This window comes from Oxyura jamaicensis, chromosome 1 (genome assembly GCF_011077185.1).
Source record: "Oxyura jamaicensis isolate SHBP4307 breed ruddy duck chromosome 1, BPBGC_Ojam_1.0, whole genome shotgun sequence".
Taxonomy (NCBI): domain Eukaryota; kingdom Metazoa; phylum Chordata; class Aves; order Anseriformes; family Anatidae; genus Oxyura; species Oxyura jamaicensis.
In genome coordinates, this window is record NC_048893.1 from 141,623,919 (window position 1) to 141,768,097 (window position 144,179).

Genomic DNA, 144,179 nt, shown 5'->3' on the forward strand with positions numbered 1-144,179 from the left:
TAAGACACATCAGCTTTTTATTCCAGTGAGAGCAGGGAATCCTGAAGGTATTGTGGTGAATAGCACTTCCTCTCTGCGCTGGTTTGTTTTCTGTTTGTTTTTCCTGATTATTTTAGTACTTTACCAAAATACGTCTCCAATTCTTTTAACTTGGAGGAGCTCTAGTGAATACAGTACAAACTTGGATGGCACCTACTATTTTTTAAACCATGTAGATGAAACAAACCCCGCTTTACTTTGTTCTTTTCAAAGGAAGCATGTTAGCAAAGCAGTCTTATGTCTAGCATTTTTTGTATAGTTTCTGTGGTGGATCCCAAAAAAATAACATGTGGCATAAATGAATCACAAATATGTCTGACCTTTGTGTTAATGTAAGTGGTAGTGTTTATGAAGCCAGATAGTGGAAACGCGAATCTTGTGGTACGTTGTGGCAGTCTGCAGTTTCAGGCTTAGTATTATGTGAAAAATACTATAATTCTTTTTTTTTTTTTTTTTTAATAACAATCTAATTCAGAGCTAAAAATATTGCTAGGATTGTGCATATCTGTGCGTGTATGAGAAGATAGTTTGCATAAACTACAACAAACTCCAACCAAAATGTGATTTAGAAGAAAAAGTCAGAGTTTGCAACTGTGGAGAATTACAGAAAGGGAGGTGGGGATGTGGTGTGCTTTTGTGTCAAGCTTGATTGCTTTTAACACCCTAATACTGGAGGAAGAGGCAGCTACTTCTATATATCGCTGAGAAGAGGAAATAAAATGATGAGGATTCCTTCATTCCCCCTCAATCGATGTGCTTCAACCCAAGAGAAACACTGATTTCATATCTGTTTTGTTTGCAGTCTAGGTGCTCAACTCAAAGGGAACAAGTCTGTTCTTTGGTTTGTTTGTTTTTTTGACTCCAGAAGTGCCCCAAAATGAACCCAGGTGGTTCCCCAGGGAGTGTTCTTAGTAACTGAAAATAAATCCATATGCAGTTCCACTCATGTTCCACTCAGTGCATGATTAGGGTGATCATGCTCTTCAGGCATGCATTTGCACAAGAACTAAGCATTTAGGATGTGCTGAATTCATGATTAGAAGAAAACAGCAGTCTCCCCTCTGACTTCTGTTTCTCTTAACCAAGTTCATATCACTGACCTCGTCAACAACGCAAGTAAGGCACCTTGTCACCAACGTTAATATCACTGGCCTAAAACTTTGCATATCAGAAAAAAAGATGGAATACAGTATGCCTTTTATGGTCCATATAAATTAACCTCTGACTTTATTTGTATTAGTTCTGAATCTGTTTTTTATACATAGAGATACAGCACATGAATTAATAGAAATTCTTGAAAGGTGGAAAGTATTATGTAAAAGGATGATCATTCTTTGGTCTATTTTCAGCTGGTCTGATGGTGTCACTTCCTTTCAAAGGAAACTGTCAAGTAGGCTGGTTTTGTTTATATAGTGTTTCTTTATATTTCCATAATATGAAGCAGCTGCTTAAAAAGCTGATGAGAAATACCTTCCTTTCCTTGCTTTGCTCTTTGGCCTTTCAGAAAATTTCTATAGCTTCATTGCTGTCTAGACTGTAAGATCTACAGAGCAAGCAGCAGCACCAGCCCTCTTCCAGAAGCAAAATGCAGTGGCGTGGTGCCGTAATCTGATGGGTTTTCATGCCTGTGTAGCCACTCCTGCCACTAAATATGAAAGCCATGCTCTAAGAGGGATCTCAGCCGATGCGATGCACAGCAAGGGGACGGGGTGCACACAACTTTGTTCCTGTCAAAGGCACTGTTACAAGTATTGCCGCTTAGCCTTGTCAAAGTATTTCCAGTTCTGTACAATGAGAAAAATTATGAAAGAATTCTGACCCTTCATCAGCTCTCTTTCAGTGGTTGCAGAATTACTGGACCAGACCTTATTAAACTTAAATAACTGAGGTTCACAGGGAGTGGTTTTGGTTGTGATCCTCTTTTGACTAGAAAGGAATTAATTTCAACACTAAAGTGCAGATTAAACATCTGTCTGGAAATTGCACCTTTAGCGCACTGACAAGACATTTCACTATGCAGACTAGACTGGCATGAAGTGCAAATTTAAAAAAATCCAGTAAAATGAACCTTTCTGTTTGAAACATGAGGGAATTATTCCATAAGGTAGTTTTCCCTCAGTTCTTTGTTTTTTCTGTTCCCATAAATTTAACAGCCTTAGGTACAGTATAAATATACACAGTTTTATTGCAAAATAATTGCCACACATTTTTTTTATTGGTACAACTCTTTCACTAAAAAGGGGTTCTTAAATAAATACTACAAGCAAACACACACCGAGGCTCTTCCTACCCAAAGTGATTTACTCAGAGAGCTCCAGACTACCCACTCGACAACACAGACTAAAACCCCCCTATACTGGTCTATGAAAGCAGAACACGTATCCAGAGCGTTTTCTTCACTTCTCCTCTTGAAGAAAAATCACTCTGCAGTATATGGAGAAGGAAAAAAAAATCATGGTAGCCAGAAAGCAATACTGCATTTGACTGCAGGCAGGCAGACTAGGTGGTTACCTGTCACACTGCTGGTGATGTGCCTGCCCTGACATCTCCAGGTTTCTGCTCTGCTTGGTGAGATGTGGCTAAAAGCAGAGTGGCCGTGACACACTCTGTGGTGGGTTCCTTGGTAAGTCTAGTGCCTGCACAGCGCAGGGTTTCCAAAGGTTTCTTAAAGAAGCCCACCAGCTACCTAAAATACATTCTTTGCCCTACGGTGCATACGGTGGAGGCTTTTCTCCAGGCAAAAAGTAAGTCGGTGCATAGAGGGGTGGAGCATTGGGGGGAAGGCCGTAGTTGGAGCTGGACTGAGAAGGAGGCTGAGTTTCTTCTGATAAAGAAATGTCAGTAGATGATGTTCCTGGAAAATTGCTGGCAGGCTGTATACAGACAAAGAAAAACACTTCAATAAATGATTATGATCCCATTTGTGGCTCTGATTTAAGTGTTTACCATGTAAGTATTATGTCCCACGGTTAAATTTCTCATGCATTGCAGCACAACACTCACTTCAGTATTAGACAATCTGTTTAAGTATAATGATTACAGTGTATAGTGAAAGAAAACAGATTCCACCTGTAATCCAAGTCATTTTTAATAGACATTGTGCATACAGCTAGACAACAGAACAGGAATTTCTGCAGAAGAGGCTTTGGTTTCCCAGGTAAAGCATGGCACCCAACTGGCTGATTAAGTTACACATAGCTGCAAATTTCTAGGCATCGCTCTGAAATCTCAGAGTTGTAATACTTGCATAAATCCAGGGTCTTATTGCTGTGCCAAATGCAGACTCCTTATAAGAGAAAATTTACAGGTAGGCATTCTTTAAAAGACCTCTGTGTAGGTCTTTCACCTCGGCTGTCTCAGTTACAAGGAGGATTTGGCTGAAAGAGGCATGAAAAATAAGTAGCTCAGAGTAACAACTGGGATTTATTAAAACAAAAGGATGCATCTAGGGACTATTGTTCTGGATAAAACCCTACCACTACTTTAAACCAAGTTTTGCCATTGATTTCAAGAGGGTCAGGATTTCACTCCTCCCCTCACATGCCAACACATGCCAGTCCATGGGCTCCATCAGAAGAGTTGGGCTCAGCTCCCTTCAAGTTCAGGTCTAAAATGTCTGGAATTTAAAAAAAATAATATGAAATAGTAAACATGGATCTATTTCAAGGGAAATGTAAAATCCAGGCAAGCAAACAATGCTGTCTTGGGTACTTAACATGCTAAAAAAATGAGTAGTCATCATTTAGAAGGCCAGTACCAGGGCTGATACTTGGCTGGTGGCATTTCAGGGCTGCCCAGGGCTTCCAGTCCCCATGCCACAGGGGGGACTTTGAAGAAAGGGGCCTTTGTGACAGGAAGGTTGTTTAAGCACCATAACTGTGCAGGAGGCAGTGCAAGGATACCTATAGACCTGCTGGCTAGATCAGCTCCAAATGTAGGCATTGGGTTTTATTGCTCGTTTTTTGTTTGGTTTGGTTTGGTTTTCACAACCCCAGCAGTCCCTGCACAGCTCATCATTTACCTGACCGGTTGGCAGGCCTCTTAACGAGACTGGCTGAGATTGAACTGTACCAGTAAGGGATGAATGATTTTGTTACCACATGCCATGGTAAACAAATGAAATGCTGGTTACAACTTTGTCAAAATGCATTCCTGGTGTCACCTCTGTTTTTGTATTTGGCTGATTTCTGCTTGTGGACAAACTGTGAGGTAAACTAAGCTAGTTTGGCACCAGCTCAAGGTGTGATCTTATTTTTTTAAGACTTTGTTTGCTTGTCCAGCAAGCAGTTATTCAGTGAGATACTGAATTCAGCAGAAGACAAAGAACAAATCTTAGTCTTAGTTGAGCTGAGCCACTACATGTGTGACCCCGACTGGGGCAGGTGCAGGTCAGTGAGATGCAGGTGCTTAGGAATGATGTTTAGCCAAAGCGGGCAGCCAAAGGGAATGCTGAGAAGAGAGGTGTGTCATGGGGCCCGCCTCGCTGTATGATAAGCAAGGTCACTGGAAAAGGAATGAGGCCTGAGGGTGAGATGCTGGCCTCCAGCGGGGCTTCAAATGTGGAAAGGACACAGCAGGAGCCGATGAGCTCCTGCTGGGGCTGGCCATCAGCACGCTCAGTACCACCTCAAACTGCATGGGGCCTGCATGGGAGGGCTGCCCTGAGAGTGCCCCTGTGAGCTCTGTCACCCTCTGGGTACCCAGCCAAGCTTCTGTGACAGCACTGCCAAGGCAGAGGCAGACCTTGGTCTACCTGGAAGCAAATATATCATGCCTTTGAGATATCCTATCAGACCTCTGGGTGCTGTTCCAGAAGTACATGCAAGTCTTGTGTAAACCTTTGGCCAACAGCCAGCCTTTCATAAATGTATTGCAAATATTAGGTCATCTCAGATGCTGTATCTTTAGACAACTGAATTGCACTTAAAGGATCCTTGGATTTTGCACCTTGGATTGAGCCTTGAATTTTGATGTCTCAGTTGAGGGCTCAGTGACATAGACATCTAAGTGCACAGCAGAGAAACTGATTCCCACCTCTGGTCAGTGGAAAGGCCTCTAGGGTGCATTCATACCACTCACTTCATACATCTTTCACCTGTGATAATCCACATGTGAGAAGTGCCTTGCTCTCTCTGTGGACTCTGAAGGGTAGACCTGCTTGGGTGGAGTCTTCTACACTTCTACATCTATAGCTTAATTCAGCTGCCCACACATGAATGTCTAGCCCTTTCGGGATGTCATGGAGTATGCCAGATGTCCACACAGAGGTGGTTCAGCAACTACAGGACCTGGACCCTCCTAGAGCAGCATCAGGGGCCTGGTGGCTCCTTGATCTCATTGTCGCACATCACTAGATCACTACATGTCAACAGCCCCTGTGTTTAGCCAGCTGAATCCCAGCCACAAAGCCCGTAGTTGCCTTAAAGACCAGAACCAGCTGAGCAGGGATTGCAAGGCCTGAATTCAGCAGCTAGGCACTAGGCCACTAACCGCTTGGAGCACTTTGGTAGATTATGAAGGCCTCCAGCCCTATGGGTTCAGCCCACAGCTCTCAATGGATGTGCATGTCATTTGAGCATCTGGCTGTTGTAAATCAGGCTTGCTTCTCACATTCATCCTTTTGTAACTTCTAGCAAGTTTATTCTGATTTTTAACTCATAACTATTCCATTATGCTGAATGCTGATGCAGAAATTGATTCTCTCTAAACTACAGCATAATTAGCTCATACATGCAGTAAAGCTGCTTGACTTTTTTTTTTTTTTTTTCTTTTCCAAGAAAAGGATTAAGTGCTTTCCCTTTTGGAGCCCAGTGCTTCTTGCTAACCTCTCCTGGCTAGAGAACAGCTGGTGATGTCTGGCCTTGAGTGTTACGAAGGGGAGAGAAGACAAATGAACACCCTTTTTAGAAAAAGTAGAAATGTAGGAAAAAAAGTGTTTATTTTGGAATGCAGTTAAGAATTTGGGGGTAAATATTTCTGTTTCTCAGTGGACACAGGACTGAACAATTACAATTGATCCTCAAGACTACTTACATGCATCTTTTCAGCCTCATTGCTTTCTTTTGTCTCTGTTTATCCCCTTCTCTATTCTTGGCTACCTGCTAACTGAACTCTGCAGAACAGCACAGCTTTTCAGCTAAAAGCAAACAAAAAAAAGATCTCTGTGTGTACTCTTTTTTTTCCTCTCAATCAGTGGTCTCCAAAAGTGCCTGGCCCCATTATCTTATTTATTAAAATGTGCCAAGGACTGTTCTTTGGCTGTGAAGCCAACTGGCACAGCACATATCACATCCCTACAGCTGAACTCTTACCACCAAACCAGTGTGTCTCTCTGTATGCACACCACCTACCGGGAATGGTCCACTGCTCTTGCTGGCTCCTGACCCCTTCCTAGGTGTTGATGGGAGACTACGAGATGGTCTGGGCCAAACCCATGCCAGGAGGATGCTAACAATTCAGTGGTGTGGGTGGTCATTGGCCCTGAGGAGATGTGGCCTGGGAGGCTGTGGGGAGCTGGTCCACAGCCAGCTCATGCTAAACATGCAGTGTTTTCTATTAAGAATTACAAAACAAGCAGTACCCATCAGTCTGACAGTAGACAGCCAAAGTCTAACAAGGCATTGGACTGAACAAACCAGCTTTATTGCAACCTAAAAACCTAAAAAATGCCAGCAATCTCTCCAGTGTCTCAGTATAGCTATTTACCAGCTCATCCCTAACATTCTTCATCTTGCTTTGCCCACTCTGTGCTGCACTGTCGAAGCCCAGCCATGATGGTGACTGGTGCCTGTCATACCAAGCCCAAGGCCCCGCCATGGCTAGGAGCACTGCTGGCCTTCCAGCTCTGTGAGGGAGGGACAAGGGAGAATTACAGCAACCAGCATGGGCCTGCAGAGCACGTGTACTCTGAGTACAGACACCTAAATGTTGTGCAGGGGGAGAGACAAGAGTCCTAAAAGAGAAATTTTGAGTAATACCCATGTTAAGTAGGGAGCCACTGTGGCTGGCCAAGTATGCATGAGCATTGACCATCCACAACAGTCCTCTCAGGACACAAGGCACCTAGCTTGTGGGACGTGCTGCCAGGGACCTTCTGTGGAGGGAATTAGTCTTGCCTCTGCTCCACAGAGGGTCCCTGTCAGTGGGACTGATGGTGGGAATGATGCCTTCTCCACTGAAGCTATTTGGTAGCCAGCTGGAATAGGAGCAGGTGATGAAGGTTCAAACCCTTCACATAAAGGAGGATCAAGAATTATCTTGTCACCAGGCTACTTAGGCCAAAAAAAAATAAAAAATCAAACACCATCCTCAACCATCCTCATCATCACTCACTGCTTTTTCCAGGCCAGCTCTGGGCTGGACTCACTGTGTTTAATAGCAGCTGATGGACTATGCCCCTAACCCCTCATTTCTACTCTTCTACAACATCCCGTGGCATTTGAATCTTCTTTGGTGTGTAAAAACACTTCCTCCTTCTGGCTTGTCTTGCCACCAAAAAGCTCTACCAATACAACTAAAACTGTGTGATGAGTAGTTATCATTAATACCCAGCCAGTCCTTTCCACATAACTCAGTTTTACAGCCCTCTTATTTCCTCACCTTTCTTGTCTCTTTTCCATCTGATGAGTCCTCATCTATTGGTTCCCATATTATGAGTAACGTGGACGAAGGCATGTAAACCTTTCTGACAAATCCTGTATAACTGATACTTCCTTTGGCTTCCCCATATGCCTATGCTTCTGCTTTACCTGGCCCAACAGAGGGGCTGCTTTCACCTTTGTGACTTGCCACAGCACAGCTCTAATCCCACATAGGGATTCCTGGCCAACAGATTGAGTCCAAAGGACAGCCAGAGAAAATTTGAGATCTAGGGACAGACCTAAGAACAAGACCCAGGCTATATCATCCCAGAGGCAAGTCTGTGCATTGGGATCCACCTTCCTGACCTGGTTGCAGACCCAGCAGGAGCAAAGACCTACCACTGCAGAGTTTGTACTGAGAAGCAGCTCGTTTCCTGATGGAGTAAATGGCACCATTTTGTACTATACCTGAAGAGGCAGCGGGTAGGATGGATACGTAGAAATAGTTGCTGCAGAAGGACAAAACCCAGCATATGTCAGGATCTGCTGGGCAGGATTGTACAGGATCTGAGGAGGAGGTGCAGCACTGAAAGCAATTTGGGACATAGGTACCTGTTGAGCAAAGAAAATAACAATTTATCAGCACAGTGCAGAGGGGTCTGGGGCAGGAGCTGGTCCCAGCAGAAGTGACTAACAGTTAACAACTTCCTATTTTCCAGCATAACGCCTGTACTACAAAACAAAAGTGACAGACATAATGTGAAGAGGGCGTATCTGGAGTGAATTTTCTGGCCAGAATTACACAGCTATTTTAATCTTCTTCCCTCAGAAAAAAAGACTGCTGGTGCTTCCCTAGCACCAGTTACAGAAGTTCTGGCAGGGCTCCAGACCTGAGACACCCTAAAAGCACAGCATACAGCTCTAACTGCCTCGTCTTATCCACTCCAGCAACCCTTCCTTCACACTTTGCTGCAGACTCTTTCCAATAGCAACTACCTGATGCTCTCCTGTCTTTTCCCAACACTTTCCTACATGGATCAATGAAGACCTCTCTGTCCAGACCACTTGTCTTTCACAGCTTCCTCTCACTTGTGAAACGGAGTTTTTTGCTGGCCTTCCAATACCACTCCCTACATGCATATCTCATTTCTACTGCACAAAATCAGGATTCTCATCTGTATCAGAGTTGAATTGACTCCTTGATCACATCCCGTGGCTCTATTGGCATGTCCCTTAACCACGATGTGAGATAAAATTTGCAGGAGGAAGTAACAGCTCATTTTAAACCAATAAAATTATGAAAAAACAACAAAACAACAAGAAAAAAGCACAAACAAAATAGAAGGTTGAACGTGACAGGGGACGTGTGTTCCTAAAACCCCAAGCTACACAACCATTTGTGAAGGACAACAGAGCTCTGTGAATGATTTTCATGACACTCTGCTTTGCAAGTTGAGCCCAGCTCAGTGGTTTCTCTCCACTCTGTTGGTTTTTATTAGCAGATTCCTTCACATGAGAACATGGAATTTTCTTTTTATTGAAATAATAAAATACGGTGGTTGCAAGACACATACTGAAAGCAGCTGCCAGGACTTTTTTGGCATTTCCTTTTGGACTTATCTGTGAGAGACATGAACCACTACATCCTTCAGAGACAGCATAGATGTTGTGATTCAGGCAAGGGTGCATTAATTGTGTTTTTACATGGAAAATGTCATCTAGGTCACTGATGTAGCACATGAGGTTAAAGCAGAAGGCCTATTTCATATGAGAAGGCAAGTCTCATTTCAAGGTACTGTCCTCATAACATTTCCCTTCTACCTGCCCTGCTGGGTGAATATGGTGGGAAGGAAGAGAGAAACTGCCTTTCAGACAGCAGCAGCAAGAAGCAGCTCATGAGACTGCCTCAGATCCAAAAGCTTCAGGCGAGCAACATGGCTCACCCAGGCTGGGGCAGGACCAGCAACCAGCACGTGTCCTTCCTTGGAGGAGGGAGGCTCTGGAGCAGTCATATCCATCTGGCTACGGACATAAACAAGGCAAGAAACACTTGTTTTGCACAACATGAAATACAAATGCCTGGTCTGAACCTGCTACCAACGTTCTGTTCTGGGACCTCTAAGGTGTCTCTGTCCTTCCAGGAGTGTCTCTAAATCCTTTCACGTTCTCTCCACCAATAGCAGGAACATTCTCCCATTGCTAAGGGCAAACAACACAACAGTACTAAAAGACAAATATGGGGAGTCATCCTCTCCAAACCCACTCATCAAGCATCTTATTACCAGACTTCTGGTCTCAGCCTGGAGCCAGTAATGACTTGCAGGTTGTCATAGAATCACAGATTCATTAAGGTTGGAAAAGCCCTTCAAGATCACCTGGTCCAACCACCCCCCTACCACCAATGTCTCCTCATCTCCAACCTGAACCTCCCCAGAGCAACTTGAGGCCATTCCCTCTAGTCCTATATCAGGTATTCTAGTAGTGGTACTACATTTAATTAATCATCTAAAACACAAGGGTAGGTGGAGATGTTTTAAACCAAAAAACACACCCAAGTCAAAGAGGTAAACTGTTAACTGACTTGGGAGCACTGTCAGTGGAGGCATCTCCAGCCAGGGAGCACCTCCACACAACGAATTTAACAGCAAATTGCAAATTGAGTTGCAGGAGTGCTAAGATACGAACATGTGGAAAGTAGCTAGGAATGATATTTCATCTGTCCAGATTCTCTTGAGGACTCTGAGGAGGAGACTAATTTAATTAAAAAAAAAAAAAAAGCCAGCACACTCCCCCAGGAGCAGAAGTCATTCTGATTACTGCAACCCTAAACTCAGGGCAGGCAGATTCCTTGGCAAGGTGTGTCAGGAAAACATCTCTAAGTCATCAGCCGAACACCAGGGCAGGGAAGAGAGATTTTAGATTAACTCTTTGTACTAGCAAGTGAATTTTTTCCATGCACTTCTTCACCTCTCACATAAGAAATGATCAGGGCATTTCACCATTTTGGACACTTCTATTTCCATTACATCTTAACCTGCTTTTTTGTTAAAGGCGGCTGTAAGGTAATTGCCCAGCCAGCATCCTATATCCAGGCTCATGGCAGATCTGAAGAGGAAGGTTCCGTCACAAAGGCTGCAGCTCCCCCAGCAGATCACAGGGGACGGGGACAGCCCCACAGGTGACCCAGGGGCCACCAAGAGCTGATACCCTGGGGTCAGGGAAGGAAGAAGGGTTTCCCACTAAGCCAGCACAACTCTAGCACACAGCAAAGCCACGGCAAGCATGCCAAGGTCTGCACTGAATTTGTCACAAGAAGAAAGCACACAACAACCAAAACAACGTTTTGTTTTGTTTTGTTTTGTTTTTTCCTTCTGTCCAGGAAACGTGATGGATTTAGAAGCAACTGCACTGTTTTGCAAACTCTTCTTTGCAGCATGTTTCGGCTGCCAGCATTCCCAGAGATAAACATGCTGGTTTTTTTGTTTGACTAGTCAGCCAGCCTTGTGTTTTCTGGAAGTCAACCTCAGAGCAATGCCCTGAGGCATTTTAATGGGCTTTAAAGCTCCCCCTGGAAAATGCCAGTGAGCATATCTGTGGGAAGGTGACATCCTGAAAGAAAGTGAATTGTTCTCCCACACATTTCAAAGCTTTTTCTTGTTTCAGTCCCATGCCCCCTTCTCTCTCCCTTCTGTTTGATGTTTTCTTGCCCTCCCCTCCTCTCCCCCACGCTTTTCCCAAGAATTACTCCATTAATAATGAAAGCAAGCAGCAGATCAGCAAAACAGTTACGGTACATACCTCAAAAGGACCCTGAAAAATCAAAGGAGCAAGAAATGGTCATGTCATTTTGGATTGCTTTTAGTAACACTTTCACAAACATAGCATGGTTCTGTGCTAAGCTAATTGACACAAATTCATCCTTCCCCTTAGGCTAGTGAGGTGACATTTATTTATTTTTTTATTTTTTTCCCCACTCCTGCTGCAGAGGATTTATTAAACAGCTTATTCAGATCAGGTTTTAGGTTGGAGCCTCAGCAGACTCACGCCAGCCAAGTCCAGGGGGAAGCTGCTGCAAATTGCTTGCATGGCTTTTTGCCACCTGGTTGGAGGACCCAGAGCTTGACCTGGGACTCTGCTTCCCAGCATGGGGAATGCACCAGGTCACAGAGACTCCAGCTCTCCCAGGAACATCTCCTCAGCTTGGTGTCCCTTGGGAGCAGTGCAGTGACATCCTCAGAGCACAGAGATCTGCTCGGGTTTGAGCTCACCCTGCTACAAAGCTTCAGTCCAAATTCTGTTTAAGCCTGGGCTGATGTGAGACATTACATGGGTGCAGCCTGGCTCTCCACAGCCTTCCACATCTCAGGGAAGCACTAGCAGCTCTGGCTCAGGTCCCCCTGCAAGAAGAAGCACTGAAAAGCTTCTTCTTACCAGGCTGTGCAAGGCCCCAGAGGCTGGAGATGGTAATCCCAGGACAGGACTGTCATTTCCCACCATAGCTGCTTCTGTTTCCCTTCTGCCACTGCTCCTCTCCCAGGGAGGTGCTGAATTAAGCTGGGAAAACTGCTTCCCCTCTCAAGCAGCCACAGCTCTTCATGCCTAGCTGGCTGCAGTTTGTTCTCAGCTCCTTGCAGGAGTCCCCTCGCACAAAGCATGGGTCAGCTGCACATCGCTTACACGCCAAGGCTCAGGAGGCTTGTTTGCCTTAGGCTAGAGAAAGGAGCAGTCCCAGCAAATGTTTGCAACTTAACAAAGGTGAATTTCAAGTAAAGGCCGTGGAGACTGCTCTGTGTGGAGGAGAAGGAGCACTGCAGAGATGCTGGGTGGTTGGAGCAAGCCCTGGATGCCCTCCAGTGTGACCGAGTCCTTGGCTCACTGGCTGCCAGCTCGGAGCAGCCCCTCTCCTCTAGTCTGTCCCCCTGGTGCACATCACCCTCAGCTCTCCTACCTTCTCTTCCCTGCTCCATCCCTCTCTTCTTTCCTTTCACCTTTCTTTCTGTTTAATTCTCTCCCCTCTGAACCTGAAATACCATGGAACTAAGAAGACATTCGTTGCTACTACGCCTCCCCTCTGCTCCTGCATTTCAGCCCCATCCCCACACCTCTGCCTGCTTAGTTTGGAGGCTCTCTGGGGGAATAAATACTATCTACTCTTCTGAGTGCCTGCCTAGTAAACTGGGAGCCTCTTGGCTGGTCTAACCCTCCTGGCACAACCTCTTCTGAGTGCAGCAGCATGTATCGGTGTGGCACAGGGAGCAGTTAGAGAGTGGCGTTCCTTAGTGCAACAACAGAGGATTAATGTGACCCGAATACAACTGTTTAAATAAAAACCTGGCAGCTCCTTCAGAGTTAATCCCCATTCTTGGAAACAGAGCTGCACAAATAGTCACACCTGGGAACTGAGCTTTACGTTACCTACAAACTAGCATGCTTTAAGCCTGTGCTGGCCCCCGTGTCCAGTGCTGAATTAGAAGGAAAAAAAAAGATGTCAGTAAGTGAAGCGCCAGCATCTGTTCATGCAGATGCCTGTTTTTTTCCCGTCCATCCACTCATGTATTGACCAGGCCTGACCTACTTCGCTGTGAGCAGCTGGCAACTGCTTAGCCTAAATATGCGACTCCAGACTCCCAGACCACACAGGAAACGTGTTTAAAGTGCCTCCTTTGTACACTCATGCTTCCTTGTTTTCTAACTCGCCTGATAACATCAACAAGCACAGAAGTCACTACAGAAGGCAAAAGACCATGAGCCTTACCATGTCTTTAAAGGCCCCGAGAATGGCTGCCGTGATAATCCCCAGGAACAACCCGATGATGTTCAGGACCGTGGAGGACCACAGCAGCCTGTACAGGTGAACCACGTCCTGGCAGCTGCTCACACCGAGAAATTCGTAGTAGCTGGAGGACTGCTCTGAGCTGAAAGGGAATGCAGGCAGGGTCACGACTGTGCGTTGCATGAAATAAAGAGCACCAGAGGATCTGAATCCCTCCTGCTTGGTTTTCTCTCTGGCAAAGTACTTAATCCATACTCCCACCTACGGGTGTGAACACTGCTCAGATGAACTGGAGAAAGCTCTGCTCAGCTAACGTGAGACATGTAGACCTACTAATACCAACCCTAGTTTGGCTGATCAGTCTTGGCACGAGCAGGGACTCCTTCCTTGCAAAGGGTCTCTGAACACAGAGACAGTCCTGGTATATGGGCGCTGCCCTGGCCATTTAGCTACCAGCTAAAACGTTTAACGTGGCTTTCTTTCCCACTTCACCTGGAAATCTGCTGGCATCCCCGACAGTGGGAAAGACAAGTTGCTTAAGCATTAATTCAGCCACAGGAAGGGAGGTTTAGCCAGCTGGCTACATTTGGTTACGGTGTCTGCAGTTCCAGATTAACAGATGCAACATAGTACAGTGTAAAGATGTGTCTTTAAACTATGGGTTGTACTATCCAGAATTTTTTATTTCTGTGTATTTCTACACTGCAATGGTTACTGTAAATCAGGCATGTTGTGAATTCAGTCCTCATTACCTCTCTGAAAGTGAGAAGTATTCTACTGCAAAATTTGCAAACAATTTCCTGCAGTTCCTCCCTGTACCTGTCTTAATGCTGGCCCACTAATGAGCTCCTAGAGCAACTATTTGAGCTGGAAATATTTTTTAAATGCCAAGTCTGGTTTTGCACTGTTAGGAAAGTGCCACCAGATTATGGTGGAAAGCAGAAGCGAGCAGTTTGTGAAATATTTTTCTGTTCCCCCCTCCCCATCACGTGGGGCAGGTGTGGGGACAGCGGTTAGGGAAAGCTCTGCAGAGGAAGGTAGCAGCATGGAGAAACCCACAACACTTCTGGGTACGACCAAGCCAGACACAGGAATTTCTGGAAATGTCAAATTATTTGTTGTGGGGCATGGTTCTGGCAATGTAGATGTGCTCTTGTCAAGTTCACTTGGGCCCTACTATACGAGCCCAGATGTCACTTAACTAAATAAAGCCACAGCTCCAGCTGCCAACAGGCTGAGGGTGTCTGACTTGCGATCCTGCCTGTGCACTGGTCTGTTGCATGGCTGACACCAAGTCACTTACTGTGACCATGACGTCCTGCAGCTTCTCTTTGTCTATCCTATGAATTGGAATTGCCGAGTCTGTAAAGCAGTGAGACTGCTTCTCTACTCCGTATTTGTCCATGCCTGTCCCATAAGGTCTTGCTGTCCACTGAGGGTTGCTTACACGGGCAGAACACATGTTTAATTATATCATTAAACACCCTCACAACAACGATGAGTCTCTGACGTTTCCAACAAACCCAATGTATTGGAAAATTGGCACTGAGGAGATGGTGGAGGAGTGTTCATGTAATCATAGAATCGTTCAGGTTGGAAAAGACCTCTAAGATCATCTAGTCCAACCTTTAACCTAGGACTAAAGTCCACCACTAAACCATGCTACTAAGTTCTATATCTGCACGTTTCTTGAAGACCTCCAGGGATGGTGGCTCAACCACTTCCCTGGGCAGCCTGTTTCAATGCTGCACAACTCTTCCAGTAAGGAAATTTCTCCTAATATCCAACCTAAAACTCTCCTGGTGAAACTTGAGGCCTTTTCCCCCCATCTTGTCACTTGGTGCCTGGAAGAAGAGCCCAATCCCCACCTTGGTAGGGATTCCTGTTCTCTCCTTGTTGCTACCTTACAGTTCAAATAAAAGAGGTTCAGTCAATTGCTTTGGTAACTCTGAATTCTTTCACCCCTTTAAGACTCCTGTTGTTTTCTGTGTTGGGTTGGGCTGGTTTAATCCATTCCATAGAGCTGCAATCACTTCATGTCTGTGTGCATGAGCAATATGCACAGAAGACTTCCCTCTAGTCCCAAATTTAAATTTACTTCTCTAATTTAGTTAGGACCTGGGCAAAAACTACTCTTTCAAGTGGAAACCCTGTGTTTTACCTCATAGTGCCAGCCTCATTCTCATACACCAAAAACATTTGTGTCTTGTAGCATTCTAGCCAAAGTTTACAGAGGACTGAGGTTATTCAGGACTGCTGGCTTGTGAAAAGGAGGAAATAAAAAAAAAAAGCATCAGACAGGAAAGAAGAAAGATGGGAAATAGAGGAAAAGGAAGAAGAGGGACTGTGGGTCAACTAGAGGGTTACAAAGGTTGCATGAGAGTGCATGATAGATGATACTGAGCTGTACAGAGTGAGTCAGGCAGAAGCTCATCCCTGAGAAATTCTCTCCAGCTTCTTGTTTATGGCAAGACATGATGCTGTTTGCAGTTGAAATCTCTGTGTGCCAGGTGGCCGGTCAGCTGTGTGAGTTCATTTCATCCATCTTCCACATTACAGACCCATGAGCTTGGCTGTGATGTAGTTTTCCTAACCACCTTTGTAATCCTGATAAATCACTGCATGGTGACCCTGTGCTAACCTTCTGCTGATCTTTGTAAGCGTACCCAGACATTTCCTCACTTATCTGCTGGCTTCCCATGCTTTAGTAATGATGAAGTCAAATGGACAGCTTCAGAAAACACTCACAAGACCCTCTGTATCTACACTGGCAACTTAGTGAAAACCCATGCATATAGAGGCTATTGCTAACAAAAGAGTTCTGTGTTTGTCTGCCACGTGATCTCTCTGTAAGGACACTATGTTCCTATTTATTTTGTCTTTGGTAGAGTTTGGTAGGAAAAAATGACTAATTAAATCTAATGAGAAAATTGCATTGCAATGCAATCTCATTGCATTCCAATGAGAAAATTGCATTGCAAGATTACCAGTAAATCTTGACAGGGCTATGCCTGAGTGGTTGACATTGATGACACACCAAAGAGCTTATCAATATATTTTGAGGAAAAGATGCTGAAATAATGGCAGCACTAACACATAGCCCCTGAGCTCTTCTCCACGAGCATCATAACTTCAGTGATGGAGGATCTGGATCATACAGCATACAAGTCCTCTATGTTGCTTCTCCAGGCTTAAGAGCAAAACTCCCCATCACTTAGGGGAACAGACAACCTACCAAGGACTTCTCAGAGGCCGCTGACTTCACACGGGTACTTACTTCTCACAGTTGTACAGGTCACAGCAATAGCACGTGTTACTCTTTACTTTCAGCTGGCACTTGCTGTTTAAGGTATAACACGTCACCTGCCAAAAAGAAGAGACTGACCTTTAACCTCAGCGTTTCAGCGCAGCATACAAGTCATCCTACTGACCCCAAGAAGCAGCTACTGCAGCGACAGGTTTTATGTGGCTGGATGGTGTGCCAGGGCTGCCGGAGTTTTCAGCAGCTTTGCTGCACTGCTCCATGCTATTTTGAAGAGCCAGAGTCCACAGCAGATCCCTACAGCTGTGACACAGGGACCAGCAGGTCTTGAGGGATATACTGCGTTGAGCCACTGCAGTGGATAAGAATACCACTCCATTATAGGGGGGGAATGGGCAAAAATGCCAATTTCTCTGAGCAGCTTCTAGTAAATGGGAGCTTTTTCCTTTCAGTAACATCCTCCTGAAGAGGGAAGTAATTAAGAATAACAACAGCAACAATCTCCAAACCCACAAACAAAACCACTCAGAAAAGATCCAAGCACTCCAGCCAATAATTACCATTTACAGAGGCTCTTGGATATAAAACTTAAAAGATTTATTTGTGTGAGCAGGAATTACAGGGACTAGACAGACGTTGGTACAATAAAGGTGGACACATGTAAACCACTCTCCACGCAGACGAGAAATCATTATAATGACTCCTTAGGTGTGGTAAGGATATAGCACATCTATGTGGCACTATAGACCAACTGAAATATTTTATATGCAATGTTGGTTTTGTTTAGTTTTCTGAGATTTTTAGTTTGTTGAGTTTGAAATCCTGGAGAACTGTCACATTTTAAAAGCTAGCAGGACAGCAAATATACTCTTGCTATATTTTTTATTTTGATAGAAAGAATGTGCTGTAACAACTGAGAGGCATTTTCTTTGCAAAATGCATATAAAGCACATTACTGAATGGAAAATTCCTCACAATGAAAGAGCAGAAGTAGCTTGCTCAAGAATACATGCCTGTTTTTGAAAAGCATCTGTCAGCCAGTCATTCTCACTCCTGCTCTGCCATGAATGCATTCCTCTGTGGGACGGTATCCAAAGAAGATGCTACACCATGTTTCTCAGCTCCTGACTTTTGGATCTGTGCATCCTTTTCTGTGTGAAAACAGCCACTGTCTATGTGTCTATACTCCTCACATGTTTGTTCTGAGCAGAAAGAAAAGTCTTACACACAGCACCTGAGAAATTTCATCTTGCTGCTGGTCTCAGACTTGCTACAGTTGTTGTCCTTAGCATGATTTGTTTGAGCAGTGGAAGTTAGAGGGTGATAAAGCTAAAAAGAAGTTAAAATGATGCCTCAGGATTGATTTGTTGCCCAGGACAAGGCTATATATATGGTTAGTTAGTCTCTAATACAAATCAGCTGCTCTAACCCAAAGTGGAAGTTAGGTTATGAAAGGACAGTTCCAATCTGAGTTGCAATCCAGAAATGGAGTTCACAGCTTGATACATGTCCTGCTTGTCACAAGAGTATCTCAACCTGAGGCATGACCTAATTTCATTAACCTCCTCCTCTTGTGTTTGAACGTACTGGAATTTCACTCAAGGGCTTTGCTGACCTGAAGACACAATCAGCTGTAGCCTTCCTCAGCCCGAGCTGCAATTTACTGCAGGAGAAGAGGGCACCAATGTCAACGACTATGTCAGATTAATCAAGATCCAGCTCAGAAGTGACTGAAATATCACACGTGGCTATTTCTTAAAGCATTTTGAAAACTGATCCTGGAGCAGACCATGCCAATGTACCTGCTGCCAAAGATACTTTGTTGGGATGCTCTAGTCCTTTTGCACTGAGTGGAACATAAGGCCTTGTTTTTGACCCTCTGTATGTGGTAAAAATGGCCTAGGACCCACATAGAGGGAGCTCAGCAAGATCTTAAACATGTTTTTAGCTGCTTCTAGGCTGCAAGACATACTGAATTTTTGGCCAAGGGAGTTACTTTAGTTGTCTATTTTTATCACTGCATTTTTAAAACATGCAAAGAGCAAGACACTCCTTTTTAGGAGATCAGTGGATAAAGCAAAATAAACAAATTGCTGTGTGGTGTGAGCAAGGATGGTGGAAACAGGCCATTTGTGGGTACCCTGCATGTCAAGACCTATTTTTTTCATTTCAGTGACCGCACATTTAGCTTTTTCAGGTTCTGGCTGTTAGTGCCTTGCCTATCCCCTCAGCACAATTGAAGAGATGTTCTCCCCTCACAGTAATTGCAGTAAAATCAAATTGTTTCTGTTATGAGCAAAGAAAAGAGCTGAAAACAACAGACTCCATGAGCGATGGTGATAAAGGGAAACTCACACTCAGTAAACAGTCTGCCTTCCTGCTTAGGTGATCGCCTGGACTGCAGAGCACGTCCCCTGCTCACAAGCTGGCTAACTTCAGGAAAGCAAGAGCCAAGTTCAAATGCCATGGATCGTTAACTCTGAATTAGCACATGCTGACTCTAGATCATTGGACAAGCAGACAGGAATGTTATTACAAACTAGCTACACTTTAAAAAGATATGTTTGTAAGTGTTTGTTTGTTTGTTTGTTTGTTTTCCCAGAATAGAGCAAGGAGTTCAGGATGACCCATCTTGAGACATTGCCTATATCTGCAGAGCTGGGGAAAGCTGTCTGGCCAGAAGCCCAAGGCTGGGGTCACCTGCAGGGAGATGTGCTCAGTGTGACCCCAGCTGTGCACTTTAATTAGAGGAATCAGAAGCATTCCTTGGGCCATGTCTCTGTCTGAGCACACACAAACAATATAGAATAGGATAGAGTAAAACTTACAGGAAAGCGCGTTGTCACTGACCCTGGCTTGGTTTGGGTAGGTTTCTAAGTAAGGAGGTCATTGAAACATTTTTGTCATGCATTTTCTGGAACAAAAAACAGGGTGCCCTAGCAGCAAGATTTAAGCAGTATTAGCTGCTTAGCCTGGCGATAGACTTTGCTAACCTGTCTAGAATTATTAACAGTAACATTCCCCACACACTTTTTCACAGCAATGGGAGGAATGGTGATGAAGGACATATGGCTTCTTGTAAGTTATACGAGTGTTTGTTTTCCATCCCACTCTGCCTGATTTACTTTTCACTCCCACCAATTTACCATAATAGCAAAATGAACAATAGGAGAAGAAACTAAATCTGGACTTCTCAGGAGGCTAGCCATTTGGGTATGGGCACTTTTCCTACCCTGTTAATGTCCTTGAGATAATAAAAAACTGCATACAAACCACTGACATTCTTGGCCTGTGCTGGGTAAATACAGAGAATATTTGAAGTCTTCTGGGCAATGCAAATGGACTCTTTTAGATATTTCCTATACCACTGGAAGTCAATAAAATCCTCCTTAGAGAAAGATGCCAATGTGATAAATACATTCCAGACAGCTATTAAACAGTATGGATGGACTAGGAATTGTTCCAGTCCCAGAGTAGTGTTCTGGATACAAACATGGATGATGACTCAAAACCTCACTGGTTGTAATGATTTGCACTCATCGGAGACGTGGACAGACGGGGAATCACTTGTGGGAGGAAAAAACAGTTGTTTTCCATCAGCCCATGACCCACATGCACAGAGACACTCTCAAATAGCTGCCTCCCTCCTCCCCAGCCCAATATACTACAGAAATGTACGTGTGATGAGGTGACTTTGCTTACCTCTGTCTGGTAGGCATCATACAGAAATCCTACTCCGCTCGAATAAAACTGGCACCTTCTGTTATACAAAGGTCTGGGTTCCTGTAAAGAGAAAAACAGCCAGAAAAGTACTCGGTCTGGAGGAAGTTTGAAGGCGTCATGTCCCATGTCCCCATGCCAGATGTTTACAGCTCTGCAGAGCTGGAGCCAAAGCGGACAGTCGGGTAAGCAGTTCGCACACTCCAGCTCTGGCTTCTTTCCAGAAAGGATCTCCTCAGGGTTACATTTTCCTTCCTCACTCTGCCACTAAGCTATGCAAGAAGCACTTAATTTTCTCTCTCCCAGTCACCCTTTTTGAGAGGACATCACCCCTGTAATTAAATACTTCCTTCCCCAGTGTCGGGTAGCATTGCGCTGTGAGAACGGTCCAGTCAATCTTTTTCCTGGTACAGTTTCTTACCCAGCACAAAGAATTACTTTGATGGGACCTTCTTTTAAAGGATTTCAACAATGTCCACAGTGACAACAGGGTAAAATACCTAATACTTTAAGCATTCTGCTTACTACATACACTTCAAAACAAAGAATAGTGAAGAAACGAAGGCATTCGGGGAAGTAATTTGCAATAAATTTGCCTTTGCCTACTTTTCCATTTATGATTATTTCAAAAGATGCATTCATTGCTCACAATTTATATTTTGGTTGGGACAGTTTCCATAAACTGATGTAAAAGAAGGACCAAATGAAATATCTTTGGCTAGATGGACGATTTGTGTTTCTCAACTTGGGGAATGGCCACTTGAAGGCAAGAGGGTGCACACCTCGACCAATTTCAGGACCACACCATATTTGCGTAGGGAATATTTGATGGCTGAAGAGTTCTCTGTGACCAGGTATATCTCCCAAAGCAAAGTGTGGGAGTAACTTACATTGTTGAAGAAGTCTTTTTCAAGTTTTTGTCACATACATAGTCCTCGGTCATGATCTATGCCTTCAAAGCACTCAAATGCCACTGGCAATAGTCAGTCAGATCAATGCCAAGAAAGAAGATGGAAATCCACCATCTGCCATTTCCTCTTTCTACACTAACTTTCAAGCAAATGAATACTTCAGATTTTAGCATAAGTCTGTGTCGACTAACTTTCACTGCATCAGCATGGGCTTTAAAACTTTTTGACCCATCCAGGACAAACCCAGGAACTGCAGAAAGAGCTGCACTACTTAAGATCACTTCTCAGTATTTGATGTTTGTTAGATAATGAAGTGTGAACTGTACAAATCTGCTGACCCAAAATACATAATCAGTAAAAAAAGCAGAGCTAGGCAGGAATGCAGGGAGGTCAATGAATAAAGGTCATCCATCAACTTGTTTGCCTTTCTGATTACTCTGGCAAACCTAAGAAAGTTGGGACACCAACTATGAAGGGTTAGGGAAAGGTTAGCTTCCTGCATCCAAAATATTTACTTGTATCACACAAGTGTAAGAAAAAAATGCATTAGTAACTCTTTTTTTCTCTAGAAAAAAAGTATCACACAAATAGCATGCCTTGTCTTGAACTAGGACAACATTTTTCTACAGGCCTGGGAAAGCATTAGGCTTTAGCCATGACTTCTAGGGACAGATCTGTCTGGGAGGTCTAACAAGATGCAGTTTCTCAGTCAGCACAGCATGTATGGGATCAGCCAAAGGTTGTGCTGTCCTTTTTTTTTTTTTTTTTTTTTTTTTTTCCTAGAGTATCATCCATCCTCCAGCACTGATTCACTTATTGCATGGGGATGAAATCTGGATTAAATGAGAGAAGAGTAAGCAGTAGAAATGTCTTTTTCTACCAACAGAAGCAAAGCCATGAAAAACATCTGTCTGTCAATTCGCAACAAGAAGAAGCTTCAGTTTTATCCTGGTAGATCCTGGAAGGGGGTGATGGTCAAGGGCATGGGGGCCCAGGTGGTCCTCCTGCTGAGGAGAAATGGCTCGAGGAGGACTGGATGGATCTAGTGAGTCAGCAACTGCTTGGGCATCTGGAGTAGGCAACAGGGATTTCACTTTTATGGCCATGGAACCATCTTCAACAACCAAGGATTGCTTGGAAGAATCAGGATCTATGTGACTGACCAACAACATTTTTACTTGCAGTCTAGTCAACTGGCTTTAAACTGAGAATAAAAGGGGAAGGAGATGAGAACCAGCAGTCGAGGAAGCAGTTTTCACACAGCTTTCCCACACTTTACACTTTCTTCCTCTTAAAAAAGAAATTGGTCCTTTTATTGGTTTGGTCTTTGAGGGAGAAGGCAAACACAGTTTTTATCTGGGTGTGCTTGTGGCTGGAAGCAGCACTTTCTCCAGGAGAGAGAGGTGATTGATTAAGTCATACCAGCTATTATTGCTTCATATTGCTGTGCAGCAAAGGGATCAGAGCCGTGGCATGGCAATAACCACTGTGAATGCAGCTAATACATCTGTATGCACAGTCATGGCAGACGTGTACATTCCTTCATCCACCTGATTGTGAAAAGCAAGCTTGCTGTGCTGCTATAGCCAGCTTCCTACATCCATCCTGTTCTTCTAAATGATCTCAAATCAAAATAAATGAATGATGAGTGTGTGAAAATAACAAAGGTTAAATAACATTGACTTTATTCAGACACCCGCAGAACTCAACACCTAAAGCATGTAGATTTTAAATACAGGCACACCGGGGATACTAAAAGGCTGAATTGTTAAAAGCTTCAATTTGATTTCCATGTCTCAGATGTGCTACAGTTTGTCTGACTACTAAAGCACTTACATGAATAAGACTCCACACAGACATTAAAAAGCGTTTAAAAATTACCCAACAGCATGTCACGCTGCATTAGCACCCAGTGGATTTTATTGGCCTCTTCAAAAACAGAGCCAAATGAGACATGTTTCAAAGCTATGAAAGTATTCTTGATGGACTGCTCACATGGACTGCTCATAAAATACTCTGTAGTTTTATATTGCTCACTACAGTGTATGAAAATAGGATAGCCACCAGTACTTGATTCTACTGCTCAGAGCAACACTGGTAGAGGCAGAGCTACTTTCCTATACTATACATATCTAGAAGTGCATATATAGATATATCTGCTTTTCACAGTGGTTTTGAAGCATACAGCAACAATATTCTCTAATATCCTCACTTATTATTATATATCAATAAATAAATGCAAATTAACAACATTTTCTAAACTTAAACTGATGGCAGTTTGACCATACCTGCCTGTTTTATATATATATATGCATATATATACACACACACACTCATACATAAAGTAAAAATGTCATTAACATACAACAAAAAAGACCTGAATATGCATACACAGAGCAGAAAAGGTGACTACCACTCATAAACATCAATAAACAAACCCAAGCTTGCAGCTACATTTCTGTACAGATTTCTTCCTCTTTGGCCAGCCTATTGGTGATTGTCCTCTATGTACTCCAGCAGAGTTTTAACTAGCAGATCTTTCCAGCCTGCCCATTTCCAGTTAAAAGGAGTTACTCAAAGAAGCAGAGAAGGGGAATATGTTATTAATTATGTATTGATAAAATAATATTAGTGGGAAGTATTGCACAGCTCTAGCTCAAAACAGTGTTTAAGGAAGTCCTTGGTACAATATGGTCATGTAATACACTGTGCTGGGAAATAATTTTGAACTTGGTGGCACTCTATGAAAACTTGATGCACTGAAATAAAAAGAAAGCTTACTGCTGAATTCAGCAGAAACAGGATTTGGCTTCAATGCTATATTAAAATCAGGCTACTGAAGAACACCCACATGCCTCTGGAATTTGACTGTCATGGCTCCTATGAAGCCTACTGCTGCTATTTTTATCAAAGGAAATCTGGACACCTAGTAATTCCCTTTAATTTCAAGCAAATCAGAATTGCTCAGTCTTGAACCCTACAGAGGAAACTGTAGCTCTCCCTGATAATTTAGCATGTTTTTTATTTCCATATTAGCTTGCATGTACAGTAGAACCTGGGAGTGATAAACAGGCAGATAAGAAGGAAGGCTTTACACCAAGAAAGAGAAGATTAGGTCCAAGTCTAGCGGGTTTTGTTTGTGTTGGTTGCCTTAAGAGCATACAATAAATAAATAAATAAATTTGATGGTGGGAGCATTGCAATACATTATTTGTGTAAGGAAAGTACTCTATGAACAGCGTCTTTGGTGGACTTGATACAATGTCTTTGGGGGGAGAGGTTGTGTGGCTTTTAACTGAGGTATGGAAAGTAGATTTTTCTATTCCAGTTTTTGTTTCCTTGGAGAACACACATATTTTGGATAACATAAGGAAAATTCCACCTCCCTTATGCTTAACACCGCTTTCTGAAAAGGGAGATATAGCATAAATTGGATCGACTGAAATTTATGCCACACTTTACATACACAAAATATAATCTTGCCAAGAATTCACTGAAATAATAACATAGTGAGGGCTGTTTTTTTCCAATTACGGTATTTATTTAGTCTTAGCTTCCATGGCTACATTGATAGAAGTGTTGATTAATCATTGCCAGGGGCTGTTCCCAGGCCTGAAACTTGATCATGTAGCCCAATAACTTGTTAGAATTGGGCCTATGATAGCTTTGGCCTAGGCAAGCTATCACTCTTCCAAAACAATTTCTGGGCCTGGTTTGAAATCAGCGTGGGCCAGGAACCATTCCCAGTAAGCAATTTGGAATTGCCATGCTGTTTGTGACTCTAAGAGACTTTAACAGTAAGGACGTGGGCTTTACCACACCAGTTGGCCTGGGGACCACAAAATGCTCCCAGGCGCATTTGAAAGACTAATATAAAGAAAATTGATGAGTCCAAAATCAGACTGAGGCTTTTAGTGCTTCATTAACCTGAAGTTCCTTATTTTCCGTTTGTTCCCAATACATTTTTTGCAGGTCCTTTTCATCCACAGCACAGCTAGCAGTGAACAGGAGAGGGAGCTGCCAAGATTTTTCAAGTTTTATCCTAAAAGCAAACCAAAATGCAGTTCTTCAGTGCCAGCTCAGCCCTATGCCAGCAGCTGGGTGTTCTGGAGATTATCACTCCCTTCAGGATCAGGCTCTCTATGAGCTTTATGAAAGCAGACATGCAAATATGAACAAACAGATGTTACTAGCAATCAGCTCTTACGCTTTTCTGGAGAGCAAGATGGAGCGTAAGCGTCTGTCTGCCTCACAGTGACTGTCTGTAGATCTATTTCTCTGTCTTTCAACAACATTCCCAATGAAATGGGTGTCCTCTGAGGAGGACCATGGCTAGGAGATCCCAAGGATTCCCATGAATGATCAGTGTAAGTACCTTTGTGCTTTCATTTATGAATGAAAGATATTTTTTTGCATAGTTTTTAAACCTTATGACTAGCTTTCATGCAGGCTGTGACAAGGTGGACACTAAGGAACATCTGAGTATAAGGTACAGGTCAGTATCCCCAACACGACAGTGAGGGTATCATCCACAAGAAACAAAACATCTTATATGTGCTCCTGAGCCTTGCAACTCCCACACGACACACACAATTATACCTTCTGAAATAAGAAGCAAGGGTTTTTTTCACCGTTGTTTTCAGCCTTTACTCATTGGCAGCTAAACATGCAATTCATTTTTTCAGTTTGCAGCTTCTGAAGCAGAAGAGGCTTTCAGAAAACCATTTGTCTTGCATAATTTCACAATTTTAAGAGAAGGGCAGAAATAATAACCCTCTCCCCACCAGACTCTCCAATTCCAAATATTGAATCCACATCAGCTGATGGGAAACAAACTAATTACAATAACCATTTTAAACTGGTTAACTTCTTATAGACCTGTATCCTCTCTTCTGCCTGGTAAAGTATCTCTAACCTCCTGGTAGACCAACAAAATTCCGTACCCGTAATTCATGAGAAGTTAAACTTCTGTACATGTAGTTTACAGATAATTATTAAGAGTCCTCCTCACATGCTGAATTGAAATTTATTTACACTTCAGAGAGCAGTTGGGAAATGACGGAAACCCAACTGCAGAAGCCACCGAGCAGCATGAAGCATGTGCTCCCACAGGAAAAGGTGCCTCCTTGGAAAGGCTGATGCCCTGGGGCTGCCCATCACCACCACAGGGTTTTGTGGGCCTCTCTTCTCAAACTTCAGCATCAGGGACTGCTCTTACAGGAGTGCCAGGCTGTGGCTTCAGGTCTTTGCTGCAATGGGTTGAAAAAAAATGTGCCCCTTCAGTGCTGGGGATCCTAAGGAGGCTGGTACTTGAACCAGCCACAGCATCTCCATCTCTCTCGCATTCACTAAAAAAATCAAAACCCATAATAAATTGGCTGTAAGCAGGTGGCTAACAGCAATTTGGAATGCCATGATTGTACAACCCCCAGGTTTTTAAAATCTTTAAACCTGATAGGAAATCTACACACTATAAAACAACACTTTGAACACTATGGAGAGATGTCTAAAAGACAGCAACTGTAAAAAAAATAAAAATAATAAAAAATGTTTGTTTGTTTGTTTTTGGTTTGGGTTTTGGGGAAGTACAACCAGTTACGGGAAAAAATGAATTCTGTATTTCCTACCTGCTTCATACTTTGACTATGTGTTGTGAGTTTCTCCTAGAGTTATTAACAGTTTTTGCTTTTCACTGCCACCAAGCTCATCATCAGCTTTTGAATTCAAATGTCAGTGTAATTTTACTTCATCAAATGGGACTCCAAATCTTGCTGTTTCTGCATTTCAGCAGTTTTCCTCCCTTGTGATATCAGTGTTTGCTTCCTACTTCTCTGTTTTGTCCTCTTGGGAGCATCACCTTGACTAACAACATATAAAGTCCCAGGCTGTCAAGGAGTATACAGTGCATACTGGCTGGGATTTGGAAGAGTGAGCACAAAGAGACAAAGAGCCAGCTGTTTCTGGACTCCCACAGACCGACTTCTGTGCACCAGCCTAGCCCTGAGGTTATGCTACTGCCCAAGGGCTGCAATGGACTGGAGCAGCAGGAGCAGAAGGTTTTCCTTCTGTCCAGACTGTACCCCTACTGTAACAAGACGTTTGGTGCAAACAACACATTCCCAGTTTTGTTTAAATGCTTTCAAGGCAGTCAGGTCAGTATTTGTTGAATACTTCGAGTGATGTCACACCACAATGGCAATGCTGTGAGCTTCACTTCAGGCTGCACTCACCACTTACTCTGTCCCGTGCTTCTCTGTCTGTCTTGCATGAACTTAACTCAGGAGCTAAACTTGTTCCAGAAACACTGGGCTCCAGTCTGGGGTCCTTGCCTGTCTCGTCTGCTATTCAGAAATTATCCAACTCCAATACTGAAAATAGGAAAAGCAGCTGGCATGGCTGAAACACTTCTTTACTCTCACAAACCAGATTTATTTCATACTGTGCTTTCCAGGGGCTCTTTTTAGGATTTCTATATAATTTGAAAGACTAGATCTTACAGAATTCTCTTCTCTTAATGCCGAGGAGCCCTAGACATCCACATTCATCTCTTTCGAACCAGCGAGCACTCAGAATACCTATATACCGTCATGGCTGGAAAACACACATACATGGATCTATCTCACTTTGTCTTTCCTCAGTGATTTTTGTTCCCCTTTAAATGTTTTGTACTGGTAGCCTCAGTTGCACTGTCCTTTATTTGGGAAAGTTTCTGGGCTGGCAGTACTGCTGCACTTGAAAATACAGTCTTGAGATGTTGGAGCGGACCCACTGCTACCTGATGTGCACAGACAGATCTGTTCCACATAGATACAGCTCTCTTAGGAGGGCTGAAATCCTCTCCAAATAGTTTTGTTGGTATTGTTTCAATGACTTTTGCCCATACTCTCTGCCTGGCATGAATGCAGGAGGAGAGGCCCATCAGTCTTCACAAGCATACACAAGTAAAAGAAGCAAGAGCTGCTTGCACATCGCCTTGGAGGTTCAGCAGCTCGGGTGCTGATGCAGGTCAGTGGCGGCAGGCAGAAAAGAGGTGTGTGCAGAGCTGCTGAGTGATGCCTTGCCTATTCACCTGAGTGCTGCTGTGCTGCAAACCTGTGTGTCATCACAGGTGGTTGCTCTGGCTGTGCTGGAGAGCTGGGGCCACACAAGACTCCAAGGAGGAAGACTACTCCTACCTTACTCCATCAGATCTGTGATAAATCCAAATCTGACACTAGAATACGGCTGCTTTTCTTTAGTCGTGTTGTATCTAATATGTCTCAGGATGAGGCTGTAGACCTTCCAAAGGTACCTGCAAGAGCTACTTTGCACAGTTAAAAACTTAGATTTACCAATGGCTTTCACACAAGTTTCTAATGATGCAATTAGCTGATATTATTCAAAGCTGTAATTTTAGTTATTGCTTGATGGGGTTAGATATTTAATTACTTGTTATAGCTGATTACTTACATTGATTACATTACCTCAATTATAGGGTTTGTAATGTGAACTGATTGTTCTGTCTTGATTAAAATGATGTTGTGTCGTATAAGTAATTAACTTTTCCACAAGAATGCAAGGGCTGTTTATTCTCCTTCTGGTAATGTACCTCAAATATATGAAATGCAACTCATCTTCTTCCCTTTCCTTTAAAGCTTTTAGAACATATAACAAATATATGAATCTTTAAGTATACTTCTGCGGGAAATGTCATTTTGCAAGACAATAACCTTTACACATCTGAAATACCGAATATCTTGCTGACTGAAATGTAGGGTTTTTTACATTTATAATGCTATTTTGGATTTTTTTTACTTTAAAGAGAAGGAAAAGAGGCTGCATTAAATGCACTAGTTGAGCAGTGTATATATTGAATATACACATATTCAAATAAAATATTTGAGGCTTAATCAGTGTTGCATAGGAACACTGTTGCTTTTAATTTTCAGGGCATGGCACACCACTGATAGGGACCTCTAAATAACCCCATTATAATCTAAGTAATGTAATAACAAATTTGTGTCTGATTTTATTTTATTTTCTGCTAGTTACTGAGAAGAAACACAGGCATAGTAGGTGTTGATGCCCAGCAATTTGCCACCAACTCTCCCTCTCATCTCTGTAAAGGGAAGTCTCCCTGCTGGCACTCATCACAGCACACAAGGGGCCAGGCTGAAAGGGCCCATCCAAATGGAGGGGACTGCAGGACCAGTCCCAAAAATATAAGAGTGGAAAAAGTCCATGCAGGAAGCCCCAGGAGGAATGGAAAGACAGAAGTTACAAAAGCAAGATGGTCTAAACAATTAGAGAAATGATTCGTGCATATCCTGATTGATCAGGCACAATGAGCCTATCTCCATGGGCTTGTCATTTTGAAGATCTGAGATGTTCAAATATATGGTGCTCCAGAGGAAAACAAACAAACAAACAAAAAAAAAAAACCTACTGGATATACTGGTAAATGAGAGCATGGAGAGAACTGCACTGGGCTATACACACAAGGAGATTCGAGGCAGGTTCTATAAAGTTTTTTTTATAACTATGATAGTTTTAAAGCATAAAACGCATATAGATAAGCATATTTTTTCAAACTTGAATTTCTCATCAAAGACTAAATAAATGTACTAGAAGTGTGAACTTTCATAACTCACAACCTGGGTGTGACAAAGCAAAACTTTACAGAATACCTGGAAACACACTCATTATGGACACTATCTGCAGCTGAACAATCATCCACCCCCAGAGAACAATTTCTGCTACATTATATTATTATTCATACTAGTCATGGTTTCTTCTTAAAAATGAAGCAAATGAAACCTCTGGCCTTTTGAAACCTTTTGCAAGGGCAAAGTGCAGCACACACTTAAATACCCTAAAGTTTTATTCCGGTAGAATTTAAGGACTCCTGCGTGCTTTGTTTTGCTAATTTAGATCAATGTGAATAAATGGCACATTTTACTTTGTTCACTCCACTAGTTTTTGCACAGAGCAACTCAAAGCACTTGTCTTCTTTTGACAAATGACTGGAATAAAATGCCAAGGATGCCAATTTCCAATCTGAACTCTGCAGGTGGTTACTACCTCTCCCCTCTATGTATCTTTCTAGCAGCTTTACATTTTTATTTTTTAATTTTTTACCCTAGAATAGAAACATCTGCTGATAGTCTAGAAACATTTTTGAGAATAGGAAACAATGAAGGGAATTCTCTTCTGCTGGCAGCCCATAAAGGGGAAGTAGATGACATTTTTCAGAGCAGACTGCAAGCCCTTTGCCCCAGGCACCACCTTTCATAGGACTGAATTGTAATGAACCTGCTTTGTATGCTTTGCATAAATTCCAGCATGGCTGCTGTTTATAAGGAAAGGTTAAAGATGGAAGTAGACAGTAAATCTCCCTTGATTCAAGCTGTTGATTCTACATTACTAAACAAATTCCACCCAGAATTGAATTTTGGATGTCTAGGAGACAAAAAGCACTTTACAGATACAGAAGACTATAATCTATGGAAACAAGAATATGAGTGCAATTCTAAACATGGATCAAATCCTGCTCACTTCCCCCTATTTTTACAGTATAATTATTTGTGTAGAATGTGCAGAATCTTGCTCCATATCTCTAGAGATGATTTAAAACACAGTCAGTGGAGTTTGCATCTAACTACACTGAAAACAAAGCTAAAAGAAAATGATTTATTTTTCAACCCCAAAAAAATAAAAGTGCCAGATTTGATCTCACCCCAGCACACTGAAAATTCTGCCCTATTGTTAATTGATATTGTGCTCACTGTGAGACAGTATCACATAATTAAATGGACCTGATACTTAACCATTTGCTTTCATACACTCAAAATATGTGTGTGATTTCCTTAATATTTTCTGAGTACAAAATCCGAACAAAGAACAGTCTTTCTCCGTCACTACTGCAACTGTACAAGATGTTCTTTACTGTACCTTCAAGGAATTTTTACCAGAAAGCTGGTTTACTGCAGCTGGAATGCCCAAACTAATGACATTAATGGGGAATCTCAATGTAGGCTGTTAGATTTCAAGAAGGGAAGCAGTAGAGCAAGGTCTGTGTCCCCTGTGGGCTAGAAGAAGCTGGACTAGTCCTTGTTTTCCTCAACAGTGAAGGCTTTTGTCCTGTACTGTGGTGCAGAAGATGAAGAGCTGGGAGGCCTGAGGCAGCTTGCTCTCTGGTCCTGTCCTAGGGCTGCAGAAAACAAGGAGATCACACTGTAGATCTAGAGAGATGCTGCTAGGAAAAGAACCAGGAACCTCTCTTTTTCCATCCCATTGACAGGAGAATTGCTCTTTGGCATCCAAACACAACGTATGTGCTGGCTAATGGTTCAGACATTTGTATGTGGTTGACACAATGCCAACTGTTCTCCCTCAGGAAAACAAGTCACAGCAGGGAAGAAAATGTGATTCTTAAGAATTTGCAACTCAGCTAAACTTGAAAGGAATTTCAGGGAAAGAAGAAAAAAGAGCTCTATAACCAGAGGGCTTTGTCCCTGCCAATATGAGAGGCTCTGCAAACTACAGGGAGTTCTCCAAAGAAAGTGTTGTAATTATTTTTCTTACTGAAAAATATCTGGCAACCAAATTAAAGTACCGTACCAGCTCCTCTGTAATATCAATATAATCAGGCTGTATGCATAGTACTTACCTGGCCAAAAATGGAGGATCATCAGACTGCAGATTCTTGAGAAAAATACTCTGAAGCCTTCCTCTGTCCCTTATACAGTATAAACTCTCTGTGTTCTAGCCTAGAAAACATTAGCTGGATGACAGTTTGGCTGACAAGCCCTTGTATCCATCCAATATACTCCTCACTGGGTTGACTTGTGTGTTATCTGATACCTGAGGAATGGTGATTTTAGTAGAGATATTAGTTCAGTTATGGTCACGTCAAAGATTATATTTCCTTTGCAGATGTGAAATCCAGAAAACCTGAATCAGAAATTTTGACCAGTGTTTTCAACTGTTTTTAATCTGTAAACCCTGAAATATCTTCCATAAAGGAAAAGGTCCTGGCAACAAAAGTTTCTTCCTGACCATAAAAATACTCCACAGGACTCTTCTTTAAGACCTTGCTCCAGAATGACCGTCTGAAAGAGTAATTTTGCCCCAAGATATCTGCATCAAGTTCATAACTTCTGTATAAATTTCATGGACTCATGTAGAAACAAACTTGGGATGTAAAGACATTATTGATGGAGAAATATCCATACTCTTGACAAAGCTGTTTCCATGGTTTACTACCATCAAACCAGTGTCTCCTTCATGGTTTCAATCTGTTTAACACTGATTTCAACTCAATGCACTTAACTGTGCTTTTGTGCGAGACTAAAGAGCCCTCTGTTATCAAATAACCTTTGATTGTATAGATACCATATAGAGTCCAAGATCAATCTGAACTCCTTCCAAGTTGATAATGCCTTTTGTGACACACAGAGAAACACGAGAGCTGGAGTCAGCAATCTAGCAATACTCCCACAGGCTATACTTATATTGCCAAACAAAATCCAGGGACTGATCTTCAGTCCTGAGTTCAAATAGCCCCATCCACACTGCTCACACCCATGCAGCTTAGCATTACCCCTCTAGAGCAGATTTGTTTTCAAGAGAGCTTGGGGGGGTGGTCCGAAACAGAGCTGCAGTGGTAGTTTTGGTGCTTCAATTTATTCCACAGACTTGGCCACTAATATCTCACAAAATACCTGTCTTTATAGGTAACTCAGCTTCTTCTTGCTAGTGGGCATTGGCGTCCACTAATTCATGGGTTATGTTAGATCAGTTAGGTACAACACCTCCCTGGGAGATGACTTTCCATTTAGATTCTTTACCAAATTGATATTTAATCCTTCCTTAGACCTACTGCTTTCCACTTTTCCCGTGGCTGCATCCTAGAGCTAGACGTTCTTTTTCTTTGATCCTTGTGCATTGACTGAAAATATTTGCTAAGCAAAAAGGCATCCCAAAGGCCCTCCTTTGGCCCAGGAAAGTTTTTCTGACACACTAACCTACAAGAGCACCAATGTAACTGTGGTTGCTGTGGGGGAGATCTTTACCTGAAAGGAACTGGTTTTGCTTGTTGAGTGCATGCCAGAGCAGATGGCAGTGTAGAGATTCCGGGCTCTGATATGGCTGGAAGTACCTGACAACTGTAGATATCTGTAACTCATGCCAGGGCTCTTCAAATTAGGCTGGAGACCTATCCAGCATGAGGAGCTCAACCATCTGAATTGTGACGTTCAAGCAAGAGTATTTGTCCGTTGATTTAAGGCATATTCAATCGCATTTGGATGCATGAACATAACTGTTATGCCAGTGTGGTCATCTTGCAGTACAAAAGAGAAGTCTTGAAAGAAGGTTCTAGCTGGCTGCAAAGGTCCTCCTTCGCTCCAGTCTTTAACTTAAGTCCATAAAAAAGAATAAATTTCCCCTTATAATTAATTGGTACTATAGGAACACAGTCAGTGCTTCCCATCTCAATGTCAGATGCAAGGTCTAATCCTGTAGTTAATAAATACTGTGGGGCAGTTGACCATTGGCTTCAAAATGTGCAGAATACAAACTTAAGCACTTTGTATTTAAGAAGTTAACCAATAAAATATTTTTTACCTTGGTGAACCACCAATATAAACATCAGCACAGAACTAGTGCTGGTTTTCAGTTAGAAATTATTAGAGCTCACTGCACTAAAAAAAAAAAAAAACTAACACACCTTTATGGTATATGTTATGCCATGCTATTTTATTAATGAGTCATACAAGATGGAAATGGAATTAAAAGTAATTAGCTGTAATTTTGCCTCATGTAGCAGCATGGAGAAAGTAAAATGAATTTAGTGTTCTTCTCCAGAGAAGCTAGCTAACTTAATTGAGATAAGAAATTGCTTATTCTTTGAGTTGAGCTTTCTATCACCAGTTGTCAAGGTAACAACTTCATTAGACATGAAATACAGCTATTTTTGTGGTTGTTGTTGTTTGTTTGTTTTTTTTGTTTGTTTTGTTTTGTTTTGTTTTTAAAGGAAAGATCAACACAGTTGTTCAGAACATTTTTAGATGGCTTTTTAAGAGATCTGCAGAGCCTGGCTTGAAGTGTGCAAGGCACTGGGGTAGGCACGAAGGTAAGACGTGTTGCAAGCCAACTGAGTTTCTGTAATCTGCACAAGAAACTTCAAAGGTGGGGAAAAGACTGACATTCTCAGCCATTGTATGTACAACCACCAGATGGTGCCATCAATTCTTGAGTGCACACGTGGCATCAGCCTCGTCTGTCGGGAAGCAGCAGGGAGCCAGTAGCTTGGTGCTGCGTGGGCATCCCTGCCTGGGCTTCTGGTTTAGACTCATGGAATAGCCTGAGTTGGAAGGGACCCACAAGGACCATCGAGTCCAGCTCCTGGCTCCACACAGGACCACCCAAAAATCAAACCATATTTCTGAGAGCACTGTCTGAACACTTCTTGAACTCAAAAAAAGCAGAAATCATCAGATCTTTATGTTGTTTCAGACTGTATTTCTTTGACTAACTAATGTCCAGAGCAGAGACTTCACAATATTTGATTTTCGGTCACTCAGCAGCTGTAGCTCAGCAGCCCCAGGCAGAACATATTCCGACCCACACAAGTATGTGTAGACATCAGGACCATCACACTGTGACTGCGAACAAATTCAAAGCAGAGGGATGGAGGCTGCCTAGCTCCAAAAGGGCAGCCAGTGCCCCCAGGGGAAAAAGGGTTGTATTTGTAGTGTTTCAGATGGAACTGGGAGTTAGAGTGCAAAACAGCCCTGATCTAAATCCTTTGGTCAAGCTGAAGGAACTGAAATCCACATTAGTTAAACACTACATTTTGCTGGGGCTGGCTGGGCCTGCAGTTTTATAACGTAGTTATTTATTCATTGGAGGGGGGCTGCCATATTGCTGTTACTTAGTATGGCAGCGTTTGAGCTCTGCCAACGAGAGGTCAATTCACGTTAGCATCACCCAGATGAAAGACTCCGTTTTCCCATTCTCAGGTCTCTAAGCTTCCTAGAAAGTGAGTTTACATAAAGCCAGTTTTACTAAATAGCAATCTGAGTTAACATGCATATGGATAAGACAAATATCTCAAGTTTAGTTTCTAAACTCCCAAATCTATATGTAATTACACAGCTGATACGCTTCAGCAGATTTAAGATACACTTAAATTTGATACACTGATTTAAGATACACTTAAATTTGGGTAAAGATCCCACATGAGGACTTATGTATTTTAGCCTCCTCTGGTTCAGCTGTAGGCCCAAGGCTTAGTTATCTTGGTATGTTCCATTTTAACTAATTCCTTAAACCACCCCTGTCAAGAGGAAGAAGCCAGGTCAGCCAAAATTGAAATGAAAAAATGAGACACTGAAGTGGTTTTGCAGAAGGGGAGAAGAATCTAAGGGATAGTTTAGCACTTTTTAGCACTTTTGGTTTGATGTACATTTTAGATCTCATGACAGACAAGCAATTCTGCCTTTCCACAGCACCCTCAACCTTACTTACACATGTATCCCTTGAATATCTCCATGAGTTATCTCCATGAGTTTTGTTAACTTTAGTGGAAGAAAATGACACCTATGATAAAAGTAAAGCTGGCTCGTAAAGCCAGAAAGAGTCCAAGAAGGGAGCCCAGGACTGGAGCCTACCTCTTTTTCTGTTCCAATTCTTGCACATTTGAAGTGTTGAGAACAGCTTGTGACAATCTGCTACTGTAAATCAAAATCCAATGTGTTGTCTCTGCTTCTAGGCAAGACTGGAATTTGAACCTTTGCTTGAAATGAGCGATGTCATTCCTGAGGCACCTGGCAGCCTCTCCTCTATAAACGTGCAGTCACATCAAAATGCTTCAGCTAGACAAGATTACTTATCATGTGTATATAGAGTATACAATTTCAAAGCCACTGCAACACACTTTTTTTTTTTTTTTTTTTTTTTTTTTTTTTTTTTTTATCCCAGAGGCTCTAAACTGAGGTGTTGTCTCATTTGGAATAGCTACTGTTAACAGAATTCCTTATCCTACATCATCAAAAACCTGCAGGTGGTCTCTCATTTCTCCACTGTTTCACTGCTGTGATCCAGAGAAGTCTGAAGCAAGAATAAAAAACTCCCCAGATCTCCAAAACCAAACCAATCATTTGTGTTTGTGTTTTCCAGTGAAGATCAGCAAATCCCCACTGATCTTGAACAGGATAATTCTATGGATAAAGATTTTCTATTTTATCCTTTCTCTGGACCAGTTTTCCCAACTTTTCACTTTCCATCACTTTCCCAGTTTCTTATTTGTGGAAATTTAGGAAAATTCTTGAATGGATTAGGGTCTATCTATGTGAAAATAAAGTTCTGAAATCACAAAACAACAAAGCAAGATGTTCTTCTCTTCAGGCTCTTACAACATGATTTCCCTCCAGATAGCCCACTTCAGGCTTCACTCCTGATATGGTGCCTTACTGTAGTGCTTCCTCAAATTTCTGGTAATAACGTAATGAAGCAAGCTATACTATGTTGTTGGTGTCCTATAAAAACTGACCTGAAGTGCATCTGATGATGCTACCAATTTGTCACATTCACACCCAGAAGCTGTTAGCAGATTATAATCTTTCAAAGAGTCACCATCCTTTACACTATTCAAACATGCATTCAAAGATGTGTCCATCCAACCCACCCAGATACGAAATACGGAGGCTGATGTTAGAAGGCCCCTGAAATAATGACTATTTCAGAGGAACACCTTGGAAGCACTACTAAGACATTTAACAATACAGTCGTTGGCCGAGGTTTTTACCGGACCTTACAGCTTTCTGTGGCAGAGGAGCCCAGCTCCAATAACAAAGGGACAGGACAGTGCACTTACGCAGTAGCTCCAAGCTGTAGATTTTTGCTGTTCCTTCATTGCACCACATAAAATCAGACTCTTAAAAATCACACTCTTTTAAAAATCACTTTTAAACCAGTTCATGCCTGACTATAAACCACATTAAAACAGAACTTCAGCTAAGAGGATGTAGCAGTAATTAATGACAAGGTACATAAGGGTCATTATCCAAGACTTAAGCTTCATAAACAGAGAAAAATAACCCCAATTGATGATTAAAAGAAAGCCAAAAATGTTAATGAATTGCCAATTAATATAGCATCCAAACCTCCTTACTCCTTTCTGCTGGTGATAAATTGAGAAGAGAAATGCACCTTTGAAAACAGCTGAACCCGAACCTAAAATCCCTCACTATATTCTGTCAGTTTTTGTACACTGTCAACATAAAATCCTGCATCTGAGCTGGAATAACTCCAGGCAACAGCTCAGGCTGGCTAGGTGGCAACTCAGCAAAACAAGATCTGATGTTCCTATGGAGAAGCTGAACAAATGCTGGTAAGGGCAACCCTGCAAGCAGTTATGGCCAACTTTGTAGTATGCTGCATAAGCAAAAGCATCACCTGTAGGCTGGAGGAAGTAATTACTCATAGGGCCACATCTGAATAGGGTGTCCAGTTTTAATCCCTCTCCCATATAAGAAAGACAGGCACCAGTTGCAGCTCAGACCAATGGAGCGTCGGTAGATGATGAAGGGACTGGAGGACAGGATGTGCCAGGACAGTATGAAGGTTTGTTCAGAAATAAATAAATAAATAAATAAATAAATAAAAAGGCTTAGGGGGATATTTGTTGCTTTACTGAGCTACCTGAAGAATTGTTACACGCAAGACAGAACCAAAGAAGTGTGTAGAGAAAGGATAATGGCAACTATCCTAAGTTGCAATGTCACTGGTACATTTTCTGGTGTTCTCACAGGTGGTATCCTAAGGTCTTCATCTCTACTGTTTTTTTTTTTTGTTTTTTTTTTTTTTTTAAGTAAATCTCACATCAGAGTCTCTTTTCATCTCATGCTTCAGGAAAATGTGACTGGCCATGTGTCATTATTGATACTCCTTGATTCCCAGCTAAGTATGTAAAAAGATGATACAAAGCATTTTTCTCCACAGCTTAAAATATCTGCTTACAGTTTTGGTACCCATCATCTTCCCGATCTCCTCAGGAAGCTCTCGCAGGCAATTTCCTCAATTCATCTTGCTGATGGCTATTTTAGGACCTGTCTGGGGAATAACTGCAAAGTTAAGGACCGTGTGGCAATGCTCAAGTCTTGCAGTCATAGGTAGGAAGGCAGCAGATACTGCAGGGAATGTGCATGTGAGGTGGGACAGGGGGTGTCCCTGTGTGGTGAGAGAAGGTTGCTGAGTCACCTCCATTAGCTGTGGCACAGCCAAGTTACTCATCTGCTAAATAACAAAATGCCTCAAGCAAACACTAATGCAGATAATGGGTTACTGTGATCACCATATTTTTCAGAAATAACAACAGTGCACATTAATTCTAACTTTGTTTTCTTTCATTTGATTCTGGCCTTTTTTTTTTTTTTTGAAAAGCGCAGCTGTAGGGACCAAGGGTGAGATTAACTTCACAAAATAAATTACATCTGCATTATTTTTTAAATTAGCTACTGCTATTTTAAATCAAGCTACTTTTCTTTCAGTGTTTTTAATTTTATAAGTGCTGTGCTCCAGAGCTTTCTATTCAGCAAAGTGGTTTTAAATGAGTCTTAAATAATTTAAATATTTCTTTTCTCAAATACGTTACTTTCCAGGATGATTTTTTTGTCAATTTAATGCCTTCTTGAGAAGAAAATAAAACAGAGAAAGTATTTTCTTATTCCATCCACAATGTTACAAGGGCAAGAGAAAATGTGCAACAGTAATGATTTCTTCTTAGCATCCCTCCTAACTCAAATTAAGTTAAAAATGAAGTGAAAAATGGGAGACATTTCATATTCCAAATTGTTGTGAAGGAGGTTGTTGTATTTGTTGGACGTCTGAAGACCAGCACTTCAGCTAGCACATCCCCAGCCAGGAGGAAAGGGACGTGGTGCCTTGGTGTCAGCACCACGATACTGGAGACAGAAAAGTGAATGCTACCCAACTCCTTCTCATGACAACTTTTTGGCTTTAGTGTAGGCCCAAGCACATGCCAGCAGAATGGGGCAGCAGTCTGTCCTTTCCTTGAATGGAGGACACAGCTTAGTCCCATTCTCCAGCAGCTTCTACCCCCAAAGGCAGTGGCCAAAGTAGCAATAGAGAGATGAGTTAAACAAGACTTGGACCAAATATGAACAGATGGAAATGGATTTCTATGAAGCATGTCATGTCATGACTGCACCATCTCTGTGTCATTGGATTGTACATCTCCAGCACACTAAGGAGTGCCTGGGCAGTGACCAGCCCCTTCCAGTCTCCAGCTCCGCGCAGGTGACCCAGTCATGCCCACTCACTGACTTAACCCAATACAGAACTGCCCCCAGGACTGCAGGATGACTTCTTGTTGCACCACTGCGATGACTTTGTGCCCTGTTGTTCCCCTGCAATGACTCTCTGGCCCATATTCTCCCTGGACAGCACCGCAATGAGCCGAATCGCTTTTAGTCCAAAATGCCACATCAAGGACATGTCATGACAGAATAATATTCAATTATAATACTGCCGTTTGATTTAGATAGCAAGGAATGCCTAAGTAACATATGTGAAAGGAACTTAAAGCCAAAGGAGTGAAAACTGACACAGGAAATGCCTGGGCAGACGAAAGGACTGACGTCTGTCTCTGTGTTTGAGATTCAGCACACACACAGCACACTCCAACAGAGGAACTCGCCACCCAGAAGGTGATGGCACACCTAACCTCAGCAGCATGGGGTAGTGGCTGCATAATTGCACCACAGTGATAAGGGCAGAGTGGTCGCGGTGCCAGCGAGATGGCAGCACAGCACAGGGAGGTCACAGAGCTCCCTGCACCACCCCGGCCCTCAGGCTGATGGCGAGCAGAGCTGTTAACATAACCTCCTCCCTGCTCTTAGTGTATGTCATGTGCTATACTATACACAAGGATGACTACAAATCACATTATGCTTATATTCAGAACGGCATTGGTCTTCTGAAAGCCCTGCAACGGAATCAAGGGAGATTAAGAAGCTACCACACCATAAAACTTGGTAGAAATACAAGTAAAACAGAGCAAGTCACTAAAAGGGTGAAACTGGTGCTGAATAGTAGCTAATCTTATCATGTTAATGAGTCTGAGATAAACTATAGCATTATGAGCCAACAGTGACTGAAAGAGAATAACCTGTCCCCTTGGGAGGCATAAGATTCAGAGATCTTTTTCAGAAAACCCAAGTTAACATTTCTCTCTCTCTACAAGTGCAGTATGAACCCTTTCTAATTATCACATCAAAGCAGGACAAAAATAAGCATGATTCCTGGAAAATTAGGAGTTGGACCCAGTATTTGAAAAAAAAAAAAAAAATGGCAATGGTTTCCTGGACCACAACAACTTAATTTTTGGCAGCAGGATATCTGGATAAAAATCTGCTCCCTTCCTCTTTTAGGTACCTCCCATGGAAAGGTTCCCTGGGTTTACACTTCCATCCTAATCAGAGACAAAGTTATGCCAGGTGTCATCCAATGCTACAGAAATGCAAACCGTGGCAAAGCAGGCCACGTCAGCATCTGACAGTGTCTGTTTAGCACAAAACATGATTATAGTGTTTATTCATGCTCATATTGCACAACCCACTTGTTTATACCAATAGATGTCTCCTCCCTGATGCAATTCACATGGGGTTTTCAAGCCTACATTTTGTTTAAAGTCTTCTTCGGTAACAGTAAAATAAAAACTGGTTTACAGCTTTATTCTCCAAGTGATCCAGAGCCTAAATATTCTGATGCATTTGAAAATTACGTATAATTCTACTGATGCCAGTGGCGTTATGCTACTCCTTCGTGAACATAAGCAGAAAGATGATCAGGACCATGGTATTTTATGTCAGTGAGGGGATCATGTACCATACTTAACTGTACTAAGCAGCATACTGCATCTAAGTCCTAGTGCCTATTGAAACATACAGCTAATTACTTCCTGAGGTTTTCTGAAATCAAAGCTCTACTGAAAGGTTGGTTTTAGACCGATTTTAGGTGTTCTATTGCAAAAGATAGAAGAGTAAAATATAAAATAAAATAAAAATCTAATGTGTAAACCGGCATGTTCAAATGATCCCACGCTCCAGTCTGTCTTGTCCCTCAATTGATACTTTCTGTTTAATCTTTTAACTCAAACTCTGTGAGCAGGAAAAAAATATATATATGTTTCTTTCTAAGCTTGTGTAGCACTTACACAAGAATGTCAGGAGAAAGACTCCTAGACTCACAGATAGTAAAGAACTACTAGTAACACTACTGCTACTGCAGTACAGCAAATGTCTATAAATGTCCTTCTGAGGCAAGGTTGGCAATAGATTTGGGGGAAGAATAGGAACTGGGTTTGGAAGACACACTGGAAATACTCATCACTCTAGTTAAATGACCCACCCTTTGATGTCAGGCAGATGGTGAAGTTTGAGTCGTTTGTAACTCAAACTCAAAGCTTGTAACCCCTTCATGCTACTCCTAACCAAAACCTGCCATTTCCTCTGCTGCCTGTGCTCCAACAAAATGTTCCCTTTGTTCTGTCGCAATCCACTTCTCTACTAAAGATCGCAAGGGGACTTCTGGTGCTCATCACTGCTTGATGCATTCCAAATTCTGGCCATGCTCACAAATCCTATGTGCAAAAGGAAATAAAAGCTGGTGGTGATCAAAGTGTCTTCCCTTTATGCATTTTAGCACACCTGTCATTACATCATTTTACATCACATCAGTATTTGGAGCTCCCTGAGAGATGAATAAGCAGTTGGCACCATCTCTGGGCACTTGCATGATGGGCTTTCCTGTTGATCTTTTGCCAAAAGACATTTATCCAACATAGAGAACTATCAAGAAATAATATGCTGCTGGACATAAAACAGAAGAAAATGCTTTCCTGCCAGAAATGACATAAGTAATCAAAAATGAAAGATGGCAGAAAATTGCGGTACTTACTATGTGCCGTGCTGCAAACACTCCATCAACTATTGCACAACAGAATGCTGCTACCACGCCAAAGCTGATAAATACGATGGAGGCTACCAACTGAGAAGAGAAAATCAGAGTGAGTAATGCTTTCAATATAATTCTTTAATTAAAACAATCCTACTATCTTTTCTAGTATTTTTAAATGACATTTCCTCTTGCTGTAATTCATGTCATATCAGTGTGGCAGGCTGCCAGATATGCAGCAGAAAAACAAACAAAAACAAAAAACAAAACAAACAAAAAAAACACACTGAGTTGACATAAAATCAAATCTACTAGAAAAGCTTAAATCTTTCTTAAGAAAATTAGGTCAGTTATAAGAGTTATTAAATTCAGTGGTGATTCCTTCTAAATCAACTTATTTAATAAAACAGCGGTGGTGTCCACAGGGAGCATGGCAAAGAGCCATGTTCCTGTTGGCTCACATCAGTCTCTACACTGGTAGCAATTCACGCATACTGATAAAGGCATTGTAATAAGTTGATACCTATCCTGGGCACTCTGAAAGCTTTATATTAATTCTATATCAACAGCACTTTGGAAGGCAAAACTCTTGGCTTCTCCCTTACCAACAGTCAATAGATATGTGGCTTGCCAGTGCTTCATCGGGTGTTCCTTCAGAGAGACAATTTTGATGGCACTGGCTCTTCTGAGGGCATGTTTGAAGGATGCAAGGCTGTGAGTGAAGTAAGAGAAGGTGAGCCCTGAAAGAGAAACCCTGTATGTGTCTGGCAGGACACTCTCCCCATGTACTCATTTCCCCAGTGCTATCAGGTCAGAGAGATTGCTTCATTCCTTCCTCCCTCTGATTAGAGGGTTAGTGACTCTGAGGACTCTGCACCTTGAGTTTGGACCATTGGCACCTGCAGGATGTATGGGGAGCCTAATATGCACTCTCTGGCTATATTTTTAATATAATTTAATGTTTCTCTCTCATGTACCTGGCAGTGCTGATGTAAAGTTACAAGAAGAACCCTTGGAAACATCCTATATGATAGCTGAAGTCAAATTTACCAGGGTATTAAGATATAATTAATAACTGCAATAGATAAAAAAATCCTTTGAAAATTTACAGAACAGCAACAATAATTGATAGATAATTGATAGAAGAGCACACTTACCAAGGGTTTCAGCTTAGAATTTGTTACTAACCAGTCATTAACTGCTCCTTCACAACATTTATTCCAGAAATGCCCAGGTACAGATTATCAAAATCACAGCCATATCATCCACATATCCCCTCTGCATATACAAAACCCATATCTGCATTACCTAAGTACTGTTTTTACATGCCTAAAACATATAAGATATCACAAAACTATGTAAAAAAATGGACTCTTTTGCTAATGTTATGCTAAGAACAGTATAAAGTCAACAATGTCAATAGGGGACTAGGCACTCATGACTCTCCGGAAAATGCATATTAGGCAAGTAAGAAATTAGAATCATCAAATCCTAGAATCACTTAGGTTGGAAAAGACCTCTAAGATCATCAAGTCCAACCTTTAACCTAGCACTGCCAAGTCTACCACTAAACCATGTCCCTAAGCACCACATCTAAATGTCTTTTAAATATCTCAGGGATATTTAATATATCCCTGATAAATATATCAGGGATGCTGAATCAACCACTTCCCTGGGCCGCCTGTTCCAATGCTGCACAACCCTTTCAGCAGAGATTTTTTTCCTAATATCCAACCTAAACTTCCCCTGGCACAACTTGAAGCCATTTCCTCTTGTCCTGTCACATGTTGCTTGGGAGAAGAGACCAACCCCCATCTCGATATAGCATCCCTCAATGTAATTGTAGGGCACAATAAGGTCTCCCCTGAGCCTCCTTTTCTCCAGGCTAAACAACCCCAGCTCCCTCAGCCACTCCTCATAAGATTTTTTTCTCTAGAGACTTCACCAGCTTTGTTGCCCTTCTGTGGACACATTCCAGGGCCTTGATGTCCTTTTTGTAGAGAGGGGCCCAAAGCTGAACATAGCACTCGAGGTGCGGCCTCACCAGAGCAGAGTACAGGGGGATGATCACCTCCCTGCTCCTGCTGGCTGCACTATTCCTGATACAAGCCAGGATGCCGTTGGCCTTCTTGGCCACCTCAGCAGACTGCTGGCTCACATTCAGCCAGCTATCGACCAATACCCCCAGGTCCCTTTCCACTGGGCGGCTTTCCAGCCACTCTTCCCCTAGCCTGTAGCATTGTATGGGGTTGTTGTGCCCCAAGTGCAGGACCTGGCACTTAGCTTTGTTGAACTGCATACAGTTGGCTAAATTACAGCCTTAGAAGCTCATAGCATTGGACATATGGGTATATCAAACATTTGGAAATATGATCTTCCAGTGAATCAGCAAAAACTACAACTTAAAAGCAGAATGCCAAACTAGAATCACATCTTTCAAATGCTTTCTGATATACTCTTAGTCTCTCACTAGCTCGTGGCTCTCAGATTGCAGCTTGTAATCACAGATAGGCCAGCACTGACACAGGGATTGCTGCATGATCTGAATCCCCAGTGTGGGGAGGAAATGGGAAAGCAGAAGTGGCTGAGGCTGATGGTACTGGCTGATCTTGGGAACCTGCTGCACATCCCCTGCAACCAGCTGCAGTAGCAAAGCTGAAACCCTGAGAAACCACTGTGGGTTGCACCACCCTTCAACCTCCACTATCCCTTGGCTTCTCAGCATTGCAGGTCATCTCTTGTGAACCTAGCTATCTAAAAATCTTGGCATGAAACTCATAAGATCAATGATGCTGTGGCCTCCTTGCAGAGAGTTATTACCAATGCAGACTAGTTGGCTGTGCTGCCCTGTGGCAGGTACATTTGTTACAGTACCTGATCTCTTGATTTGAAAAAGCAGCAGTGTTTAAAAGTCCAGATTAAGTCATTATTGTCTGATACCCTTATCTTGTTTTTCAAGTCATAGCAGTCAATCACATAATTAGTGGGCTTAGCCAGGTGTTTCCAAATTGTGTGAGCTCAGGATCAATTTACTGGAAGTTGACCTCAAGGTGGCTTTTCATTTCACACATGAGCAACTTATTGATGATTTACAATCCCTAAACCAACATTTTCCACTCATTGGAGAGAGCTTAAATCACCTAAAAAGAGCCTGCTGGCCTTTCAGTTTCACCATATAGCTCTAAGAGACCCATACAAAGGTGCACAGTAAGTTGCAGGATGGACAGGAGCTATGGAGTTGACTTTGCTCTCCTCGGTCATGTCAGTGAGCATCTACCCATTCAAGGAGCTATGCAGAAGTCAGAAATTGTCAGCCAGGTTTTTATCCGTGCCTATCAGCAACTACTTCAGTGAGCGGCCCCCCTGGAATTAGGAGGACCAGTTCTTGATGGAAGTAATATTTGTTGCGATGCAGAAGCTGCAGAATGTGCTTTTAGCTCAGCTGGGGTCCTTCTGACTTAAATTGGCTTACGTATGTTTCAGAAAGATTAAAAAAAAAGTAATAATGCAATTACAACACAAATAATTCCTTAAAATAAAATTAGATTTATATTCTCCCTCAAGCCTTCCATTGCTTTTTGAGAATATAAGAAACATATAAGCAAAGAATAAAAGAAATTACGTCTAAAAACTGCAGCCAAGACAGCCAAATGAAGAGCTGTTATAAATCCAAAAGATAACTTTCCTGAGTGGTGGATGATTGCTGGAGCTGTGAGCTTACTGAGCCCAGCCGCATCAAGGAATAAAAGCAGTGCACTTCATTTATATGGAGATAATTTTTGCTGATAGATAAAATAGCACTCTTAAAAAATAAATACTGATCCATCACATCATCGCATCTCCATTTTTAATAGCAGTATGCTTTGTCAGGAAAACTATTTATTATTTATAACAATACATTTTTAACAGTTACTTAAGAAACATTTTTGCTCTTGCCATTATATTGCTACGCAGCCAGGCTTCTCTATCCTGTGTGACACGATGAGACATGCCTCCATTTTTGGTCCAGCAGACACAGGAAATCACACTGGTCCCCAGCACAAACTAGGGGCTAGTACCTCAGCAGCTGTTTTAGATACCCCTGTGAAGCATCTCCGTGAGGCCAGGTCATGGTTCTGGCAGACACCTGGTTTCTTCATGGTTCTAGATTAGCCCCCAGCTGCTTTCAGTCAAAGGGTGCAACTGTTCAGATAATGACCATCAGTTCTAGCACCGGATGCTTTCTGAGGTGCCTCATCCTCTCAATTTAGTCTAAATAGATCTGAAACTTCAGAAAATGTATGGATTTTTGTTTTCTAAATCACCTTGGTATCAAATGTAAGTTACATTATATCTAACAGTCTCTCTTCTTTAATCCTAAATGTTTTTTTGCATTCCACAGCCTTCAATGTCTCCAAGTACAGTACTCTTCAAGTCTCTCTGGGATTTCTTTCCAGACAAAGGAAGAATCACCATTACCCTCATCAATGTAAATTGAGAAACACTGTCATCCAGTGCCTTTTGCTCTGAGAAGTGAAAGCTTTGCAACAGGCTATGTAAATGCTATGCCACAGGTTAATAAAGTCCTTTTTATTGCCATGCAGATTCTAGCAAACATATCTGGAAAAGAAATGGACCGGGCAGTTTGCTGTAGGCTGTCCCTAACATTACATTCCCCAAAATACAGTTTAATTCCATGGAGCTTTTTACTGGTTCAACTTCCCCTCATCTCCAAGCTCAGAACTTAGTAGAGGCTTAGATAAATTCACAGTTCTTTGTCCATATGCTGAGGATGAAGATGTAAGAGGAGGAGTTTACAAAAAGTGTCACCAACGCAAAACAGACACTGACTTGTCACACCTGGCACAAGCTCAGCCCCGAACTGCATCTGGTACTATGGCAATGGAACAGGGCTGTAGATTAAAAGCCTGCGAAACTAAGATGAGAAAACTCATCGCATTGCATCTGAGATGCTGCTGTAAACCAAATGCTGCCTGTGTTGTGAGGTGGGAGGGCATACAAGTACGTGTAATTGTGAGTTAATGCCTGCCCACCCGTTCCTTCCAAAGGCTGGTGGGTAGCACCACTGTAGCTGAGGCTCTGCTGGAGGGTTGTCCCACCACAGGAGACAGCATTATGTCGTGTTTGCTATTCATTAATGCCACTCCCAGACATAGCACTAATTACAATGACACAAATTCCTAATGATGCAGACTTTTGTGATCGCCCAACCAATGGTTGAAGAACTACTTCCTAGACTGACATCCAGATGAAGGAGGGAAGAAAGAGAAAAGATTAAATGTCTGTTTTAAGAGCACCAGTGCTGGTATAAGTCCTGAAGACAAGAGCTGGGATCCCACCCATAAACACATAACTTGGTTCTGAATGTGAGACACTGAATAACGTAGCCTAGAGCAGCCACCTTTATTACCAGAAAGGTGAGGCAGACATCCTTGAAGGCCTTCAGATAGTGACACTACACACATGATGTATCCAGGCCTTTATATCGAGTCTTGTGTTCAGATCACGTGGCCAAGTTAGAAACCTACAGCCTTTCCCCACTGTCACCACTGTTGAATTCATTAAGTCCAGTAGTGTGTTGTTGATTATTACCAGCAACAATGCAGGTGTCTGATTCAGATTTTCTTTTCTCTTGCTGTTGTTAATAGCATCTCAGAGCTGAGCCTGTATGACTGAAACGGTGTCTTGATCTCTTGTCTCCAATTTGGTCCCCTGTTTTCCAGCCCTGTCTCCTGCTGCCTGTCCCCAAGGGGTGCATCCTTGCACGCCAGCTCCAGGGCTTGCCTGAATACACAGCCAGCCAGTGCAATTCACTCACGAGGCAGAAAACTTGTTTGTTTCCCCAAGTAAATCCATGTTGCTAAAAGGGGAGACGAGCACTAGACCTAGTGCAAATGGGATAGGGGGACTGTGCAACCAAGATAGAAGGGAAGAAAGTAGAAGTGCTGGCAGAAGCTATCAGTTTTTCTCACCTCTTTCATGAAATTTGCACTCCTAGGGATTATTGAAGTAAAAGGTAGGTTTTAGTTGTAATGAATAAATGATAAGGACTGGATTGATTGTGCTGCTTGTGGTCAAGGAGACTTTTGTTTTCCTGCCAGTGAAGAAGTTTGCTGTTTGCCAGTACTGTGTCAGGGTTAATTAGGAAGAACAGCAATGTGAAAAGGCCAGTTGGTGGAACGTGGGGAGGGGAAAGGTCTCATGAGGAATTTAAGCAAACTCACATGTATAAAAGGGTAAAAGTAATTAGATAAACAAATGTTGGTAAAGAATACAGAAACCACATGAGAGGTGTCCACTTTCAAAATAAAGGTAGCATTTCCATTCAGACTTTTTTTTTTTCTTGCCCCACATCCAGAATGGTAAAAGGCAGAATTCACTACATCTTTTGTTATTCTATAGATTGGCACAGTTAATTCATATCATATGTAGGCATAGTTAATGAAGATCACTTTCTCTTTTTCCCCTCCAGTGGTCTTTTTGCTTGACTTGTGCAGACAATTCATTAATTTCACAATTTACAATGACAAGGGACTACAGAAGTGCCCACAGTCAGGAAATGTGCAACAGTGCTGACTTAACAGTCCCAGCTCTCCTCCAGCCCAAGAGGGCTTGTGTAGCACACTTGAGTCTGCTCATTGCAGCTCCTCCAGGCATACAAAGAGATCTGGAGGAAAGGGACAGTTTCCTTACTGGTCAGGTAAGCAAACTTCTTGAGTTATTGAGGACTTTACCTGTGACAATTGCTGCGACAGTTATGGAGATGGGAGGAACTAGCATCTGATCATATTGACAACATGCCCAGGGATGTGTGATGGGTGTGCTGGGTCCAATGGCAGGAGGTGGTCCTGCTGTGTGGCACCCACACAGCGATCTCCCTAAGCGCATAATGTCACATAACTGTCTGAACATCTTTACAGAGTAAAGACTTACCTGAGGCACCAGACAGCATTACTGCTCTCCTTTACATCTCTTTCTGCTATTAGCAGTGGATTTTCTGCTGCAGATACTCTGTTATGGATACTTCTGCACATGCTCAATGATTTCTTCCCAGTAAATTTCCCTGCACACTTTGAATAACCATGTGTTTAAATGGCCTTGGCTCAGTTTCATTCAGCTACACGTCTTCAAAACAAATATTTTATTTAGGAGATGCACAAGCAAACCCACCTCAACTTCTTCTTCCATCACTTTCGTCTTTCTTAACAGTTTTCACAATCTAGCATGAGGGCACCTGTTTCAGGAGCACCCATCTATTATTACTTCTGCATCAATCAGAACATTCATTACTGTCTCCCCAACTCCATTAGTCTTAAATTCTTGGTTTTATTTCAAAATCGTGGAGCCCTCCTTTACAACATCTTCATTATTGCCTTGTCGAACAGGAATAAAATGATATTACCATAAATCTACCAGCCACTCCCAAGCAGCCCTCTTGTCATTCCTCTTCAGGACGTGAGAGCCCATGGTTCAAAACTGCCCCGTAATACTCTTGTTAAACTTCCTCACCAGGCTTTCGCAGCCAACCACGCACACAGCACCTCTCCCATTCTCCCTGCTCCCTCCCTGTCAGTCAGCAGCAGCTGAGCCACTCTCACTGCCTTTGAGAACAGCAACTTAACTCTTCTGCAACTCCAGTCACCTACAGAAGTGTAACGGAAGCATTTTGCATTAACATTGCACTGTCCAGATAAAAACCTTGTGTTTTTATTGCTAACCTTGTGTTTTACTGCTAACTCAGTTCCCTAGTCTAGGTTTCTCAGATGGTTTCACCCTCTAGAAATGCTTTCTTGAACTAATCCATGATTTACACCAATCCACTTTCCACTAATATTTCTGTAATGGGTCTTGTCTTTTCTTCTAACCTGCTTAAAACATTTGAAGATACGGTTTCTGTGGAAGATGCTATATGAAATAAAGATGATTTTTCCCATATTTTCATTTTCAAGCAATGAAAGAACAATGGGAATTCAATCACTAGCCCTTATGAAACACGAGCCAAAGATATTGAGAAGGGCTCCATGATTAATGTATTCTTCCTTCTCTCATAATCTATTATCGAGATCTAAACCAGCCAGAAAATTATTTCAACTTCTTTTATGAGCAAATACTTACTAGAATGACCAACCAACGGAATGAAATCAACCTGTACCAAGCAGTTAACGTGCACTTAGACTTTAAAACTAGAGCCACTGTTACACTGCAGTCAGAGAATGAATTTGATGTATGCGTAAATGTATCAAATTCAAGATAATTCATTCACTGATGAGTAAATGCGTGTCTTGAATCAATTAATATTATCACCAGCGCTGCTGCGCTGTCTCTCATCTCTGCTGAAACACTCTAATTCTTGGGAGAGTACCAGCTACTGGAGGCCAGCAGATGTTATTAAACCGGTGTTAGATGAAAAGACTGAGCTGTACTTGCTTCACGTATTCCAAGACAAGAAACAGAAGGCATCCTAAAGGCTTTTCTTTAATCTCTTGGCATGGGGCTAGTTTTAATATCTGTGCTATTTTAAGCCCCCATAGCATCTGAGGCTCCCTGTTCACATCCCAGTAACCTTACCACACAGCTACTGAATCAAACAGCACTGATGTATTTTCTCCCCAGTTTGAGCTGATACAACCACCCTAATGACCGATCCTCTCTCCTTCCAGCAGACGCAATACAAATGCTCTCCTCCTCCCATGTTCCAGCTGATTTTAAAGAGATTTGTTTAAATAGCTGCTCTGTTTTTCTTTCAGCCCAAACAGAATGGGCATCAATTACAAGATCAAAATCCTTCCCCTCTCTTTCAGCTTCTTACTGCTAGATACAGCAGCACTGAGGCTTCCTGAAGCAGTCCTAGACGTAGTGTGCTTTTACAAGACACCATGCTCTCCAGTCATCTTATTCTGCTTTTCCAAGTCCTTGCCTTCCTAATCTAACATTCCTGAAATAGAGGCACACCTGCAAATTACTACTTTGTTTCAAGAGCTCTCGTTTGGCAATGAACTTTTCCATTTATTTTTTTTTTATGTCTCTACAGTTGAGTATTTCAGCTGGTCATTTCTGTTCCAGATACCTTCTACACCTATTTCAGGACGGGATTAATTCCTTTCTGAAGCCATCTTTTTTCCACTGGCTATAGAGGGTCTCTAGATGTGGAAGTACCTGTGCTGAGAAATCAAACTGCTGTCAATACTTCTTTCATTCCTTTGACATTGGCTGCTTAGATTTGTGTTCTCTCTTCTCTTTTTACTTTCCCTCAGTCATTGTGCCTGGGACTTGCAGGGAAGCAGGAGGAGTAATGTGGAAGGAGAAGAGGATGCCTTGGATTTGACGAGGACAGAGTAATATAAATCAGAAGGGGAAAAAATAAATAAAAATAAACAAGAATAGCTGGATTTCACAGCTGGAGAAATGCTAATGGTTTCGGAACAAGCCTAAGCAAGCCTTAGTCCACCAGAAACTTCAAACTGGTAAGAATTCCCATTGCAAACATCAGCAAAAGCACTTATTTAACAATGGTTTAAGATGGCTGCGGATTTAGGGATATCAAATATACAGACAAGAAGCGAAAAATAAATGCAGTATTAAGTGGAATGGGCACAGAAGTGAAACATAAATTTAGATTCACTGATCAGCAGTGTTGACATTATAGGAATCCAGCACATTTTTCCTTTCATGGACGCTCTTTTTATTGATGCAAGTGGAACAGGCTCATTTCATCACTTAAACAGAGGCAGCTGCTCAGAGCAGTATGAGAACAATAAAACAGAAATAAATAGCATGTTGTGTGACACAGACATTTGTGCTTCCTGGTGAAAACTGGTGGAACTGACATAGACCAAGACTACTACAGCTGACACTGTTTAGCAGCAGGTACTTTTTTAACACCAGAGTCTGTTAGTGTCTTAACAAATCCTCTTTCACATTACAGTGACTGCACTGTTTTCTAATACGTGTATGCTCTTTATCAGAAATGCATTACAATCAAATTACAAGCTTTCATGTAGTGAAATTCTACCTGCTGTGTCTGGAAGATTTTATCTGGCCGACTGGGATACTCATCTCTTTAACTTGATCTCATTCTTCAAACAGAGGATCAGAAACTGCCTGTCTTCTCTGGGCACATCCTGCCTCACCTTCTCTCCCGTGGACACATGAGAATTTGTCCAGGATTTCTTACCAACACTTTTTATCCCCTGCCTCCTGCTTGCTATGGAGAATAATTGATTTCTCTATTGTTCCACAAACACATTTCACGGGTCATAAAGTTTACTTTTGTTCTCAGCTGTGTGACAGTAATGCTTCCATTACATAAACACCACAAGAAAGCAAACTGGCAGGAAAAAAAAAATATGTCCTGTTATGCACTTAATTCTGTGTGCTGTTTCCAATCACAGATCTTAAAGGAACTACGTCCCTAAAGGCTTCCATTTAATAAGATGGAGGATTTAAACTGAATCGGTGGTTTGAGTCTCTGACTCAAAAAATCAGTGCCAAACTTTAAACGTTACAGTGTTGAAAATAAACTGTGCTGGCGCATGTGTAATAAATGAACAATAATAAACTGTGCAGTGCATGTATACACACACACACACATATATATGTATGTATATATCTCCTTTCTATTTAATTTAAGCTTCAGAAGCAAACTGAAGCCATGATGGTTCTGTCAAAACACTCAAAATGGGGGGAAAAAATAGCAGAAAATACCACCCCATATTGAACGTTTGGAACAAGTACTTTAATAATACTGAGTCATTCAAACCTTACAGATGACAAGAGGTGCCATGAAGTATGACTGATGTCTATAGTTGTTGCACATTTATTATGTAGTGGAAATCCTCATTTTTAACACACAAGGTCAAAGATCTGCATTAGAAAACATAAAATATTTATTTGGTCCTTCATTCATGAAATACTTAATACTAATAAATAAAGTATCTCATAACATGCTAACTGAAATAAAATATAAACAACTTTTTAACTATTTACATTTGTATGGCCTATATAATTTTATTTTCTTAATTTCACTTGCCTTCACTTTGGAAGGCGTTTTCATACCTACAGACACACACCTGTCCTCTTCCTCTTCAGCTGAAATAACTGAACTTCGGAACACCTCCAGTTATTTGCTTTGCTTTTCTGCACATGACTTTACTGAATCTTCTCTTTCATGACAAGGAATAACATAGATTTCCCAGACCTACTGTGGACAGGCAACATGCAAAATCCCCAAAAGGATTAGAAAGGGGTTAGAAAGCAGCTTTCTGCCAAATAAAGCAGCTGATATCCAAGAGGGCACCATGTTTATAGCCTAAAAGGAGACTGGGCAGTCTAGACACAGACTGCACCACTCTAAAACTGGGCAGAGTTGCAGTACAATATCTTCTGTGATCTCCTCAGCATTATACAAGACAAATATAACTGTCACTTAATGTCAGATTGTTCTTACCACTCTTCAGATATGTAAAACTCAACAGTTCAACCCAAATCACCCTTCAAGGCTCCTAGAATCTAAGGAGAAAAAGAGATGCCTCTAAATGGCAGCTCATTACAGCAGTCTAGGAACTAGACATAAGAGACCAGGAAACGTTCTCAAAGAATAAACTGCTTGACTTTTATCACCTAATAAGATGCTGCTGTATTTTGAAAGAAATGCAGATATGTAAAGAAGAGACGTGCTTGAGCTCACACGAGCGTCGGTGTCAACGTGAACTGTTTAGCTGCATACAAAACTCTATGCCCGCTTCTAAAACATGCAGTTAAATCACACCACAAAATCTAGTGCACATTTACGACTGAAATGATGGTAATAGGTCTTTTCAGTTGTAATCATTTTAAAGGTGCTAAACAAGACAAGGATGATTGCTAATTTATTCCACTATTATCATTTTTACATCAACATTAATCGTTTTACCCTGAATGCTGTGAAATACAAGCACACAAAAAAAGTAATCACTAAAAAAGAGAAGTACTATTGACTTTCTCAGCAGCTTGAGTTCCAGGGAGAAATAATACCTCAGTAATGACAATGATTACCTTTACATGATCTGCATGTCCCCTGGAACTACAGTAAAGACTTTTTCCATTTATTTCTGCAGGAACAGCAAAGACAGTCTCAGGAGATCTATAGAATTGTAACTGAATTTCTCTTAATGTAAACAAGCTGCTTTAATTAGCTTAATATGTGATACAGAGTCTATCAGCAATTAGCATCTTTGATGAAAATCTGTACGAAAGCCAGTTGCTTTCAGGATGTTCAATTGTCATGAAAAGGAAAACAAAGCACAATTTGTTTGAACAGAGTGAGGTAGGTATCTGCAGCAGTATCTTTTCTTTGTATACGTATTGCTAACCACAACCTTTACACAAAATACCCAGGGGGAATTTTCTGATGGACAAGATCTATTTTTAAAATATAATTGGTTTTGAATACCAAAAGAGGTTTGGCTCTTACACTTCTGAAAACTGGCTCACACACATAACCTCTTTGTAAAAGCTTTTCTTCTGCAACAGATACAAAGTCTAGTGGCAAGATAATCAGAAGTAGTAATGAAATATTACCTTGCATACGTCTCAACACAGAATGGGAATGCCTGCATTGTCGGAGAAGTCTAAACTACTAAGAAGAGAAAATTACTGCTTTGTTTCTCTAACTTCTGCTGTAGCTGTTTTACAGAACTTAATTTGGAATCTAAATACTGTTGACAGAGATGGGGAAGCAAGCATATTAAGCCACCTAAACTTAGCACTCCTTGAGAAGTCTGAAGAAATAGCCTTGCCTTTTCAGTTTGTGTGCAGAGCTCCATGTTTTAGCCTCCCTCATGTTTTCTGCTTTCGTCAGAAACAATTTCTCGTAAAAATCATTGCAACTCAAGGTCCATATTTAGTCAGCTGAGCATTAGCTTTATACCTGAGCATGTCCTAGACATGTCAGCAGAATTCAGCAATGGACAAATACAGGTGTCAGACCCGCTGCAGACAACTGTCTTCATCATAAGTAGCACTGAAGTTTGCGCTAACTCACACCTCCTGTGGGGTCACTCCTTCTCTGTCCACTCCTCTTTCTCTCTATGTCCTTTACATTCCTGTATCTTCTCCCCACACTCTGCTCCTTCCTTTGCTGCTGGCTTTGCTGTAGCTCAGCTGCTGTCAGAGGTGACTCTGACTCCCCCACTCACAGCTCTTCCAGGCAGCACCGTAATACTGCGGATGTTCCAAAACCCGACAGTTCTCATGGTGCCCTGGTATCTCCTGGTCACTCTTGGAGGCACTACTGTTTCAGCACACTCATTTTCAGCCCTGTGATCAGAATGGCTTGGTGTGACTGGCATTGGAGAGATGTATGAGTGGAAAGTGTGAGACTGTGCTTGTTTTTTTTGCACAGGGTTAACCAAAACAATATGCATTGTGTCTTCCTAACACTGCATATTTAAAGAGTGACGAGTCTCTTGGTGCTAGCTCATGCTACCTCCACACTTACCTGTGGAGAAACCTTTTGCAGCACTTAAAACCATCCTTTTAGAAACACCAGGGACTCTGCTGAAAGAGGTCTCTACCTCCCTGCTCAGCGCTGCTTAGAGCTCTCAGCTCAGCCCTACAGCCACAGACCCCCAGCACACTCCAGCCTTCCCTACCTCTGTATGCAATTTCAGCATCTCATTTTCTAATCGGAAATATGTTGTACTGTAACATGAGGAGATGACAAGCAAGCAAACGAGCGAGGAGACTTTGTGTCTTGCAATCAAATCCATTTGATTTGAGCAGTATATTATCTTCCACGCATCCGGCTGGACTAAGCATGCCTTTGTAATGTAACGGCTTACAGCTATGCTCTTCTTCAATCCATGACCTGCCTTGCAAGGCAGGAAAAAAGGGACAGCAAAACATTATGCTTTCATTTCTGCTGCTTGCTGGTTATAAACATCCTAAATCAGTGTAAAGGCATCTTATCCTCAGTCAAAGGCAGATCTTGTTCTGCTGGTGCCAAGCTCTGCACAATGGAGGCAAGCATGAATGCTGATAGCCCAACTGAAATCATGCTAGTCAATGAGGCAGAGCCTGATTCTGTGAGCAGCAGTTCCTTTGAATTAAGGGTTATACCTTGGTCAGCACATTGAACTCCCACTGTGGACTCTGGGATGCCAAGAAGAAGGTCAAAGAAGTGTAACACGATTAATGTCATGTTTTAAGAACAAACTATTGTCCATTTGGCCTAACTGTGCTTTCATTCCTTCTCAAACCCTGTGTTTGCATTTACTGAGTGCTGGGTTTTTGCTGGACTAGCTCTGCTAACCCTTACATATTTCATATTGCACTTAGCATTTCATAAAACTTGAATAAATCCGGACTTACAGAGGATAGGTCACAAATAAATACAACTTCAAGACAAAAAGAGAAGAAGATTTATGGAGAAAAGGTTAATTAGAATAGATTTTTCTCTAGTGTCATTGAACCTACATTCATTTTCAATTTTAAAAACTGAAAATGAAGTATTGAGTCATTACAAGGGCCAAAAAATTGCCAGAGCTACACTGGGTTAAACTCAAATTATACAGATGTAACTGTTCAAAGGAAGTCTGGTCAAAATAGAAGTAACTGAGTAAATAATTCCTTTTCTTCCCCACACACTTTTGTTATGATGCAATGAACAGAATTTTTAGTTACCAGAAAATGATATTTCTGTTACATTTCTATGCTTATCTAAGTCTTTACAGTCTTATTGATGGCTGCAAATTTGTTTAAGCTGCCCTAAACCTTTTAAATTGAATATACTCAGTTACACTCCAGGGAATAATTACTGTCCTCAGTTGTGGTATGATGTAAACCCTTTCCAACTCATTTCCAAGACATTTGAAAAGAAGCAGCTCAGCCTTAGTGTTCCAGGCTTAGCACACTGTGGATGATACTCAAGACGAGACGTATAATTAAACTTTCTAGTTATCTTCTTGGACTGTTCCCCAACAAAACAATCTTTCAACAGCCAGATCATAACTGTTATTAACAAAAAGTAGTTTTCATTGTTCCAGTATGGTAAATGCAAACAAACACTAAGACCATACACACTGGATACTTTTTTTCTTCACTGTCCTTGTGCAAATGATACAACGCATTGAATCTTTGGTAGCATCTCACCCACCTTCTTTCTTTTGGTCAACCGCTTTATTTTTTGCTGAAGACAGAAGCAATAGAGAGGCTAAACTGCCTCTTAGGAAAACTGAACAATAAAAGAGTAAAGGAACATGAATGCTGTGGAAGACAAGTTATTGTCATCTACCCACCCTTTAGCCTGTAACTTGGAACCAGCTATCCATCCTGGTCTCCAGTGTAGAAATGAGGGACAATAGTTCTTAAAAACAAACAAGCTCTACCTCCCTGCCAAATTTGCCTGAAATTGGCCAACACACTTAAAAAATGGAATAGGGAACAGAAAAAGACACAGACAAACATCATGGCTTTATCAGTCTCACCTTTTTGAGAAACACAGCTAGAAACAAAAGTTGAAGGTAGGAGAATACTTGAAATACACCACTGAAACTTTCAGACATTAAACAAACAAACAAACAAAAAACACTGACATTATGAAAGAATTTTGACTATAAATAATCAAATCAAGACTGGAATTATTAAGAAGAAAACAGGAAATCACAGCAGACTACTTCTAAATTGTTAGCAAAACACAAGGTAAATCAATCATTTCCTCCTCTGAGCTCAACAGCACTCTTCTGATTTATACCTGTGAAGGTTCTGCATTATGAAATGAATTGTATTTCATAATGCTTAGCTATAATCAGTCTACTGTACAGTGCACGTTGGATATGCTTTTGATCAACCAAGACACTGCTATTTTTTGCTGAGAGCAAGGAAAGTGTAAGACTGCACAAATCCAGCCCCATATACTTTCCCTTGCCCAGATGGACCCAAGGCCTTTATATGGCTTACCCACATAAATAAAAGCAAGCGGTTTGCAAAGCCAAGCTAAATCTAAAAACAAACCACAAAGTATCATCAGATACTGTCTGACCTAGCCTCGATAGCAAGAGCTCTGAGGTTTGTTTGTTTTCTTTTAACATGTATATTTTCAGGAAAGTGTTGCTGACAAACTTCTCGTGCAGGATGAGATCATCTGTTATGGTAGAGCTGATAACGTGGCTCATTGCTGCTCAAACTGGCACATCCCATGCATTTGGCCACTCCCCCCATCCTTTTCTCTCCTGGCCAAATTCTGGCACTCATCTGATCCTGCCCTGGGTGAATTCAACTCACTAAACTAACAGGGAAATATTAAAAAAAAAAAAAAAAAAAAAAGCAGGTTTTTACTGTCAGAAGTGATGACTCCTTAAATCATCCCTTGCCCTGTACAGAGAAAGTCACTCGCCACTTCATACTTCTCAGAAACTTCTCAGAAAAGGTGAAAAAATTAAAGCAAAAATGTTTTGGAACAGTTGCAGCAGTTTTAAGTCAGTTGGAAATCTCTGCTTTTCATGTTCTTAAGACATTAAGGTGCAAAAAAAAGAAAACAAAAAGGGCAGTTGCTTACCATTTGTCTTCTGTTCTCTACCAGGTGGATGCCAACAATCCCTAGGAAAGATCCAAAGCCAAGCTAAGGCAAAGAACAAAACCAACAAAAACACATGAGGTCAGCTTATCTGGTCAACACACCAAATCATCACAGTAATATCTGAGCAGGTGTATCATACAGATGGGATAATTGGGGTGTGCCAGGGGACAGGGTGAATGTTATCATAGAATTATAGAACAGCCTGGGTTGGAAGGGACCTTAAAGATCATCTAATTCCAACCCCCCTGCCATGGGCAGGGACACCTCCCAGCAGACCAGGTTGCTCAAAGCCCCATCCAGCCTGGCCTTGAACACCTCCAGGGATGGGGCAGCCACAGCTTCTCTGGGCAGCCTGTGCCAGGGCCTCACCAGCCTCTGAGTGAAGAATTTCCTCCTAACCTCTAACCTAAATTTCTGCTCTTTTAATTTAAAACCATTCCCCCTTGTCCTGTCATTGTCTGCCTGAGCAATAAGATGCTCTCCACCTTTTTATAAGCTCCTTTTAAGTACTGAAAAGCTGCAGTGAGGTCACACCAGAGCTTTCTCTTCTTCAGGTTGAACATCCCCAGATCCCTCAGCCTTACTTCATACGAGAGGTGCTCCAGCCCTCATCACACCTTCCTGGCACCAGGATTCTCACCAGGCTCATGTGGGCTTGGAGAAAAGGAGGTTCCTCAGTGCCACACACCTAAGACTTAGCTGGCCACAGATTCAAAACCAGACACAGTGGGAGTGTTGGTGTCACCAGCAGGTCTGTTTCGGCAGCGTTCCCTCCCTGCCTTGCCGGCTGTATGCTTCTCTGCAGGCACTCACAGTATGGCTGGCACTCCTCCCTGCTCAGCAAAACCCCGGTCAACCCCTTAGCTCCCACCAAACCCACCCCAAGGATGAGGCACGAATTTTCTGTTAAAGTGTCTAAACCCCTTCCTGGAACTAGGTCTCTGAATCTGGTTCAAAGCCTCTTTTCCAAGCCCAACTAGGTTTTTAAGGACTAAGTGTCCCAGCCAAGGCCTTGAGTGAGGCCTGTGAATTCTTTGCTCTTATGCACAACCACTCACAGCAGAAAGCAAATCTCCTGTAAGCACTTTAATCGCTCAACATAACAACAGGAATCCGTGATTCCCCCTCAAGAAGACAAATGTAGGGAAAGGGGATTAGCTACTGAGTGCTTTGGGAAGATTTATGTGAAAGAAAAGCAAAAGTACTAAAGAGAGTTTGAAAAAGAAAGTGTGCAAGCACATCTGTGCTGACTGCTAAGTAGGGGAGAGACTTGGAAGGGTGAGCAAGGACACTGTGTTCAGGGGACAGCAACTTTGTAAATTAACATAGCTACATCAAAAGGACAGCTGGTTCCAACCCCCATTTTTCATCCTAAAAGGAGCAATCCATGCAGACCCATTTAAGGCTTACAAATGAGGGCACAGAGCAGAGCAATATTATCCACATACAGGAAAAAAATAATAAAAAAAATAAAAAAAGAACCAGATAGAGATCATGCTGTAAGCCACGACATTGCTGAGATTGGTTTAGGGTTATATATGCTGCTTTTCTTGTATGATGAGTGGGACATTTGGACTCTGTGCTCTCCTGATTGAAAGATTATAAAAATAGCTAATTAAAATAATACAAGCAGTAGTCACAGAGCAGTGATATGAAATACTTAAGTATAAACAATATTTATAAGGAAATAAGGTTGAAGAAGCTCCAAAACAGCTTTGCAATCTGTTCCACAAAGAGAGCCCTAAACCCAAACAGATGATCAAGCAGTAATGTACTAAATGCAAACACCTTCCAAAGTGGAACATTATCTTAATTCACTTACACACAGAAATTTGTATGTTACATTACTTTGGATGTGTAAATGTAGATAATACCTACTGCTATAAAGATGCATTTATAAAAAAAAACTTTTCCTAAAACAAATGACAAATCACCAAACAGAAAGAGAAATTAAGGCACCTAACTCTTCTTGAAGACAACAGGAACTAAGGAGACACCCAACTTTTATTGTGAATCTGGCCCTAAAGCCCTGATCTGCAAAGGCTTCTACATGCAAGTAAGTCTATGGAAGTGAATAGTCTTGTTCACATTTGTCGGTGTTTGCAAGATCAGGGTCTAACTCTGTGTGTTTTTTAAGTCCAAAGTCCCTTTCCTACAACCAATGGAGATTTAGGTCTCTTCAACCAGCCTCAAGGTTATTACTTTATTGTTAAATTCTGTGAGAACTAGACCTTATTTTTAATTGTAATTAACTTTGTCTAACCTCATAAATTTCTTTCAGCCCAAGAGTTAAACATGTAATGTCCAATTCACTTACCGAGCTCTAGCTACCTACCTACAAGTTCACAATCAGTGCTACGACAGTTTTCTAAGCTCCCTCTACTGCCCGTGGAGAAGAGGAGCACCTTTGGAGGGTTATTGAGCTCTGCGAGGCCCTCCCATAGTCCACCTGTCAATGTTACACATGAACCAGCAACCTCCAGCAGCAGGGCAGGAACACAGCTGTGCTCCTGTAACCAGGCTTTTGGTAAGTTATCACGCAGGGTTTGTGCAGCATCTTTAGCTCTTCCTAAACATTTACATCGATAAATAACCATCTCTTTTTCTGTTACTTCAATAATAAACCACGTGTGCATGAATTCTGAATTTCATGAAAATTATTTAGCTCTAACAATCTTCTGACAGGGAAAATTATTACTAAAAGTTTTGCTTTCAAAGTGTTCTGATACATTCTAGTTATTCTAACTGATTACTAACGATTAATATTTCAAAAAGCATTTTATTATTATTATTTTTTTCTGAGTGAATAGACATTGTTTTCTTCCTAAAAGAAACCAGGTGCTGAAATAATCTGGTTTAAGCACATGGGTCTATTACTTACCATACCGAATCAAGACTACTTTAAGAATGAAACTCCTTTCAAGGGAATGAATGCAGATAATGTGGCCTTCTAAAATACTTTAATTCAAATTACAGAAGAAGACTTTTTATCAGCATTAATCTATCTATTTCAGCTTAATGAAAGGAAAACCCATTCTTTTAAGGTTTTATTCTCGTAACTACTTTTTGTTCTATTTTTAGAACAGCACTCCTTACAGATCATTATCCCAAAATTATCTTTCTGAAAGACCTGTTCTCAGCATGACACCAAGATGTAAGAGGACTTGCTTAGGAAGAACGGTTCAATTATTAATGGCAATGCAAAATGTATGCACTGTATTAGAAGATACAGATCCCTCTTCTCTGGGCATTTCATTCTACAGAGAAAAAGAACTAAGGGTACCATGCAGCATATGTTGGCACTGCTGGAGCCACATACCTAAGCAGGTGCCTACCTCTTTTCTTTCCTCACCTTGCACCCTTTGCCTCCTCTGGCTGGCCAGGAGAGACTAAACAAGTCAGAGAGACTATCTGGGGCCCTTTTTCTTCTTTTTTTTTTTTTTTTTTTTTTTTTTTTTTTTTTCCTAAAATTCAGCCCATTCATAATCAGTAAGAGCTTCCTGTATCCAGCTGATAATAATTTATTTAGTTGTACCCAGTAGCCCAAAGTAGGTTTCTTTACTCACAATGATGCCTGGGTAGTAGCCTCCCACGGTAACATTTTCTGTTCTCGTTGTCGCTGCCAGCCCTATGGTCAGTATGAAAGTAGACACCACCAGCAGAGAGACTGTGAACCAAAGCGAAGTCTTCTTCCTTTTTGCAAACTGCCCTGTAGAAAATGGGGGAAAAAGGAGTTTTTAATTGCAAGCATGACAGAGCAAATAATGGACCGTTTGTTGACCTCTTCTGTTGTTAACTCACTGTTCTCCTGCTAAGGAAAATTGCTGGCAGGCAACAGGCAGACCGAAGAAATATGTAGTTAGCTGGAGCTCTACACAGCTTAATGCACGCGCATCAGGTACACGTACAAGATGAGTTTTTATTAAGCTGAACTGAATGTCAGTGACAATGATAATTATGCCTTATCTGCAGTAACATTTATAATTAAGTTGTTGCTCACATCCGCAAGTCAAATCCTGCAGGCCTTGAACAATGCTTACCTTTGTGAAGTTCCAGTTTAACTCTGTGTGGACAGAACGTATGAGTTTATATTCTAAACGAGATTAGCATGAGCTCTGCACGCTATCATGATAATGAATGTGCTGTTCATATTTACTAGGGTGAGGAATCCAAACCAATCTGTATCTCTGAAACAAAGCTGTAATATCGCTGATCAGGTAATGACATAAGGGCCTGCTTTTTTAAATAGCTGCTCAATGAAATACATTCAGTGCCACTGGGGGTTGGATTCAGGTGCCCAGAAGTGAAAACCAGCAGGCTCATTTACTGCTTTCAGCCTCCTTCAAGCCACTTAACCTCGTTATCGTGGTGCTATATCTGAGCTGCAACCACAGAGTGCTAACATCAGAGCACCTGCCTACAGCACAGACTTAGTAAGACTCATTTAAAACCATTTAAAACCAGCAATCAGTTCATGACCCTAACTAACAAAAGGCACCCAGATGAATCAGAGAGCCCACGGTCCCCCTTTCAGGCCCTTCCACAGCACCACACTGACGTCTCTCCCCTCTGCAGCCTCTCCACGCAGCCTGCGCACTCGGGATGCATCCCGGGGTGAGGTGGAGGCTGTGGCGTTGCACTGAATGTTGGAGGCAACAGCGCTAGCCAGGGAGGGGCAGGTGTGAGAGAGGAGGCGTTCTGGTTTGTATTGGACTCCGGGGGTAAGACTCGATGCATCTGCTGTAGGCAAAAGTGGGGGAAATGAAGAAAGTCCACCGGCAAACAAGCCATTTGTGATGGGTCATTTTAGTTGCGTGGCCAGTTTAAAGGCAGGTAGCTCAGTCAAGTGCTAGCAGTTCCAAAGCCAGGCCAGATTAGGGATGCTCGCAAACCAAGTCAAGCAGTTTCAATGAATTCATAATCAAAATCTGTATGTTTGCTGGTAACTCTTCAGTGGCACTAGCAGCCAAAAGGAGTCCAGTCTTTTAGCATGAAATGCAAGCAACTTCACTGAAGACAAGTATCATCTATTGCCCTTACGTACATCTCTTTCACTGCATGTACGAAGTCTTCCTGCTAAAGATCAAGAAATAATTCACAGGACTCTCCAATAACTCTCTGCACTCTCCCCTCCAGTCTGTGCCCCAGCTGCTTGCCTCTGGTGATGCCCCATTAATCCATGTAGGGTCAGAGAGGACATGGAAACAGAGAGGTCCTTCATTATCAATCAGCTCTTCACTACGTGCGTGGGGTTAAATGAAGCCAGGTCAGTTTCAGTGCAGCCAGCTCAGAAGAGGAAAGCAGACTTCACCCTTACAACTCCACAAGTCAGTTACCATTCCCACAAAGATGTATCTATTGGATTTTTAAAAATATTTGAAGTGATCATGTTCTTACATGCCTTCTAGTGTTTGAGTTCTTACAGCTGAGACTTGTACGATCTTCTGACAGTTCCTGAGATAGCAAACTGCTCTCTGCTCCACCTCAAAGACACAGCTCTCAGGCATGCAGCTCCAGGAGGTAGGTGCTAAGAAACGCATGGAAATGCAGCACACTGCACACCAAATAGAAGAATACCATTAACTCCCCAGGTCTCAGGAAAAAAATAATAATAATAATAATAAAATAGAAGTGCAGTGCTTCAATCAGCATGTGGATTAAGCTACTTAATTTCAGGTTCCCAGACAATACCCAAACTAGTTGCTCATTTTATCTCATAGTTACACTGCTGTTGTAGTCATTTGTCCAGCCTACTCCATAAACCTTACAGTCTACACTAAGAGATACATGAAATACAGTGTGGCCCTATAGATTGAGGGAACTGATGCTTGGTATGCTCACCACCTTTATGGAACACGAGAAAAGCCATTGGTGTTGAAAAAAGGGATAGGGAGAAGTAAGCAAAGAAATATCTTTATTCTGTGTATGTCTGGAGGTTGCTGTGTCTATGTGAAGCCTTGTCCAAGCATGCACTGGTTTTATATGATGGAGCCATACGACCCAGGGCAGCCACCGCTTTAGCAGCAGCAGCTGTTGCATAAACCAGCCAAGCCTTCCATCGCAGGGAAATTTCTATAGACCACTCCATTTACATTGCAGAAATGTTTTTCAGTGCAAAACCAAAAGGAGCATGACTGAGGGCAAGACCAAAATTCACTATTGGGAATCTTTATCCCAGCCCAACCCTCCACAGCCATGAAAATCAGGCCGGGAGAACTGGTGAAGCTTTATAACCATGCTGCCTTTTCAGAATTACTGGATACTTGAAAGAGCTGCTGCGGAAAAATGGATGTTCAAAATGTACCTTTGTGTGCTGTTTACAGCCAGGGCAGCTCACAGACCATATGCCAGTGCAAAACTATGCAAGTGGATGGAAATGAAAGCAGGGCCTGACAGTCAGTAAAAAAGTGTAAGGCCCACATGTAGTTTCAGCACAAGAAATTCATTTACCTGTGGTTAACATTTGTAAGAATTGCACTCAGAAATTTAAGTCTCCCCAAAATAAATCCCCACTGCATAGTTGTATTAAAACAAGAGCCAGGTGTCCTCAGGTCCCAGAGATACCAGAAATTTAAGGTTTGTCAGTGCTTTACAGAACCTAAGTTGTTCTCCACATTTCCGATGCTTTGTTACAGGGCATGAAAACATCAACACTCGGCCAAAGGAAAGCTCTGCAGTATCCCCAGTGGTTTTACTAGTGCAGTATCCCCAGAAGCAACCGAGGTGATGGCTCTCCAAGACATTGGCTTCACAGTTTAGGTCAACTTAACCATCTTTGGTCACCCATCCATCTTGCCTCCTCCTAACAGTACTGAGCCTGACAACTGATTTGTAAAGGGCTATTTTAAGCCCTAATAACTGAATTACTCCAGTTTACAGCGCAGATCTATCAACACTGATGCAACAGGGAGGAGAAATAACCCCATCCTATAAATAGAGCATTTCTGTAAACAAGTGCTTGAAAGGCAAAGGAAAAATGGGAGAACTGGCCAGGACCAGGGTCACCAACATGAAGTGCAGGTGAAGGGCATTACGTGCTGCAGTAAAGAAAGCAGAGAGCAGCACAGACCGAGTTGAACCAGCTTTAATCCATCCAGTCCGACTAGAAAACCTAGAGCTATAAAATATTAGAAACCTAAATCTTTACTCAAGTGGCGAGCCACTCTGTTATTCCCACTTGCCATGTCCCTGCAGAGACTGAAAGAAAACAAATGTGGGCCAACGCTGAGTGGACGAACTAGTGGCAGCAGACCCAAATCAAGCTGACATACTCAGCGCTTTCTTTGCCTGTGTTCACCAGCAAGGTCTCCCTCTGAGAGATGATTCAAGGAGGAGAATGACCAGCAGCGGATAAGGACTGAATTAGGGATTCCTTGAGAAAGCTCAGTGCATCCACCTGACCGACTGCATCCGTGGATGCCAACAGAACTGGCTGATGCCCTTGCTGCTCCCTGTCATCTTTGAAAAGTCATGAAGATCAGGGAATCCCCAGTAAGAAAGGCAAACACTCCACCTATCTCCAGAAAGAGTCAAAACAATGATCCAGGGAATTACAGGCCAATCAGTGTCCCTTGGCTTCCTGGAGTCTGGAATGAAAAATGACAGAGCAGATCCACTTGGAAGACATTTCTGGGCACGTAAGCAAAAGGAGATTGGCAACATTCAACGTGGATTTACCAAAAGTAATCATGCCTGACCAAGCCAACTGCTTCCTATGACAAAATGTCTGTATTTGTGGAGCTGTGGATGTCATCTACCTCAAACTTGGCACAGATTTTAACATTGCATCCTATGCTATTCTCAAAACTGAGTTGGGATGTCATGGTCTGGATAGGTAGACAAGCAAACGTTTAAAGAATTGGCTGGATGGTTGGGTTCAGAGGGAGTGGTTAATGTATTGGGTTCTACCAGGAGCCGGTAACAAGTGGAGTACCACAGGGGTCTGTCTTGGGACCTGTCCCTTTTACTATATTCTTTACTGACCTGGAGAAAGTGATAAGCGTGCATGCTCTTCAAGCTGACAGACAACAAGAAACTTGGCAACCAGTCAATACTCCTGGAGGGCACAGGGCTGCCATTCAGAGGGATCTACAGTGGCTGGAAAAATGGGCCAGCAAAAACCTTACAGAACCCAACTGACAGATGCCAAGTCCTGAGCAAAACAACAACCAATGCCTTGCAACAGTAACTGGCCAGGGACTGCTAGGCTGGGGAGCAGCTCTGCTGAAAAGCACCTGTGGGTGCTGGTAGACAATGATCTGAACAGGGGCCAGCAGTGTGCCCTGGAAACAACGATCAACAGAAGACTGCATTAACAGGGGCATCACCAGGAGATCAGAGAGGTATCTATGCCCCTTTATTCAGCACTTGCTAGATCTCATGTAACATCACAGCCAGCTGGGGGCCCTCAGTAGAGGAAAAACATCAATTAACTGCAGCAAGTTCAACAGAAGGCCCCAAAGAAGGTCACAGGCTGGAGCACTCACTGTGTAAGAACCTGACAGAACAGGTCTTGTTCAGCCTGGAGAAGAGATGTCTTTTGGCAGGGCTAGTAGTGATCTTTCAGTGCTTACAAGGTGGTCATCAAGAGGACGGATTCAAGCTTTTCCTAGTGGCTCACAACAGCAAGACAAAAGACAGTGTACACAAACCGAAACATAAGAAGTGTGTCAGATTGGATAATAGGCAAAAAATAATTAACATTAGGACAGTCAAGCATTGGAAGAGGTTGCCCAAAGAGATGGTGCTGTCTCCATCCTTGGAAGTTTTCAAGATCCAACCAGAAAAAGCCCTGGGCAACCTGGTCTGACCTCACAGATGACCCTACTTTAAGCAGGAGGTTGGACTAGCAACCTCCTGAGGTAGCTTCCACCTGAGTTATTCTATCATTCTGTGATTTTACAATAGTCAAGACTATAAGACTATAGATCAGTTATAACACCTACACTGTTACAAAACCTCAGCTGTAATGCAGACATACACTAAAGGGATGTAGGAATACAAACCTTCTGAAAGTCAGTGGGACAGACGCTCCTCAGCCAGGCATTTCTGAAACCACTGAATATTGGCTTTTATGAGAAGTGCCTGAGGAGCAAAGCTACTGCATTTTCAAAGTAACACCTGTACTAGCAAAGGCTAATCAGATTGAATGGAGATAAAGCATACGTCCAAGCTGCCTTCCAAATGCAAAAAAAACGAAACACGTGAGTTTGATTCTCCAGATTAGGTTTGCTGGAAAATGTCTTAGGAAAAGGCATGCTCTCATTTGTAATTGGAGTAAATCGGATACGGAATTACTGAGATAGAACAGAAAAGGATGCTGTTATTTATAAGGTCACTTCTTTTGGACTGAACTACATTTTAACTTTGAAATGTACAGCTCCTAGAAAGCATAATCAATTTATGTATGTGATACCCTTCAATCCTCACATGTTTTGACCTTTTACCAGCTGCATCTCACACGGGATGCAAATATCCAATCAGATCTTCTATTCTATATTCCACTTTGGAAGCTCTCGTAACTACCTGCAGGTAGCCACAAACTCCACGCTTAGCAGAGATGACTTACTGGTGTAGAGGGAGGCCCCTACTGGAGCAGAGACTGGCACATGCAAGCCCCTGTCTGCACGGACTGCCACATGCTGTGAGTAGAAACTGGGTAGAAACTGGGTAGAAACTGGGTTCTCAATTGGTTTCCGCACTGCCTGTCTGGGTTTCCTTCGTCACATCAACAAAAATTGTTGGTGTCCTCATCAGAATGTTTACAATTATAAGTATATAAGTCACAGGCTTACTGTGAGGCCGAAGTAATTTTCGTAAAGCAGCACAGTATCTTCATATGAAAAGGGCTACAGCTGCAAATGGTTCCTACTATTATCACCCTTCTGCTATTTCGGTCATGTTGGCTCCCAAGATTTTTCGAAGCTTTGTTTACTGCTGTTTGTAGCAGTTGCCAAGCAGTTCTTTGGATCTGCTTTTAACTGTACCTACCCATGGGTCTGTGCAGCCAAAAAGCAATGCCAGACTGTTTCCCAGGAACACCGTCCATAGCACAGACAGAGGGTCTGATTCAGCCCTCTTCCCCGACGTTCTCTGTGCCGGGTGTTGGAACAAAGGCCAACCACATAAAAGGAAAGTCATTTAGGAGTAGAGGAAATGTTGCTATCAGTAATTCTAGGTTGATTTTTCCTCCAGTGCTGATGTTTCTGTAGTGCAGGAAACAGTTACCGAAGGCTACTGACCTTCCAAGTTTTTAATAATTGACTCTCGGAATAATTTTGACATTTATCCCCTCTAACTGCTTTAACAATGATTCAGTGTGAGCATATACTCTTAGTCTGAACCTCAATCCAGTTTATTAATGCTTCAAATTCATAATTCGGCTTACCTAAAATCAAGCGTGTGGAAAGAAATCCTCTCATCATATCCGCATTAACATTAGCTTGTGGCCAGGGTCAACAGAGGGCGTGAACATGTTATTATTACCTCTTCCTCCAGAGCAAAAAGAAAAAGTGTCTGCTGAAGATCAAGCTCCACTGGCCACATAGCAGCAACAGACTCAGCAGAACTTCTCCGTTCTTCAGCTGCAGAAAATAAAACTGTATTTACAATACCCTGCTCACAATGGCCAGGGAGGTAAATTCAATTTGCAGGAAGACTGTGGAAAATGGATGATTTTGTGGGGAGGGCATAGATCAGATTCCTGGTAGAATGCAAAGTGGTAGGTCCTTTGATAAACAGTAGGCTCTGGATCTGAACGGAGAAAAGGATGAGTTTAAGAGAACGAATGAATTTACAATGAAATGTGTCCGTAGTATGGAATGGGGGCAATGGTCAAGAGAGAGAAGAATAGAGTGAAACGGCATATCTAAACTCTGGAAAACTTGCATATGATCTGGAATTTAACTGTAAAAAGGCTTAATTAAAACTAAGGCAACTATATTTTGCTAACTTCACAAGTCCTTTTAAAATCCGACATCATAAAATCTATAAAAATGTGTGGAAGGATTTTTGTCAAGTCAGGAAACACTGCAGGATGTAGCAATTTGCTGGGACCACAATCACATTTGCTGGGTATTAGCGCCACACAATTTCATACCTTCCTCTCTGATCCAGTTAAGGTGATCTAAATGGAAACACTTATTTGAAATAATGCTCCAGCCAAATGTGTGTTAGCACCCTAATATGAGAAAAGATAAGGGAGGAAAGTTTTGCGGCAGGGAAAAAAAAGTATATTTTCATTACCTAATGAAAGAATTGTGATAGCCTGTTTCAGACAGAGTGGCACTAACCATACATAAGATAATCTAAGCAGAAAGTCACCAAAGACAGAGGAGTACAGTATTAGAGCAGTGATGCCAATTCTGTATCTGCTGCTTTGACACTGTCAAGCAAATATTTAAGGGAAGGTCTTTGGAGCTAAATTAATAATTCTTAATTACTGCAGTGTTCATTTCAGCACCATCTCTCCTGGCTATGCTTTTCGTTGTGTATTTTCAAAAACGGTTTGTGCCAGTGAATTAATCCCACACTGCCTCCCAAAACTAAATGCGATGGACTGAGATGCTTCAAAGGGATATTCACACCCGCTATTGGCAACCGCTTTCCCTTTTCTGATTAAATGCTTGACTTGTCCAGAGTGCTGAACTAATGAGACCCGAAGCAACAGCACTCATTCCGAGCCACGAGACAGCAGCTCGTATCAGGTCTGTCTCTTATCTTTATTATGAATTTGTGAGGAAGAATCCGTCAGTGTTTTATATATTTGAATCCGTGAGAAACACTGCTGTGCTCTTTTACAACTGTACTATGAAATATATATATATATATATACTGTGCTTTGATGCTATGTGGTATGGCTACAGTAAGTGATATCGTGCAGTATCGATAGGACTTCATTGCTTTGGCAGCAACTGTTTGGCTAATAAATAATTTAATGGGCAGCTAGTCACTAGTTTAAAGGGAGCTTACAGATTTCCGCTGTCTGCCCAAAGGCATCTTTTAAGTTATGGCACACCTTCCACCGCCACCGTTTCACCGCCGATACCATTTTTTTACGGTAAATTTGAGGTCTGACACACTTTCTAGCTGGCTGCGAGGTGGGGCTGTGCTAGCTGCGCCCCAACGCCAGCCGCTGTGTCCCCACCTGCTCCAGCACCGCAGCCCAGGAGCGAAGGACGGGTGGCTTCCTACCAACCCCGCGCACGGCGGTACCGAGTCACTGCCTTACTACGGGCAGCGGGAAGCTGAAAAGGAAAAACCAACACTCGTGAATCACCCCTCGGTGGGTGCCAGCACGAAGCCGCCTGGGGTCCTGCCTCCCGCGCGCCCCTCCTCACAGAGCCCACATCCCCGCGGGGCTCGGCCCCTTCTCCACGCCGGGAGGCTCCCCGGGCTGCCCGCCGCCCCCCGCGGGCCGCCTTCGCCCCGCCTCGGCCCGCGTCCCGCGGGGGGCTCTCACCTGTGGGGTCCAGCAGGGCCAGCGGGCCCGGCACGGCCGGGGCGCCCGGCGGCGCCATCATGCAGCCCCGGCGGGCGCCGCCGCTCCGCTCCCGCCGCCGCTGCCCGCGGAGGGGTGCGGGAGGGACCGGGACCGGCACCGCCCCGGGGGGGAGCCCGGCGGGGGGCGAGGGCGGGGCGAGCGGCGCCGACAACGGGCGCTTCGCCAAGGGGGGTGCTGAGGGGGAGTCGGGGCCGCCCGCCGGCCCTCGGTGCTCCGGGGGTCCTCGGAGGGGCCCCGCGGACGGGGTGGCTGCGTGGGGTGGCTGGGGCAGCAGTCCCTCCGCCGCTGCATCCTCGTCTTCATCGAATCCTAGAGCCACTTAGGTTTAGATCTCTTAAGATCATCGGGTCCAACCTAGCCCTGCCAAGCCCATCAATAATCTATGTCCCTAAGCACCACATCTACGTGTCTTTTAAGTACCTCCAGGGGTAGTGACTTAACCGCCTCCCTGGGCAGCCTGTTCCAATACTTCACAACCCTTTCATTAAAGAAATTTTTCCTTATATCCAACATAAACCTCCCCTGATACAACTTAAGGACATTCCCTCTTTTCTGATCACTTGGTGCTTGGAAGAAGAGATCGATCCTCACCTCACTATAACCTCTTTTGAGGTACTTGTAATTACAGAATCACAGAATAGTCTAGGTTGGAAGAGACCCCCAAGATCATCAAGTCCAACCTCTGACCTAACACTAACAAGTCCTCCACTAAACCATGTCCCTAAGCTCTACATCTAAACGTCTTTTAAAGACCTCCAGGGATGGTGACTCCACCACTTCCCTGGGCAGCCCATGCCAATGCCTAACAACCCTTTCAGTAAAGAAGTTCTTCCTAATATCCAACCTAAACTCCCTCAGCTCATCTCTCTGGCCACCCTGGTCTGTAAAATGGGCTAGCCAGAAGCTGGGACCTTGCACAAACTTCTTCAGGTCTGCTCCAAGTGCAGGTCCACCTCCTCCCTGCCTGCACCCTTAAGAGGTGCAGCTCTTTTTGTCTTTCAGCCAGGCACCTGTGCACGCTCTGAGCAGTTCATTTTCAGGCTGACCTTTGAGCATGTCTGGGGGACGGAGGGGCAGGTACTAGGTTTTATTTGTACAGTAGTCAATAACTTCATTCATTATATGTTCTAACCATGTCTCAGGCTTGGCTTCACTTCTTCATTTGCTCTTGGCCTGTGGCAGGGGACCAATTTGTCACCTGGTGGAGATTAGAATTATAAAGCTTTCCTTTCAGCTTTCCTCTTCCCCTTAAAAAAAAAATAATCAATATCAATCAGAAAAAAAAATTCACAGCAACCATAAATATTAATAAAACGAATAACAAAAATAGGAATCTCTGAGATATAGGTTAAGGTAGGCATAGGCTAAGACAGGCAATGTTAATAGTGAAGACATATCGCAAGGCTGTTCCTTTTCGCAAAGAGTATCTATCAGTTTCTCAGCCTCACTGTCTCTCTCCTGACATCTTACTTCTCATTCCCGCAATAGATCCTGCTGCTTGTCCTGGTGCTACACGGGGACTGCTGGCTGCTGCTCTTAGTGTTACCGACTAGAGGGAGGTGCGACGTCTGTCAGTCTAGGAACAACCACGAAGAAACAGCCACCAGCCACTGCATTGTCTAGATGCCTGCTGTTCTCTTTGCAGGACTTCTCCCTGCTTTCTCAGTCTTTCTCAGATTTCCCCAAGAAATGTTAATGTGAAAGGAAACAACTTTCTCAGATACCACCCCTAGTCTATGAAGTCAGGTAAGTCACAAACTAAGGCCAGCCACAAACTATGTCCACTCTGAGTCGAAGCCACTTTTTTCTCTGTGTGTCCTCTAACCTGGAGGACTTGAAGGCTTTAGTCTGTGTAGAAAAGAGAAAAATGAGGATAAAGGTAGTATTTGTTCTACGTATTGATTACTAATTATTAACAGAAATTAATGAAGGCACAAAGACAGAAAAGGTGATGGTACAAATGAAACATTTCTCCTAGTGAAAGTGAGATGCAGAAGAGTAATAACATTAGCATAGCCCTTCCTCCTCAGGGGTGGTTTTGGACAGAGATTTCCATCAACACTACATAACAGGAAGGACTGTGAAAAGCTTCTATTCCCCAGCCAGAGTTTGGAAAACAAATACCTGAATGCAGAATGTATTATTGGGTGTGATGGGCAATAAGCTTTTTCTACCAGCAGCCGCCAAACAGACACAACAGCCCAAAGGGAAGCTGTTTTTGACTTCTTTTCAGTAAACAGAAATGATCTTATAAATCCTTTATAAATAAGTTGATTATGGAAAATAACCTTTGATCAATGACTCATGTGTTTCACTGTAAATTTCAGGAGAGTCAAAAATAGATCTGGTCCTAAAGTCCTGGATATCAGAGGGCAAACATTAAGACACTATGGAAAAATGATTGGTGAGTCTGCCTGGACCCAAATATTCAAGCATTTGAATGTGGAAGAATCATGGAATTAATTTAAATCCAATGTAAAAAATAACATATAGCACTCTCATCCCCTAAAATAAGTAGAACAGTTTCAGGACCAGTTACTGGTAAGTAACTACCTGAAAGAGGATATTAAAGTAGTGAGTGCACCTATAGGAAAGAACATAGGTGAGCTACATCTTGCAAGGTAGGAACTGCAGAACCAGGGAGAAAGAATGGATATACAACTAACTGAGCCTGATGCTGCAAATAAAAGGATAACAGATAACAAAGAATTCTTCAATTATATAAATAAAAGTGATTCAAAGAAGGGAGATGTATGACCACTAGATGCTGAGGATAGGATGAAGAATGAGGCTGCTTCAGATCTTGAATGAACACATTGACTCAGTTTTCAATCAAAAAATTTATCTCTGTGAGGGTAACGGTAGAGAACCTAAAGCAAGCAAGAATAATGTAAATGACATTAGCAGAAGTGAAGTGGAAGCATAACTTAGGCTGTTTCTTGTGACAGGCCCAGGAAAATTGCACCCCAAAAGTTGCAATAATTGGTAGCTATCTTCTCAAGTCCTAAGCAATGTTTTCAGTGAATCAGATAAACTGGAGGTGAAGCTCTATCACTGGAGACCAGGAAATCTCTCTTACAAGATAGCAGAGAAGGTGAGAACAGCAGCTCCATGCCTCACTGATTTGACTAGGAAAAGCCTTACAGGCAAGTGAAAAATGTGTTAAAATACAATATCTTTCATCAAAGCTAGACTATGTCAAACTGACAAAATCTTTGATAAGGTAAGTAATTCCTGAGGCAAAAGGAAAGCAGTGAAGCAAATCTGTCTGGATTATGCTAAGCATTTAATAAAGTCCTTCAGAGAAAATGGCTTAACCTGGAGCAGCCAGGTACAAGTACAGTTCACCCATCAAGTATGGAGACTGCTAAAGGGGAGCCAAGATAGTGAAAGAGACAGGCTGTCTGGGGTACCCCTCAGGGACCAATCTGTGCCGCTATGGGCAGCAACACCTCCTTCTAAATCAAATTGCCCAGAGCTCCATCCAACCTGGCCTTGAACAATGCTAGGGATGGGGCATATGCAACTTCTCTGGGCAACCTGTTCAGGTGCCTCGCCACCTTCATAGTGAAGAATTTCTTCCTAATGTTTAATCCAAATCTAACCTCTTTCAGTTAAAACTATTACTCCTTGTCCTACTGTTTTGGATTTATGTGGCAAAAGGGACCCCATAGTGAAACAGGGGCAGAAAGCGACCATGAAGGAGCAGTGGAGACGAAGCGTCATGGACTGACCACAGCCCCCATTCCCTGTTCCCCTGTTCCACATGGGGGAAGGAGGTGGGAGAGAATAGATGGGGGGAAGATGTTTTTCAGTTTTTTTGTTTGTTTGTTTGTTTTTGTTTCTTACTGCTCTAGCTTGTTAGCAATAGGTAATAAATTTCATTAATCTCTGTATGCTGAGTCTGTTTTGCCTGTGACGATAATTACTGAGTTATCTCCCTGTCCTTATCTCAGCCCTTGAGCCCTTCTTATCATATTTTCTTCTTTCCCTCTTAGGAGGAGGAGTGGGAGAGCTGTGGTGGAGCTCAGCTGCCCAGCTAAGTAAAGCCAACACACCTATCCCTACACTCCCTGATAAATAATCTATTCCCATCTTTCTTGTAGGCCACCTTTAGGTACTGGAAGGTCACCATAAAGTCTTTCTAGAGCCTTCTCTTCTCCAAGCTGAACAACCCAAACTCTTCATAGGAGAGGTGCTCCAGCCTCGTGGACCTCCTCTGGACTTGCTCCAACAGGTCCATGTCTTATTTGTGCTGGAAGCCCCAGAGATGAACGCAGGGCTCCAGGTGGGGCATCACAAGAGCAGAGCAGAGGGGGAGAATCACCTCCCTTGACCTGCTGGCCATGCTTCTTTGGATGCAGCCCAGGATGTGGCTGGCTTTCTGGGCTGCAAGCGCAAGTTGCCAGCTCATGTTGAGCCTCTCATCAACCAACACCCCTGCGGTGGTTTTACCGTGCTAGGCAGTTGAACACCACAACCGCTCTCTCACTCCCCCTCCTCAGATGAGGAGGGGAAGAAGTAAAGGAAAGAACAACTCACGGGTTGAGATAAGGATGATTTAATTAAAAAGGGGAAATATATATATATATATATAATTAAGGAAATGTTATTATTAATTAAACAATTCAACTAAAGGGAAAAAAGGGAAAGGGGAAAAGGGAGGGGGAAAGGGAATAACTAAACAAAACAAGTAAAGACTATGTGGAAGTGCAGAGGAAAGAAATTACTCTCTACTTCCCACAAATGAGCGATGCTTGACCACGTCCTTGAAGCAGGGCCTCAACGCACGTAGCCAGTGTTCGGGAGGAGGACAGACGTTTTCGCAACGAGAGCCCACCCCTCCCCTCTTCTTCCTTTTTCCACCTTTTATTGCTGAGTGTGACATCATATGGTATGGAATATCCCTTTGGTTGGTTTAGGTCAGCTGCCCTGCTGATGTTTCTTTCTCACTTTTTGCCCACCCCCTAGGAGGGTCAGAGAGAGTCCTGATGCTGTGCCAGCACTTCTCAGCAGCAGACACAACACCAGTGTGATACCACTGCTGTTCTAGCTACAAGTGCAGAGCGCAGCACTGTATGGGCTGCTGCAGGGAAAGTTAACATCCCAGCCAGACCCAGTACAACCCCCAGGTCCTTCTCCTCAAGGCTGCTCTCAATCCATTTTCCACCCAGCCTGTATGTATGCTTGGGATTGGCCCGGCCCACAGGCAGAACCTTGCACTTGGCCTTGTTGAACCTCATGAGGTTCACACAGGTCCACCTCTCAAGCCTGTCAAGATCCCTCTGGATGGTATCCCTTCCATCCAGCGTGCCAACCACAGCTCACAGCTTGGTGTTGTCAGCAGATTTGCCGAGGGTGCAAAATCTTCCAGGTTTGTGATGATCACGCATTTCATAAGGGTCAACTGTTGTAAACTTAAAGAGGGTAGATGTGGATTTTATACAAAAAAAAAATCTCACAATGAGAGTGGTGAGGCACTGGAACAGGTTGTCTGGAGAAACCATGGGTGCCCCTTCCCTGGAGGTGTTCAAGGCCAGTTTGGATGGGGCTTGGAGCAACCCGGTTTGGTGGGAGGTGTCCCTGCCCATGGCAGGGGAACTGGGTAGGCTTTAAGGTCTCTTCCAACCCAAACCTTTCTGTGATTCTATGATTACTGAGGACTACAGGTGTGGGAGCACATTAACATATTAAAAATGTGATGAGGTGGAGTTTACACACTTAGAAACTAACAATGAGAGCATTTATTGCAACTTCATTTATTGCAAGTCTCACCAGTTCAGTGAAATTGAGGAGGGATCTGTGTATCACTGACAGTACTTGCAGTACTTGCAAGACTACAGTGCAAAGACTGCTAAACAGATGCGTTCTGTGATGTTATTTAATATTTGTTAATTAGTTCAATGCACTATAAGTCTGGTCGAACTTCATTTATATTTATGTTTCTGGTTGTCTTTAAAGCCAAAAGGTTTTTGTTTGTTTGTTTGTTTTTCTTTTCCATAATTTTGTGTGTAACTTGGACCTGAATTTTCTTAATTAATATTTTTTCAGATCTTTGTTTCTTAGGTGTCTGGCTTATGTACCTTGCTTATATGTCAAAATTAAATCATTTACTAGATCTGTGCCCAGAAGTCCCCATGCTTCAAGGGCAGGCTGGCGAGGGTGTTTTTCTAGAGTGTGTGTCTCATGAAGCATGGATAATTGTTAGGATAATGCTTGCATTCTCACCTAAAATGTACCCTGGTGGTAGAGGGCCTGAAGGCCTTCACGATGACCTTGATTTCTCCTACTCCTTTCCTGTGGCACACTGCAGCTTTGAAAGTTTTTGGTTTTCATCCTACAGATCATCTTTATACTGGCAAATGTTTTGGAGATGATGGTGGTGACATGTGAAATTTGAATCCTGTGGGTTCCTGAAGTGTCCTCTTTATTTTAAGCAAACACAGCTTGTTTGGTTATTCCTCACAGGTCATGTTTTCTAGGCTAGTGGACTTTCCAATTGCTTTCCCCTTGTCTCTGTGTCATCACAGTCTGTGTAGGCCATTTCTTTCTTAAAGGATGATGCCCAAAGGGCAATATTCAAGATAATTTTGAATTTACAACCTGTCTACCAGCATACTTCCTCCAACATTCTCAACAGCTTCTCCCAGCTTCATGTCCTCCGCAAATTTAATACACCCTGTACCCCATCAAGGCCATCAGTGATAATACGGTGGTATCATAGAGTGGTATCACACAGTGGAAGCACCTCAGCACTTTCGATCTTCCAGGACCATTACTGGGCATGACACTCCAGCTACTTTTTTCATCCCTTCTGTACTATTGTAATTTAAACTATTTCTCTGTAGAAAGGTCTGGTTTGGTACTAAGTCATATGTCAGCTTCTTTCTCTTGCAAGGGTTATTTTCTCAGTAACCCCTTTTGGAAATCCATTGTGGGCTTTTGTTGGTGGCGGCAGTGTCTTTGAGGGAAGGTTGTTTATTTGTTTTTGATGAAGTTCAAAGCATAAAACCCAGCTTTTTTTTCTATGACTTCTGCTCTCAGTAGGAGTTTGTTTCCTAAATGATCCTGATGCTCTTAATTCTTCACCCTAATAGTCAGAGTGCTTTTATATTCCTCAAAAAATTTAGGGCTTGTCCCCACCTCCCATTATTTGAACCCCTAATTGAAAACCAGTAAACCAGTCATTGCTGAGGCTAAATTCAGAGCTCTTAATAAGCCAGCTCGCCCACTGACACGGGATTATGACAATGAGGTAAGAAAAATTCCTTTGTTCATAATTTATAAATAGTATTTATTGGCACGGTTACTGGCACAATCCCTCTATGAATACATTGCTTTAATTCAGCTGGGCATTCTAAGGAAATCATGCAGGAAGTGAAAAAAGGTCCAGGATAAGTAACCATGATGTAAATAGTCTTTGGCTATTAAAAGACAATTGCTGGAGAATTCACTTCAAAAAACCTGCTTCCTGGCTCCAGCCAGTTTCCAAGGTGTATTTTGTTTTGTTGTGTTGTGTTTTGCTTTTACTAGCAGAAGATTTAAAAGACTGTCAGCCTAAAAAGGGACTCGAAAAGGTATAGTTATATATGACAATGTTTAGAGGTATCCAAAATAAATGAATGGCACACAGGTACACGTGTCATAAGCGGGTTTAATTGCCTTCCATAGGGTTTTCATCCATCAATTTATCCAGTCAGTTTTGTAACTCTAGCATTTTCTTACAAAGAGTTCCACGGACATCTGTGTGCCATGTGAAGAAGTGGGATGTCCCAAAGGGGGTGAGAAGCAAACTGAAAAGAGATAGAAAAAAAAAGTCAAGTTAAAAGTCAGGTGTATTTAGAGCCATAGGAGAATGTACCTGAGGTATGGTACGTTGCCCTTACAAAGAAAAACAATTGCTACACGATACCAAAAGTCATTAAGTCATTGGATGTGTACCTCTGCAAGATCATTAGGAGAAGTGTGTTTGCAATGCAGCAACAACAGCACATTAGAAGGGGGACCAAGCAAAAAAAAAAAAAAAATCACTTAATTTGTGCTGTGAACTGTTACATTAATTTGTGCATGGGTAAGAGTGTATACATATGGCTGTATCGCTATCAGTCCAATCAGAAACAGATCATCAATTTTTGGAATGCGTGTTACAGGAACTCCTCTGGAAAATGTGGCTTAAATTTCAAAAAAAATCTATCCTATTGCTGAAAGAATAAATCAATCTAAAATGGAGATGTGGTACCGATATTGTTTTAAAGGGCATAATTTCAATTATATTTCTAAGTAGTAAACATAAAGTTTGATTAATTATTTTGCCTATCTCAAAGCATCTTCAAAAATTCCTTTAGTAGCACAGTGTATTGTACTATCCATTGACTTTTTAATTATTTTTTTTTAAGTCCAAAAGTAAGTGAAGCCTCCTGCACCTTTCCTCTATCGTCTGATGCCTCATTTAGTCAAGGTGCCTTTCTTGTCTGCTGGAGTGGACACTGTTAAAGTCACGGACAATGCATGGTGCAGTCCCAGTGATGGAAAAGAGCTACTTGCTCCTCTCTCTGCCCGTGCAAAGCTGTTCCCTCTAGTATGTGCTCAACAGCTTTGTTCAGTTCAGATTTAAAGTCTCAGTCACAACGTTCTCCTCCTCACCACGACAGGCTGTTTTAGAGTTTAGCTGCAACTGAGGAGAGCCAAGAGGCAAGTTCCACACCAAGAACCCCTGTAAGGATTGTAATCTGCTCCAACATATGTCAGGCTGATCTCATAATTGCTCTACAGATGTAATCCTCAAGCTCAGGTAACTTGAAGTATTCATAAACTCTGGACAACAAAACATGACATACAAGTAAGATTCTGACATGCACTGCAGTTTCCACTGTATCAAAAATTTCTTGGTAAGGAGAACAGCAAAGTCTGGAGGTTGTGATGTTTGGTCAACTGGGACAGTTTGGTCAGTTGGGAATATATTGGCTCGAAAAACCCCCGAGGAGCTTGAGCTTCAATTTTAAAAGGAAAGATGATGCTCCATTCTCTGTTGATACCTCTGTGGGGAAGAAAGTCTTCAATTAAAAATTAAAATGCCATTACTTCATCTTCCAATTCCTAGCTTGGTTCATGATGGCAACACGAAGGAAGGGCAACAGCCTGATTTATTTATTCTGCTTGATTTGAAAGTACCAGAATTAATGGTGCATGTGGTGACATGGGCTGCCTGTGGAGATACGGAGAGATGGAGGGTTGAAATAAAAAAAAGGTGATGGGTTTTAAAATGCATTCTCTACTTTCAGGGCCAAGACACTTTCAGCAGCATTTTAGAGTCCTCCAGTCACTTTGTTTTGTAAAATAGTAAATTATCAGTAAAAGAGAGTTAAAAGTAGCTGGTGGACCATGACTCGCTGCCAGGCAGGTTTAACCATCCAGGAGATGGATTATGGCTTAGCAATCCAGGTAGAGGACAAAGGATGCAGAGCCACTGCAGCCCAAAACATTTCACAAAGGACAAATTGTACAGAAGAAAACTACATTTGGAATTTTAAGTATATTGTAAATATCTTTTCCAACCTAAATGATTTTATGATACGCAGAGTAGTTAAGGGGAACACTTTACATGTGTATGTCTTCCTTTTTCCCTCTGACCTGAGTTGTCCAACCAAACCATTCTGTGAAGGTGTCATCTTCTGATGCTAACGAGAGTAATAGCCTTGGTCTAGGAAGCACACGTCACTTCTAGGTTACTTCTGTTCCCCGTTTTTATCTCCTTCAATTGTTAGTCATAGACATTTTTCTCAGACATCGACGTATCCCCCTAACAAAGTTGCACCTTCCCTTTCTGTGGAATCCCACGGACAGAGCCCTTGGGACACTGGGTGCAAGGGGCTGGGTGGAGATGAAGAGGATGCTCCTGAAGGCCCCTGCCCATCCTGCAGAACTGAAGTGGCAGGAGGAGGACAAAATCAAAGCCCTTCTGTCTTGCTTGCTCTCTTTCATGCAGAACTGCCTGCTACCCTGGAAGAAAGCCCTGCCGATACTGGAGGTGGTGCAGAAGAACTGAAGGGTGACAGTCCGGCGAGGCAGCTCAAAAGATGACAGACTAGAGATCTGCAGCTGCTCAGGAGGAGTTTCAAAGTCACTGGGAGGGCAGCCACTGAAGACAGCCACTTTTTGATTAGCTGCTTTATTTCTCCTCAGCAAGAAAGGTACAGCATTAGACTGGGAGGGGGGGGATAAAATCATTTTTTAAAATGTATTTTTTGCCTATGCATGCTTGAAAACAGATAAGAAAAACAGGCTGAGAGCAGGAAATCAGCCTCCCCATCATGCACTTTTTCAGTGCCAGCAACAAAAGTGGTTTAAAGTAGACTGAGAGGCAAAAATCTATCAGCTTCTATGGACTGTAAGCACCGACACGCTTGGGGAGGTACATGTGCATCATTCTTGATTTCACGGACTTTTAAAGAGACAAAACAGGTTATATGTGGAGATGAGCTGACTGTTCATAGCAAACAGATACCTTGGTAAATGAGGCTCTCCTTTTGCCTCACAGACTGAGAATGACCATTTATATCTGATACTGCATTAACTTTGTCAACTCACGACTGCTCATTTCAACAAACTTAAACTTAAGGTATTAAGTAGCTGTGATGGATTTGTATGCAAGGTCTCTTACAGTTCTGATTTCCTTCCCAGATTTTGATCAAGACATCATTTTTCAGGATGCTCCCCTTAGCCACAGCATTTGCTTGGTTCCAGCATAAATGCAACAGATGATTCATGAATTTCTGGCCCTTGTTCTTGAATTTCTGAGACTGTGATCAGTTATCTACAAATCAAAGTTTTGTTTATGTTGATGAGATAAATGAAGCTGTAAGAAACCTATTTTTTAATAAATAATCTCCAAGAAAACACTATTGAATATTTATTTAGGCTAATATTTATGTATCTTTCCCTTTCCAAGAACAGCCTGAAGACACTTGGTTTGTCCAATTTGGAGAAAAGGAGGCTAAGAGCTGGCCTCATTGCTCCCTACAACTTCCTGAGGAGGGGAAATGGAGAAGGAGGCGCTGGTCTCTTCTCCTTTCTGTCTAGTGAAATATTCTGTTCTGTTCTGTTCTTATTCTCCATATCCACTTGCATAAAAGCCTTCAATGCTGGCCTTGCGTGTTGAGATTTCAGATCTCAAATCTGACTGTTTCAGGAAACAATGTTTCCTCACCTCTAGTGTCATTGGGAGGGATGGTGAAGGGCATGAGGACAGGAGGAAAAACACTGTGGAGACAGCCTAGGAGAAAGATCCATCTTCAGAAAAGGAATGGCTGCTGAGAACTGGTGCTGGCAGGAGCGCATCACTTGTTCATCCTCCGTGGCAGCAGCAGTCTGAAAGCTTCAGGGTTTTATAATACAAAAAATAAGCCCAAAGGATCCAGATCAGTGGAACAGGGTGCAGGTGAGATGTTAAAAAACAGCTGGTGAACGAAATGCAATTGCACACAGCTAAAGCTGCCACACTAGCATTACTCCCTTCTATGGGCATATCTATTCCTATTTAAACATTTATACAGACAGGCTCATGCATCCTATTAGAACATGTTGTTGGATTCTTAAACACATGAGCTATATCATAAGTCCTTAGTGGGGCTCAGCACCAGTAGGATATTTTACTGTAGCTACTTGTAAATTTTTGAATTTACATTGACCCTTTCCTTATGAATTGATCCTAAGGTCTATGCATATATTTGCTACCATAATTAATCCTAAAGACACAATTTAATACAAGAAATAAGCCATTCATTTGATCTATTCACTGATCTATTTTCGTTGGGTGTGGCAAGGCACCTCTCTCCAAGGCTTTCTTGTGGTTCCCTCAGAATGAAGGAGTGAAGGACTTCCCCTTGGATTACTGCCTCGGTGTTGTTGTACATCCTCAGCCTCGTGTTAGGCCCACCAAAGGACAAGGAGACAAGAGACTTCCCAGGATGGCACTGAAGTCCCTTGCCATGCTGGTGGGGAGCTGATGGCTCCTGATCCCAAGGCTTCATCCCCCATTGCACAAACATACTGCTCCTGCCCACATGCCCCTGCACCTTGCCTAGGAAGATAACCCTTTTAAGATAAATTTGAATAACAATTTGACATAGCCATTATAATGCTTGCTCTTCAGTGTATGAGTTTATACAGAGATAAGCTGTTCCTTGAACATCTATGCAAACAAAATTTCACCTACACAAAGGTTATGAACAACTTATAATAAAAGTAACATCATTAGCATAGCCTAGACATGCAGTTGTAAAGAATAAATGTTTGTCAGTCTGGTTTAGTATGGGTCTCATTCTAGTAAAATCAAACCAACAAACCTTGAAATGGGAACTTTGCATTAAATCTGAATTGCACCAGCATTCACAAAAGCGAATGGCTGGCTCTGAGGAGGGACACAGTTTTATGCTCCCTGTATTTGCTGGGCTGCACAAGGCAAAAAGGAGACAGGGGACCTGGTTAAAAATAGCTGCTTGCTGCATTTGAGTAACCGGCTCTCCACATGCTCTGTATGTGTTTCATTTTAAATAATAGTTACCCCAAGGTCCAAATGAGTCAATAGATGTGATCACACCTACCGGCATTCAGCAGCTCGCTGCAAGCGCTATGGGTGGTTACTGCTTTCCCCTGTAATAATACTTTCAAAAGGGCTTTCATTTGGCTGTTAAGTTTTAATTCATGTTCTTTTAAGTAAAGGTATTTTTCTCTCTACATAACTCCCTTAGTAATAACTAAGTTTACTCATCCACTTTATAATCCCTGGAGGGCTTTCTGAGCAGAGATTACAGATGTACATTTCCAAAGTTACTTTTTAGTCACTTGGGAGCACTTACATCCTAAACCAAGTCTGCTTGTATGGACCTTGATTTTACATTTCCTTTGCATCCAAATTCCTGCTGAGCATATTGCCAGCCTGACATGCACAAGGGACATGGCATGAGACCCAAGGGCTCTCTACCCTGACAGTACACTTAGGATAATTTAAGATATTGAGTCTGGCCCTTCTTACATCTGTAGGAAGCTTTTATGCATGATGTCAGAATCTGGCACAGTTTAGGTTAGCAAAGTCAAATGAGCTAAGCCTGAAGTCACAATCTTTGGAAAACAGAAATTCATGCAGTTCAGGGGAAAAAAAAAAAAAAAAAAAAAAAAGGAAATATTCAGGGCTTGCAGAGTACAAATTAAACACAAGTTCCCTGGACACACTAGCTAAGCTGGAACCCCAACTGAATTCATTCATAAGCTACAACGTGATTATGAGAGTTATTTAATATCAACATATAAGAAATAGTGTGATGCTTCAAGACCTGGGTTTGGAAAAGTTCCATTCCCAGTCATTGTTTCATACCTATGTTTTAAATCTCTTCACAGTTTCCTGACAATTCTTCTCTCAAATCCTGTACTAATCTTTTCAGAGGCAGATAGCTGAGTGCCACAGGGCTACTGTCAACACCATTAATGGTTGGTACACCATTAATCCACATCCTCCACGGCCCTTGACTGCAGTGGGACGCACAAATACAGAGCTCCTCTCTCCTGAGTGCCTTTGGAAAGGATCTCAGGCAGTAAGCTCCCAGGCAGAAACTCTGCCCTGCTTTGGTTCATTTGTAGTACAAGGGAGGAGAAATACCACTGGGTTGTTATTTGTCATATCTGAGAAGCTGACTGCCAAACCTAACAAACCTACAAAACTAAATTCCTCCTGTGCCTTAAAAAGGAGACTAAATGGACAGAGGCATCTGCCCGCAGCCATTTAGGATGTATCTAAATCTTGGAGAATGGCACTGCTATAGACCACTCTTCATGGTCCTTCCTCAATGTGCCCAACATTGGGGATGCCATGTCAGAAGTCCCAACTCCGTACACACTGCATAACAGTCCCTGGACTGCCTCTGTTTCTGAGGTCTGAACTCAACTTGGGCAGAATTGGTATGATCATCAGCTTATGGACAAACACCTATATTAACATGGGTTGAACTAGTGTGTAAATGTTACCTATATCAGCTTTCTGCCAGTGCATGGTGTTTGTCCATGATGAACACAAGGCCACTTTCCATTCCACAGGGAAAAGGGATAATAAATTTTTAAAATGATAATAAAGTGATATAGGCCATGGAAATATGGCAAGAACTGAGACCAACATTCCTGCTATAAAGAAAGAAATTTTTGAAAGTGGTCAAATAAAAAATGCGCATCATTCTAATTCTTGATGTACTTAGGTTGTTCTTTCTCTACACAAGTATTTAATAATTTTAATTACTATAGACTCCTCATAAATCTAGAGGACTTCCACACAGTTCAACAAAACCATCTTAATCAGTCTGGAAGATTATGGCCACCTGTTGACAACAAACTTTAATCTTACCCAGCTTTGAGAGACTTTTAATTACCAGCAAACAATTCCCATGCATGCAGGTGGGTGTTCAATTCTGCTTTGGACATAAATGCCTATGATTTCTTTTGCCCTTTTAACTACAGTGCACCATAAATAAACACTATGCATTCCTTTCCTAGAGCACTTTGTTCCATTTTGTACTTCTTACTTAGATTTTTTTATATATATATGAGAAGCTACATGCTGATTTATGAGCTGCTATTTTCTTACTGTGTATAAAATTTCCTGCTATACAACATCCAATATTTCCCTACATAACAAAAGACATCAGGTCTTTAATCTTAATATCTCCTTGTGTATTTATACATGACAGTTGTTTGTGGGAACCTCTATCCTTTTCCATTTTGATGAATGACACCTTTAGGAGAATGTGCACGGTGAGTCTCTGGTATATGTGCTGTTCATGTAGCACCCAGCATCTCCTGGCCTCTCATATGAGGGAGGAAAAAAGAAGGGCCACTGCCTGCTTTCGAGGGTCTAAGTCTTAAAAGAAAGGAGAAACACAAATGGAAAGAAAAGAAATGAGACACGAACACCCCGGTGGGGTTGGAGGGTGACCATGTCCAGCCTATTCAAGAGACTTTTGTTACGCTTTTCTCCTGACTTGTTCTGGAAATGTGCCTGAAGCAGTCGTGCTGCCTACAAGTATTTTGGGGGGTGTCCCTGGGAAGGGTCCTACGGGAGCAAGGGGCCGAGGCAGAGGAGGGAGAAAGCGAGAGGGGGGCTTTAGGGAGAACAGGAGGGAGATCGGCAATAAATGAAGCTGCTTTTTAGCTCTTCAGATAGCAACCATGCTTTCAGCAAGACATAATTGACCCTAACCTCGTGGTGACTTTACAAATAAAAGATAATTTTTTAATTAATTGCACAGTGAACAAGAGAGAAATGAACGCTTCTGTTCTGTAATGATGATTTGCGTTTGGTGGTGCTCTCCTGCTGCCTGAATAAATGGCAGGCCGAGCACTGTGGTGCTCTGGCAGGGCTTCTGCAATCGGATTACCTCCCCTCCTCCACTGGGCATTGCAGAGCAGTCGCTCCTAATTGTGATCCGATCTGATTACTGACCACTGCTTCTGATCACGCTCCATCTCTTCCCTTATCTGCTTTTCATCTTCTGCATCACCTCTCTGTAATTGTGACAGACCTGCCTCAAGGCCCCAGGTTATTTCCTATCGGCTTTGGGTGCAACAGCTTGGGGGATTTTGAGAGCTCCGCCTGTCCTGGTGCCGTCCATCTCTCTCCTGAAGCCTGGCTGGTTGAGATGTGACACTGGCCGAGAACAGGAGCAGTTTCTACATGTGCTGGTGGCCCAAGCTCTGCCTCCAGGGATGAGGGCCCTGAACCAGCATGGCCTGCAAGTGAGGACACTCTTCACATGGGTCAGCAGGACCTACCGTGCAGGTACCATAATCTGCTTTCTAAAAATGCTCACGCCAACCATCCAAGCAGCCAGACACGAACTGCCTCAGAGTCCCTGAAGTAAATGCATTTCTTCTTTAACATCTGAGGAGTCAGCCAGCCCTCCTTGCCAGGAAGATGATTAGGCCATCATCTGGGGGCTGGAGCAGAAGAAAGGAATAAATGAAAGAGATGATAAATCCATCTATTCATATTACAGGTCATGAAAGGGAAAGAACTGGCAACCACCTGGCATGTAAAAGGCTGGTCTGCAAGTTGGGAAACAAGAAAGAACAGAGCTTGGCTGGAGCCAGACTTCTCTGGTGGAGCAAAGAGACCCCATATCCTGAAGCACCACAAGTATCCTACCCAGTTATACAGCAAATACTGAATAAAAATAAAATTCATTTTGGCTTTGTTACAAGTTCGGCTGTATACCCTGTAGCGGCCAGCCCTGAGCTGTGGTGCTGCATACAGCAACACCACTGGAAATTTCAGAAAGGGAAACTGAACACCGAGTCTCTATTGCTGCTATCGATTACTTTGCTTTCATTTATAAATAATGCCTGGGTGCTTAGGTAGCCAGTTAGGATCTCTAAGACTATCCAGGGTGATATCTCATTCCTTTAGAAAGACTTGGTTTAATACATTATACCCTCTAAGCAGTGTCACTGCAGAAAGAGGCAATACAGCCAGAGAGCCAGAATCGCTCACATGGAAAAAAAAAATGAGTTCTTATTCTGTATCAGGAGGAAACAGATCTTCTGTCACTTTTCCCAGGTGAAAACAGAGATACCTACCTTCAAAACAGTCACTCACCAAGAGGCTGAAAGAGGTTACTTAGGGAAATGCTGAAGTTTTGCACTCTCATTCACCAAACTCACATTCACCAACCTGAGAAAGCAAATCCATGCATCCTGACGAGTCCTGATACAGGAGCTGGTGCTTGGCACAAGTACATATCTGATGTGGGAATATACAGGACATCCACTTCTACATGGGCACACCCAAAACATACATGCAGTGTTCAAGGACCAGTGAGCTTGGTTTATATGAAGGGAATTATGTACAGGCATTTGCTGTGCTGCTACAGAAAAAAAAATCCTCCGAGCAGCTGACTTGCCTGTCAAAATCGAGATAGCATCGGCTCATTTGAAATTACGGCTCCTTTAAGTGGAATTTCTGACATTCTCTCACACTCTATAATAGACACCAAACTCCTGTTTCTACACTCTCTTTGTTATGAATAACTGTAAAGTCCTTTTCTTTTGCAGGTTATTGCTAGCCAATACACAGATAACATATCTGTCCATACAACATCAGACAGAGTCTGTAGGTCCAGCCTCGTGTGGTAACTGTGCCTGCAAAGCAGGAAAGTTTTTCCACTGGTTTGTGAGAAAGAGTGTTGCCTGGGAAAGCCCTTCTCAACCCATATTTTAGTCAATGAATGAATGGAAATTTCTGAAATCAAGTTATTTCTCTCCTTTCTTTCTCTCCAGGGGATTTTTATCCTTGTTTTATCCAAGCTGAGATTTGTGCAGTATGCTGCCTACCAATCCCCTCTATTAACATTTTAGCCCACCCTAAATTACTCACACCTGGCAGAGGGATAGACTTTTAAAGATAACCCAGCTTGGGAAAGAAGCAACCAAATAATGAAGGGAGAAGGAGGAAGTTGGTGCCTTCACTGCAGAGGGGTTTCAAGGAGAGACCAACCACATTGGGAGGCCCCAGGGAATTTATGCAGGGGAGGGGAACACAGGATACAGCCTCTGCCAACTCTGCTTGTTGTGGAGAAGCTTCAAAAACATGGGTGAGATGTTTGCACTGACATCAAGCACACATCCGCCTGTGGGTGTATTGCCTCCCTGTCTTTCAGCCTTCCAGTAAATTCACAGACATATGAGGTGTGCTGGGCTAGTTCAGTCCACCTCAGTTTTGTTAAATCTATGAGATCAGATCTGTTCTTTTGCTAATAGACAGTGTTCAGGTGTCCTTGGCACTCTTCCCTTCAAGAATCAATTGCTGAGTGCTTACAGAGAACCACTTATGGAGAAGGATATCTAGTAAAGAGTGAAAAAAGTAACTCAGCTTTCTTTCTCTCTTGCCATGGGTTTGCTTCTCTAGCAGTCTGTATATATCATCATACAGAGGACAGCATTTCTCCTCCACACAGTCCACGTCCCATAGTCACATTAAATAGAAGTGATGGTGTACTGGCTAGTTTCCTAACCTCAAAGCCTATGTGCTGATTTGTATCACAATATCTCATCAATGTCCTGGAAAAACTGTGAAGTCCACTGAAGGAAATTGTGATGGACTGCAGTCACAGGAGGGAGAAGCCAAATTTTCTGCCACAGCCCATCAAAGTGGCATGCAGCAGCCAGCAATACCTCTCCAGGTACTGTGTTGCTTGCAGGGGGGGTGGCTTCTCCCAGCAGGAAACAAGGCTTTACACTTCCTTATTATGAAAGGACATCTGATAGCCCAGATCGTCCTACCAGACAATCCATCATTTATTTATTGGGCTCTAATGGAATTGTATAGCTGTCTGCCCCTCCTGGATGCACCCTGCTTTCTGCTCTGCAAGTGACTGATAGGCACCCTTAGGATTGTGGTGGACAGATACATTGATTTTACAGGGAGGAGACGTTTCTTAAGTAGAATACGGTGCTCTCCTCCCCAAATCCAGAAAGACAGAACTGGAAGAGATGCAGAGATGCATCAGGATGTGTTAGGATGCATCTCTATATCAGCAGTCAGGACGATCAAATGCACCAAGTGGCCTTTGCACCAGTAATCACTAAATCAAGGAAGGCTCCTCTGTTTGAAGAAGAGGTGAGCAGGGTGGCATGAGGGAGACCTGTAAAACCATGAGTGGCAGGGTTGACAGCTGGCAGTTGTCTCTTCTAGTCAAAGAAGCACGGGGTAGCAAATGAGCCTAACAGGCAGCAGGTTTAAAAGAAAGATAAATCCCCATGCATGTAACATGCAGGTAGTCTGTAGGCTGACATGCCAGAGACCTGTCGTCCTAAAAGTTCACCTGGGCTCAGAAAGCATGCAGACCTGTTGAAAAGAGAGTCATCTCCACTGGTACAGATGGTGGTCGTGACCCTCTGTCCCCACACACTCAAAGGGATTTGGGGCTGCATGTTATACCCAGACCTGGTGGGAAGAGGGCTGCTGAGGCAAAACCAACACCATGGTTGTTCTGTGCTGTCCTGCAAGGTGTTTGTACAAACAAGTTAAGGCAATTTGAATGCAAAGTGTTTGCATTGGGAAGAGCATCCAGCCCCCAAGCCCTTCTGCTGGGGCCTTATGAATGCATGGTTGCCTTCAGCTCATTTGCCACTCCACGTGTGCCCTGGGGAAACCTTGTATGCTCTCCTCACCTTGCTCCTTAAGCAGTCAGATTTACATTATTGAAGGATTTAATCGGTTTTGTGCAGTACGAGACCAAGCCTGAGAGGGAGCCAAAAGGGAGGGATGCAGCAGAGGCAGCACTGAAAGGCATCCTGCTGGAGGCGACAGCACCAGCCACCTGGAATTTCTGGATGTCTGCTCTAAGAGCCATCAGCTGTGCCACTGATGCTGGGAGAAAAGAATAACGCACTGCAGTACAGCAAGTGGGCTATCCTAATCAATAGCCTCAATGCTGTGTGTTGTCTGCGTGACTTGTATTCTTTATTTTTCTAGGTATCAGCCAGTAAAGACCTCGAAGTATCAGTAAAAACAGCTTCAATAGAAAATGAACTTTACATTTGAATACAGAAGTTTTCCTATCATGTCCTTTCTGTACAATAATGTGTTGGCAAGCACAACCTTACCAAAAAGCTCTGCTCTCCTGCTTCCTGCTGTGTGTGGAGGACACCAGTATAGGTGTGTTCCTACCTAAGGTGTGGGTCTCATTTTGCTGGAGGGCCCTCGGGTGGCAGCTCTGTTCAGCTGTGGTCAATGGATGACCTGACAGATTTCTCTGTCTGCTGCTGCTCTTCACTCTGAACCTCAGCACCCGTGACACTCTTCTGGAAGTACAGCACCAGATAATGCATCTGGCCAGCAGACTGCAATCTGACGCTTCATCCGTTCCCATGTGGTAGCTAGAAGCTGTCCTTCTCCCCATCTGCCAGCAGAAAAGCATCTGTGGAAAAGATGGAAGGTTAGAAAAACCTTAGACTTAAGGGCATTGAGGTAAATTGGGTGACCGGGCTTGGAAACGGTCTCACGTGGAGTTGCACCAGCTGACCAGATATGGGGAGCAAAACGCTGGGGAACTTGGGAGCCCAGCTGAGCACAGTATGTTATTATCTATCACTCAGTGTTATTATCTCTCGATAATAACATTTTTGCAATACTGGCATTTGAAGTGACTTTACTGAGCGAGGAAAAATCAGCTGTTTGCTGGGACAACACAGGCAGAAGGCTAAGCTCCATTGCTTTTGTGCACTGAACGATGTTATTGCTATTGCAGCAGCAAAAGGGTGACTTTGGGGCTGGATTTTAGGGCACTTGAATCTGCTGGTGCTACACGTATATCTGAGGTCATGACTGCCCATGCGGACAACCAGAGCAACCACTGATGCAGGGCTCACCTGTGGTAGCCTCCAGCCAGCCTCAGGAATTCAGAAATGATCCCAAATTAATTCAGATTCAGCTGCAGAGGAGATAAACCCCGCTGACTCTGCAGGGAGCCCTGACTTGTCACATAGGAGCTCAGTTTCCACACCAGCAGGGACACAGCATGAACACCTCCATGTGCCATCAGCATTTCATCCACTTTCGGCAAGGCGTGGGCTCCATTTGGAGGTCTGCTGATCCACTGCAAGAGCAAGTGGATGCCAGGGGCGTAACACAGCAATTGAGATGAGAAAGGACTTCTGCTCCTTACCAGGACTCCTTACCCCCTGAGCAATACCTGAGAGTTCTCCATCAGTCTACAATGGGGCACTTGGACAATTTTTTCAATCCTCTCTGCTGTCCTACACCAGGCTTATTAAAAACACCCCCCCGTCCATATTAAGATCTTTCTGCACTTTAGTGATTGAAGTAAAGGGAATTTTTGATTGAACTTCTGTGTATATATGGTTACACGTAGGACAAGCCTTAATGTCTTTTCTAAATTGAAAGGAACTCTTCAGATGATTCTCTGGCTTTCTAATTGGAAAATATCTTGTTGCCTGTCATAGATATTTGTCATTACATCCTCTCTTACCGTGCTTGTTTCCCTCTGGTTCTGTCGTGCATCATCCCGCTAATTCTTTTTGCAGATAAGCACTATTACATGAGACACTTTCCAAACAACATATTATTACCAAGCTGCATTTCGAGTGTGAAGTCAGACTTTGCTTGAAATAATTTCACAGCGGTGGATTGCAAAGAGATGTACAAGGGGCAGGAGGAGAAACACAAATTGTTAAACTCAAATGGAAAAAAAAAAAAAAAAAATAGGCACAGTCTGCATATATGCAAGTGATTTTGAGCAACAAACCAAAGCCCCTTGTGCTGTTGAAATCAGTAATCTGGACGATATTTCCTACTCGCTTTCCTTCATACAGAAATAGCATTCAGTACAGGCTGTGAGAGGTTATCACCCCGTCTTTAACATCTGATTCACTACCACGTTACAGCCTGAGGTCTTCATCACAGACTTGTATCTGCAGGATATTTTTGTTCATCCTGGGTATGTCCTGGAATATAAAGCACAACTACCCGTGCACACAGAAAAACCTGTAAAAATGTTAGGACTGTTTGCTCTGTCTCACCCACTGAGCAAATAAATAAGCTCTTACAATTTCACTGAAAGCACTGAAACTATCGTTCTGAATGTGACAGATAAATTTATGATTCATTTCTGTGGCCAGTTGAAAATCTGTCCAGGGAGAAAAATGATAATACAAGATAAAATATATTTCTGGACACGTTTTAGGGTTGGGAAAAGCCTGTCTAGAATCATCAGACATGGTCAAGTCCAAAATATGTTTTTGGCAAGTCCTGTGAATGCTCTCTGCCTCCACATCTCCATCTGTAAACTCATCACCAGGGGCTGGGCCTCCTGTAGGGAATGCTTTGGGGTCCCGTGTGAGTGGATCTCTGTTGCAGCGTGAGTATGAAGGAGGGCTGATGCTCACTGTGAGATGTTACATAATCCTGATACGGACCAGGTCATCAGGTGCCTGTGGTTGATCACCAGTTTGTATTATCTATTTAAAATGTATCGCCTTTATTTAAAATACGCCAATGAACAACTCTGTGATCTCTTACTGTGCCTCATGATGCCTTACCATTATAATTTTCCCCCATAGCAGCAGTTCTCTGAGGACTAGCATTATTCAGGCATCTCTCAATGATTAATGGGGAGGTGAGAACCCTTCTCGAATGCTGCCCTAATCATCTGGCAGTGCAGACTCCTAAATACCGAACCGCACGACACCAGCCTCTGAAGGGGATTGCTGAACCTACTGCATATTTCTTATGAATAGCATAAAAACACATAAAATAGCATTGAAAACTCTTCACTTATTCAAAGGGTGTTTTGATTTGTTGCTCCTTCGGTATGAGAAACTGACTGAAATGTGACTGGCAGCTGAGAAGCAGGACGTGCCACAGGCTGGCCTTGGCTCCCTTTGTTCAAGACCCTCTGCATGAAGAGCCCTACCCAGCAGGGGGAACATTTTTATTGAGATCTGTACCACGAGTCTCACTCGGGGTCCTTCAAGTCACTGGGGTAAATCGAAGGCTCAATTGGATCTGTTGTTTTCTCTGTCTTCGCTCAATGGTCCAGGCGTACAACTCGACTTCCTGGTGATGCTGTGTAAGTCAGATGAAAAGCATCTTTGCCATTGATCACACTAAGTCTGCTGATCTTAACTTATTTCTAGGAAGGACCAAATCTATTAACAGATGAGAGAACTGATCAATGAAATTGGGATACATTTCAAGAGCCAGGCCAGGTATTCACAAGCATCTCCACAACTTCCGCATATAGCAGTAATCAGTTCTGAACATCGGGACTTCATAATGCTCCCTCAGGATCTGAAGCTTCATTATTGATTACTGATGCTGATCCCAGGTAGTCAAATCGATACCAAGACACAGTGCTACTCACATTCTGAAGCACAGCAATATCCCGAGATTTTCCCGTCTCACAGTAGGATGACAGCTAAACATAAAAGTGCCATAAATGCTCCTAGCCCATTTTGATGAAGCACTCAGGTTTTAGAATGATTTTTCTGCCTGTCTTCCCTTGAAATGTTGATTCAGCCAGTGTTTGTATTAATGGTATCTCCATTAAAGCTGTTTAGCTTGTCTTTCAGAAAGCACCATTTTCTGTCTTGTAGACAAGCAGCCCAAAGCAGAATGGTTTCCTCTGTAACCATGTACCTTTTTAATGCTGAACAACAGATCATATGAGAAGACAGTGTAGATCAGACCAATGGTTTAATAGGTCCCCAATTAGGCACACAGATCATTTGATAACAAAACCTGCTTGTGCTCAGCCCTTGTCCTCAGATTTCTCTCCCCTCCTCTTTTCTTGAGGATCCCTCTTTAGCACTTACAGTCACGCTATCAGGAAAATTCTCTACATCTTTTCCCAGTTACCAGCATTTATTGGAACAAGAGGAATATTTCTGCCTGCAAAAAAGACTGACCGTGCTGTTTTTGCCAGTTCCTCACTGATTTAGGCACCATTTTAAAATGCCTTAACCTCTCAGCATGCACTGTTCAGGAGATGTGTGAAGGGAGACCTACTGTGGCTTCCAGAGCCATGCCACTATGTGCTGCTAAGAAGGGAGGACCCTGGGGGCCATTTCCCCTTCACTTCATCCTCTTGGGTCAGCCCCACAGGGATGCTGCAGGCAGTGCCTGTGCCAGCACCTTGCTGCTGTTGGTATGGGTGAAGGACAGCAAGACAGCCCCTCCAGCATCCCTACTGCAGCAAGGGGTGGTGAGAGCTGAGTCTTCAGAAACAACCCAGCCTGAGTCTGGGGTCCCTTATAGCACAGCATGGTTACATCACGCTTTTCAGAAGCTCAGAAGTCTTCGTTTGACACAGTCAAGTATCTCTTTATGCAGTGACTGACTGGAGCCACGTCAATTAAAAGAGCATCAGTCTGCTGTAACAAGGCCAGGGGGACGGCTGAGCAGCTCCAGAGGGACAGGCAGGCAGCAGAGAAGGATGTCTGTACTGAAGTGAGCTCATTAGCCACCAGACAGACACTCTGGTTATACTGGGAGATAATTCCACGTCTTTCTACCTGGCTTCATTTTAGCCTGGGAAAAAAAAAAAAAAAAAAAAAAAAAAAAAAAAAGCCTTTTTAATATAAAGATATATATACATACAATTGTGTAAATACATAATATAAATAATATTATATATGTAAATATATATACATACCTATATGTATCATTTTTTCTATATAAATTATATTATAATAATATATATAACATTGGCACCAGTAGGGGAAGTAAGGCCTCTGGGGTTTAAGCTGTTAACAAACACAGAATTACAAAGAATGACAGCAAAAGAGGAATCAGACACAGTTTATATATATATATATATATATATATAAATTTTTTTGTCACAGTGAGCCGAAGAAATCCCTGATAAACTTGCTGAGGACCAGCATCCTTCCCAGGGACCCAAAGAAAGGTAAATACACCACCTTGGTTCAAAAAACACAACAAGGAAGGAGCTATGGAAGTAAGTTGAGGCCACTTCAGTGTAGAAGAAGGGGCTACACAAAGGGCTACACAATCAGTTTATAAATACCTACAACTTATTAGGGCAATTTAAGTCATGCTGAAGATGCCACACCAGTCTCATTTCTTGCTCTGCCTAGGAGGGCAGGTGGTGAACTTGGCATATCTTGGTTTAAGTAAGATTTTTAATTGTTTTGCATGGTATTCTCCTAAGAAAACTTGTATAAGCAAATTTATTAATAGTATCTAGGTGAAATAATCATTATATGGGTTCACAAACATTTGAAAGCCTGTTCCCAAAAAGCAGATGCAACAGTTGTCTATTTACCCATGCTTTGCTGTAAACTGGGAGAGTATTCTTGATCCAAGGAACCTCTTCCTCAAAATATACTGTGCATTTAGTGAGGAACTGGTACCTCATTACCTTCACAACATCACTGGCAATGTGCTACTTGTGTTAGAGATCGATTTATCAAATAGCAAAAACTAACATGGATTTCATCGTGGCAAAGTACGAGGTACTAAGCCATGTGGCAAATACATGAATGGCTAAAGTTCAGTGGGAGGAAGGACTCCGAGAAGCAGCAGCAGTATGGAGAACTTGCTGAACAGTAAGTACACGTGAATTTGCAATTTGATAGGGCTGAAAAAAAAAAAGAAAAAAAAAAAAAAAAAAAAACATGCCCTAAGTCATTTTGAGTGGCTTGTGCTAGGACATCACATTACCTCTCTTTGGGCTAGATCCCAAAATAAATTTAAGTCAGTGGGGACACTATCATTGATTTTTGTAGTTTTGCGGTTGCTGATGCCACATCTTGAACAGCATTCAATTCTGGGCATCTGATTGCCCTCAAGACGCTGACAAGCTGAGAGGAGTTCAAAGGAAATGGCAATAACAGGGCAGGAGAACTGGCTTAGGAAGTAAGATTGACGAGTTATTAAATTATTAATAGCATCACTGAGCAATATCTCTACAGCCTTTGAAGCAGGAAAAGATGAAGGAAGAAGACAAGTGAGGGGAAGCAACTTTCCCAGTAGGATATTTGTTTCAGACAAAGAGTCCAGAATGTCCGCATGAAGCTGAAGTGGGAAGAGGTGCACATGGGGGGCCAGGAGGCTCCCCTCCAGCATGGAGACCAAGGCCCTGGGACACGGGGAGCAGATTCTGTCTGGAGGGAGCAGCCTGTGAGCAGCTGAGGCTGTCATTACTGGAGGGTGAAATGTAAGGAATAGAAAATATGGTTAAACTGGGGTGGGGATGGGGCTGAAGAACAGAATTTGGGAGGGTGGGAGAGTGGGACGCAGGCATGCAGGAGAGGGCAAAGGGTTGCTGTTCTGGACATGCTGCACACATATGCACCTGGGGTAAAGACAAACTTAATTTCTTTAGGTTTTAAGGCTACTTGATAGAAAAATGCTGAAGTTAACTACCAAACTGGATTATTTTGCAGTAGCCCATCAAAATATAAATTGATTTTCCTATAGCTCCAGAACTTTTTTGTACACACTCCTCAGAGCTAAAAATATGAGAAGCTAAAAGCAGAAGCATTAAGAAATAATAATAATAATAATAATAAAATAAAATAAACATTTGAGTCCCTTGTCGCTGCCGCCGAGGCCGCCGAGCGCTGCGCGGTGCTGCCGCCCGCCGTGCGGCCGGGGCCCTGCAGCCGGCCTGGAGCAGGCCGCGACCGGGCCCTGTGGGGGCTCCGGCCCAGCCCGAGGCAGTCGGCCCTGGCTTCGTGTGGAAAAAAAGAATAGAATAAAAGCCAATGTTTCCTTCGGGAAAAACATCGTCCTGCTGCCAGCCCCTCAGAGGGGGGCCACGCAGAGCGAAGTGGGATGCAGTGAGACGCTGCAGGCCAGTGACGAGCAAGGTTCCACAGCGTGCTGCTCACCAACATACAAATCCACAGGGATCACTTTCAGGCAAGGTGTCAGCACATAAAGCACATAGCTCCGGGTGCTAGCACCTCATCGTAACCACCAGACCCACCATAAGCCACCACAAACCTCAGGACCCCGAGGAGCAAGGGAAGGGGAGCATATTGTTCAGAAAAGCCTGAAAAGTGTATACAGTTTTAACAGCACTGTTATTCTTTCTTTTCTGTAACAGATTTGAAACAGTAGTGATTTTACTCTAAAGATACCAGTTAGACAGTAAATTCTTGGCTTTGTTTGTGGTGTATCTTCTTCACCCATGAATAACATTTTTAAGGTAACAGAGGCAGGCCATTTGGTTGGGCATGTGGCTTATTTCCTCGCAACACCACAGGGGACTCCATGGGCTGTGATCATCTGTGCAGATAGAGAAATCCTTCCAGCAAAAATCGATGAGGCCAGAACTGCTGGAGATGTTTCATGGGATGTTTAATGTTTCCAAGGACCTCATTACTCTCCATCATTCACAAAACACCACGAGCGGTTGTATGTTGCCTCCACAACACCAGGCTTTAGCACTCACTCACTGTCAGTCTGAAAGGAACATCACTAGGTTTTGCTAGATTTATTTTTACACTCAGTTTAGCAAGGTTTCACAGCAGTAATTTCCTTTAGTTTCTCAAGAGGTGGAGTGGGAGGGGAGGGAACTGGCTGGGCTAATGATGGGGTCAGGACAGCAGCCCTCGGACAAACAGGAGCAGAGCAGAAAAGCAGAGGCCAGCCAAGGTCCTTCTGGAATACCACAGTGAGCAGTAGGTCAGCCCTGAAGAGAGGCTACTTTGCCTCTTTTTTTTTTTTTTTTTCCACAGCTTTGGTCATGCTGCTATTGTAAGACCAGCATTGCACTTGCCCCTAAACTCCCTTGCTCTTATTGCTTGCCCCAAAGCTAGAAACAGTAGGAACATCACAGCTCAAAGATATTTTTGCTGGTTTCTTCCTCTGTATTCTTCAGGCTGCAACTTTGATGTCTTTAGTTTCAAATGCAGAATGACTGTTCTCCCCAAATCTTAAAAATGCCAACAAGTTTTCTCTTCTCAAGCTGCAAAACACAAGAGGGAAGCAAATAGAAGGGATAGTTAGTGAAACACGTAATGCAGTGAAAAGGAAAAAGAAAATGAAAAAGAAAAGGAAAAAGAAAAGGAAAAAGAAAAGGAAAAAGACTCTGAAATGAAATGCAGTCCTGGACATGAAAAGCACTCCTTCACCATGCTCCACCATCTGAGGCACTGGCAACAATTTCTGCTGCATTCTTTTGCATTCTGAATTTTAGATTTCAGAAACTTTCAGACCATTTTGTTTACTGCCTCCCCCAGAAAGGCACAGCAAGCCTAGCACATCTTATGGACTTCTGACCTTTTAATACTGAAAACAGCCATGGGCCAAACAGAAAGAAAACTCATTTCTCCCCTAGGAGATGAGCCTCAGTCTCCACATGCAGAGGGAAGGGAGCCCAGTGGATGCCTTCCTCCAGGCCTTACTGCACCAGGACGGATTTCCCTTTTGGCATGCTGTTATCGTGACTGAGTGATGTTAATGTTTTACTAACATTGACACTGAGCTCCCGTTCGGTGCCATGCAGACCTTACAGCAGTGCAAGCAGGCATGGCTTGTAATGAGCTCTGTGTACAGCAAGCATGCCATCATCCATTTCTGATGAGGAGAACATCTCAGAGAGATAGTATCTCAGGCTGGATCTAACATTTAAGGCATGGTGCTCCAGAAAGAGAGGTTCAAGCTTATTACTCAAGCTTAATGACTGTACAAACCCTCTTTGTACGTAGAAATTCAGCTACCACTGATCACAGCAGCACGGCTCTCCTGAACATGTTCTCCATTACTCTTTTGGAAAGTCTGGGCCTCCCCGTGACCAGATTTTGCTTTGCTCACACAGAGCTCAGCAGGAGAAGGGAAATGCACTCAGCACCCCCACCACCACATGGGCTGGGCAGAAGAGCCTGAAGCAACCCTCAAAACTGGTGCAAGCACGGTGGCCCACCCAGGAGGGGGAACTGGAGCCATGGTCTCACCTCCAGTCCTGTGCCACACTCTTGTGCGACCTTCCCCCTGCCACTTGGCCGTCCTTCAGCCCAGCGGCCAGCCCAAGGTCGGAGATGCAGACATTAGATACCAGCTGGGGAAAGCAAACATCAATCCCCGTTCAAGCAGCTCTGAGTACATTAAACACCTCGCTGCTCTCCGGATGGAGCGCGCACGCATGCCCACCCCCTGGCCATGGCTCTGCTACCAAAGGACAAAAGGCTGTAGGATTTTGGCAGAGCAAACGGAGCAGAGCTGGCTGCAAGACCAGGGCATCTGGGTGGTGCACTGGATGCTGATGGGTAGCTCTGTGTGTTCAGTCCTCCCAAATTAGTGGCTGTGAGCCCTTCAGAGAGCCTTTGGAATAGCCATAGGTCCATCCTACCTTAATAAACCTCTTTAGACAGGCAGTGCTCGTTCCCATTCACATGCACAAAATTTCCATGGAAGTCCCCTGTTTGCTGCAGCTGCCCACTGGTTGTGCCCATGGCTCATCTGTGCCACATGGGGGGCACGTCACGAGAGCTCTGACTTCACTTCTGTGTGCACTGAAGTTTCCTGACCCTGATCTCCAGTAAATTGCTTACCCCGGGTTTCTTTTACCTCCACCCACAGGCATCAGTGCCCTGTGCTCACAGCTTTCCTTCTCCAGTTTTACATCCTCTAAGCATGGCAGATGGTGAAAAAAGGCAGATTCCCATGGCCTCCTTTGCAATTTGGTGGGTAAATTAAGGTATGAATGAGTTAATTAATTAAGGTGAGACCCAGTGTCAGCTCCCTGCAGTCACAGCTCAGAAAAACCCTCGGAGGAAAATCTGTTTTTAGAAATCTTTTCATTCCAAACTTTTCCTCCAGCCTTGCAGAGGAAACACACAAGTTCTAAGTCTGCAGAGTGCTGGGAAGTCCCCAGGTTCCCCCTGGCACATTTCTAAACCCACTCAAGCGAGAAAATGTGACCCTGGCTGAGCCTCCCCTTGTCACCTCTCTGCTGGGGCTTAGCAGAAGGATGGAGGGACAAGACTGCGAAGGTGACAGCACAGCCCGCAGCCCATCGGGGGGACTTCTTGTGGCATGATGTGGAGGGGACTCACTGCTTGCCCTGAGTGCTACCTTTCAGAAGAATGCTTCAAAACACTTAAATCCATGCAAAGACTAGCTTCTGCATCTCACGGGGGCTTCAGCCTGAGCGCATTTTCTGCCCTGTTTGGTCTCTCACTGAGGGGCAGAGCGAGGGACATGGGGCGGGGGAATGCTGCTGCTGCTGCTGGGGGTCTCACAGGGCAAGCGGAGAGGGTGGATGGGTCTAACCTCAACCAAAAGCAAGCGGTTTGTCCTGATTAGATATCAAACTGGGAAAAAAAATAATAATCCTCTGATTTGGGTGAAGCAGCTTGGAATAAGGGGGGTCTGGAAGGCTCAGGGGAGCCTGGAGAGCACCTGGTGACCTCTCTCGGAGTGGCAGCCCTGCCCTCCAGCATGCCCACCGCTGCCCCACGCCGTGGTGTCCCCAGTGAGCCTGCTGAGGTGCACCCAGGGCTTAAGGAAGGTGTTCAGCAGCCCTGGCACCAGCAGGGACACCCTGAGGGACATGGCTCCTGACGGGGCGCCCAACCCCACTGACTTCATGAGTGGACTTCAGAAGTACCGATTTATTTTCTAGCCAATTCTTTCTTTAACTGTGTTTAGAAATCAGGCGAGTGAGACACGATTTTTAAACGACAGTACTGCAGTCAGCCCATCCCACATCCAATAGGAGGTGCCTGTTTGCCAGCAGCCCGCAGCTGTGATGAGCAGCAAGAAGCCCTCTCTATGTCACCACCCACTGCCATCTGGCTTTGACCCTTTGTTTTCCTTCTGCTTTTTAATGTAAATGTGTATTATAATTTATTGGTTTTAATGTAAGTATGTATTTGATTTATGCATAAGTTAAAACGAGGTGTGTGGCTCGTTACAAAATAAGGATGTAATCCAATTATTCTGACTGTATTTATGCTGTTGTATTAACGTGGTTAATGCATTTATGTAATCTGCATTTTGGGCGCTTCCAGTCAGAGCAGATTTCCATCTGTAATCATTTTCCCATTTATCCTTACCTGTTATTGTAGATGCTGCTGTTAACTTTGCATGTTTTCGTTTGCAATTTTCAATGAACTTTTCTAACTCCAGCTTAGAAATAAGGAACTTTAATCTGTCACCCACTTAGGTCACTTTGTGTCCTAGCAGCACACAGTTGCCCTGGCATCCCAAGGCCCTTTCTTGCCCTCCCACAGGTGGCTCTGCCTCCCTGGTCCCACAACCTCCTTCAGGCCGTACAGCCAGACCTGTGCACAAGGGTGCCGAGCTCAGAGGAGTTTTGGGTTTCCACAAGAGAGAGGATGACCACGTGAAATCCTTGGCCTTGGTTTCACGGGTCTTACTGGCAGCTTTCCAGATGGCAGGACACAGCCTCCCGAACGTAGGCATGCGTTGGCTTCAGCTCTGCCACCCCGGCAGAAGCCCTGCTGGCCTCCACGTCACCCTGCAGAGCGTGAGCAGAGCAACAGCAACGTTTTCCTTTAGAACATGATTTGGGATGCCAATTCATTATGAATTATGAAGTTGATTAGCCTTAGTTACATCGTTAAGCTTTGTACTGTTGAATCATCAACTTTCTGCAAGCAGTGTCAAAATTTACTTTTCCTTTTTTTTTTTCCTAAAATTAACTCCGCATCTAGTGACTCCCCTCCGTAGGATTCACCAGGATGGCTACTGCTCCACACAGAAACGCTGAAGTCACGCTGAAGACCTGCTGTTTTCCTGCCCACTTTACCTCCAAGTCCTTCACATCTTTGTTAGCCTTTCCAAAACTGCTGTGTAGGAACCTTGACAATCCTTTTAACCTCAGCGTAAGTGCTTGATTTGCAACTTTTTCAGGCCACTGCCCAATCTCCTTGTCTCATTTTAACATGTTTGGCCTAAATATTGATCAGCTCATGGTGTGATGACTAAAAGCACCTTTTTGCTCATCTTCCTCCACTTTTTATGGGGAATACAGACTGGACAAATGTCTGTAGATCTTAGCTCTGTTTTACTTGGCCTGGTTCCTATTTTGTCATCTGAAAACAAGAAAAATCACCCCAAATTGGTGGCTATTACACTAAACTATCATGCTGCTTGATCTGAGGCAGAAAAGCACAATAAATTTCTATGTATTCTCAGCAATTCAGCACTATTTAGCTGACAAACCCCACCACCACCACATTACTCCATCTGAGAGGATCACTCACAGCTGTCTCAACGTCCAAATAACCGAAAGCCTACCAGGTAAGCTTTTCACATGTTCCTATTTTAAAGATTTTGCCACCACACCACGTCCAGTGAAGTGAGCAGAGGGCAGGGCATGCCGATACACCTAGTTAAAAGGGATGAAGTCCTGCCCCTGTTGAATTAAAGGGCAATTTTTGGATTTACAGGGGTCCAAGAAGAGGGTAACTGCATGAGTGAATGACTTCCAACCAGAAGCAAGAACAGCAGCGTGACTGGAAGGGCTTTCTAAAACACAAGCCTTGCTCCACCTTGGTTTTTTTTTCTGCAACCACGCAGATTTATTGGTGCCTCCTCTTTTCCAAGGCATCTTCCATGCTGCAAAGCCCGGCTCCACACTGACTTGTTTCTCCTGGTGGACAGCAAAGGCTGGCTGCAGCTTACCTTGCACCAGGGGCATGGAGAAAGCCATTCGCTCTCCGATTTTCAGTATGTGCTGAGAAAGAGTCAGGGTAGTCAGTACAGGAGATGAAGATACCCTCTGAACTGGAATCAGCATCATCAGAGGTTGCTTTAAAAGTGTTATCTTCAATTCCCCAGCTCTGAAATGTGGCAAATATTATGGGAAACGGTCACCCCACTGAGATCCCACATCTCTGAGCAGAATGCTATGGGTTGTAGTGAGAGAATTGCATCCAGTATCTGCAGGTCAGTTGAAAAAATAATAATAATAAAAAAGTAAAACCAGAGAGAAACAATTTCTCCTTTGCTTTATCTGCTTAGATAACCGCTATCACACCGAGTATATCTCAACCCCTAAAGGCACTCTGCAAAATGCGTAATTCTGCCGATCTACGGAGGTGGCTGAGAGAAAGTAGAAGGGCATTTGATAGGAGCCAACTTTCCTTCGGCAGCCTGGCCACCCAGCCCTTATCAGCACTGCTTATAAAGAACTGTATCTGCTGCGGGTTGATAATCGTGGGCAGGGGCTTTCATTGGTATAGGAAGTAATCTCATTGACCTTCAGCAGCGAAGAAGGTATAAAAACCAAAGTAGTTCCCTTGGGCAACTGTTTGGGCACCCCTTGTATTTCTCAGTTTCTGAGGAGGACGTGTTTGGGGGAAATTTGGTGGCAAAATGGCAACTTTAAACGAAAAGAAGACCTGCAGTGAACGGATGGAAAATTTCCGTCGTTTTGTCTGGAATCCCGAAACGAAGCTGTTTATGGGAAGGACCTTGATTAACTGGGGTACGTTTCCACACACAAGGGTCTCCTCTTCCTTCGGTATCCTTAGAAACCTTGAAGGGGGAGGGAGCGTTGTTCTGAGGAATGGGATATAATGTGGTGAAGGATAGATTTTTTTTCCTAATTGTTGAAAACATCAGTTCTCATATATGCTTGGGCTGGATGGCGCTAACGCCACGGCAGCAGCGTACCACAGATGCCTGCACTGGTGCTCTTCTTTAGACCTAGCTGGGGAACTGTGAGAAAGTATTTTTTGTCCAGTTCTCTGGAAACATGTCTTGCTTTTCTGAATTTCCCTTCCAAATTATTGTCTGTCTAGTGAATCTCCTCTGTTATCATAGCAGGCTGATGCATATTTCAGCTGAGTCTCCCTCTCCATAGCCAAACTTGTGTCTGCAACAACAATGTGTTTTATGAGCTATGCTCTGAGAAGCGCAGCTCTGCACACTTCAGAGAGGGTCCCTGCGCTTCCCACAGACCCTAAGGGTAGCTGCAAGCTTCCAGGTTTTTTTAACTGGTGGGAAACTTGTGAGTGCAGCTTATTGGCCATTCTTAAAAACAAAAATCAAACGGAAATGTGAGCCTTTCCCATTTGTGTATCTATTATTCACACAGATACAGAAACAGAGCATTATTCTAAACCTCATGCCGTAATCAAATGGCAAGACGCTGCATTTTGCTGAAGGTGGTTTAGGATGTGAGAGGCAATACAGGCCTAAAACCAGCACACCTGAAATACTGAACTCCCTGATCCAAACAACACAAGCAGCAGCTTGTTTTTGTTGATGAAATACATTGGCTTTTTTGCTTACTCTGTGTGTTATAAGCAGCTGAATGGTCTACAGTGGTCATCTTCAAGAAGCCACACCATCCTTTAAGCTTTAAACAACCTGAGCTAGGGGCCAGCTGCCTCAAAAGCCGGTCTTTCCCTGTGGATGTTACACCATCAGCTGCTGTGTTCACATGGTGTCAGCTCAAAGACCCTTCGTCTGCTTTCTTGCAGAGCTGAACAGATGTAGTGCCAGTTTTTCCTGTGAGGATATTATTCTGAGTGTGCAGAAAAACACCCAAAACTCCCATTCCTTCGCAGGGAAAATGTCCTCGGGGCCAAGGATGGGAAGGCAACTGCTGCTGCTGTCGCTGCAATGGGCTCAGCCATGGAGGGATTGCTGCTCTGCCTGGCTCTAAAATGAGATTTTCACCTCCTTTTTTCCCCAGTGTGGATCAGCCTCTACTACCTGGCCTTCTACGTGGTGATGACCGGACTGTTTGCGCTCTCCATATATTCCTTAATGAGAACGGTGAACCCGTATGAGCCGGATTACCAAGACCAGCTGAAGTCCCCAGGTACAACTGCTGCCCAAACCATCCCTGCAAAACTTAACCTCATCCTGAAAACACTTTACCAACTTAAAAAACTACAATAAATCAGTGCATTTAGTTCATCTATGCATGCCACACTGCTGAGACCATCAGTGACCAAGCACAGCACAGTCACCTCCAAGTGGAGAAGCCTTTGGGGCAGGGCTCGGCCCTGGGGGAAACCTGGCTTCTGCTCCAGCCCCAAGCACTTGGAGAGCCTGGGGGCATCCTGAGAGATGGGGGGGCTGTGGTGAGGAGCCTGGTGTGGGTATTTCTGCACTTGTCACCTGCATGGAAAGTCCCCGGGAGAGAGAGCGGGAAGTCCTCCCTGGTGGGGTGTGCTGGGCCAGCGGCCAGGGAGGCAAAAATAAGGCAGAGGCATGGAATTCGAAGCTAAGGTCTGAAGGACATGAAGCAATGGAGAGGGACAAGACAGGATTAGCAGATCATCAGAGCCTGGTACTAAAGCTTTACCCCCTCCAATTACTCGTCTTTACAAAAAAATAACCATCTTCTTGAAGTTATAGCCCTAAAAATTATCGGCTGCCTGTTACTGTATTTTAAGCCTTCTTTCTCAGTATTCTCTAAGTTTTATGTTTGCTGGCAAAATAATTCCTGTAAAACACTAAGTGTGGCTTTTCCAAGAGCTGTTCCTCAGCCAGCAGTACGGCCCGTTTCTTTAACCTGATGAGATTAGTGTAAATGTTATTTTTAACAAGTCCTGGGGAAATCCTGGGTATCCCCTCTCTAGCACAGCCTGGGCATCACGAATGCTCGCAGTAGCAAGTCTTTACGCAGCACGAAGGCTGTTGTCAGTTTAAGCAAACGAATGGGTGCCTGTCACCTCTGCTGCTTTGCCTTCCCTTACGAAGGTGTAACGTTACGCCCGGATGTCTACGGGGATAGAGGACTACAAATCTACTACAACACATCTGAAAACAAAACCTGGGAGCGACTGGTGACGACTCTTCAAACCTTTCTGACAGGTAAAAGAAGTGATGAGGTTTCCTGCATAATGCTGAAGAAACGCGCAGTCTCATCGCCCTTATCACACCCCAATGCCAATTCTAATCCTCAGAACCAGCCTAATTTAAATGAATCTAATTATGTCTGTGACTACAAGTATGAAAGTGCCACAGTAGGTCCGGTGGTGCCAGTACATACTGTCATCAAAGAGTATAGTCGAAACAGGTTAAGTGTTCCAGTTACCTGCTCACATCTTAATACGTTTACATTCCCTGTGAGCCTTAATTTCTTATTCCTGCATTTCTCATACATGTATTGAGAAAAGATGTATTTGAAATTGCCTTTATATGGAGCCATCAACACCAGTTGTCATCCTTAACTCAATGTGATCCTTTTTCCCCCCCCTGGGTATTCTAAAAAAAATATATTCATTTAAACTCTCTGCATTTCACTTGACATAGTCTCCCTGTAGAAGCTGCAGCCTGATAGTGGGATGTATAACTTCTATAATGAGAAGCTTCAGAAAGGAATGTTTCTTTCTTTCACGAGTCTAGCGTATACCCCTGCTGCTCAGCATCTGAACATCAACTGCACAGGTGACAAGTACTTCATCCAGGACACCTTTGATGGCCCCAATAACACAAAGCTGTCCTGCAAATTTACATCAGATATGCTTCAGAACTGCTCTGGCATCGCAGATCCTACTTTTGGATTTCCAGAAGGAAAACCTTGCTTTATTATAAAAATGAACAGGGTAAGTACAGCCTCGGACTGCAGAGAAGAAACAATTAGTCGAGAGCCATTGGGTCTCATGATTTTCTACTGGAGAGCTGCTCCATAGCCTGCTGCCCCAGGAGCTAGCCTCTGCTTTGTAGAGGACGGGCAAATACCCGTGCTTTTCCTGAGACACCCACAGAGTTGCTACAGAAATAGCGGGACTATCCCACCACGCCTAGGAAAGTAACAAAGGGCAACCTCTAAGAAAGGTCTCTAAAGTATTGGGGTTTGTTTTGTTAGCATCTCTGTAGTGCTGTCTCACTTAAAACAAATTCCAAGATGACCAAACATGCACATGCACTTTTTGTTTCAGATTATCAAGTTTTACCCCGGTAATGGCACTGCACCGAGAGTGGACTGCACATACGTAGTAAGTGCATGAGGTCTGAGCTCAAAGGTTGCAAGCACTGCAGGTCTGAGAGCAAGCTGTGACAGAAAGGTCACCCTGCACCTCTGGAAATCGGGTCATTCTGGCGAAGTACAGTAGGAATGTTCTTAGTTCTGGGCAATTTCTGGCACCTGCAGGCATCCTAAGAACCAAAAAAAAAAAAAAAAAGTTTTCTTTTAAATCACCTAAAATTGTTTTTCCATGCTACAGGAAAAACACAAAAACATTTGCTATTTGTTTTCCTCTCCCGGTAGTGAAGCTTATGAATCAGAGCATCTCCTCCAGGCTTTCTGCAAATTTCAGCAGATCCTAATTCACTGAGTTCCCGACTGCTACAAAAGAACACTTGGCTGTTTCTCTTGGCAATAGTAACAGCGGGAGATTTCCACTTTTATTTGAAAAATAACATTGGCACTAAACAGACGGCTGAACTAGAGTTTTAATACGCACTATGCAGCTTTTAACAGCAGTAAAACATTTGCACAGGGCTAGCAAACAGATCTCCTCTCTTGCTTTAACAGGGCGATGAGTCTCGCCCGCTGGAGGTGGACTACTACCCAGTGAACGGCACCTTCAACCTGCACTACTTCCCTTACTATGGAAAAAAGGCACAGGTGGGTGCTCATTTACGTCAGCTTGGATTTTCTTCATCTGTGTATAAGATGAAATGCCTGTCTGATCATTTCTGGGATCTTATGTGAACTGGAAAGAAGGTTAATCTTCAGATTTTATGTTGAAACCAATGATGTAAAATTAAAGTACCAATTTTTTTATTTTTCTCCTAGCCTACTTATAGCAATCCTTTGGTAGCTGTGAAATTCCTCAACATTACAAGGAACGTAGAACTCAAAATAGTGTGCAAAATCATTGGAGCTGGGATTACCTTTGATAATGTTCATGATCCTTATGAAGGAAAAGTGGAATTTAAATTGAAAATAGAAGACTAAGCAGCAGCAGAGACACTTCTGAAAGACATCTGTGAAGAGTGACCTACCTGTGACCACATTCACTCGTATTTATTTTCTATGATTTCCAGATAAATTGACTCAAATTGCAGTGAAAATAGACATTTTCTACTGAAAGGCAACCCATGTAACTAAAAATCAAGATACCGCTTTCCGTGTGTGAAGGAGATAGGGATCACCCTGCGTGTACATAGCTTGCTTATGCCTCCGTGCGATAACTTGTACAAAACAAGTTTCCTCAAACCGAGCAGGTGTATCTTCAAAGAAAATAAGTTCAGGATCAAAACACCATTTGCATTTACTTGTCAAGCCATAATAAATAATTGATGTATAATACTAAATATCGGATACTGTAGAAATAATTAGGATAGCTAGAAAAATAGTTTGAAGGAGCACACAGAAATACAATTCTCAATCCGTCTTGTATAGGATGTTTAAATTATAAAAGGGTAGCAAAATTATCTGTATCCCCATACATTGCTTTTTTTTTTACTAGTTAGCCAAGACAGATTTTTTTTTTAGTCGACAAATCAATGACTGCAAAAGAAGTGAACTTGAAACTGGCCTCTAGGCTACAGCTTTTATTGTACCTACCACTTGTAATTTTTGTCCAACAATAAAAACACTCGGTAAGACTGTAACACCGGGTTACATCCAGGAGAATTGTGTTCATTTAGCTATTAGGGGTTGTTGGTTTTGTTTTCTTCCCCTCTCCAACCCTCCCAGTAGAATAGCTTTATAGGGCTTGCTGGGTTACCTGGAATAATCTGAAAAAATGAAAATGTTAAAATGAAATCTTTAAATGAATCTAAAGTTTGAGAAGTCTAGCCCTAACAAACAATACAAAGACACAGGATTGCTGTGTCTGTAGCATCTATTTATCTTAGATGAAGTCCAGATTGCTTCAACCAAAGCATAAACATTACACAGAAGAAAAAGAAATCCAACAGAAGAAATCCTTCGTTGCTGGGCATGCTAGAGAGGTGGAAAAGGTAAACCTCACCATTACAACACTGACTTCCAGACACCCAGCTCACAGGAACAATTTGGTTGAAGGGGAGTATTTCCACTTCAAAACCAGAAGTGGTGTTTGAGCCTATTAGAAAAAATGAGCATTCTGCATTTCAGAAACAATAAGAAAATGCAACCTCATATAGGAATTTTTCCCCGTCCTTCTATATTTCAATTTTTACTTTGGGCCTTTGCCCCTCTTTTAAGAAACTGTATGAAAACCATTTTTATATCCTTGTTGGAACACAGGTCTCTTCCTCCTGCCCATCTTTCCAAAATAATACAGAAAACTATGAAACAATAAAATATTTTTGATAACCAAAATAGTAATTCATGCTCAAAAGTTAATTTGAGCTTGTCTGTAAGCAGAATGGTTAAATGCTACCAAGATCACAGAGAACTGTCCGTCCCCCTGCTGTCTCTGACGGGCAGATTCTCTGCTTGACCGTGTTGTTTGATTTAGCTTCTACAACCTGTCGTTGGAGTCAGGCGATGCAGTAGTAGAAGCTCACATTTTAGTTAGCACTACAGCACGGAACAGGAAGATGCTGAACAGATTTCCCACTGACCAGTATCTGCACAGCCACAGCTTTGGAATTACTACCTACAACCTCACAGAAAGGCCTTTGATGGGACAAATGTAAGGAGAAGACAGGCCCGTCCCCGTGTTGACCAGAAGATGATGCATTCTGCATGCAGGTATTTTGTGACACCGAGATAGCACAGCCCAAGAGAACGTGCAAGCATTTCATGTAGCGAGCACTGTAGCCATCAAAGCAGCAAAGAAAAACTCTTACAATTGTGCTTTGGAGACATCCAAGCGGTAGAACTGATGAGACCAAAATGAGGACAGGAAGGAAAATGGGCCAGACGTCCTGCCCCACGCACAGGAGGGGTGACTGGCAAAACCAAAAGCACGTTGAGGAGCAGGGAGCAGCTGAAACCCCGCTTTCTGTGGGTGGGGTAAGCACCAACAGGGACTGGGGAAAGATGCAGACAGTCTGCCTGGTTCTGGGTGCTCTGGGGAAGGAGCTCTCTGATCACCTTGGAGACTAGAAAGGACCTCAGCCGTTAGCACCAGCTGTACAATAGCAACTACTGCACAGCCACAGCTAACTTAGCATCCATAGGCTAAAAGTTTTATGGAAGTAGCAATTATGATTAATTATAAGCAAGAACTAGCCGTTAGTACAATGTGTGCTGCTAATGAATTCGTTCAGTAGTTTTGATGTTTAAAAGCAGCCCCATTCATCGGTCTTTTAAGCACTCCCATTGCAAGTCTCTAATTCCTTGAAATACATACATATGCACGCATAAGTACACAGACCTGGGTTACATATACCTTTATCATCAGATATATACACCTGCATTCAGCTACATTAGAGATACTTGGTTATCGATACTTGTGACCAATACAAATGGGAAAAAAACCTGTCAGGCTACATGAGTCTTTCTTTGATTAGACACTGAAGCAGTAGGTTTCAGAACTAAATACATGTAAAATATATATATATATATTTATATATATTTTCCTGAGTTTAACTGGATGTTGATCAACAAGAGACCCTGGGAGCAAAGGCAGTTTGTGTTCGTGGCGCAGAGAGGGGCAGGCAGTGGTGACACCAGAGAGGATGGCTGTCAGTGACAGACTGCCAGTCCTGCTTCCTATCGGCTGTGCAACAGAGACGGGATCCGTTGGGGGAAAAGGCATAGGGAAGGAAGCACCACTGGCATTAACAGCAGTCTCTATTCTTTATTCTCTACGACACAGAAAGGTTTGGGTTGGAAGTGACCTCAAAAACCATCCAGTTCCAACCCCCTGCCATGGGCAGGGACATCTTCCCCCCAGACCAGGCTGCCCAAAGCCCCATCCAGCCTGGCCTTGAACACCACCAGGGATGGAGCATGCCCAACAAGGGATTTCTGGGCATTCTCTTTATTACAGCAAATAGGTCATCAACAATCTTTATTTTCTCTGGCTAATGTTTTGCTCATTGGTGTTGGCATACTTTCTCCAACCCATAGCAAGAGGCAGGCATGGCTAGGTGAGCACCTCGGAAGTGCCAGGTGAAAACAGCTGTTGGAAATAGGAAAGGCCTGTGCATGTCTATTGTCCTCCTCCAGCTTGCTCTTAGCTTCACCTGTTTCTGGTTGGAAGCCTCACGCTAAGGCAGGCAGGCAGTCTTCACTTCTACCTGCTCAGCTAACTACCTTTTCCATCATAGGAGCTTGGTAATTTCTGATGGCTTCTGAAGATCAGCCGAGCTTCCACTTGCTTTTTTACTGAGTCTTCAGTATGCAGGCAAGCCACATCAACCACTTGTGGGACTGCTCATGAGACTGATATATGGGTTTTTCTAATGTTTTTTTCCTAACACTCCCTTTTTTCTAACACTCTCATGTGGTAACTCAGGCCGGAAGGGACTAGAGGCCTCCCGAGGTGCAATTCCTACTCAGCTGTAAGGTCAGAGTCTAGCTTGCTTCACACTTTTATCCTGTCCCACCTTTGAAAACCCTAATGGTGGGAGCCAGCACAACCTCTCTGGGCAACCTGTTCCACTGCTTCATTATCCTCACTAAGCTCCTGCTGAAGTCTAGACGGAAACACTAAGACCAGGTAACTGCCAGAAACCTAGCAAGTAAATAAAGTGAATACTTTTTCTAGTTCCTGATTGTTGCCTTTAATTAGAAGGCACTTCTGAAACAGAGGTAATACAGATCCATGCCCCCAAGCCACTGCAATACTGCTTGTTTTAAACTCTCAAACCCCATTTCAGAGATTAATTAGCAACCCAAAGCAAGGAAAGTAGCATCTTTTGAAATGCAAGTTTTGCTACATTTCCACTCCCACCTTGACAATGTCCATGTAAGATCTATTCTACTGACAAGAAAAATAACAAATGTAGTCAGATGTTTTCAGCTTTCCTTACTCACCCAACATCCCAGTACAGTACTGCCTCCCTCTTTTCAAGTAAGTCTTGAATCATACATCAGAGTCTTAGAATATAAGGAAAAACTGGAATAATCCCCTAGAACTATCAGATGGTCCTTGATAACTATTGTTGGGCTCTGCAGATAGAAGTCACCACTCACTGGCAAAGAGAATTTGAAGCAGCTGACAAGAATATGGCTTCTAGCATCAGCAAAGAATGATGCATCTTTGGTTAGAAGCAAAGCATTCAATTAGCATTTCCCTAAAAAGATTTTTCCACACCTGTAAAATTAAGTAATTTTCTTGGTTCGCTCTTATTATTACAGGGTTTGATACAATTAGAAAATGTTCACTGCGTTATCAACTGCTCTGTAGTATGCGCATATTCTCTTACCGCAAAACGTGTGTCAGGGCATAATCCCTCAGAGAGAAAAACCGTAACATTCCTCACATTTAGCCCAGGGTTTAAGCACGTGGAGAAGCCCTTACCATAGACAGAGCAATTGTTACCCTAACTTGTCTTTGCAGCTCCCTTTGTGGTAGCACCTAAGCCTGACTCTGGCAGTGGCCTGAGAGAGCAACAGCCATTTCAGTAACCTGTGCTTTCAGGTGAGAGCAGAGACTGATGTACCAGAAAGGTGTAAGTATATGGAAAGTATATGAAGACTTGCTTTGAGGACATGGGAATGCACAACAGAAAGCGAGGACTGAGGAATATGGGATGAAAAGTTAAGACAGCAAGCGTGGGGTTTTAAACAGAACAGCTGGATTAGAGTATGAAGCCTGGCCTGACATTCTGAGGAGCAACAGGATTGAAGGATAGAGACATGAAAGAAGAGAGTACACTGTATAATATTGCTCTTTGCATCGTAAAATATCAAGACCTATAAGGACAAATTACTGAACTAAAGCAAAAAGGCAGGGCCCTGTGTAGCACAGATGCAGTATCCTGAGACAGTTAATTCTAGGTCTTGTGGCGAGAGGAAGTGACATGTTCTAAAATTACCCTAAAATTAGAAAAACCACAGAGCTTGTTAAAAATGCCCATGCGCGTTTTATTAATAAAAACTAACAGTGCCAAGGTTAAACAAGTCAAACAATTATAGTCTCTTTATATTCCATAAAATATTACAGAAAAGTTTATTTGTGTTTCAATAAAAAGACTACTGTCTTAGAATAGGCAGCTGACAGTATTTGTGCAGTTAATTGTTTGTGAATAGATTTAAAAAGACTACCACCTGCCCTGAAATTCCTTTTATAAAAATGAACTATTAAAAATGATTGACAAATTTTGAGTTAAAAAACTTAAAACATTCTCTATATTTAATTTCAACTTTATAATAGATTACAGGAAGATGCTTATGAAACAAATACAAACATTTGTTTCAGTACATGTCTTTATATGATAGACTTATAAGTATGTAAACAACTATATAATAAAAAGTTTCCAAAGTCTGCCTGTAAGAAATCAGGCAAATTTTACCATAAGCAATAAATCATTCCAAACCTTCAAGACATTTTATATAGCTGCACCAACTGGCAGTAAACATTTGCCAAAAACTCTGTAATTCATGTCCCAACATACAGTGACAAGTATATAAACTTGATGGAATCATAATGTTAGATATAATTTAAGGGAAAATAAGTTCACAACAACATTTCTGGAATTTAACATGTAAAAAAGTAGGACGTATCTTTCTTGTTTGGTTCTTTGGACACTGCATGGTTAACAAAAAAACACTACTACATTAGCTCACTATCCCTCAAAAAGTGGTATAATCAAAATACACTCCAAATAAATTGCCATTCAGTGTATTCATTTTCCACAGAAGGATAGCATTTTATTTCTCAATGATGTGTCTACAATTTCTTTAGCAAACTTAGCAAGAACATTTGGGGCAAAATCCATTTTCCTTCAAGTAAAAAAAAAAAAAAATAAAAAAAAATAAACCAAAACCCCCTAAAACGAGTAAATAAAGGCTCTGCATTAACACACTGGTATCAAAAACACACATCCACACCACATTTAAAAATATCCTACATAAAACAATCCTTGTTTGCTTATCAGAGGTGCAATTTCTAAACTCAGAACTGCTTACCAACATTTTCCTTGAGGGACGGGGCAAAGTAATTTGAGACTTCTCTCCCTAGAACAATTTATTCCTGAAGCTTGCTGAATTTTAACAAAAAATAGTCTACAAGCAAAGGGCATCAGTCGTCATCATCGTTTTCATTAAAATCATCGTCGTCATCATCGTCATCCCCTACGTAAGAAACTGGTGTTTCAACTCTGGAGCCACTGTACTGAGATCCATTGGAGCTTGTAGCCAACATCCCATCTCCACCATTGGAAAAGTCACTGGAAAAAGAAAAAACAGTTGGCATTGCTTAATGATTTTTCCCAGTTTGCTGTGCTTTTAACTATTATCATGTATCTGCTCCACTCCTGTAACGGATCTGCCACTGCTTCTTTGTAAATTGTCTTTAACATATGTCTAAGTTGCTTCGCAAAAGCTCTAACAGTTGAAGTAATTTTGAAACATTTCTTACTACGTTTGTTCCATGGGGTTTAATATAATGATGAAATCCTTTCACAAGTGCTTTACAAGCATGTTTTTCAAATTTCATTTAAGGTATGTTTACTTTTAAGAGTAAACAGCTACCTAAGGCCCAAAACATTTTTATGTAGCACCAGACACTTGCATCACAAGTGAATCGTGTCATCCAGAAGCACTAGTCTTGATTTGGAAAGTAATGAATTCACAGTTTCTCCTGGTTAATTCATTGTTGTTATATGGCCAACTACCATGCTGCATTTTTAAACGGGATATTTTTAGTCTCACTGTGTTTTTCTAGTTTTAAGAAAAACTGTTTAGCACCCTCAATTTTTATCTCCTGTAAAAGCACTGAAAATATGCCTCTTAGAACAGCAAGTAGATTTAGAGAGCATGCACTTTCTTACTTAAATATGTTCTCCCCCCCAGACCCCATAAGACATATTGTAGATACGGTCTGACATTTCTTGTTCCTAGAGGAATTAACTGTATCCAGAAGAATTTTATTTTTAGCAGTCAGTACATTTCTGCCTCCATCATTATTTGCGATTTTGCTAATCTTTTTATAATCAAGTTTCACATTCTTAGTTGAAATTAGTGAAAAACCCTTTTCCTGAAAATCAATGAAATAGCATTTCTAACTTGACAGATATTCATCATTTTTTTCAAAAATACATTTGCTGGTCATTTTTTTAATCCAGTTAACATGTATAATCAGTCATGCACAGTCTTGTTGTGTTGAACTAACTCAAAGGTTTGGAAGTCTGTCTTTACACCATTCAAAGTACTTTCAGTAAAGTTATATTCCTATTCTTTAATCTTGAATAAATTAATCTAGTGCTTTGTTTTGTTTTATTTGATCTGAAATCGGTGGCAAACTAGCTAACCATAATTACCCAAGCATAGCCCACCTCCCCTCTTTCCACTACTGGCAGAATAACAAGCACCCCAGTTTTTGAAGTACTTCTCTAAAGAAGACAGTACCTTCTCTCTTCTGCTTTTCTAAACGTATTTTGTCACAATTCTCACTGAACTTCATTTTCCTAACACAGAACAGGCTGTTAGGCTACGTTCCCCTCACGCTCTTTTGGGCAGCTGTATAAGCTGCCCTCTCCATTGCTGGTAGTCTTGTTCATAAGGACTTAACTTCAACAGTTAAGTCCAGCTCAACTGTTTCCCTTATTTCCCTGACTTTCCAGAACACAAAGAAAAAAATAAGCTCATCATATACAAAATGTTGCAATTTTTCTCCCAAATAATGTTTAAATGGCTAATACAATTACACTTTCAAAGTAAGCTAGGTACTGTATCTTTAGAAAGGCCTTCTTCTAACTCTGAGGGAAAGACAAACAGGTGAGAAAAAGCTGCCAGAAGATCACACCTTCAGAGAAACAGAATAAAGCCTTATACTGATGAGATATTTTTAGGTAAGGATGTCAGGGTTTTGCCTTTTAATACAAATGCCATAAGGAATATCCCCCAAACTAGGTCTTCCTTAAGAATTTCGGTATAGCAATTTCCCAAATAATTGATGAGGCAGAGACGGAGACAGTGACTCTGACACCTAAGTCACTGCTATGGAAAAAAACCTACACAATCTAGAACTTACCCTTTCCTTCTCATTCTGAATTGCCCAGACTGGATTAGTAGCATGACACTTCCGACAAATGCAATTGACATTTCAAACAAAGCTAAGTTTCCAAACACAATAAAACAAAAAGCTTGCAGAAAACAAACACTTTTGCAGATAATTTGCTCAGCTCATCAACTTGCTGCATTCGAGTGTATGTTAATCATGTTAAACATCTCATTAACATTTCAGTCATTTTAAAACTCAAAGCTCACTAAAGGGAATCTTTTTTAATTAATCCTATGACAAAATGGTAGTCAGTAGTGACTACATAAAGTGCCTTAATACAGAAAGAGAAAAAATATTAGTTAAGCAAATGCTTAACTGAAATGGCACATGCTCACACAAAGTTAAACAAAGTCATGGCTTATTGTTCTACCAGCATCTGATGCTGTTTAAAGTCCAAACACCAGGGTTCAGTTTTACACTAGACACCAATGACCAAGTGAGAATCTTGACCAGATTATGTTTTTAGACGAGTATCTGTTTTCTTGTCACAAAGTCAGAACTAAACAAAAAAAAAACATCTTCAAGATTAACAGCAGTCTGATCGATTTGTTTTCCAATACCTTGAGCAAGGTTTCTTTAATGACACTGGGAAGAAGCACCTCTAGTCAAGTTAAAGCCATGTCTGAGGATAAACTCAAACACATCTCCACACCATATTTAATCAAAGTACAACTAGTTTCACAAAGTATTTCATCTGTAATTAATTTTACTTCATGCTTAATGGTTTTCAAAACTAATTGATAATTCCAACTCACCTGGCTGAAAATCTTGTGCCATTTGATGCAGAACCTGATGAAGATGTGACATATACACTGCTGATTGATCCCTGAGCCATTTCTGTAAAAACAAACAAGTATTTCAACAATATTTCAGCTCTTCTTATTCACTGAAAAGGCTTAATCTTTTTAGAGTCCAGAAAATGTCTTACAACCAAACCAACATATTAATGCCCTATACCCAAAATTTCATAATTAAAAAGCTAGTGACTGCAAAAATTCAAAATAAATTATACATTTTATTTTCAAGTGAGCAACACAGAACTCTTCAGTGTCCTTATATAGCAAAAATTATAAAACATCATAAAACGAAGCCAGGACCATGTTAGCACTTAATACCTTTTCCCTTTTCAGACAAATCAACTCTAAGTAATGTCCTCATAAAAAAAAAAAATACACACTGAAAAGATCTACTGGCATGGGACAGTGCAAAATGCAGTTCTCTGAACAGCAACAGCCCCTTCTTTAAGAATCTCTATGTTTTTTGTTCCCTAACATAGACTAAAAAGCACACATTTGAAAACTTAAAAATCTACACCACAAACCAGTGGAAATTAACTGATCTTAAATAATCTCATGTTTTTTTTCCTCCATTTCCATATTAAGAAGGAAAACAAGTGAACTCTTAAGAGTAACTAACCTGTCACATATGGTTCCAAAGCTTTGGGAACCAAACTCCTTGCAATTTTTAGGTCCTCTGCTGAACAGCTTCCAGATTCTAGCCCACAGGCCATCCCCATTCGTTTTAGTACTTCTATATCATCATGAATTTCAAAAGTATTGTCAAAATTAAATAGATACTCAAACCTGTAGGGGAAAAACATCTCAATTAACTTCATCTTTCCAGTCACTTAAACGTAACTAAAATTAAAATTACACATGCATTTTACATTTAACAGATACAGATATTAAAAGTTTTAAATACTTATTTTGTGCATTTGATCAATATTTCTCTAATCCCATTCCTCTCTTTTTGCTGGCAAAAGCTGTCTACCGTGTCATCTTTCTTATGTATTTTTTTAACCTTTTCTTGTAAGCTAATAGTGCAAGCAGAAATGATTACTACTTTCAGCTTTTACTTAGCAGATGAAAAGCTTAGGTTTTTGAACTAAAACCAGAGAACAGCAGTTCTAAAAGCAACATCCATTTTCAAGTCTGCTGGCTGTATTTCATCACATCAATGGCAAGTTTACACTACTTGGTAAAGTATCACCTAGAAATTCAGCAGAGCTGACTTACTACACTTTTAAAATTTCTAGACAGTTCATACTTTCCTAGCTTGATTCAACATTATGCTATCCAAACTGAGGGTTCTCAGTCTACAAAAGGTAGATGTATGCTTATTCATACTTCAGTTTTAACAATTATAGATTAACTCTTTAACATAGACATAAAACTCAGCTGTACCAAAAGCCAGAAAGAAAACTTCATTTACTCACTTGTCATTTGAAATACTGCAGTCAATCACTGTTTTCTTGCTGGTGTTCACAATGATGAATGGCAAATGGATGACAGAATTGGAAGGTGGTGGCCGATTTGCCTGTTGTTCTGCCTGACGATTTCGCTGAACGAGGTTCTTGAAGGCAATTTGCTACAAAAAGCAATAGTGATATGGGAGTGAATTGAACCTTCAACATTTGGTTAACCTAAAAATCCCTCAATGAATACCGACAATGGTTGTAGCATGTAAATGCAGAAATGAACAAAGAATGTTCATCACATTCCTGAATTTTAAGATGCAACAAGAGACAAAAATTAGAGTATTAAAAATGCAGAAATGATAAAAATTAGTTGAAGTAAAAAAAAACGTATCTAAGAACTACATCAGGACAGATCCCTTGAGCAGATCCTTGTCAGAGAGAAGAGATAACAGTGACTGCAAAAAGCAAGACTCATACAGCATCTTACTTCCACTCTGTTTAGTACTTCCTGCTAGCTACTGAACTCTACAATAATAGTTGAATGATTAATACTGTATTTTGGCTCAAATGGTATGCTAAAAAAAGGCTAAAGTTTGAGATGTGAACATCTGACATTAGGTTTCTGAATCATTTAACTAAGATCAGTGACTTTACTCCTGTATTTCTTACCAACAATTTTTCAGAATGGAAAGTTCGTATTTTAAAGATTAGCAAACTTAAGAACTAAAATTACTCAACTATTAAAACTCAAGTTATATTAAAACCTTACAGCAAGTCACCAAATGAAGTACTTTCCTGGTCACGGAATCAAATTAAATGAACAGGAATTAGAAACAAAACCCAAAGCAAACAGAGGCTGATAAATATCAGAGTTGTAGAGATTGCTGTTCCACAGCTGTCTTTTCTTTCTGCAAGCTCTTCTCGAGACTCTCATCCTTACTGCATATGTAATGGAATTCCTAAGGGACACACTCCAGTGAACCACTGGAACCACTTAGGGGATAGACTGCTGCTTCCCACAATCTAATAGGTGAAATCTGGAAAGAGGTTCAGTTACAATTCAGCAACTGCTCCAGAACAACTAAGCCACCTATACAACAGGGGTGGCAATGTTCAAGAAAGGCAAGACATAGTCTTCTTAGACATCTCCCATCCCTCACTGGGATAAAACAGGAATACACATTAAGTTACCTTGCCCTATAGACAAGAGTACCTTGACTGTACCTGTAGAATGAGTTCTTGTAGTTGAGACTGTTTTTGCTTTATTCTTTCAAGTCTTCTCTGTTTCTCCACCTTAAGACAGAAAGAGGACTGGTTAGTTTGTTGGTTTTAAACAGCATTTTCTCCCCTTAAATTGCTTAAATACCAGAGAACTGAAGGCACGAAGTATGATGTCAGTCATTAAGGTTCTGCTGATGATTCAGAAATCCACCCAGTCTCACATCAGTACTACTGATGGAAACTGTAACAAAGCAGAATTAACACATGGAGGAATAAAGTAGAAAATATTAGTGAGTGTAAAAGTTTCTTTGCAAACAGAAGTTATGCCTCAAAGAGTTATCCAGATTCTCTGAAGGAGGCAAAGAGCACGCGGACCAGGTGCATCCACTCGATATCCTCTACTGATATTGGAGGAGAGAGAATAAAGACTCTTAAAGAAATGAAGCTGTTACAGAATCAAAGGTTATGTCCCCACAGTATTAAATGCATACTAGATAATAATATAGAAGATAGGGGACAATACAGTACAAAATAAATAGCTTTCTCAGTGGAGGAAGTCACCAACAGATTCTCACAAGGATTTCTTTTACAGACTATTACTCAAATTATAAAGGATCAGAATAAGGGTATGAACAGCAAGGTGACAATTTGCTGACAATGTTGGGCTATCTAGTATAGTAAAAAGAAGAGAGCTCATCACAAAGTACATTGGAAGTGCCTTTGTAGCACTGAGTGATAAAACCATCAAAATTGATGCTGGTAAATAGAATGTGGTATATGTGAGAAACCATAATCCTATTCATGCAAATTTTAGAAAAAGTGACGAGCTCTGAATTACATATTGCCACTCAGTAAATAGATCTTGAACTACAGTATCTACAAAAACATCAGTCTAGTACATAGTCAAAAAATTTATTAGGCAAGGAGCAGAGACCATAACACAAGTTATCACTACATCAGTGTACGAACCCTGAAGTTTTGTATCTTGGATTCTGTAGGTCTTGTGTTCCTATTTCAAAAAGGCCACATAAAAGAACAATCAGGATAATTTATAGTATGGAATAGATACCATACAAGGAAATAATGAGTAAGTTAGGACTTCTTAGAAAGGAGAACAAAATAAGGTGGGAGAATGAGGGAGATAACTATAAGCCATGAGTAACATGGAGAAAGTGAATGACTGGGTCACCATCACTCCCGATCCAAAAAAACACCACCAAACACCAACACCAGAGGATATCAACTAAATAAAGTATGCTTGAAAAACAAACAAAAAATGTATTTCACAAGAAACTCCTAATGCAGCTGAAAATCTCACTGCTATAAAAGATTCAATGTTAATGGCAAACTTTGTACAAAATTAAAGGCTATTAAATAGAAGGATATATACACGTATCTGTCTCAGGTTGTGCCTGAGCCACCAGTTACAGGAGAAAGCATCATTGTTTTCTCTAATTGTATACTCCTTCCTAGGTTACTGCTACTGTCCGGCAAGACACTAGTATAGACAGACTGCTCATCTGAAGATGAATTTTTGTTCTTATGTCCTTATAATATGCACTAAAAGCAAAATGACTGGAGTTAAAATTTACATGCAGAATGCCCAAAATTTACATGCCTAAAATTTACATGCAGAATTTCTTCTTGATGAAGAAATTACAAGCGTACACTGTTGAAAAAACTTCAAAGGCATGATGTTAATGAATAAAGAAGACTAAGCCCAGTGCTTTTAATTTAGCCTTAGAAATAACTGCCTCCTTCAAAAAAAAAAAAGACCACAAATGACCCGAGATATTTTCCTATCACATACATGTAAACTACACTGCTTTCTATATTAATTCAAGATACAGACCTTCTTAACTGTACCCACAACCCTTTTTGCGCTATCAGGATGTATTTTACCATTTCTGATACTCTACAAAGAAAATACAAGTTTAAAAAGACTTACAATACTAAATGCTTAATGGGGAATCCCCCAAGCTCATTTTTTCCCTTATGAACTATCTTGTTTACTTTTTAAACAGTTTAAGGGTGAGGCTAAACATTTTCAACTGGAATAGTCAAAAAAAAGTTTATTATGCTTGACAATTTCACAAATTAAATATTAGCCTCTATGAGCTTGTTAAAAAAACAAAACTTATCACAAAACTTTCCAGATAATGTCACTAACAATTTAAATGTCGACAGACCTTGCAGAAAAATTGGAGCTATAATACTCATGAAGTAATAATGGGAGAAGGGAGGAATCTTGCAAATTCCTTAAGCAAGCTCAACACATCATATAATTTCTGCCATTTCCAAAGATACATACACTGGTGGTTTGATTACCCCATGGTTAACAGAATCCCTTTCTCCTGTTGTGACTTGCAATTAACAAATTCTCACTTTGATACCAGAAATTAGCATTCTACACATCTTAAATGCATGAAATTTCACTGAACATTTTAAGTTGCTTCTTCTGTCAGTATTAATATTATCCCACCCTTCTTTAGGACATTATCAGTCATGGCACTAAATTCAGTAGAACAAGCCATGCATCTTTTTTTTTTGTTGCTCCAACATTATTGGCAATATCACACTTTATGAGACAGATTCAAAAAGATCAGCTTGAAAATCCTCCCAGACAACTGATTTCCTATTCAGCACACAGAACAGACATCTTCAAACCACTTCACCCTAGTTTTTAATGCCCTGATTGTCACTCTCTCACCCTAGTAATTTTAATTTAGGGTAAGTATCTTACTTAAACGAAACTCAGATTGATTAGATCTGTTATATTTTCTTCATCTAGATAGCAATTACATTGGCAACTGAAAAAACAGTTACCAGCATCAAACAAAAATGTTCACAGAATTAGGCCTTTTTAGATAGGTTCCAAAATACTTTTCTCAACTTGTCTGCTTTTATATTGCCTTTAAGTTCTACTGAAGGGAACTTAACACTTGCTAAGAACAAATACAAAAACCTCATTCTCTTCTGATAAAGTAAATTGACCTCTGTAAACCTCAGTAAGTTTATTATCCTGCAAGTGTAGGACTCAGGATACTTATAAATGAAATTGAAAAATTCTGCCAGAACTTAGGAATGCCTCTGAGCATTAAACATTTTGCTTCTCTCCTAAGGCTCGTAGTAAAAAATTTTGACATGTTTATGTAAGACAACTATCAGAAACAAAAATGACCTACAGCAACAAAGGAGCGCTGTGTGCATATACTGATTGACATTTAACATCTATCACTGCAAATATATTATTTGTGTGGCATCTGGAGAAAACAATTTGCCTCAGCTTTGACCACCACTACTGCAGTGGAAATGTACATTAGTTATTCACTTTGATTAACTTCCAATTGGAACCACTTCGCATACATTTTAAGTGTTGTGTAGCAGAGTTGCTCCTGACGTAGAAGAATTACTTCAAAAAATTATTCAAGCAATCTGGTTAGATGTGTGTTCTCTAAATACAAATGGGAAAAAAAAGACTCAAAAGATATCCAACTATTCTATCTTGCTATCTCAGAAGATCACATGCAGGATAAAAACATATTCAAGTGAACTTTTATTCAAACACAAAGCCATTGTGAATTTCCTATACAAATACCTCTAAATTCTGACATTCCTGAGCCGAGTTAGTAGGTAGACCGATCCATTTGATTTCCTTCTTCTCCTTAGAGATAATGTTCATGGCCATAAGGACATTTAAGGCATCATAGACACGTCGTCTAATATTCTTCTGGTCATAAGCCTGCTGTAGACATAGTGCATTAATCAAAAACATACCTGTGACAAAAATATTTGAAAATAAAATATATTACAGTAAATGGGTAAACTTGGGTAGTATCTGAACTGTTTTTCATTTAGCAGGAGGAAAAGAAATGCAGAAATGCATTTGTTTCTCTAAAGAAATTTATCTTCCCCCCTTGAGTTCACCTGTACTTGTCCTCCCATATACTTACTGATTCATTTGGTGAAATGTGATTATCAGTGGTACTGAACTCTGCAACCAACTCGTCTGCCACCTCATTATATGAAGTGGTTCCTTTTCTTTGTACCTTCTCACAAACCTTCATAGAGAAATGACGTAAACCTTTGCCATTCTTCTCTCCTTTTTTGTTCCGCTTCCTAAACATACACATAATAAGTAATTTAAGAAGATTTGAACTTTGGAATACTTAACGTAGCTTTTTCAAATACAGGCTCACTACAGTAAAAAGCAAGTCTTTCCTTTTGTTATGCTACCCCTTTCCAACAATTTTTTTCCTAATATTCCTCTCCCCCATCCCTTGATAAAATTTACAGTAACAAGTCTACCATCTTTATGCTCAGACACAATACAGATTTATCTTTTTGGCAACTCTGCTAGCTCCAGTAGCAGATAAGTTAACGACAGGGACATTCCTTGAAGAAGTCAGTAAGGAAAACCTTACAATCTTCAAGATGGGGGGAAAGGCTAAAATGAGAAGTCAATTACAACAGATAATTTATTTTTCTCTTTTTTTTTTTTTTAGATAGCCCATCTAGTTTTGCAACAAAAACTTAATTGGTTGAATATTGTTCTAAGTCTGATACTGATTGAACAGATACACTGTTTGAACTCATTTCACTGGTTAAGCACTTCTCCTATGAAGAGAGGCTCAGAGAGTAGGGGTTGTTCAGCCTGGAGAAAAGGCTCCAGGGAGATCTTACAGCAGCCTTCCAGTACCTAATGGGGGCTACAGGAAAGCTGGGGAGGGACACTTTGTCAGGGAGGGTAGTGAGAGAACCAGGAGGCTTTACACTAAAAGAGGGTAGGTCCAGATTAGCCATTACGAACAAAATCTTTACTGTGAGGGTGGTGAGGCACTGGACCCAGGTTGCCCAGAGAAGCTGTGGATGCCCCATGTGTTCAAGGCCAGGCTGAATGGGGCTTTGGGCAACCTGGGCTGGTGGGAGGTGTCCCTGCCCACGGCATGGAGTTGGAACTGGGTGGGCTTTAAGGTCCCTCCCAACCCAAACCTCTCTATGATTCTATGAAACTGTTACAAAAGCTTCAAAGGTACTATAGATGAATGAAGTATAATGAATTTTTCTGCATGTCTTTTAAATAAAAAGTGCTGTGTAACTTGAAGAGAAATCTGAGTATCAACAGAATTAGTATCAAAAATAGAACCTCTAATTTTCTCAAATGCATCATAATTCTAAAGTAGAAATCTACCTATGTGTAACAGGACACTGATGATAATTTCTGTCTTAAAACAACTACAGTTAAGAAGAAACCCTTAAAAACAAACTTGCACAACAAAAGACACCCGGAACACCACAGTCGTTGTATCTAAAATTTATCTGCAGTAAAGGCTTTATTCTTATTTAAAATGATTCTTCAAGATATACTTTTTCAATCTGAAGTATACTGTCTTGTCTTGGAAATAACCCAGCAAAATAGAAATGCCAAATTAAAATGTGAATCAAATCAGGTGAATTCCTGTGTCCTTTTAAGAGCTGAATTCTCTAAATCCAAGTAACATGAGAAAATCTGTCAGTGTTTAAAGAAAATACTCTACTTGCTTGTATGACAAATGAGCAGATATTCATTCCTGTATGTCTATTTTTTAATACAGTATACTTTAACGTTGAAGTGCTCCTAGTTGAAAGGTGAGTAGACTGTTCTTCTCACACAGCTCACCTCAAGAGTGCATACACTAGCACAGAGAACGTTTAGAACAAAAGTTTCAAGCAATTTATTAATCCTTTGCAACTTTTATTTAGCTCACCCAGCAGACCACGGCGAAGAATCTGCAGTCTGGTTCTGTGATACAAAATGTGTATTAGGTGTATGTGGGCTTCCTACCAGGATAGTATTTGGCGCTGAAGGTCTCTGAGGTGTACTAATAACCTACAGTAAAGATAAAATCATTTGGAAAATAAACATAATTATTCCAAGATATTCAGATGCTGCAATATTCAAGTGATGTATTACCCAAGCATGAATAACACTTTGTTTCTACCCACTTCTATTAGACGTTTTCAACTTATACACATTAGCATAAACATCTTCAGACTACACATTACATAGTCAGAGCACTCCCTAAGTAATAATCATTTGTTTCATCTTTCCTAAACAAGATTTTCATGCTAACTTTCTCACTTACTGCAGATTTTGGTTTTAGACAAAAGCATTCCATTTTCCTTTAGCTACAGTCTGCCTCACTAACAAAATTTAAAGTTTACTCCTCAAGCTAGCTGCAGTAATTTAGCCTTTGCAAGAATAAAGTAGAAAAACTTAAAATGTCGAAATGAAACCATCCACTTAAAATGTTTCCAGTTCTTACAGAAAGCCAACCAATCTCCCCTACTACTATTCATAACCAAAACTGCTCATTGTGGAAAACAGAATGAGGGTGGGGAATACAGAACAAGCGCTGGGTGTATGTGAACCAGCTCACTTTCTACCCGGGAAAAGAAACACCATCAATTTTGCCACTGGCAGTTCTCTTCCAAATACAGACAAAAAAATTCAGGTGTTTTAACCTCTTGTCTTAGGCCATTTCTTACAGAATGTTTTTAAGAAGAGGTGGAATTAACATCTTGAAGGATATTCTAGATGTCTGATCTCACTGCTTTGTCTTTTGCCCTTAGATGACCACAATTCCTGTAGCCACCCACCAGTGATTCTGTCCACAACCTTTTCAGTTTCACTGATCTCATGAAAAAAGGTCTGGTTCACCAACATCTCAGAATGCCACAAGGACAGTCAGTGCTCTATTTAGGTAACACAGGCAATAGAGAGAAGAGAGGAAAGCTCTTAGCCATTTTTTATTCTTTAGGATACGGTTAGAGAAGACTGGTAGAGACGACATTTTTCTTGCAAAGGCTAAAATTAAAGGTCCCACCCTACGCCCTTGCTTCCCATTTTCACAAACAAGCCCATCACCTTGGTGCCTAACATGTAACACAGTGCATAAAGATGGGAAGCCAAACCCATACAGAGGGAGGGAGTGGAGTTATAAAGCTTGGAGAAAAACAAACCATTTGGCAACAGCAAACACTGGAAATCTACACTGTGCTCAGTAGTGTCGTTAAACATTCAGCAGTACAAAGAAGTAAATGGATGGAGATAAACCCACACTCATTTCTAGAATGGAAAAGTAAAGTCTGTTTAGTAAATTCAAAACCTGCTCAGTATTCCCAATCTAACTCACAGAAGTCTGCAAAGTAGCCAGAATCATATGCTTTCAGGTTATATCTTTAAAAAGCTCAACTTTTACATAAAGAGCATGTCTCAGATTTAAGCTTATACATGACACAAATGATACATGTCTCAGAGAGAAACTTAGAAATAAAAGAACTTTCCTTAAAAAATTCTAACAATTTCCCTTACAGGTTGAAAAGTCTTCATATAGTGAACAACCATGTATTAAGACTGCTATTTTTCTATAGAATGGAAATAAAACAGACAAAAATGAACTTCAGCGTAGATGGGATGTTTGTTTTTTAATAGCCACTTTAAATCTAATCACTCTTTTTTTTTCTGTTTATAACCACAAGAGTGGTGATTTTCTTTTTTTTTTTTCTGAAAGATGCATCTATACTGCCTTTTAAAGACAAGGACTGCCATACAGGCTTAGAATTTGTACATTTTTAATCCAAAATGCAAATCATCTACCAGTAACTGCATTACATTGTTTCCAAACATGTCCAATTTCTTTCAGTATTTGAAGGACACAAATGGCAGAAATACTCCAGAACTTCAGAAAGAACTGGTGAGCCTCTCTACTTTGTAAGCAAGTGAAGTAAAACTCCTTAACAAAGCAGCTGTCTAGGCCAAACATCTTACCAAATCTGAAGAAGCATGTATTGGTAATACAGAAGACTCTACAGCCTGAAGCTTCAGATTCTGCTAAAGAATTACTTGGTGTTATTGGCTCCTTAAAAGAAATGTTGATGTCCCTAACTTTTACTCACAAGTTCATAAACAACCATGACTTCAAATAAAAAAAAAAAAAACACTGAAAGAGTGAGGCAGTATCATGTCACTGGGAACATCCTAAAACAAAAGCTTACAGGTGTAATTATAAAAGATAGTTTTAAGGAAAACAGGGAGAGGAGAGGCAAAGAATGGAGAAGTAGAAAAATAATTGTCTGCTGTTCTCTAAAGTTTCCTGATTTACAGGGAGAACAAGATTACAATCCGGCTCCTTAAGAATCAGTAAAATCAAGACCATGGAAAAGAACAGCGAACAGCAAGAGTCTACACGAAGCACTTCACTGTACTAAATACTGTCCTCATGCACATTTTCCTGCTAAGAAAAAGAAATCAGACTAACTGAACACTGAACAAAGAACACAAGCTCAGAAAATTAAGTACTTAAATATTAAAAAACTGGTTTAAGCAGTCAAGGGTTAGAAAGTTGAACAGGGTCACAAGCCTACTCAACAACTCCGATCCTCAAGAACATTTGGCTCATTGACAGAAAATTCTTGCTGTCCTTCTAAAATCATAAAGCCAGAATAAATTTATCCAGAGTTTCTCTCTATATACACATAAAATAAACTCCACCTCTTCTTTAGTGACATACAACCAAGCATTTAATTTTGTATTGGTAATAATAGCCTATACAAATATGCTCTCATACGGGACCCTTATTTCATCAAAATTTATTGTCTTATTCTGAATATTTTAGCAAAGTGATGAAAAACTTATTACTGAGAATGTGAATTTCACACAGTAATCATACTACCAAAGACTATGATATTAAGAATGGTTCTTTCAGAAACAAAATTTTTAATAATCTTACCATGCAAAATTAATCATTATAAAACATTTGTCAATGAGCATGAGCATTTGAGCATGAGCAATGAGCAATGAGCATGAGCATTTGTCAATTTAAATATGCGATTTGTATGTGGAAATATACATACACAGATAAAAACCACATTTGTATACATCTATTTACTCATTGTTCAAAGTTTAAGAAGGCATCAGATAATTTGTCATTTAATTATTAAACCATGGCTTTGGTGCTTTGAGAAAAGGCTTATTTTTTAAGTTACCTTTCACTTTCAACATTAAAATCTACTATGTACACAGCCTAGCAATAAAACCTGGAAGAGATATCTACATGTCATTACAACTCTGTTTCCTTGTTTGGATTATTTATTTACGAACTGTCTCCTACTAAAGAGGCAACATCAGTTAAACTCATTTTAATGCACTTTAACTTTCAAGTAATTGCTGGAGGGAGTTAGTTCACCACCACCACTGGTAACACAGCACAAATAATCTGCAATTATACTGACACTTTGCTACTCAACTATCTTCAGTCTGACTCAGATGGGACTCCTCAAATTATGTGAAGCTCAGGAGTTGAACATAGTTCGCGATGCACTACTGCAAATCAATTAAGAACACTGGTGGATGTAGAGGTTTGGTTTGGTTGTTTGTTTTGTCAACCTCCCCACCTCCAGGCTCTCTTCAAACTGACAGCTGTGCCAGAGCAGCTATCTGAGCATGGTCACAGTTTCAAAGTATAGTCGATAAGCAATTATACAGATAGAGCAATTATACAGATAGACTGGTAATTGCAGAGGGAGTGGGCTTTCCACAACATCTGTGCAGTTAAAGTGGCACAGTTTTAGGCAACCTCAGTTATAAAACACTCCCTAGAGCTTAGAGTCGGGCAAGGGAGATGGTAAACTGCTCTTGAACTGAAAAGAAACCCAAATATAAGAAATTCCAGATGTTTACACATTACAGTTGCTTTCCGGAAGATGAAATGAGACCAGCTCTCAGTTGATCTTAATTTTGATCAATAGAGAAATGACTTCTCATAACGTATGTATTATCTACTACATTAGATTCTTTGAGTCCTCTAATTTCACGTACCTCACACAAAGCAAAAGTAAGCACTGAAGCAAAAGATATCTAAGATCAGCATTAGCATTAAAAAAAAAATGTAGTATTGCTTTCAATTCTGTTCCATCTGACTTTAAGCTCAGTAAAAATGTGCTAATGGAATTAAATTTACATGCCTCTCTGACAATCTGGAGGAGCCACTGATTAGAAGTGGCAACATTAATGAAAGATAAAGCCACCTGAATATTCAGGTATGTCGATTTGACAGTCATCTTTGCTTTTATTTCTGCAAAAGCACATTTGTTCTAATGTAGTAAGTCCATTAAAATTAGAAACATTTAGACAATCTGCACATGACAAGTGATGCCAAATATCAATCTACAACTCAGATTTACAGTATGTGTAATCAATAAGAAAAAAATGCAAATTCTCCTTACCACTTGTTGTGTAATGTTGACATTAGACTGTCCAAATGTTTTTGGCAGGAGCTGCTTTCCGAGTGTATTTACTGTTGAGGGATGTACAGCCAATAGAGAAACAACTCCTAAAAACAAATACAAGTACAAATCTTCAGGTCAGCCACATTGTATTATTTTAGCAAATGCAGTTTCAGAAATATTACCAATGCATATTAACAGAAACTAGCTCTGAGCTCCACAGAGAGCCAACATAAACGTAGCATTTATGCATCTGAAGAAAAAAAAAAAAGATTCTTAAAAGATTTTTAGTATGTTGTCTTTAACTTCCTCCTGTGTGACCTTACAGGTCAGCAATCTAGTATGAGCATGTTTTTAACTCCTCATACTCCAATTTTTCTCTCACAGCACAGTAGCAGAGCTAACTGGTATCTGATAGAAGGTGTATTACCCTCCTCAGCTACCCCATTTCCTTTGTGGCTGTTGAAACCTTTTCCTACACTACCCCAAAACTACGTCCAATTCCCCAGCATACAACAGACTCTTCTGAGGCATAGTGGTCTATGAGATACTATATTTGGTTAGCACAGGCTTTTACAAGAGAGTATTGCCAACCTTCCTTTTTTTTTTTTTTTGGTAGCCTCTTCCAGCTGAAGGGAATTAAAGAACTGAAGCACACAAGAAACCAGTACTTGAGCAAAACACGTGCAACACAGCAGACCAACCCTGCAGGGAAAGCTGCTCTCTTCCTGTTCACAAGCCATCCATCATCACGATTGATGGTTAAGCCTTTAGCCACATAAGACAAAACTCCCAAGTGGCAAGAGCTCACTAGGGGTCCTCATTTTATCTGGTTTAGTTTTCATCAATTATTAATCCAGGAGAGGACTGTCCCATTCTCTGACACCTCAGTTTCTTTAACAGGCTGATAAAGACCCTGACTTTTTTTTTGCTGTTGCTTTCAAGAAATCCAAGGACATCACACTGATTAGATATCCCTTATCCACACACTTGTTGATTCTTTCAAAGCTTGACTTTGAAAAGACATAACTTCCTAACTTCCCTTTTCCCCTCCTTCTAGAGAAAAACATGTTAATTCCTGCTCAGTATCACATTTATCCATGCCTACTAATTCTCTTCTGTTATGCTCTCAGCTGATCTCCCGAACAGAAACCTGACTTCCTCATCTACAGTTCAAGCCCGCCAAGAATCAGTGCAAGGTATGTCCCCTCCTATCCTGGTAGGATATTACTCACACGTGATAGGATTATTCTGAGCTAGCATGCTAGAAATACTTCTGCTAGGTCCTTATACTTCAGCAAGACAGCTTCATAAAAAACAGTCTTGCCATGAGATGCTCCCTAAGCATCTTCATCTGTCAACTCTACAGACACACACACTGACTTCACTCTTCTGATGTGTTCAAAAACAAAGCAAATCATTATGCTATCATGTTGTTTCTGTCTATGCAGTCAGAAGAGACAAATACAAATGCACTTGTAACAGTACGACTCCATGCAACAGCAGAGGTGAGGAGTCAAGTGGTTAGCTCTGCAGAAACGGACCCAAGGGGGTCCTGGTGGACAGGAGGCTGAATTGAGTCCAAAGTGTACCTCTGTGCTAATGAAGGCTTAGCAGCACACTGGGCTGCATTTAGAAGAGATCACCAGGGTCAAAATAAGTGATTATTCTCTTCTGTGCCTGCACTCTACACTGTATCTGGATTACTCTGTTTAACTTTGGGGCCACAGTGCAAGAGGATTCACAAACAGGAGAGTCCAACAAAAAGCTGCCAACACGGTTAGGGTACTGGAGCTTATGATGTACAAGTAGAAGCTGAGGGAGCTTCGTGTGTTCAGCCCGTAGGACAAATTAAGGCAGGACAAGAGGTCTGTCTGTGGCATCTGATCACTGCCTTCAAATAGCAAAGAGCTACAGAGATGACACAGCAGAAGGAAGAGAGGCGAGTCTCAGGCTGCTGCACACAGCAAATTCCAGCTAAATACAAGGGGAAAAAATCACAATGAAAATGGCAATGCACAGGAACGGGTTGCCTAGGAAGTTCCCTGGAGATACATAAAAATTTCAACTACTCAAGGCTTTGTGCTTTGAAGTTGCCCCTGTTTTGATCTAAGGCTAGATTAGATGGCCTCCAGTCTCCTTACATTATTCATATAATTCTAGGAACACAAATAGTTATCTTGCAACTACATCATCTGCATGAAAGGAAAGGTATACTTTATGCTTCTTTAAAGTTTTTAATTACATTAACATTTTCTGTGGCACTGTGCCAGCATTAATACACGCCACTGAACCAACCCGTCCCTATACAGAAACAGCAAGGTACAGCTGTCTGTACGCACAAACTGATTGGCAAGGAAATGCAAACATAAATGGAAGAACAGCAACACACCTCTGTTTTAAGTCAAAGTCCACCCATAAAAGACAGCATATTAAACAGGAAAGCATAACTGCTCAATTAAAGGAAAAAAATGGAGTTTTAAAAGTGATTTTTTTCAGTTTGCTTAGCGCATCCTACGTTCTCATTTACCTGACTTGCAAAAGTTGTTCTAGCATCCAACTGCATTTTTTTCCCAAAGGCTCTTAATAATCTGGTTTCAGAGTGTGTGTGGAATGAAAACGTTTTTTAACCATACAAGCAGAAATAATGTTATTAACTTAGCTTTGCAAGTGACTGACAGCTCAGTTTCTCAAAGGAATTTTAGTAATCATTTGTTAATTACTGTTACTCTTACAGGAATCACTGCCATCCAGATAATCTTATACTTTATTGGCAAGATACAGTGTGCATTGCAGCACGTAAAAATTAAAACCACAAGTTTGCAAACAGTTTCCTGGCACCAACTCTTCTTCCTTTTTAAAGCAAACGTATTAATACAGCTAGTTCCTTGCATTTTTTTTCTTCTAAAGAACTAAAGACATCAAAAAACATAGTAAAAGGCCAGTTAAAGCACAGAAGAAAAAATATACACTGAAGGACAAAACTACTACCTGAATTCTCAGCCTCCCAAGCATTGTCAGTTCAGAAGAAAACTCTTAGCAGCTTACCAATCAATAAACCACAATGAAAGTAGAACTTCTGTACTGTAAAGCTCCAGAATATCCCCAAACAGAAGACAGATGGAGATGGGATCAAGGAGCAATGTCATATAAGACTCGAACAGCAAAAGCAGCAGCACACTTTAACAAAAAATCAATTATTTACCTGAAAGTCTTTGTAGACAGGTAAGTGCCTTCTGCATACAGAAGATGTGTTGAATAGTCTGCTTTGGTTACTGAGTTCAATCAGGGTAGAACTCTTGAACTGTTTTATATGCCCTTACCAGCATATGAGAACAAACCCAAGAATTTTTCCAAGAATAAAGAAACTCCTGCAGAATTTTAGCAAACAGAGTGGTGACACATATAATTATGAACACTTGAAATAATTTGAGATGTCACAGAAAAAGAGACAGTACATCTAAGATAAAAGAGTGCCCTCTGCAGACAAGGCAATAGATCTCTCTGAACACTGCCTGCTCCAGTTCACGGAACAGTAGTGACTCTCAATTTGGGCTGAAGTGTTCGGGCTGAAGCACTCCTTGCCTTGGGAACAGAAATGCCACTCATTCTAGGCACCATACCATTTGCTGATGCAATCAGTCTTTACGTCTTCTTTACTTGAGAAAGAGTGTGGAACAGGAGTGATGCAACAGAAATCAACCGAAAAAACAAGCCCGTTTCCTGATAATGTGGTCTCTAACACAGTCTTGTCAGTAGAAGCAATATTGTTTGTGGCGGAACTGGATTTAAAAAGGTAATTCTGATAGAACTTTCTGAATTATCCCAGCCCAAAAAAGAAGGTATGGAATAAGAAGAGAGTGGTTTGTCTGGATTCAAAGTAATTCCTACCATTTCCTGCAACAGCCTCAAACTCTGTTCAGCAGACCAGTTTGTAAGTAAATACTCTACATGATTGAAGGTTAGGAGTTGAGCAAAGAGTTATTTTAAGAAAGGTCTAAAGCAAATTAACCTTGCAGATGACATTTTGCAGTACAACTGCTTTTAACTGCTCTTACAAACTCCACAAACTCTTGTTTCAATTCTCTTTAAAACTGATGGTCTTAACAAAGCAGTTGAATCTAGCTTAAGGACGTCTATGCAACTTGAAGGCAGCAGTATTATTAAATCAGCCTCAATATAAGTCACACATGACTTATGCTTTTGAAAAGAAAACACTACTATCAATAACCTGATAAAACTCACAACTAAGAGAATATGAGTTGAAGAGAGAAAAAAAAAGTGAGACTTTAAAAAGTGAGACTTTCCATGAACCAGATGATTTCAGGAAGCGCCACCGACACTAGATTCCATTGTGACTGCCATGTCTGAGAAGACCAAGTGCCATTTGGAACATCATATTCCTTATGTTCGGAATTAAAAATAAATAGGAATAGAATTCATACCTAGCCACTACTAAGGATGCAAATGATTGATACAGGATTACATGAAAGCTACGGAACTATTTGGAAGATGTTGTAGAAACAGCTTGGGCACCTTCTGTTTGCAGATTTTTTTTTCTTTTTGGTTAGAAAAGAGACAGGAGGAGAAATAAATGAAGTCACCATTTGGTAAAGCAAATACAAAGCTAATTCCAGCTTCAAACCTGTCCACCAAACCATCAGCTTAGAATAAACAGAAAAAGCTTAAAAAGCAAACTAGTAATTAACTGCACAATCCGGTCAGAATTATGTGCAAAGAGCGTACTCAGAAGATCCGGGAAAGACAACAGAGGTGACAGTTAGATCCTGGGAGCTGACTGGGACAATCCCTGTTCCTGGGAAGCTGCAGTTCATAACTTCTCTCTCACAAACACCATAGACACATTATGATTAATTACATGTTTTTTTTAAAAATTAGCATTGAACCACTTCTGAGCCTATCAACCTACCATAAGCTTTGACAACAGAGATGACTGTCTCCAGTTGCGTGCCAAGCCAAGTAAGAATATCTTTGCTTATTGAGCAAATTGCACCATCATGTTAAGACAACATGCTTACACAGCAGCCTTGGATACTTTTACAAAGACATCAATCTTCCCTGATGTAATACTACAGTATTACTGAGTGCTTAAGTAATTTCTTACATCGACTTAGACTTTTAGCTAGTTCTTGCCATCCTTAGATATGACTAATACTTCACATACTACAAACCAGTCTTTCCAAGTCTGTTCAGATAAACCGTGGTCTACTCTTAGACTTCACAAGTCTTTCTAGACTTTTAAAAATATCATTCTTATTGGTGGCAATAGTTTTATTTCCTGACTTTGACTTTAGATGATAACAATCATTTGGAATTGTCTGGGCTGCTGTAATGCCCAGGCATTTCACAACCAATGTTCAGGCATATGTCTGCTGAAGGGTGAATCATAGGCTCTGAAATAAATGTCTGCTTTCGTTCCAGAGGAACAACTCCAAACATTGTCAAAAAACAGGGAGAGTTTGATCTCTCTATATAGATACAATAACACTACATTGTGAAAGCTTCTAGTCATTTAAATTAAAAGCACAAGACAATGTTCTAGGCAGTGTTGAAATAAGAGTTTAAATACACCTCAAAAATTTACATATTTGACAACTTATTTTTTTTTTCAATTACCAAATCTGAAATGAAAACAAAACTCAAGTTCTTTATACCTATATAATGTGAAACCTTATTTAATGTGAAGCCTTAAGGCATAGGAGACAAAAGGAAGACATCTTTACAATTATCTTCTGGTCGCATACCAATAATGCCACCTACTGGCATAATAGATCCAGGTTTTCTTTTTGATTAATTTTGAAGTTAACCTAAGAGCTTTAATTTCAATACCACACTAAATACCGTTGGCTCTCTTTTCCCTTGCACTCAACCAGGTATTTTCTTTCACCAAACATCCTCGCAAGTATGGGGCAGGATTAGAACTGAACAGTGCCCTACTTAAATACCAACTCTAATCAACAGGGACCAACAAGGACCAGAATGCAGTACTTTTCTTCAAAATGCAACCTCATGGAAAAACAAATTTTCTAAGTCTATAAAGTTTATCGCCAAATAGTTTTTTAGAAGACACAGACTTGTGAGGAAGTTTTACTGGTTCGGTTCCTATTAAAGGTTTTTTCCATTCCTCCAACACATACATATTTTCTAACCCTCAAAATGAATTCTGATTATAATTATCAGTTGAAGTCAGCATACAGGGTGAATTTGAGCATTTCAGGTTTAAACAGTTAGCTGGGTTCATAATCCAAAACAAACCCAGGAATTAACAAAACCAGCTTTTCTTTAAAAAAAAAAAAAAGTAACAGTAATAATCCCAGAATAGAAACAAACTAAAATAACAAGTAAAGTATCCAAATGATATTATCCTTCCCTCATATCTTGACTGAAAGAAGCAAGCAATTACAATCACGTCACTTTGGAAACTTATTCCATGATTAAACTGTTCTTTTAATTCTATCTTGGATAAAGGAATTTCTCCTCTTTATTATTGCCAGAAGGAGGGATAGACCTATAAATCACACTATTTCTTCACTTGATGTTTTAGAATTTCATAAACGTTGTTTCTGATTACAAATTAATCTCAATAAACACTCAAATTATGAGCAGCTTATGCAAATCCCATTCCCAAGTACAGGGTAACAAGCAATGGAACAGGCCCTGTGTAGTGTTCTTAGCAATTGAGGCCTCAGGGAGCAAAATGGAATTGGGGACTTTGGTATGAGCCAAGGAAACTTGCATCTGGTTCCAATGGGATTTATCATTCCTCCACAATGTCACAAGCTGACAGTACAACAGCACAGCACAAGCAGCAGATATAAAACCATGCAGCTTTATTAGCTTATCAATGAAAGGACATCTGGATACACCACTACCTTTTGCTGTGCGTCAACTCATTAGCAGACTCTAGCAAAGCTGCACTTTTAAAGCACCTGGCATTGTTCGGGATTTCCCTTCTTCACTTCCCAGACACTCTGCACATTACATTGCTGCTTCTCTCCTGGACAGGGTTGTACCAGAAAACCACCCTCTTGGTTAACAAGTACACCAAAACCTTGTGCCAAACCAAACGCTCTACACCAAACCCATGGAATTGTGCCACTTTAACCCTACCAGGCTACAAGCTCAGCAGACCTGGCACATAACAGGAAAGCTGTACTAAGATGCAATTTCATACCTTATCTCCTCTCAAAACAAACAAACAAACAAACAAAAAACACACACCACAAGACTTCCAGGAGAATGCAGCTCGTTCCATCAGAACCTCCCTGGAGCCAAATGTACCTGCATTATCAATATGTCTTCACTGACAGACCAGCAAATACTTGGATACTAAAAAAAATTTATTACAAATATGCATACTTGTATCAAGAAGGAAAACTAAATGGTACATTTTCTGAAACTTTCATGAGATCTGGGAATCAATATGGCCTCATTTCAAGTTGATGTAATTGATGTATCACTCTAGTGATACTTTTCCAAGATTCAACTTTGAGAATTTGCCTTCCAGAATAAATTCTCAGTGGAGAAGGAACAGAAGTGGAGAGAGAGAATCAATCTTCAAGTGAGCAGTGCTAATGGCATCATCCTAATACAAAGGAAAACTTGCACCTTGCTTGAGCCACTTGACGGCATGCTGTTTTTTTGGGGGGATAAATGAGGTGCTGCACTTCATTAATGGAATACATTCCATTAATGTAAGTGAATTTACACACAGCTACTTCTGAAAACACAAGCTTCCAGCTCATTTTCACCAAAGACTGATACCTCTTATTGCACACTAAAGATGCATTTAAAGCAAGAAAGACATCTTTGAAGCATTTTCTAGAATGGTTTTTTATCTCCATGACAATTTACTCAAAATCACATGCTTTATGCAAAACAGATGTTGTGAAGTGATTTTTAAACTATTTTCTCCTCTGACTTCATTTATGATTGTGCTTTAAAAACAAAAGTTGTTAGTTAAATCAGCACTGACAAATTAGAAGAAGTTCTGTGAGTTGTGAGAAGAAATGATACGGGTTTGCAGGAACGGGACATAGAAGAATAGACCTACATTACCCTGAACTAGACTACAGGTTAATCTGAGAGGATGGGGGTAATCCAACAATGCATGAAGTCAATGGACTTGTCAATGCTAAGGTTTATGAGAACATCAGACAAGAAGAAGCGAGTCAGACCTAATCAATTTCTCCCTACTTAGTACAACTTAGCAAAGCATGCCATCTGTCACGCAGGAATAAACCAGACTTAGTAGGCATTTGGAAGCAACAAAGGAAAATGGCCATCCCACCAAAATCTACCCTTAGATGAACGTGACCACAAACCTGATGCTACACAGAAAAAACTGACACCTGCATCAAAGTATGACCAACACTTACTTCACTTGCAGCCATATATACAATTCTGGAAACCTGTGTTCAGGAAGGTTGATAAAAAGCAATACAACAGGCTCAAAGACTGACCATGTGGACAAAGAGCCCATCTGATGTGAAATCTAGAAAACAATGGCTAGATGGCTTGTCAAACTAAAGACTTAGGACATACACTTGTTCTTAATAAAGAGTAGGCAAACGCACTAGACAAAACTATTAAGCTGAAAAAACAACACTACCACCAGCAAAACGCATAAACTGGCAAAAATATACTTAACTGGAAATCAGAAAATAATTTCAGAGTCTCACTATGGAAACAGCCTTCCCATAAGAATACAGGAAAGAAAAATCTGATTTTGATACATAGCACAATCAATTTAAAAAAGATTATATTTAACTGTCTAGAACTGCAGGCGCTGGAACTCAGCATGCTTCTGTTTTTCCCTCCCAGTTATATTAATTGTAACGTACCGCACACACAACTCTCCAAACATTTAGATACTCTTAGTTTTTTGAGCTTACATATCTGATTGAAGTGTTGTAGCCCACTTTTTATAAAATTGCTTGATTACATTACACTATCATACAAGCACAGCCACTATCAGCAAGTCCAAAACAGTTCTGTTCAAAATACTATTTCAGATAGGTACTAATGGATGCGCTATCATAAAACCTGTCATAGCCCATTTTAACATGCTACACCCCTTCAATTTTCTCCATTGCTAGTATGTACTGCCCCAAAAGCTGTTTTAGGCCATTGTGGCCTTTACACTTAAACACAGCCATACTAACGAGAAGACCACATATGGAATGACAGTAAAACCACAACTGAACTTTGTACTCGGTTTATAGACAATTATAAACCATAACAAAATCTACAGTTTGTTTGCTGAGTACATAAGATAAAACTTGAGAAAAGCTTTACAAAGCTATGCTAAGAAAGTAGCTTAAAGCCAGTAATAAGCATACCAACTAAAAGTCAAGAAACAGTCTTACTAAAATTGTGTTCTTACCTTTTCCAGGACTTAGGTTTTGGTCTATAAACACCTTAAGCTCTCCATTGGCTTCAATTAGTCCAGCCTATTAAAGAAAGTAACTTTTATTACATTTACAAACACTGATAGCCTTTTATTGTTAAAGATGGAAGCAATCACACGAGAAGACTCTGCTGCCACTACTCAGTTCCTCACAGATCTGCACTGTTTGTGGCACAGTATTTCCCAACTTTAAAAATCTGTTGATTTTTATAACCATGTATGCAAAAAAGGCAAGCAAAAAAATCAGTTTACACCTACCTTTCTATTTTGTGCCCTAACAGCATATACATACTGTCTTAAGAGACAGCTGAACACCACCCTACTTAGAGCCACTGCCCTCTATGGCTACACATTTTGCTACGTAGAACTCTTACCCTGTTAACATTATAGCAAAGACGAGAGAGGTGGTAAAGAGCACCTTAAGACATTTTAACCAGGAAAATGGCATTAAAAAGAAACACTTCGAGCTTTTCACTTTTTTCTTTTTTAGGATCAGACCGCAGAACTCTTAAATGAAGGATTACATACAAGTGTATCAAGTAATCATCATCCTTTGAGAAAGATCACAGTGGAAATTTAAAAGATAACACTGGATAGAAAACACATGAAGTCACAATTCCTTGTTATCTCCAGACAAAACAGCCCTGAAAGAATAATGAACAGAGGACAAACAGACTGTATCCATTTCGAAAGAACAGCAAGAAAGTCAACATTTGTACTTACCAGAGTTTAGCAAGTGGCGTTCAGAGAGTGAAAAGACCCTAGCTGTATTTTGTACATAGCCTGTACTTGCAGGCTACTGCACATCTTCAAGATACAATTAAGTGGTTTGCTGTCAGTCATCCAGCAGCAAAGGTTTCCCCATAAAAGCCTACCTGAAAAGTCCTGCTTGTAATTTGCCAGAAGTTCAGCAAACCAAGCAAGCCACTAGAGGATGCTGTGGTGCTGTTACTATCCAGGTGTATGACAGCAATGAATCCTTAAGATGTAACTTTACAAAGCAGGAAACTTTCTGCAATCTTCTCTCCTCAATGAAAGGAAGAAAGTGAAAAGTGACAGAGCACTGGGGACAGGCTGGGAAGTGAGGAGAAACTTTGTGAAGGGAAGCATAAAGAGCAGTGGCCTGTAATAGCAAGGCAGAGATGAGGACCTGGTGACACAGAGGAAACTTAAATGAGGAGGTAATGGACACGATGGGTAAAATGAAGAGCCTGTAGTATTTGTCCTCCTTTCTTATAATCTTCCCCCCTCCCCTCCTGAATAATGAAACAGCCTGGTTTTAATGAAACAGCAACAACTTTCCCTCATACAAACACTGCCTGTTCTCCACCTTGCCCACAGCAGGTATTCAAAGGCAGCTCTGCTGCCCTATTGCCAGGCACCAGGGCTGACATCCAGCAAGCCACAAGCTGCTCCTTCAAAGATGGTGCTAATCCACCTGAAATCACATCATGTGCAATGATGTCACTAGAAACACACTCTACAGGACCAATATAGGCAATAGGACCTTCTAGAACACTGGAACTCAATGCACTGAAGATGAAACCAAATTTTAGGGTGTTACATTATACTCCCAATTCCACCTCTGTTTCACAACCAGCGTGTTAAACCACACAGGAAGTGCAGCCTTGTTGTCATCACATTTTTTAAATGCAATCCTTCAGTTTCTATTCAACAGCAGAAAGAAGAGGTAGTCCTAGGACTCCTGCCATTTCTCTTGTCCATGAGAATCCAAAATATACCAGTGAGAATGGAAAGACGACATAAAAAATTAAGACAATATAAAAACTCAATGTAACGAGTTAGTGATTAGCAGAACATCCAGAAAATGGCTGGTTTGATCTGTAATGTCTTTCATCATAGAAGCAGATGGATTTAAAGCTTTTGAATTATTAGATCCATTCATCAGTTTAATATGCAAAAGCAAACTTGCATTGAGCTTGCATGTCAGTTATAGTGATAGTCCAAATATTTAAGTGAGCTTATTCAGCAAATTCAAGAACTAAAAGCAAGTCACTGCTGAAATAGGTATTTCAATAATTAGCAAATTAGATAATTGGGTAATCAATTATTCTTTGGTCACCCTTTTTTTCCTAAACTAAAATGATCTCCAATATAGCCATTTCTATTAATTCATTTTATCCTTAACCAACCAACACATTCCAGTATCGAATCATCAAATAAGCTTCATGTTTTCTTCTACATAATTAAGATATACCATAAAAAAACTACCAAAACCAATGTTCAACTCTAGAAACGCCATCTAGCATTACACAGGGTTAGGTTAGTGCCACATACCCCGGGGACCATGACTGAAATTATGCAAGTCACTGACAAAGCAGGAAACATTTGGGAAAAACATTGCATTTCAATCAACAATAGAACACAATTTGGGAAAAATCAATTAAAATCCATCAAAAATTAAAACCAGCAATCACTGGAGAACCACCAGCAAGCTGATGAAGACTACATCAGTTACAGCTCCTCCACCTTGCACACCAGTGTCTTGCTGAAGGTTCAGTTTTGGCAGTAACATGGCTGGAAACGTTCGACTCTTAAGTGTGTGCCCAGGAAAGGCTCCAAGAAAACTGCTTGGAAAGAACACTGTCAAATCCCATAATGAATAGCACCCCCAGCTGCTATTATCCATAATGAAAGTTGATTTCGTTTCTACTGAAATCCTGGTACTCAGTATGCCTTTCATGATTCTGGTTATACCATTTGATTCTTGATTAGCAAAATTTATCACTATCTAACTCTCTTCAAAGTCACTAGGTTTTGGAAATACAGAACTGAAAAGCAAAACTTCCCTCCCATACCAAGATCCAGTATCTTTGCTCTAACATAGAACTGCTAGGCAAAAATCTCTCAATGCATAATTCACAGAAATACCCACTATTTTCCAAGGTAGGTTATTTTGGAAGATAATCCAGGATTACTCCTCCATAACCTACCTAGCACAGAGCAGTGCTCTAAAGGAAGCAAGAAAATAGAACTCAGAGGGCAATGTGACCACAGTTCCCCTTAGATACATCACAGTCATGGATTCACAACGAGCAAAAGAAGAATTTGAGTATTTGTTTGTTTTCTACAATGAAGAGTAACCTTCTGCCAAGTACTGTTTAAGCCTTTGCTGATGGGAAAATACACTTAGCTTTCAGGCCTTATCAGCGTACATGTATAAAAGTATTTTGATTTTGTTTTCCACCTGGTAACATTTTTTTTCTCCATTTTCTTCTTCCCAAGATTCTCAACTTCAAGATGCATAACTTCCTTTAATGATAACGTCAGGGCTGCTTGAAATGATACAATGACCTTAATATTTGATTCCAAAGGCTTTATTAATCGTCTGTGACTGCACAATTTGGAGTTGCTTTCCTCTTCAAAGAGATGTTGGCTGTGTATCCTTCTGTAAGCTACACAAAGAAACCTTTACTATTTGAAATGGCAACAGGTATATTACTCTTTCTGCTTTTCACATTTCAACAAAATGAACAATAACATAATAAAAATAGTTTTTGGTGCTCCACATAGCATTTAGCTGTAATGATTTCAGTTCCGAGCAAAAACCTTGATCTCCTCCTTTGTGAAGAACACAGGTGGAAGGTTAAAGACCACTGCATAAATCAATAAAGCTGCTAATTTTAACTGTGGATGCTAAGTTTGAGTAGAGACCTCAGCTACCACCTAGCATCTATCGTACCACATTGTTCGGAACTTCTAAGGAAAAGCAAACAACTAAAGAGCTAAACATATCACCAAGTTAGGTTTGGCCACCAGCAGGCAAATGGAATGGGAATTCTATTTTTGTTTTGTTTCTAAGTAAAAGTTGAAAAACTGGAAGCCAGTCAAGTGGGAAATAATCTTTTTGCTGGGACGAAGGGAAACCTGAAACAAAATTTCCTAGAACCGTAGAGACTTTTGAAAGTTCAGTATCTTACTAACTAGCTAATATTTGTGATCTCTGAAGTTATGTACCAGAAACTTAACACCCTTACAATGAAAATAACATTTCTTCCCCAACTTTCCAGACTTGCAACTCTATTTCTTTATAAAAACTGGCATAAAATTATTCACTACACCTTTAAATTATAAACAGAAGAGTGTCAAGCAGAACATGGACAGAAGGGCAGGGAACCTATAAAAGCATGACCGGGCATAGAAGCTTGACTAAAATGAGACT

At 41.6% G+C, this 144,179-nt stretch overlaps 3 protein-coding genes across 9 annotated transcripts in view; 1 reads left to right on the forward strand and 2 right to left on the reverse strand.

Moving 5' to 3' along the window:
• Positions 1-1,555: 1,555 nt before the first annotated feature.
• Positions 1,556-71,366, reverse strand: TMEM255B (transmembrane protein 255B). Of its 4 annotated transcripts, none has more exons than XM_035317448.1 (10): positions 71,262-71,366; positions 62,368-62,510; positions 58,781-58,843; positions 42,250-42,339; positions 20,357-20,437; positions 16,670-16,755; positions 13,375-13,534; positions 11,418-11,429; positions 8,088-8,231; positions 1,556-2,912 (listed from the first exon to the last, which is right to left on the reverse strand). In XM_035317448.1, exons 1-10 carry the CDS (start codon positions 71,320-71,322, stop codon positions 2,745-2,747), a joined length of 1,008 nt encoding a protein of 335 aa, XP_035173339.1. In that variant the 5' UTR covers positions 71,323-71,366; the 3' UTR covers positions 1,556-2,744. The 4 variants fall into 4 exon arrangements, with proteins under 4 accessions (XP_035173339.1, XP_035173347.1, XP_035173367.1 ...); XM_035317476.1 differs by lacking the exon at positions 1,556-2,912 and adding an exon at positions 3,110-3,655; XM_035317467.1 differs by lacking the exon at positions 1,556-2,912 and adding an exon at positions 5,069-6,175.
• A 32,631-nt stretch (positions 71,367-103,997) lies between these two features.
• Positions 103,998-110,007, forward strand: ATP4B (ATPase H+/K+ transporting subunit beta). Its single transcript, XM_035317510.1, has 7 exons — positions 103,998-104,290; positions 105,506-105,634; positions 106,522-106,635; positions 107,170-107,369; positions 107,706-107,762; positions 108,302-108,394; positions 108,566-110,007. The coding sequence occupies exons 1-7, from the start codon at positions 104,179-104,181 to the stop codon at positions 108,725-108,727; spliced, it is 867 nt and encodes a 288-aa protein (XP_035173401.1). The 5' UTR covers positions 103,998-104,178; the 3' UTR covers positions 108,728-110,007.
• A 3,715-nt stretch (positions 110,008-113,722) lies between these two features.
• The window catches only part of TFDP1 (transcription factor Dp-1), a 40,462-nt gene continuing 10,005 nt past the window's right edge, over positions 113,723-144,179 (reverse strand). For 2 of the 4 annotated variants that reach the window (XM_035317490.1, XM_035317488.1), the window contains exons 3-12: positions 139,973-140,039; positions 130,567-130,673; positions 126,048-126,169; positions 124,254-124,419; positions 123,899-124,045; positions 120,304-120,372; positions 119,098-119,249; positions 118,299-118,465; positions 117,638-117,719; positions 113,723-115,047 (exon numbers count right to left, since the gene is read on the reverse strand). In XM_035317490.1, the coding sequence (XP_035173381.1) occupies positions 114,900-115,047; positions 117,638-117,719; positions 118,299-118,465; positions 119,098-119,249; positions 120,304-120,372; positions 123,899-124,045; positions 124,254-124,419; positions 126,048-126,169; positions 130,567-130,673; positions 139,973-140,039 (1,227 nt within the window). In that variant the 3' untranslated portion in view covers positions 113,723-114,899. Of the gene's footprint in view, positions 115,048-117,637; positions 117,720-118,298; positions 118,466-119,097; positions 119,250-120,303; positions 120,373-123,898; positions 124,046-124,253; positions 124,420-126,047; positions 126,170-127,302; positions 127,396-130,566; positions 130,674-139,972; positions 140,040-144,179 lie in introns of those variants that run through there. The other 2 variants (XM_035317499.1, XM_035317505.1) reach the window with 2 other exon arrangements.

Excerpts from the sequence above, each read along its gene's own strand:
- TMEM255B (XM_035317448.1), bottom strand. The coding sequence starts at position 71,322 with ATGATGGCGCCGCCGGGCGCCCCGGCCGTGCCGGGCCCGCTGGCCCTG. Across the intron at positions 20,438-42,249 it reads TGTTTGCAGCACGGCACATA|GAACCCAGACCTTTGTATAA; the intron begins GTAAGTACCGCA and ends TTCTCTTTACAG. Across the intron at positions 13,535-16,669 it reads GACCTGTACAACTGTGAGAA|CTCAGAGCAGTCCTCCAGCT; the intron begins GTAAGTACCCGT and ends ATTCCCTTTCAG.
- ATP4B (XM_035317510.1), top strand. The coding sequence starts at position 104,179 with ATGGCAACTTTAAACGAAAAGAAGACCTGCAGTGAACGGATGGAAAAT. Across the intron at positions 105,635-106,521 it reads AGACCAGCTGAAGTCCCCAG|GTGTAACGTTACGCCCGGAT; the intron begins GTACAACTGCTG and ends TCCCTTACGAAG. Across the intron at positions 107,370-107,705 it reads TTATTATAAAAATGAACAGG|ATTATCAAGTTTTACCCCGG; the intron begins GTAAGTACAGCC and ends TTTTTGTTTCAG.